A 144179-nucleotide genomic window follows, 5' to 3' on the forward strand; every position below is an offset into this window, starting at 1 on the left:
GTGCAAACTCCACACAGACGTGATCCAAGCCGGGAATCAAAGCTGGGACCCTGGAGCTGTGAAGCAACTGTGCTAGCCACTGTGCTGCCGTGCCCCCCCATGACCATCCCATGACACTATTTAAAGGAGGAACAGTGATGTTATTCCTTGTGTCCTGGCTATTATTTATCAACATCACTAAAACTGATCATCTGGTTTTTACCATATTGTGAGACCTTACTATGGATAAATTGGTTGTCCTCTTTCCTACTTAACAACAGTGACTTCAAAGCAAAGCTCATCTGTCTCTGTGGAACACTTTGGCATGTGCTGAAATGGTGAAACATACTAAATAAATGCAAGTCTTTTTTTTCAAAGTGCTTTGGGGATGTTTGATGCCGATTAACTTTATTACCTGATGATCAAATGACTGGATAACTGGAGCTGGTTAATGTGGCAAATCGGTCTCAAATGCAAAGGCGAAAATTCCCAAAATAAGGCAATACTAGTATGATGTTACTATGCGTCAGCAATCTTACTGAGAAAGAGTTAACCCTATTGCAGTCAATCATTCCGGGTCCTCATAAAAAGATGCAGTTGCTTCAAAAACTGAGATGAAGCATCTGCCAAGTCTGAATTGTCAATTGAATTGGCTGGGCACACAGACCAGGAAGAGATTGCAAGGTTTGATATCATGAGTTTGGATTCTTATAATGAAAAGTCAAGACCATTTTACGGGCAAACAAAACATGTAAAAAATTGAAGTTGGAGAAGTGTTTGCTGAGGTTTCCATCTTTGGGTGACCATACAAATATAAAATTCATTGTTTTTAGTCATGAGTCTCAATGAGTTTTCAAGCGCAGACAGTTTTATAATATTGTAATAGCTATGTGGAATATCGTGTTCAATTCTGGTCACCACACTACCAGAAAGATGTGGTGGCGTTGGAGAGGGTACAGAAGAGGTTTACCAGGTTGTTGCCTAGTATGGAGGGCATTAGCTCTGAGAAGAGGTCAGTAAACTCATTTTTTTTCTCACTGGAGGTTGAGGGCCGACTTGATAGAAATCTACAAATTATGAGGGGCATGGACAAAGTGGATAGCCAGAAATTGTTTCCCAGGGTGGATGAGTCAATTACTGGGGGACATAGGTTTAAGGTGCGAGGGACAAAGTTTGGAGGAACAAAGAACAAAGAAAAGTACAGCACAGGAACAGGCATTTCGGCCCTCCAAGCCCGTGCCGACCATGCTGCCAGACTAAACTACAATCTTCTACACTTCCTGGGTCCGTATCCCTCTATTCCCATCCTATTCATGTATTTGTCAAAATGCCCCTTAAATGTCACTATCGTCCCTGCTTCCACCACCTCCTCCGGTAACGGGTTCCAGGCACCCACTACCCTCTGTGTAAAAAACTTGCCTCGTACATCTACTCTAAACCTTGCCCCTCTCACCTTAAACCTATGCCCCCTAGTAATTGACCCCTCTACCCTGGGGAAAAGCCTCTGACTATCCACTCTGTCTATGCCCCTCATAATTTTGTAGACCTCTATCAGGTCGCCCCTCAACCTCCGTCGTTCCAGTGAGAACAAACCGAGTTTATTCAACCGCTCCTCATAGCTAATGCCCTCCATACCAGGCAACATTCTGGTAAATCTCTTCTGCACCCTCTCTAAAGCCTCCACATCCTTCTGGTAGTGTGGCAACCAGAATTGAACACTATACTCCAAGTGTGGCCTAACTAAGGGTCTATACAGCTGCAACATGACTTGCCAATTCTTATATTCAATGCCCCGGCCAATGAAGGCAAGCATGCCGTATGCTGTCTTGACTACCTTCTCCACCTGTGTTGCCCCTTTCAGTGACCTGTGGACCTGTGCTCCTAGATCTTTCTGACTTTCAATACTCTTGAGGGTTCTACCATTCACTGTAAATTCCCTACCTGCATCAGACCTTCCAAAATGCATTACCTCACATTTGTCCGGATTAAACTCCATCTGCCATCTCTCCGCCCAAGTCTCCAAACAATCTAAATCCTGCTGTATCCTCTGACAGTCCTCATCGCTATCCGCAATTCCACCAACCTTTGTGTCGTCTGCAAACTTACTAATCAGACCAGTTACATTTTCCTCCAAATCATTTATATATACTGCAAACAGCAAAGGTCCCAGCACTGATCCCTGCGGAACACCACTGGTCACAGCCCTCCAATTAGAAAAGCATCCTTCCATTGATACTCTCTGCCTTCTGTGACCTAGCCAGTTCTGTATCCACCTTGCCAGCTCACCCCTGATCCCGTGTGACTTCACCTTTTGTACTCGTCTACCATGAGGGACTTTGTCAAAGGCCTTACTGAAGTCCATATAGACAACATCCACTGCCCTACCTGCATCAATCATCTTTGTGACCTCCTCGAAAAATTCTATCAAGTTAGTGAGACACGACCTCCCCTTCACAAAACCGTGCTGCCTCTCACTAATACGTCCATTTGCTTCCAAATGGGAGGAGATCCTGTCTCGAAGAATTCTCTCCAGTAATTTCCCTACTACTGAAGTAAGGCTCACCGGCCTGTAGTTCCCTGGATTATCCTTGCTACCCTTCTTAAACAGAGGAACAACATTGGCTATTCTCCAGTCCTCCGGGACATCACCTGAAGACAGTGAGGATCCAAAGATTTCTGTCAAGGCCTCAGCAATTTCCTCTCCAGCCTCCTTCAGTATTCTGGGGTAGATCCCATCAGGCCCTGGGGACTTATCTACCTTAATATTTTTTAAGACGCCCAACACCTCGTCTTTTTGGATCTCAATGTGACCCAGGCTATCTACACACCCTTCTCCAGACTCAACATCTACCAATTCCTTCTCTTTGGTGAATACTGATGCAAAGTATTCATTTAGTGCTCGCCCATTTCCTCTGGCTCCACACATAGATTCCCTTGCCTATCCTTCAGTGGGCCAACCCTTTCCCTGGCTACCCTCTTGCTTTTTATGTACGTGTAAAAAGCCTTGGGATTTTCCTTAACCCTATTTGCCAATGACTTTTCGTGACCCCTTCTAGCCCTCCTGACTCCTTGCTTAAGTTCTTTCCTACTTTCCTTATATTCCACACAGGCTTTGTCTGTTCCCAGCCTTTTCGCCCTGACAAATGCCTCCTTTTTCTTTTTGACGAGGCCTAAAATATCTCTCGTTATCCAAGGTTCCCGAAAATTCTTCCTCACAGGAACATGCCGGTCCTGAATTCCTTTCAACTGACACTTGAAAGCCTCCCACATGTCAGATGTTGATTTGCCCTCAAACATCCGTCCCCAATCTAGGTTCTTCAGTTCCCGCCTAATATTGTTATAATTAGCCTTCCCCCAATTTAGCACATTCATCCTAGGACCATTCTTATCCTTGTCCACCAGCACTTTAAAACTTACTGAATTGTGATCACTGTTCCCGAAATGCTCCCCTACTGAAACTTCTACCACCTGGCCGGGCTCATTCCCCAATACCAGGTCCAGTATCGCCCCTCCCCTAGTTGGACTGTCTACATATTGTTTTAATAAGCCCTCCTGGATGCTCCTTACAAACTCTGCCCCGTCTAAGCTCCTGGCACTAAGTGAGTCCCAGTCAATATTGGGGAAGTTAAAGTCTCCCATCACCATAATCCTGTTGTTTTTACTCTTTTCCAAAATCTGTCTACCTATCTGCTCCTCTATCTCACGCTGGCTGTTGGGAGGCCTGTAGTAAACCCCCAACATTGTGACTGCACCCTTCTTATTCCTGATCTCTATCCATATAGCCTCACTGCCCTCTGAGGTGTCCTCCCGTAGTACAGCTGTGATATTCTCCCTAACCAGTAGCACAACTCTGCCACCCCTTTTACATCCCCCTCTATCCCGCCTGAAACATTTAAATCCTGGAACGTTTAGCTGCCAATCCTGCCCTTCCCTCAACCAGGTCTCTGTAATGGCAACAACATCATAGTTCCAAGCACTAATCCAAGCTCTAAGTTCATCTACCTTACCCGTAATACTTCTTGCATTAAAACATATGCACTTCAGGCCACCAGACCCGCTGTGTTCAGCAACTTCTCCCTGTCTTCTCTGCCTCAGAGCCACACTGTCCCTATTCCCTAGTTCTCCCTCAATGCTCTCACCTTCTGACCTATTGCTCCCGTGCCCACCCCCTGCCATACTAGTTTAAAACCTCCCGTGTGACACTAGCAAACCTCGCGGCCAGGATATTTATGCCTCTCCTGTTTAGATGCAACCCGTCCTTCTCATGTAGGTCACACCTGCCCCGGAAGAGCTCCCAGTGGTCCAGGTAACGGAAACCCTCCCTCCTACACCAGCTGTTTAGCCACGTGTTTAACTGCTCTATATTCCTATTTCTAGCCTCACTGGCACGTAGCACAGGGAGTAATCCCGAGATTACAACCCTAGAGGTCCTGTCTTTTAACTTTCTGCCTAGCTCCCTGAACTCCTGCTGCAGGACCTCATGCCCCTTCCTGCCTATGTCATTAGTACCAATATGTACAACGACCTCTGCCTGTTTGCCCTCCCCCATCAGGATGCCCTCTACCCATTCGGAGACATCCTGGACCCTGGCACCAGGGAGGCAACATACCATCCTGTGTGTGAAAAAGGTTGTGGGTATTTTCCTTTAAATCGCTGCTGGAGGAGGTGGTGGAAGCAGGGTTGATAATAACGTTTCAGGAGCATCTTGACAAATACATGAATAGGATGGGAATAGAGGGATATGGACCCCGGAAGTGTAGAAGATTTTAGGTTAGAGGGGCAACATAGTTGCAGCTGGCGTGGAAGTTCAAAAGGCCTGTTCCTGTGTTGTTCTTTTCTTTGTTCATTTTCTTTGTCTTCATTTTGGGAGAAAGTGAGAAATGTTGCCCCTCGGCTTGGGAAGCTCGTTAAGGAGAATAGTTAAAAAGTACCCTGGATGCTGAAACTCTTGCACTTGCTGAGGTAGGTGACATGGAAATCTTTTAACAAAGATATTAGGGGAAATTCTCTGTCAAGGAGGTGCCCAAAAAAATCTTTGTAGTTTCCTTTGTTTAGTTTTAGACTGTACTTTCAGATTGAATAAGTCACTTTCAAACTTAATGTAAAATTCCACATATTATGGTCACTCGTCCACAAAGGCTTTTTTACAATGAGATTATTGGCCTTTCCTCATTGCACAAAACTAGATAAAAAATAATCCATTCCCTGTTTGTTTCCTCAATAAACTGTTCCAGAATCTCACCTTATATACATCTAGGAATTCATCCACCGCAGCATTAGTGCTAATTAGGTTTACCCAGTCCATATGTAGATTGAAATCCCACATAATTAGTGTATTATCCTTGTTACTTGCCCATCCAATTTCCTGATCTATCCCATGCCCTACATTACAATGATTGTTCGGTGGTCTCGAAACAATTCCCATCAAAAGCAACCCTTTGCTGTTTATTAGTTCCATCTAAACTGATTCTACATCTTGATCTTCCAATCTAAAACCCTCGCTCTCTCTTTAATGTATCTCATCCTTTATTAACTACGCTACCCCCCTCCTTTTCCTTTTTGGCTATCCTTCCTAAATATCCTGGAATATTCAGTTCCCAACCTTGGCCACCCTGCAGCCAAGGCTCCATAATGGCAATTGTATCATATCCGTTTACTTCCATTTGTGCCGTCAATTCATCTGCTCTATTGTAAATGCTGTGTGCATTCAGATGGAGAGCCTTTAATTTTGTCTTTTTAACATTTTTCTGTACTTTGACCCTGTTGAATTCTGGTCATACCGTCTACTGCCTTCCAATTTTGTTTGCTACTTTTCTTCTTACCATTACCAGCTTTGTTTCTCTCCTATCTGAATTACCTTTCTGGTTCCCAACCCCCCTATCAAGCTAGTTTAAACCGTCTCCAACAGCACTAGCAAAACATCCTGCAAGTATATTGATCTTGGTCCTGCTAAGGTATAACCCATCCACTTTCTACATGTCCCAATTGCCCTACAACCAGTCTCTGTACCTCAGGAATCTAAAGACCTCAGTTCTGCACCATTTCTCCAACCACACATTTATTTTCTCTATCTTCCCATTTCTGTACTCATTAGCATTTGGCTCGGGTGGCAATCCTAAAGATTACTGCTTTTGAAGTCCTGCTTTTTTGATCTATAACCTAGCTTTCTAAAATATGCCTTGAGAACCTCATCACCCTTTCCACCTACGTTGTTGGTACTGATGTGGACCATGACCTCTGGTTGTTTACCCTCTCCCTAAAGAATGTCCTGAGCTGCTCAGTGAGATGGAAAGATAGAAACATAGAAAATAGGAGCAGGAGGAGGCCATTCAGCCCTTCAAACCTGCTCCGCCATTCATTATGATCATGGCTGATCATCCAGCTCAGTAATCTGTTCCCACCTTCCCCCATATCCTTTTAGCCCCATTGCTACATCTCACTTGTTCGTGAAAACAATATTTTTGCTTCGACTGCTTTCGAGAATTCCACTGGTTTACCTCTCTCTGGGTGAAGATATTTCTCCGCATCTCAGTCCTAAATGGCTGACCGCGTATCCTCAGACTGTGACCACAGGTTTTGACTCCCCCACCATCGAAAACATTCTACCCTTTCTGGTCCTGTTACAATTTTAAAGGTTTTATAAGAATCCCCCTTATTATTCTAATCTCCAGGAATTATAACAATATATATTATCAAACTATCTATATTTAAACATCTTGTTAAAAATAACATGATAGATCCTTGACACTGGCATCAGGGAGGCAATATAATAACTTGGAGCCAAGTCTACAGGAACAGCAACACCTGTCTATTCCACAAACTATTGATTCCCCAATGACGATTACTTTTCCACTCTTTATTTCCCTCCTCTTATGTGCAGCTAAGTTACCATAATGCCACAGACTTGGCTCTTGATGCACTCCTCTGGTGAACCATGACCTTCCCCAGTATCCAAAGTTAGTAAGCGGGATGAACTACTGCCTAGTCCTCCTAGACTGCCTGGCCGTTACCCTTCCCTTCTTTGTCTGTACTCTCATAACCTTCAGTCTGATCAACTCCCTAAATGTGCTATCTATGCTGTTTGCAGCCTGGCGGTTGCGCCACAGTGACTCTAGCTGTCTATCATGTTCTGAAATCTAGAGCTCAGGTATCTGCAGCTGGTGATACTTCCTGCAGATGTGGTCATCTAGGCCACAAGAAACAACCGCAACTTTCCACATTACTGGATGGGTATTCCAAAGCTGCCTGCTATGCCTTAACTTCACGGACAAGATTCTCCAATTGGGAGACTATGGCGAGATTATCCGTTGGGAGATGTTCTCCTACCGAAGGAGAATTGCAACCGATTTCCATTCCCTTGGGAGTGCAAATCAGGAACCAATTCCATATCCCTTGCCATGCAACTTTATGCATGGTGAGGAATATGAGTACGTGATGAAAGCTCAATGTTTGCAAGCATCAACCACATCAAAGAGTGGTAAGTGCATTGCAATCACATGCTTGAGTGATTGGAATGCATTTAATGATTGGAATGCAGTTACCTCTCTTTGATGTGGTTGATAATTGTGAACATTGATTAGGGTTCAACACTTAGAGTCACTCATCAATGAAGGTGGATGAATGAATCAAGGCTGCAGATGTTCTGTGGAAGCTGTCAATCACAGCCTACTACTAGAAATGAGAGAATGACTTGCAGCTAATGGATCTGAAAGGGTGAAAGACAGATCACAGCTGTTCTCCTTCCAGGAATGGACAAGTGGAGCTTTCAGGTAAGTGCTACAGATGTAATTTTTTTCACTCCCCCTATCTGGACTGCTCTCCAGCTTCCAGACAGGGGTCTCTTTAGAGGGAGGGAGGTCTGTGTTTGTGGGGGGGGGGGGGGGGGGTTTGTGGGAGGTACCTTTTATTCAGGGGTCCCTTTATTCAGGGGGTCCCTGTGGGGTATCCCTTTAATCAGGGGGTCCCTGTGGGGCATACCTTTAGTTAGGGGGTCTCTATGGGGGGTACCTTTAGTTAAAGGGTTTCTGTTGTGTGTTCCTTTAGTTATGGAGTCTCTGTGGTTGGTCCCTTTAGGCAGGGGGTCTCTGTGGGGGTTCCTTCAGTTAAGGGGTTCCGGGGAGTTCACCCTATTCAGCGAGTCCCTGAGGAGGTCTCCCTATTAAGGTGGTCTCTTGGGGGTTCTCTCATTTTGGGGGTTTCAGGTGCGAGCTTGGGGGGGGGTCTTCTGGTTGAGGAGGAGTGGGTGGGTAATGCACTGTGGGGGAGAGGGTAGTCCTTGGATGGACTTTGAGGGTATCTCTCTTAAGGAATTGCCCCCATAGCCCACTGCGAGGACCTCCACGTCAGGTTCACATTTGCTGATACTTGTTGTAATTCCCACCCACGTGATTCCCAGTCTGGAAGAGCGGAGAATAGCGAGGGCTCAGGGAATCTGGTGCTGGGCTCACTCAGTAGATGCAAATGGGTCATTAGCCCCAGGACCGATCCCGACACCCGATTCTCCGCCACATTGGAGAAAATATTCACCCACTAATTACTTATCCGTTTCCCCATTGCTGTATAAAGGCACCAATCACTCAGAAGGGAATGGGTAAACATGTTGGTTTCTTCATTGAGACTAGGCACATGTGAACAGAGACACATGGATATAAAGCTTGAAGGCATCAGGACTATTTGTGTATGCTCTGCTGAAAGCAAGCCCAAACTAAAAGATCACATGACACACTTCCTTTCTAATGAAGGGCTTGCTCCTATCCCTTAAAGGCATATTACAGCACTGGTGACATCACACATCAGAACATGAGCACTCCACAGACTGTGTCTTACGGGGGCCACCCTCTTCGCACTGTTATAAGTCTCCCCGTCTCTGACCACGCTCCTGCTCATGCTGTTGTCAGTCTTCCTGGGGCCACTGGCTCTCGCTCCTCCTCACACTGTTTGGAGGCAAGTGTTTTAGTCTGCTGGTCACACCATCCAGCCACCTCTGTTGTCACCAGGGTCCTGCTTCTGGTGGTAGCATTTCACACGTCATCCCATCCCCGCCACCCAGAAAGAAAATATGCCCGTTTATAGGATCTGGGTTGACCAAATCTGGACGTTTCCCCACTCCACCTTCCATCTACTCCACAGAAATCCAATCCATACTGTTGGCCACAGATCTGCTAACTGCTTCAGCAACAATGGTGAAAATCTATCAAAATCATTTAAAGGGAGCTCATGGTGTCTGAGGTATGGGTATTATATTATATTATATTATACCTTTGAGACTAATTCATTAAAAAAAAAATTTAGAGTACCCAATTCATTTTTTTTCCAATAACGGGGCAATTTAGCGTGGCCTATCCATCGAGACTGCACATTTTTGGGTTGTGGGTGCAAAACCCACGCAAACACAGGGAGAATGTGCAACTGCACACGAACATGACCCAGACCCGGGATCAAACCTGGGACCTCGGCACCGTGAGGCAGCAGTGCTAACCACTGCACCACCGTGTTGCCCTGAGACGAATTTATTTTAACAAAATGCTTCAACGTTCTTGAAGGGACAGCAGAGCTGGGTGGTGTGCAGACACCCATATATAAATCAGCTTGCTAGAAACAAACTAAGATAGGTTAATGTTTCAGGCACTTATTGCACTCCTCACTACTGCGATAAATCTCTTCATTTGAGTTGAACAGAGTTCAGTGCCAAATTAGTGTGGTGGATTCCATTGTTGGGCAGGGCTGGGAGGATGGGTTACCGATGGGGGGCGGGGGGTGGGGGGAATGGGGCATGGTGGGGCAGGGGGTGGTAAGGGGTATGGTGGGGGTGGTGATAGCTGATTAAATGCTCACATTGGAGCCAGGCTGACAAGGAGACAATACAGTCGACATTCGCTGGCGGCGGGATCCGACCTTCCCACCGCTTGTCGATCGGATTTCCCACTGTAACCAGCCACACCGCCGGGAATCCAACCGGCGCTGCTGGCAGGAAAAGTGAACCGCAATGACCGGAGAATTCAGATCTCTGCCTTGGGATGAAGGACAGACTGCAGGGCAAACTTCCTGTTCGTGACAAGCAGATGACCCACTGAAGTGGCAAAGTGCAGTGTCCTGTGCTGTGCATCTTTACGGGCTGTGGAATAACACAGCTTAATACAAAGAACAAAGAAATGTACAGCATGGGAACTAGCCCCTCGGCCATTCAAGCCTGTGCTGACCATGCTGCTCGGCGGCCGACCATGCTGCCCGTAATGATTCATATCTGACCTCTTCACATTCAACTGTGCTCTGTTTGCCTTTGGAGAGACGGATAGCAGAGTACATGGTGAAGACACAGAAGTCCAATGGAAAAGGTTTATTATTGCACCACTGGGTTATGTTCTCATTAGAATAAGTGGGTAAAAGGGCATTGTAGCATAACTCCAATTAAAACCAAATCTGTCATTGAACGGAAGAAGAAAATCTACATCCAGGCCAAATATGTAATATTAAGCAGCGCCGATGTTTGATGGTTATAAAAGGATTTAGGTATTTACTTCATTTTGCAAATTCTATTTCCTTTGACATAGGGGCATGGAGCAGCAGCATCTCAGACAGGTCTCGGTCAGGCTTGACGCATTGGCAACTGGATTGGGACGGCCTAAATTCATTGCACGTCCAACCTTTACAGAAAGCAAATATCTCATCGATCTGACTGAAAGTTCTGCTCCCATAAGGTGAAATGTAAGTGTCCAATCTACTGAACCATTTCTGCTCCCTTTTCTCGCATTTCAAAGGAACGGGCATTGCAATGGCATCCTACTTATTTCCTTGCACTCAGCAGAGAAAATTGCAGTCCAACCCTTCTGTGGCTCAAACTTTGCAATTAGGTGGCAATTATTTGGAGAAGATATTGCTTTGTGATGCTGTCTAACTCAACTGGGCGTTTGAAAAGGGCAATTGCTTTGCTTTTCTAACTCTATATTTCAAATTGCTTGGTGGTCTGTGCACTACACTAAGCTAGCTAATATTTACATTGGTTCGCAATGAAAATGTGAGTGACTCACTCAACACTGCATGATCCCCGTCAGTCGTCGACCGATACCCACTGTCTTTGTTTTGCCCTTTTTTTGTCTCCAACCATGATCCCCTGTCACTCTGCCTCAGAAAATCAGCATGACAGACTCAAAAGCACATGGTGAAAACCTGTTTCATTTGAGTAAAATTTCTCCTCATAACCACCCCTTCCTGGCCTCCAACCACCACCCAACCCCGCCCCTCACCCCTTCCCTGCTTTTCACTCTCTTACTTGGAGGTAGCCTGGTGATGAGGGCCTACCCAAAAGATGGCCATCCTCCACCACACCTCCTCAGCATGGTTTAAGATTCAAACCTTAGGGAGTGATAAAAAAAATGCCAGGACCAGGATGGAAGGACAAGGGATAAAATTGAACGGGTCAGGGGTTGCATTTTGGAGGCGGCAGACAGGTGCACAGTGGAAGGGGAGAACTGAAAAGGAAAGTGTGGGGTGGTGTGGGGGGAGGGGGAGAGATCGGACAGGCTGACCAGTCCTAAATCATGGCTCAGGGAGACATCATAGGAGAAGATCACTCGCTGGGGGATAATTTTGACAGATTATCGTTGCGGGAGAGGTTTGGTTTACAGGTAAGTTTGGAAGGCAGGAAAATCACTTCCACTTCTTCTGGACAGCAAGCTATGCTGGATCCTACTCAATCCAGCTGATCCTACCTCCATTTAGCTGCTGGCTGGGGTTAAACCAAATGAGATATGCAGTCTCATTAAAATATGAGCTGCCTGCCTGGAAAGGAGCAGACTGGTCTCCTGTCCCTCGTCCTACTAACATTCAACCAGGAAGTGGGTCATTTTGAAGTGCATTCTATTTTGTGATGTTTTTTTATGTTTGAACATTCCACCAATCCCAAACCACCCATTTGTTCTGGGTTGAAATTACATTCTGTATGCTACTGTTTTATATTTGTAAAACACAGAATGAAGGGGGAATTCTATCTGCCTGCAGTGATTCATGAGCCTGGAAATGGTGTTTTTGCAGTTAAATAACATTGATGTTAACAGAAGGTGGTTGTAATCTAACTTACACGCTCAATATGATAGTTTTTGAGGAGCTGGGTTAGGACACACAAACTTTGGTGCACTGTTTGACTCTGAACTTGGTCTTCTTCCCTTTTTAAAGGGACCACATTATTCGCCCTGTGCAACATTCCCCAGCTTTGCTTTATCTTTTTCCGTCTACACCTAATTCTCAGTGCTCCTTAAACGTACCTTCTCCTCACTGTAGTGGTTCCCTGTGGTCCAGTGAGTCAATTTCACTCCTCTAGTCCTGTTGAAATCTCTCCATGACCGCACCCACTATACTTTAGTGACCTTCTTCTCAATGTTTTTTTTTAACCCTTTTCAATTTGTCACATTGATATTTCTTCAATCGTCAGGAAACTGATGTAGTTTTAAGTAATCTGTATTTGTATTTGAGGGTATTAGGAACAAAGGTTGAGATTTTCCATGCCATCCCGCAGCATATTTTTCGATGGCTTGCCATTGGTCGCTGGGGTGAGTTTCTGGTTCCGCCGAGGTCTGTGGTGTTTTGTATGGCTCACCCACCCTGCCGCTGGGGAAGTCGCCATGCTTTATTCTTGTGTTAAAAGGTAATTGTCAGTCCTGAGACTCTGTTCATCCAAGTTTCTTGAAACTAAAAATAAATGTTAGGGGGCGGGATTCTTTGTCCCATGACACCCAGATCTTGTTCCCCCGATGGGCGAAGAATCAGGCTTTGGGGCCTGAATCGGGATTGATGCTGGGAGCTGACCCGATCGTGATGCTCTGACCCCCTGCTGGTGGTGGGACTTAATGACGCATTTGAATCCATTTAATAGGTCCTATGCTCCGGCCTTCTGCGATTGTCCGGTCCGGCCGGGAATCACGTGGGCGCAGATCACTTGTGGTCTCTATCAGCATGGCCCTGGTGTGTTTGATCTCGTGGTGGGCCAAGGAGGCAATGGTTTCCCCCTTGGCACATGATGCCCGGGCCACGCTGGTAGAGACAATCCGAGCCCACCCGAGGGACACCAGCCCCCCCCCCCCCCCCCCCCCCCCCAACAATGTACTTCCCGATGGTGCCTCCTCTACCAGAACCACCTCACATGCTCCCCCCCTTGGGACCCCTGTATTAGGGGGATCCTCTGCAGGGACCCTGCCTAAAGAGACTCCCCCCACACACACAGACACCCCCATCCCCTCAGAAAAGAGGCCCCTGTCTGAGAGCTAGAGAGCAGTCCAGACAGGGGCAGTGAAAATATTGCAGCTGCAGTGCTTATTTTGCAGCACCACATATCCATTCCTGGAAGGTGCACAGCTGTGATCTGCATCTGGTTCCCACAGTTCCATGAGCTGCAAGCCATTCATAGCTTTCTTGTAGTGGTCTGTGATTGACAGCTCCTACAAACCATCTGCAGCTTTGATACATCCATCTCTCTTCATGGTTCAGTGGCCTAAGTGGTGAAACCTCAAGGTTTGTAAAAATTAACCACATCAAAGAGAGGTAAGTGCAGTGAAAACACATGCTTGCGTGATTGGAATGCAGGTAGTGCTTAGAATGCACTTGTTCATCCTTATTCAACTCTTCCCTCAGATCTTTGTAATTGGCTTGTTTTAAATTTAAGGTACTTGCTCTAGACAGGAATACGCTGCAGTCAAACTTAATGTGGAATTCAATTATATCATGATCACTTTTTCCCAGAGGGACTTTTACTACAAGGTTACAAATGAATCCTGCCTCATTCCACAATACTAGATCTAAAATAACTTTAACACGAATTAATTACACAGCATATTATTTTAGCATGTCAAGGAGCTTCTCTTCCAGACTACCTTTACCTATTTCATTTGACCAGTCGATATGAAGATTCAAATTTCCCACAATTATTACATTACTTTTATTACAAGCTTCAGTTACTACTTGCTTAATGCCCTGAGTAATGTTACACCTACTATTAAGGGGCCTAAAACTATCCCACCAGCATTTTTTGAGACTTGTTATTCATGAACTGCACTCGTACTAATACTACTTCCATAGAACTATGGAATTCCTACAGTGAAGAAGGAGGCCATTTGGCCCTTTGAGTCCATGCTGACCCTCTGAATGAACACCCCCACACATAGGCCCACACCTTTGCTCTTTCCATGCAACCCCACCTAATCTGCACATCTTTTGGACACAAATGGGCAATGTAGCATGGAAAATCCAACTAACCTGAACATCGTTGGACTGTGGGAGGAATCCGGAGCACCTGAAGGAAACCCGCGCAGACATGGGGAGAATGTAGAAACTCCACACAGACAGTTACCCAAGGCCTGAATGGAACCCAGGTTCCTGGTGCTGTGAGGCAGCAGTGCTAACGACTGTGCCACCATGCCGTCCTTCCTGATGTTCTGTTCCAGGATCCATCCTCACTAATGTCCTTATGTCTTCCTCTACTGCCGCGGTTACTCCTCCCCCTTTCTCATTCTCTCTTTACAAAATATTGGGTACCTTAGAATATTTATTTTCCAACCTTGGTCACTTTGCAAACATTCAACGTGGAGAAGGGTGGCTCAACTCCCACTCCCAGACGAAAAAGTGAGGAGAGAGCGATCTCCATATGGTCAGGAAGCATTGACCTAATTTAAAAGCTGTCAGGCCATTAGTCGTCTCTGTGATCGCCCCTGTGTGAAAGGAATTTCTGCCTCCAAGAGCTGATGGCCAAAAAAAAGGCTGCCAGTCCCCCAGGAGGATTGTCACTAGAATTGGGTGCCAAGATGAGTGGGGTGGGGTTTGCTGTGGGCGAATCGTGCAGGCCTCAATGAGGGGAGTGGTGACAGGGGGATGGCCAGAAATTTGGAGGGCAGAAAGGGAGGGTAGAAAACAATTGGGAGCTTGGAAAGCCGGGGGGGGGGGGGGGGGGGTCTTCCCCTCGGCACAGGGTTCCAGAACAGCTGCCTCATGGCCACCAGGATTTACCGGCCTCATCATGTGGCACAAGTACCCCTCATTACCAGCAAATTACTGGCAGTGGCAGGTGTAGCCATCTGGGATGGCCACTTCCAGAATACAAAATGGACGCTTACAAAGAATGCAGGGAAATGTGGACAATGCTAGACAACAAGCAGGCACAGTGCCCGAATGTATATTTGGGAAGCAGTTACCAGACGGAATCGAAATTCTGGGTCGATTAGCATATCGATGGCCCATCTCCGAGGAACAAAGGACTAACACTCAGGTAGATGATACTGTTACAGACATCCCGGCGCCAGAAAGACACAAACAAAGCAAAGCCAACGGCCACCTAAGACATGCCCAGCCATTAGGGCACCCACCCCTTTTATTGGTTAAGATCGATAACAATGATCGAGAAGCGGCACAATTAATTGGTACCAAGTTTAAGGCCGGCCTAAAAGCGCGCGAAGCCCATCCAAATATAAAAAGGAACCCCCACAAGAGATTTGCTCTCTTGAATTTGGCTCTCAGGCGGAGAGACCCATCCACCAGCATCACCAGAAGCAAGTAAGTTCAAGGTCAACGCTCGCTACCAGATGGACGACCTTAGCTGTTCTCCTGTATCTCTTCGAACCCAACAGCCTCAGATCCGAACAACGGCCATTGTTCCTCTGACTAAGTGGGCACCCAAAGTTGTATAGGCGTTAGGGTTAGAGATAGTTTAGTTTGTAATACTGTTGTGCATGAGTAGATCTTACTGTGTGTGTAAATAAATAGTATTGACTTTGAACTAATTAACTGGTGTATTGGCTCTTTGATCGGTATTCGGGTTTGAACCTGGTGGCTGTATCGAGAGATACCTGCCGACTCTGAAAGTAGAAAATAATTAGAATTAAGAAAGGCGACCATATTGACCGCCATATTTATAACCAGACAAACAGAGCAACACAGGAGGAGGCCCTCGAGTAATAATAATAATAATAACAATAATCTTTATTGTCGCAAGTAGGCTCACATTAACGCTGCAATTAAGTTACTGTGAAAAGCCCCCAGTCGCCACATTCCGGCACTATTCGGGTCCACAGAGGGAGAATTCAGAAGTCCAAATTACCTAACAGCATGTCTTTCGGGACTTGTGGGAGGAAAGCGGAGAACCCGTAGGTAACCCACGCAGACACGGGGCGAACGTGCAGGCTCCACACAGACAGTGACCCAAGACTGGAATCGAACCTGGGACACTGGCGCTGTAAAGCCAGTGGTGATAAAGCTTGGCTCACATATCTGTAATGGTGACTATAACAAATCCTTTATTCTTATTTGTGCGATGGGTTTGTCTATCTAGTTACATACATGGAGAAGAGGTATCAAACAAGCTAACTTCATCTCCTTCATCTCTGTTTGGAATCTTTTTGAGTTTATGTTTCATGCAGATACTGATCCACTGAAATCTCAAAGTCCTTTGTTTCCAGTATCATGATGGAATAATGTTTTAACCAGGTTGTGAGAGAGATGAACTGCAACATCGGTCGCTTGATCGATTGGGTGATTCAGATGTGACTGATCCAAAAGGCCAGGTATTTATCCTTGGGAATAAAGATGCATCTGTGAGAAATTATATTGTATGTTTCTAAGGTTATAAAAAGCCTCAGGAAGACAAATGTGACTTTTCAACATGCAATCTTTTGTTCTTTATTGCATTTTATTTCCCTCTGGTCCTACAGTCACTAACTTCAAACATTAAACCTAATTTATAACTACCCTTACATCTGCCGTTTCTCAGAAGTCACCTTTTTGATTGTGAATCCATTATGCTAGAATTGAAAAAGCTCAAGCACGTTCAATCTATTTGATTACCTCCAACATTCATATTTAAAATCATAATCATCTGTCAGATGTTTTACAAACGGCATTGAGCCATATCTGTACCAGTTAACCAGAACCAAAACTATCGAGCACGGACACAACTAACACACACAGCAGCATACACCAACACCACAGTCAATGGCTCACATCAGTCTTTGGATCAGTAACATTTACTCATTAAAACTGATTCACAACTGCAATCCGGCACGTGGGTGACATCTCAAACACTGTACACTTCAAATGTGAATGGTGCATTGCAACCAAAGGTAAAGCTCCAACAACACTCAAGAAGTTTGACAGCATCCAGGACAAGTGAACAACACCCTGTTATGGGCTTAACAAATGCTCCCCTTCGTGGTCCCCTTCAGGCCCCACCCCTTCAGCATCCTCCTCAGTCCCCCCCTTCAGCTCTGCCCCTTCAGGCCTTGCCAGTGCCAACCTTGTGCCGTGGATGCCAAAGCATGTGAGGGGGTGAATATCCTCTCTGGAACATACCTCCAGGGTGCTGAGAGGGTTTCTTTAGGGGAGGTGGGGATTGGGAGGTTGGAAAACTAGGCGTGAGTAATTGTTGTATTATGCGATCAGACTTCGAAGATTTATATCCTCTATTAGGTTAAATCGCTTCAAAGGTTTTGTTGAAATAGTTGTCTTTGAACCGACCTGGCCTGAAGTTACCTCAATCCCTGTTTATTTTTACTGAACAAAGGAGATGTTTGCTTCACTCAGTAAGATCAGGGGTGGCATAGTCAGCAGATTGTGAATTTGCTCGAACCTATCAAATGTGACTTTCAGTGGATTTGGTTCAGTGTGCTTATCTTATGCACTATGTTTTCCATGAATTATACATTTGTAAGACAACTTCACTGGACCACCTCCTCAATTCAAGAGTCTGGCGCAGAATGATAATGTATCAGTGGATGAGACGATGAAGTGACAGAGCTGGTGATGAAATTGCCATGTGAATCACTTTGCCGTCAGATGCGGTGACAAGCACATTCGGAGACTACGCTCCTCATTATGAGAGGACGGGCATGTGCCACATCTTGTCACATGTATGCTGCAACTTAAGGGTAATTTAAGAAGCTAATCATCCGGATATATGTCCGATAAGAAGACCAAGGTTGAACTGCAGATCAGAAGCTGAAATCCTGTGGTTCTCATGCTGTTGCAGACTCTTTCACACCTTCTCAAAGCTGTTTATTAGTGTTCACGTGGTGGGATCCTGCAGAAGGTCATGATCTCAACACACCACCCATGAGTTCTGAATGAAAGCACAAAAGAAAAGGCCCCGATACCAGAAAATCACCCTCTTGCTGCTAACAACAATCTATCTACCCGGCTATCCACCAACAGGCCGTGACACTCTGTTGTATTTCCTTCAATTGCATCCAACCCTTGTTTGAAATGTTTCGCCTTGTTGACATTTTCCTCCGAGCCCAAAGCGTAAAATCCAATTATGCTTAGTTGAGCTCCTTAGAATGTAGGTTAAATGGTGGGTGGACAAGATCTTCTGGTCTCTGGATCGTTGGAGACAGGATGTACCCATCCAAGATGCGCTTCGGGACCCCACGGACTTCTTGAAAAAAACACAAAATAATTGGATTATAACACAAAACTCCTTTACTCCCCCTTTAGTTTTACAATTACACACAAGATTACAAAGTACATCTTAAGCTACAATAGCCTCATTAACTGACAAAGTCCCTTTTAAGCAGACAAGATGACTGTGGCCAAATGCACACTCCAAGTTAATGTCTGTGGATTTCTCCGCAGAAACTACCCAGATGATTGTCAACTGAGAGTTCCCAAGCTCCACTCCCAAAAACATGCTTTACAATCATCTCTCATATTAATGCTTTCCCTTACCGGTTAGCATTTTGAAATCAAGACTAGGTTTGCCAAATGACACTTTTAAACAAAGCTTCTGCTCCACTTTTTACAGTGAATCCAGTCAAATTTTATGCACCGATCCATTGAGAATTTCTTTGTCTTCACTGCTGTACAAACTTTTCACACTCGCTTTAACTCTCGATTCCCAGACTGCCATTAAAATGGCATCAAATGGTTAATTTACCTCTGAAGTCAGCTGTCCCAGTTTAAATCTAGTTACAGCAATTAACTTTTTAACTCAGAACACTTTGTCTACTCTTCCTTGACTTCTGAAAAATACCTTAACCTCTGTTCACTTAACTTCAGTCATCTTAAACATTCTTTCTCTCCCAGTTCCCTGGTTATCAGAACAGTATCAGTACTCCAGCAAGCTTGCTTCTTTGGAGCTCCAGTCATGTCCAGTCTTCGGCAGAATTGTCAGACAGATGTTCAGTCCTGTCTCCAACAGCAATACATCTAACCAAAAGTAAAACTTAAAAGCTTTTTTACCTTTCAAGGGCCTCTGGTTGCTAAGTAATGCCCATGTATGCCTGCTGGCCTATTTATCCTTCACATTGTAGCCCTCTCTGAGCACAATAGAAACGTCATTGGAACTTACCCAACCCCTATCCCTACAAACTTTTGACTAGCATGAATCTAACTCCAGGTTTTACCTATCCAAGCACATATGAATTACATTGAACACACTTAAAACTAAACCTTATTTTTAATGTTTATAAATATAAATCCTTTCAAACTATCTTTTTTTTCTGAACAAAAGGCCAGTGTGAGAATGTGAGACAGAACTCTCCACAAACCTCGATGCTGGTTTATCATGGGTTCCCCACTTTCTCAATTTCTAGCAATAGGCTTGCCATCATCATCTCCAGTGGAGGTTAGTAATCTCTCACTATCCTGCAAAGAAACATTTGCTGCAAATGGGCGAACTGAATTTGCTGCAGGGTTGTCATACTTTTGCATCCAGCATAGCCTTTTCTATAATGGTTTGAGCACAGTGTGATGGTGAATTGTCACATGTGGATGCATCATTTGTGACAATGGTAATTGTTTCATATCTGATCGGTTGATTTATGATCGAGGAGGGGCAAGAAGATTTGTAACAGTTTGTAACATGTTGCTGAAGCTTTTGAATGATGAGTGGGTCTGTCACAAAACAGTGACAACTGAATGTGAAATGAACACTTTAAATGTGCCCTGCTGTCACCGGCATCTCATGAATTCTGAAGTGGTTCGAAGATGCAAGTACAGTCGCCGGCTTTTGGTGATGAATGGCAACATTTTGAATAATGCTTTCATATTCCGACGTATTTTCATTTTCAAACAGTGGGACATTAGTTCTGGGAATAGAACATTCCCCACCTTGCTTTCCTGCACCCAGATTCAACACCAAGCATTTAGAGTATGTGTAAGATGTTCAGTAAAACTCTTCCGTTCTCCTCTTTTGTCTTGTGAACTTCAACTCCAGAAGCACAACATCCAGCTCACAGGAACATTCACCATTGCAGCATATCAGCCGTGACATCAGTCACGGATAACAAGGGATATTGTGAGACTTGTCAAAAAGAAAAAAGAAGCATTCATGATGGCGAGAAGGCTGAGAAGATGAAGCCCTTGAAGAATACAAATGAAATAGGAAGGAACTTAAGCACGGAGTCAGGAGAGCTAATAAGGGTTATTAAAAGACCTTGGCAAACAGAATTAAGGAGAATCCCAAGGCATGCTATATGTTTATAATGAGCAAGAGGGTAGCCAGGGAAAGGGTTGGCCCACTGAAGGACAGAGGAGGGAATCAGTGCCTGGAACCAGAGGAAATGGGCAAGGTACTAAATGAGTACTTGGCATCATATTCACCAAAGAGAAGTACTTGGTGGATGATGAGTCTAGGGACGGGTGTGTAGATATTCTGGGTCATGTCTATATCAAAAAGGAGGTGTTGGATGTCTTAAAAAGCATTAAGTCCCCATGGCCTGATGGGATCTACCCCACAATACTGAAAGAGGTAAGGAGGAAATCGCTGGGATCTTGACAGAAATCTTTGTATCCTCATTGGCTACGGGTGAGGTCCCAGTGGACTGGAGAATAGCCAATGTTGTTCCTTTGTTTAAGAAGGGTAGCAGGGATAATCTGGGAAATTTTAGACTGCTGAACCTTAAATCAGTGGTAGAGAAATTATTGGAGAGGATTCTTAGGGACAGGATTTACTCACATTGGGAAACAAGTGGACTTATTAGTGATGGAAGGTGTGGTTTTGTGAAGGGGAGATTGTGCCTCACTAACTTGATTGGGTTTCTTGAGGAAGTGACAAAGATAATTGATGAAGGATAGGCAGCAGATGATGTCTACATGGACTTCAATAAAGCCTTTGACAAGGTTCCTGATGGCAGATTAGTAAAAAAGGTGAAGTCAAACAGGTTCAGAGATGAGCTTGCAAGATGGATACAGAACTGGCTCGGTCATAGTAGACAGAAGGTAGCATTGGAAGGGTGATTTTCTGAATGGAAGGCTCTGACTAGTGGTGTTCCACAGGGATAAGTGTTGGGACCATTGTTGTTGGTACTATATATAAATGATTTGGATTAGAATATAACTGGTCTGATTAGTATGTTAGCAATCGACACAAAGGTTGGTAGAGTTGCGGTTGGTGATGAAGATTATCAGAGGTTACAGCCGGATATAGTTCAGTTGGAGACTTGGGCGGAGAAATGGCAGATGGAGTTTAATCTGGACAAATTGAAGGTCTAATACAGGTGGGAATTATACAGTAAATTGCAGAACCCTTCGGTGTATTGACAGGCAGAGAGATCTGGGCGTACAGGTCCACAGATCACTGAAAGGGGAAACAGAGGTGGATAAGGTAGTCAAGAAGGCATACGGCATTCTTGCCTTCATTGGTCGGGGCATTGAGTATTAAAACTGGCAAGTTATGGTGCAGCTGTACAGAACCATAGTTAGGCCACACTTGGAATATTGCACACAATTCAGGTCACCACACCACCATAAGGATATGGATGCTTTGAAGATGTTACAGCAGAGGTTTACCAGGATGTTGCCTGGTATGGAGGGCATTAGCTATGAAGAGAGGGTGGATAAACTCGGATTGTTTTCACTGGAACGACAGAGGTTGAGGGGCGATCTGATAGAGGTTTGCAAACCTCAGTGACATGGACAGAGTGGATAGTCAGATGGTTTTTTTTTCAGGGTGGAAAATTCAATTACTAGGGGACATAGGTTTAAGGTGTGAGGGGCAAAATTTAAGGGATGTGCGAGGCAAGTTTGTTACACAGAGTAGTGAGTGACTAGAACACGCTGCCGGGGAAGGTGGTGGAAGCGGATACAATAGCGACGTTTAAGAGGCATCTTGACAAATACATAATTAAGATGGGAATAGACTCCGGAATACAGAAGGATTTCGTTTCGCCAAGCATCATGATCAGCGCAGACTTGGAAGGTCGAAGGGCCTGGTCCTGTCCTGCACTGTTCTTTGTTCTTTGCCCTTGTGGATTTTTGGAGCTGGTTCATGCTGTGAGTTCAAGCCTACTGCGTACTGTGCTGATGCTGGCTGAGCTCATTACGCTTGTTTTATGCGCATCAGCGGGAGAGGACATTTCTGTTCCAGCAGTCTCAGATGTATTCAAGTCCACGCCTCTCTAGTAGATTCAAATCCATGCCACACAGATTCATTCTTCTCCCAAGCAAAGCTTCTGGCCTCAGCTACACTTAAACATTAAATGTTTAATTGTGGAGGTGGGGGGAAGGGGGGGGGGGGTGGAGGGGATGGGAAGGAGATGTAGTGTGGAGATGTGATGACATTTTGATACTGGAGGATTTTTGAAATTAGTTTCGGGAGTAAGAGTACAGGCAACATCCACGTCCTTTGTTCAACATACAAAACCATTGTAACTTTGGTCATGTGTAATCTAACTCTGTGGGTGATTATGGAGGGCCAATATTTCAACAAAAAAATCTTGGGGCAACTAATGCTACTGTGACTATGCTGGACACATTTGAAAATATGTACCTAGTGGGAGATACCACAGGTCTTGGCTGGAATTCCTCAGTCCCGTCCACCGCTGGGATCTTCTTTGGCCCATCGAGTCTGCGGCAACCCTCGAAAGAGCACCTTACTTAGGCCCACTCCCCCACCCTAACCCCGTAACCCCAGTTAACCTACACATTTTTGGTATCAAAGGGGCAATTAACATTGCCAATCCATCTCACTTGTACATCTTTGGACTACGGGAGGAAACCGGAGCACCCGGAGGAAACCCACACAGACATGGGGAGAAAGTGCAAACGCCACACAGACAGTCATCCAAGGCCGGATTTGAAGCTGAGTCCCTAGCGCTGTGAGGCAGCACTCATAGAATTCATAGAATTTACAGTGCAGAAGGAGGCCATTCGGCCCATCGAGTCTGCACCGGCTCTTGGAAAGAGCACCCTACCCAAGGTCAACACCTCCACCCTATCCCCACAACCCAGTAACCCCACACAACACTACGGGCAATTTTGGACTCTAAGGGCAATTTATCATGGCCAATTCACCTAACCTGCACATCTTTTGACTGTGGGAGGAAACCGAAGCACCTGGAGGAAATCCACGCACACGCGGGGAGGATGTACAGACTCCGCACAGACAGAGACCCAAGCCGGAATCGAACCTGGGACCCTGGAGCTGTGAAGCAATTGTGCTACCCACAATGCTACCGTGCTGCCCGCACTGTTAACCACTGTGTCACCGTGTCGCCAAAAGTCAATGAACTTGCCATGGCTGGGCTGGAAAATCCTGTCCCTTGTTTCAATTTGCCTGCCTGTGCATTTAACAGCACCTGAACCCATGCAACAGGAAATAGGATGGGGAGGGTTGCACAACAGGGTAAGTCACAGCAAATTACAAGTGCCGGCCCTGCTTTTCACAGACCTATCAGAGGATCATCATAGAATGGGCAGGAAATTATTGCCATCATGTCAAAAAGTAGAGTACTTTCTATGGGAGCACATGCAGTGATATACTGAAAATGAGAGAAATTTTAGTTGGTAGTTGGGAAACAAAACAAATACAACTGACAGTGAAATAATAATGGGTCTTGTTCCATCAACATAGCATTTACTGACAGACAGACAGTAGACAGCGGGACACATTAAAGGGCATTAAAGGGTGTTGGTTATTCAAACTGTTCCAGAAAAGGATTATACATTTCAATTTGTCCTACAGTTTAAAAAAAAAAGTAAATATCCCTACAGTGTAGATGGAGGCCATTTGGCCCATCGCTTCTGCACTAACCCTCCAAAAGAGCACCCTACTCCCCCTCCTATCCCCGTGACCCTGCGCATTGATCATGACCAATCCACCTAACCTACACTTCTTTGGGCTGTGGGAGGAAACTAGAGCAGCGGGAGGAAACCCACGCAGACATGGGAAAACTCCTCACAGACAGTCACCCAAGGCCAGAATCTGGGTCCCTGGTGCTGTGAGGCAGTGGTGCTAACCACCGTGCCACTTATAGCTGCACTATCTTAAAATATTTGACAAATGTTACTTGAATTTTTTGTCATAATATTCATGCATTAGAGATGTGTCTCAACATGACTTTAGATTGTACGTTTTGCAAACTAGCTTGAATGTTTAATGTATTGAACATTTTTTTGATATAACGGCATTCATACTGAGGATGTAAGCTCTTGTAAGAATTATGATTAAAACATCCTTTGGGAATTTGCCATCTGTAGAGTTTCAGCTTTTTAAAAAAATCCCTGCGTGATATCATCAGCAGAGCTGGCTCTGGAGATTTGTTGAGTCCTACTTCACGCGGGAGGCAAGCAGATACCAATATTAATCCTTTGGGATGGCTGTAAATTTGGATTTGCAAATGTGTATGGGTACTGAGGCTCCTTCGTGATGAGCGTGGCTTGTGCTCGAAATTCACTTAAAACCCTGGGAAGTGAATGGCACAACACAGCTGCCAATAGAGGTGCCAACACTCAGAATAGATGGGTTTCACTGAAGTCACCTGGCAGCAATGAATATATTATGACTATTTGAAGAGGTGACCTTTCCTGATTGCAAATCAGCTGAGCAGAGGTATTGACAAATATAATCAAACATGTTGTTTTTTGACAGAATATTGTCATTTATCCTTGCATGTAATCGAAGTTTGAGCAATAGGAAATCTTGAGGCTTCAAACTAATCGACCATAGCCTTTGAGCTCCCCAATGTGATATTTTGGAGGGGGTCCCCAAAGATGGAAATCAGATGGAACGGCACTTGTGAGGGTCTCCCAGGAGATTGGTGGCCCCCAGGTGCATGCCCGCTGGGATAGGGTGGTACCCTGGCATTGCTAGTGCCACCTGGGCACTCTGACACTGCCAGCCTGGTACTGCCATGCTGACACCCTGGCACTGCCAGCTTGGCACTCTGGCAGTGGCACCTGGGTGATACGCTGGCACTACCAAGCTGTCAGGCTGGTATTTTTTGCACGGTGGTGCTTGGGCAGGTGGGTGCCCTGCACGGGTGAGGGGAGGGTGAGGAGGGTGCTTGGGGGGGGTTCAGGAATCGCATCAGGGGCTCCACAGATTGGGACACCATCGGAAAAACGGCATCCCGATCTCTCCATGTAGGTTTAGGCAAACGGGGCTCCCAGTGCAGGAAGCGGGACGAAGTGCAGCCTTGGCTGCGCATTCCCTGCTGAGGCCCCATATCTAACAGGAGTCAGGTTAGATAGCATCGTGTTTCTCAGCACTGCGGGCGCCGGGAAACATGTAACCAATCGCATTCACTATGGAACATAGTTCCTATTTGATTAAATCGTGCCCAAAGAGTTCATTGGTTGTAGGTGGCTGGCTGGTGTGGCGGCAGCAATCCAAAAGCTTTGGCGTTGGTGAAGTTTAACGTTGTAACTACATAGAACATACAGTGCAGAAGGAGGTCATTCGGCCCATCGAGTCTGCACCAACCCACTTAAGCCCTCACTTCCACCCTATCCCCGTAACCCAATAACCCCTCCTAAACTTTTTGGTCACTAAGGGCAATTTATCATGGCCAATCCATCTAACCTGTACGGCTTTGGGCTGTGGGAGGAAACCGGAGCACCCAGAGGAAACCCATGCAGACACGGGGAGAACATGCAGACTCTGCACAGACAGTGTCCCAGCAGGGAATCGAACCTGGGACCCTGGCGCTGTGAAGCCACAGTGCTAGCCACTTGTGCCACCATGCTGCCCCTAAACTGCTGACTTTTTTTTTCCTGAGACGTTAATGTGGAGATCAAAGTCTAAAGTTTCTCTGTCTGCTGCCACGGTCTGATATCAGCAAACAGGCTCCAAACTTAGTTTAGTTGTTGAGAGAGGCGGAAAGGGTGAAAGGATCCCTTCCTTTTTCCCATTTTTTGGTTGATTGCAATAGGTTTTGAAATTTAAATGGATGAATGTTAATTTTGTGTACGTACTTGCTGATTGTGAAGATCTCAGTCAGCCAGGTTAACTTCAAGTTGAACAAGTAAGGGGTTAATTTTGTGCTAAATACCACCCAGATAAAGATATTAAAAATATATATTTATAAGATAATGACATGTCCCAATTGTTGCCCCAAACACACATGCAGAAAATATGGGTGACAGGGTAAAGGAGGTTAACTTTTGGCCAAATTACGATTCAATCAGAAAAGACAAAGATACAAAGAGTTTACTGGTTGTAAGAATCTGGCTGTATCTAAACATTTTGGTACTCAGCAGGCAAAGTTTGAGGTTGGGTTGTTTTTTGTCTTTCTTGGAATGTGGCTGTGGATAGAGACAGCTTGTTCAGAATTTATCTTCTTGATGCGACCATCAATTCACTCAAGGACTTGTGTCAGAGTAAAACAGTGGTTTTAATTAACTATCGACTTTGCCTGCCTGTGACTGGTACATAATGAGGACCGTCCCACAGGCCAGCTACTCTTATACTCCTTCAAAGGGGCGGAGCCATGGGCTGAGCCCGTACATGCTCCAACGTCCTCCAACATCTCCCCCTGTGGGTGAAGCCATACAATGGCCCACAGATAAAACCCTCAGGGTTAATAACATAGAACATAACTGGTGAATTAACTGTATTTACAAACATAGAACATAACTGGTGAATTAACTGTATTTACATTCACCACATTCACCCCCTGTAAAAAAAAATAAAGTCCGGCGGGGGTGATGGGTCACAAGTTCAGCCGGTCCGGCGCCCGTATCGTACGCTGCGACCGCCGAAGCACTGGTGTTGCAGCTGCTTCAGGTGGCTGGGGAAGTGTGTCCGGTGCAGCCCCAGGGGTGGACTCTGGGAGTGTCTCTTCCTAAGCTTCATTCCTACGGACTAGTGTGCCAGGTGGAAGGGAGCACGGGAGCCAAATGGGCGAGGGGGCGCTGGGCCTGGGAGAAAGAGCGGGGTACAGCGCGGGGGGTACTGTGGAAGTAGTGGTGGCGGAACATGCGGGCGCAAGGTCTCGGAGGGAGACGGTATCCTGTCGACCATCGGGGTGCTCAACATATGCGTAGTGTGGGTTTGAGTGCAGGAGCTGGACCCTCTCTACCAGGGGATCGGTCTTATGGGTCCGAAAGTGTTTCCGGAGGAGAACTGGACACGGTGTCATCAGCCAGGGTGGGAGCGAGGCCCCTGAGGTAGCCCCCCTAGGGAAAATAAGCAAGCGATCATGAGGAGTCTGGTTTGTGGCCGTGCAAAGGAGGGACCTAATAGCATGGAGCGCATGGGGGAGGACTTCCTGCCAGTGGGAAACCGGGAGATTCCTAGACCGTAGAGTCAGTAGGACGGTCTTCCAGACCGTCGTGTTCTACCTCTCCACCTGTCCGTTTCCCCGGAGGTTGTAACTGGTAGTCCGACTCGAGGTGATGCCTTTACTGAGCAGGTACTGACGCAGTTTGTCGCTCATGAATGACAAGCCCCTCTCGCTGTGGACGTAGTTGGGGAAACCAAACACGGTGAAGACACTGTGCAGGGCTCTGATAACAGTGGGGTTGGTCATATCGGGGCACGGGATGGCAAATGGGAAACGGGAGGACTCATCAATAAAGTTGAGAAAGTAGGTATTGTGATTATTCGAGGGGAGGGGCCATTTGAAATCGATACTGAGGCATTCAAAGGGCCGAGACGCCTTCACCAGGTGGGCCTTATCTGGTCGATAGAAGTGCGGTTTACATCCTGCACAGATTTGGCAGTCCCTGGTTGCAGCTTTGACCTCCTCAGTGGAGTAGGGCAGGTTGCGGGCCTTGATATAATGGGCGAGCCGGGTGACCCCCGGGTGGCAGAGGTCATCGTGGATAGCCCGTAGTCGGTCCTCTTGCGCACTGGTGCATGTGCCGCGGGACAGGGCATCTGTGGACTCGTTGAGCTTCCCAGGACGATACACTATATCGTAATTATAGGTGGAGAGTGATGTGTCGGGTGTTCTCGATCACATAGAGGTCACCAACACTTGAAGTAGTGCAACACTATTTTATTAAAAAGTTAACTCTTTAAACATACTTGAACTGTGGGTAAATACAATACCAGCTTTAACTAAAGACCTTTGCCTTGTCCTAACCAGTTGATGCACTCAGCACATGGTGAATGTCTGTGTTGCAGGCTGTGAGCTCTGTGCTCCTAGCTAGCTATTACTCGAAAGAGCGGGAACTCTGATGCCCCCTGTCTTTATGGTGCGTGTGCTCGCACTGGTGATTGGCTGCGGTGTTGATTGGTCCCACTGTGTGTCCATCACTGTGTGTCTGCACCATGATATACTGGTGTATATTATGACATCCCCCCTCTTATATAAAAAAATGTGCCTGCGTGACAATAAATAGTGTGTGGTGAATGTTCCTGACTACGTGTGTGCGAAATATTTACAGGACTATGTACATAAAAATAAGCTATTTACATGGGAAGGTGCCTAGTGCAGAAAAAACAGTGTGTCACACAAATAACGAGATGAACACTATATACAAACCACTTGAACGATTAAACGGAAGAACAGAACAGGCCAGAGAGTCTATTAGTGCACAAAGTTCACAAATTAAGTCTCTGAGGTGGGCGACGAATTCTGGTTGACCGCCTCAAGGGTGGGTCAGGAGCCACCGGCTGAGGAGCGGGCTGGACTGCATCAGAGTGAGGAGGATGTAGAGTGACCGGAATCTCCGCATAGTCCAGGTCAGGGACAACAGGAGGGCATTGCACTGGCGGAGGATCACGTAGCGAGCGCGGAACGAGACGAAGGGCACGTCGATTGCGGTGCAGAATGGAACCATCCGGTAGACGAACCAGAAAGGAGCGGGGAGCCACCTGCCGAAGAACCACAGCAGTTGCAGACCTGCCACCATCCGGAAGGTGGACGTGGACGTTGTCATCTGGAGCCAGAGCAGGGAGATCAGCTGCACAGGTGTCATGAGCCGCCTTGTGCTGTGCACGAGACAGTTGCATTCGTTGAAGGACCGGAACGTGCCGAATGGACGGCACTGTCGTCCTCAGGGTGTGACCCATGAGCAGCTGGGCTGGCGACAGGCCAGTGGACAGTGGAGCCGAGCGATTGGCCAGCAGGGCGAGGTAGAAGTCGGATCCCGCCTCGGCAGCCTTGCAGAGGAGCCGTTTGACTATGTGGACAGCCTTCTCCGCTTTGCCATTGGATTGGGGGTACAGGGGACTGAATGTCACATGCACAAAGTTGTACCTCCTGGCAAAGTTGGACCATTTCTGGATTGCGAAGCAGGGGCTATTGTCCGACATCACAGTGAGTGGGATGCCGTGACGAGCAAAGGTGTCCTTACAGGCACGGATGACTGCAGACGATGTGATGTCGTGCAAACGTACCACCTCCGGGTAGTTTGAAAAATGGTCTACCATCAGAACATAGTCCCTCCCCAGCGCATGGAACAGGTCGATGCCGACCTTGGACCAAGGGGACGTGACCAACTCATGGGGCTGTAGGGTCTCACGTGGTTGGGCCCGCAGGAACCGCTCTCAGGTGGGGCAGTTGAGCACTGTGTTGGAGATGTCGTCATTGATGCCGGGCCAGTACACTGCCTGTCGGGCCGGTTGGTGGCACTTCTCCACGCCAAGATGGCCCTCGTGTAGCTGTTGCAAGACAAGTTGGCGCATGCTGTGCGGGATAACAATGCGGTCCAGCTTCAGGAGGACACCATCGACTACCGCCAGATCATCTCTGATGTTGTAGAACTGCGGGCATTGGCCCTTGAGTCACCCGTCTGTTAGGTGGCGCATGACACGCTGTAGCAGGGGGTCAGCCGCAGTCTCGCGGCGAATTTGGACGAGGCGTTCATCCGTGGCCGGTAGATTGGAGGCCACGAAGGCCACATGGGCGTCAACCTGGCAGACTAATCCTGCTGGGTCACACGGGGTGTTGACTGCCCTGGACAGAGCGTCGGCTATGATCAGGTCTTTGCCCGGGGTGTATACGAGCTGGAAGTCGTATCGCCGGAGTTTGAGCAGAATGCGCTGGAGGCGAGGCGTCATGTCGTTCAAGTCTTTTTGTATTATATTGACCAGCAGGCGATGGTCGGCCTCGACAGTGAATTGGGGAAGGCCGTACACATAATCATGAAACTTGATGACACCGGTCAAAAGGCCCAGGCACTCCTTTTCTATCTGCACGTAGCGCTGTTCCGTGGGTGTCATGGGCGCATGAGGCATATGCAACGGGGGCCCATGACGAGGCCTCATCACGTTGCAGGAGCACTGCCCCAATGCCAGATTGGCTGGCATCGGTCAAAATTTTTGTCTCTTTCGCTGGATCCAAAAAGGCCAATACCGGGGCCGTGGTAAGTTTGGTATTAAGTTCTCTCCATTCGCGCTCGTGGGCAGGAAGCCATTGGAAGTCTGTTGTCTTCCTGACCAGGTTCCGGAGAGCTGTGGTATGAGAGGCGAGGTTAGGGATGAACCTCCCTCGGAAGTTGACCATGCCCAGAAATCGGAGGACCGCCTTCTTGTCCTCTGGCTTTTTCATGGCTGTGATGGCAGCCACCTTGTCCGCATCCGGCCGCACACCCAACTGGGAGATGTGGTCCCCGAGGAACTTCAGTTCCATCTGGCCGAAGGAGCATTTGGCTCTGTTGAGGTGTAGGCCCTGCTCCCGTATGCATTTGAACATGCGCTGGAGGCGACTGATATGCTCCTTGCGGGTGGTGGACCAAATGATTATGTCGTCGACATAGACGCGAACACCTTCAATGCCTTCCATCATTTGTTCCATGATCCTGTGGAACACTTCTGATTCAGATCTGATCCCAAACGGCATCCGGTTGGAACAATATCTGTCAAAAGGGGTGCTAAAGGTACACAGTTTCCTGCTGGATCTGTCTAGTTGAATTTGCCAGAATTCTTTCGAGGCGTCAAGTTTGGTGAAGAGCTCGGCGCGAGCCATCTCGCATGTGATCTCTTCGCGCATGGGGATTGGGTAATGCTCCCTCATTATGTTGCGATTCAGATCCTTTGGATCAATGCAGATTCTGAGCTCGCCGGAAGGCTTTTTTGCGCACACCATGGAACTGACCCAGTCGGTTGGTTCTGTAACTCTGGAGATCACTCCTTGGTCTTGGAGGTCCTGCAGCTGCTGCTTGAGGCGGTCCTTGAGGGGTGCTGGGACTCTGTGAGGTGCATGCACCACAGGCATTGCGTTCTGTTTGAGTATGATCTTGTAAGTATATGGGAGCGTGCCCATGCCTTCGAAGACGTCGCGGTGCTGGTCGATGATGGCGTTGAGTTGCGCCCTGAATTCAGCATCCTGGAAGGCAGACGTGTCATCAGGAGAGAGAGAGTGAACTCTTTGATCGAGATTTCGCAGCTTGCACGCCTGTGTGCCAAGCAGAGAGTCCTTCAAGGAGCCCACGATCTCGAAAGGAAGGATGGCTTTTCGTGACTTGTGCGTCACTTCGAGTTGGCATGAGCCGGTAGCAGGAATGATGTTGCCATTGTAGTCCAAGAGCTGGCAGGCCGATGGAAGAATGGTTGGTTTGACACGAAGGCTTTGGAAAGCAGACCATGCCATGAGATTGGCGGAGGCACCAGTGTCTAGGCGGAATCGTATTTGGGACCGGTTGACCGTCAGGGTGGCACACCACTCATCGTCTGGATCGATGCTGTATACCCACAGCGGCTGGAGTCTTTGCTTCGGGGACAGCCTGTTTTTCGTTACGACACCGACTCGAAAAGGCGCCTTTGGGTCCTCGGTGTCACTGCTGCGTGGGAGGTCGGAATCGGACTCGGTGACCGTGGGTTGAATTGCCCGAACATTCCTGCGAGGCTGGTTGAAGCGATATGAATTGGAAGGCTGAGCTGCTCGATAGCAGGCAGCACAGTAGCCAAGTCTTCCACATCGTAGGCATTGTCGAGATTTTGCGGGGCATTGCCGCTTTAAATGGGCGGAGCCACAGTTGCCGCACGTCGTGACATCAGCATGTTCGCTGCGCCACAGCGCATGCGCGGTGCGGTCGTGCGTGGTGCGCTCCTGCGCATTATGTTCCTCTACATCGACGTCCCCTCGTTTGGTGTGTAGAAGTGCGGGAGTCCGCGAAAAGTGCGCAAAATGGCCGCTCTCATCCAGGCTGAGTCCCTGGAGGTGCTCAATCACTTGGACCCGTTCCGCCTCGTGGGGACCTTGCCGCGCCGTTTCAGCCGCTTGTATATGGGAGTACTGACTGGTGGCATTTTCATGTAGGACACAGGTCTCGATGGCGGTCGCTAGGGTGAGTTGCTTTCCTTTGAAGAGCTGCTGTCGTAGGGGGTCCGACTGAACACCGAAAACGATCTGGTCGCGTATCATGGAGTCGGAGGTGGGCCCGTAGCTGCAAGATTGCACAAGGATGCGGAGGTGCGTTAGAAAGGATTGGAAATGTTCGTCCTTACCCTGCAAACGCTGCTGGAACACGTAGCGTTCAAAACTTTCATTCATCTCTACGCTGCAGTAAGTGTCAAATTTGAGGAGAACCGTCTTGAACTTCGTCTTGTCTTCGTCATCTGCAAAGGTGAGAGAGTTGAAAATGTGGATGGCATGGTCCCTGTCCGTGGCTTCGAGGAAGAGCTGGAAGTGCTGTTTGAAAATCTTCTAGTTGGCCCTGAGGTTGCCGGCGTAGCGGAACGTCAGCGGCGGGCTGATGTTGTCTATGTTGCAGGATGACGGAATGCTGGCGGATGGCAGATCACTTGCAGGTAGGTCTAAGAAGTGCTAATGTGCAACCACACCTGGTATCATGATGTGTTGGGTGTTCTGGATCACCACTTACAGATCACCAACACTTGAAGTAGTGCAACACTATTTTATTAAAAGGTTAACTATTTAAACATACTTGAACTGTGGGTAAATACAATACTAGCTTTAACTAAAGACCTTTGCCTTGTCCTAACCAGTTAATGCACTCAGCACATGGTGAATGTCTGTGTTGCAAGCTGTGAGCTCTGTGTTCCTAGCTAGCTGCTACTCGAAAGAGCGGAAACTCTGCTGCCCCCTGTCTTTATAGTGCGTGTGCTCTCACTGGTGATTGGCTGCGGTGTTGTGTATGTTGATTGGTCCCACTGTGTGTCCATCAGTGTGTGTCTGCACCATGATATACTGGTGTATATTATGACAGAGAGTTCGATTCTCCACCTCAAGATCTTATCGTTCTTGATTTTGCCCCGCTGTGTATTGTCGAACATGAAGGCAGCCGATCGTTGGTCGGTGACGAGGGTAAACCTCCTACCAGTGAGGTAGTGCCTCCAGTGCCACACGCTTCCACGATGGCTTGAGCCTCTTTTTCGACCGAGGAGTGTCGAAGTTCAGAGGCGGCGAGGGTGCGTGAAAAAAACGCAATTGGTCTGCCTGCTTGATTGAGAGTGGCGGCGAGAGCTACCTCTGATGCATTGATCACCACCTGAAAGGGGACGGACTCGTCCACCGCACGCCTCGCAGCTTTGGCGATGTCCGCCTTGATGCAGTTGAAGGCCTGGCGGGCCTCGTCTGCCAGAGGGAAAAGGGTGGCCTTAAATAGTGGGCGGACTTTGTCCGCATACTGGGGGACCCATTGGGCGTAATTGGAAACAAATCCAAGGCACATCTTGAGGGACTTGGGGCGATGAGGGAGAGGGAGTTGCAGGAGGGGGCGCAGACGGTCAGGGTCGGGCCCTAGGACTCCGTTTTCCACGATGTAGCCGAGGATGGCTAACCTGGTGGTGAGGAAAACGCATTTCTCCTTATTATAGGTGACATTAAGATTTTGGGCGGTTTGGAGAAATCGGTGGAGGTTGGCGTCGTGGTCCTGCTGATCATGGCCGCAGATGGTTACGTTGTCCAAGTACGGAAAAGTGGCCCGCAGCCCGTACTGGTCCACCATTCGGTCCATTGATCGTTGGAACACCGAAACCCCGTTCGTGACGCCAAAAGGGACCCGGAGGAAATGAAAAAGGCAGCCGTCTGCCTCAAACGCTGTGTAGTGGCGATCCTCCAGACGGATTGGGAGCTGGTGGTATGCAGACTTCAGATCCACTGTGGAGAACACGCGGTAGTGAACGATCTGATTGCCGTCTGCAATCCGGAGAAGTGGGTATGCATCAAGTTGCGTAAACCGGTTAATGGTCTGGCTGTAATCAACCACCATCCGGAGCTTCTCCCCGGTCTTGACGACCACCACCTGAGCTCTCCAGGGGGTATTGCTGGCCTCTATGGCTCCTTCCCGCAAGAGATGCAGGATCTCAGACCTAATAAATATTCTGTCCTGCATGCTATATCGCCTGCTGCGAGTGGCTACTGGCTTGCAATCAGCGGTGAGATTAGCGAAGAGGGAAGGAGGGTCGACTTTCAGAGTGGCTAGGCTGCACACAGTGAGTGGGGGCAGGGGTCCGCCAAAGCTAAGCGTCAGGCTCTTGAGATTACATTGAAAATCGAGCCCTAAAAGGAGGGGGGCGCAGAGGTCTGGGAGCACGTATAGCTGGAAATTAGTGTACTCAGTGCCCTGTACCGCTAAGGTTACCATAGTGCACCCTCGGATTTGTACCGAGTGCGACCCGGAGGCGAGGGAAATTGTTTGTTGCACCGGGAATAACGGGAGCGAGCAGTGGCTTACCAGATCCGGGTGGATGAAACTCTCGGTACTCCCGGAGTCGAACAGGCAAGGTGTCTCGTACCCGTTAACCCGGACGGCCATCATTGAGCTCTTGAGGTGCTTGAGTCGCGATTGGTCCAAGGTGACTGCGCTGAGTTGAGAGTAACCGGCGGCGTGGTCGGCTGTGCTGGGGCGGCCCCACGATGACTGTCCGAGCTGTTCATTTGCGTTGAGCAGCGTAGCAGATGGCGTCCAAGATGACGGCCCCCGTTGATCAAGCGTGGTGTGCGTCGAGGAAGATGGCGTACAAGATGGCGGCTCCCATGGATTGCACGTGGCCGGCCGCGTGGGGGAGGATGGCCAAAATGGCGGCCCCCGTGAGTCGCACATGCTGTGCAGAGTCGGAGTCGGCAGGCACGCTGCCACATTGCGAGGTCTGCGGGCCTGAGAGTCGGTAGTCCGGGTCTGAGAGTTTGCGTGCTTAGGCTTGGTGAGGCAGACCTTGGCGAAGTGCCTTTTTTGGCCGCAACTGTTGCAGTGCACGTTGCGGGCCGGGCAGTGTTGTCGCGGGTGTTGAGACTGGCCGCAAAAATAACAAGTCAACCCTCCATGATGAGCGGGTGGGCGCGCAGCACAGGCCTGGGTAGTCTCTGGTCTGGAGCCCACGAGGGGGTCAATTATTCGGCCGGAAATGCAGTGAGGCTCTCGAAAGCGACCTCCAGCGAAGTTGCCAGTTTCACCGTCTCGTCCAGTTCCTGGGTCCCTTTCTCGAGCAGTCGCTGCCGCACGTAATTTGATCTGACCCCCGCAACGTAGACGTCTCGGACGGCGAGCTCCATGTGCTGAGTGGCCGTAACGGCCTGATATTTGCAGTTGGGGGGCGCCGGCGTCGTGTAGTGAGAATATGTCACGCATAGACCTCGTTCACAGGCCGCACGTAGATGCGATTGAGGATTGCGAGAGCGGCAATATATGAGGTGGCCTCTTCGTGTTGCACAGAAATGCGGTGACTCACCCGTGCGTGGAGGAGACTCAATTTTTGTTCGTCCGTGACGGATGGCGTCATCAACACGGCAAGGTAGGTTTTGAAACACCTCAGCCAGTGTGAAAAAATGTCCTTTGCCTCCGCGGCCTGTAGATCGAGTCTGTCAGTTTTGAGGGCTGACTCCATAATCGTTTTTGTTCAGATAGTTAATTAAATTGATGCGACCATCAATTCACTCAAGGACTCGTGTCGGAGTAAAACAGTGATTTTAATTAACTATCAACTCTGCCTGCCTGCGACTGGTACATACTGAGGACAGTCCCACAGGCCAGCTACTCTTATACTCCTTCAAAGGGGCGGAGCCATGGGCTGAGCCCAACATCCTCCAACACCTCCCCCTGTGGGTGAAGCCATACAATGGCCCACAGATAAAACCCACAGGGTTAATAACATAGAACATAACTGGTGAATTAACTGTATTTACATTCACCACACTTCTGCTACCCACAGTCTGATATAAACCAATAGGCTCGAAACGTAGTTTAGCTGTAGAGAAGGGGCAAATGGATTTTATCCCTGCTGCTCATGTAATCTGACCCAGAGTCAAGAAATGCCTTTGAACTGAATAGGATTTCAAAAGGTTTTGAGCAGTTTCGGTCACATGATCAGTGTCCATTGATCCAAGATGGAAGGCAGTTAACTGTCTGTTCATGGTAATGATGTTGATTTCACCATATAGTCAAAACCATTGAAAGACAATAGAGGGTAATACCAAAGAGAAAATGCTGGAAAATCACTTTGGACAAAGGGTCATCTGGACTCGAAACATTAGCTCTTTTCTTTCCCTGCAGATGCTACCAGACCTGTTGAGATTTTCCAGCATTTTCTCTTTGGTTTCAGATTCCAGCATCAGCAGTAATTTACTTTTAACAGAGGGTAATATTTGTTTTCAGCACTTCATTGTACATAACCAGTTTCAATAGCTCTCTCTGCTTACTGGGTCAGGCTCCGAGTCAAGAAGTCGAGGTGTATTGTTCTTGTAGTAAACATTGATATTAAACAATGTGAAATACTCCAGGAGCGTTGTCCAGGCATGCCATTTTTAATCTACTTTGGAATCTTCCAGAAGCATAGCCAACTTGCAGTTATAGAACAGTCAGGTGACATCTGGCAGCCATATTGAGTCAGCATCTTTGTCTCAACAGTTAAAATGTCTTCATGTGAGTCCAGCTGATGAAATTGGAATGTCATATTTGACATCAAGACACCTCCATTACAATAGCTTAAAAGGGATTTTAAATGTCGGTTTCAATTCTTCAACATACATTCCTGGTAATCTGATCGGCACTTCAGTCTAACATCCAACACACTGCTTTACACAAACAGTAATGCATGTCTAGATTATTGTGCCAAGGAAAACAATGGAGATAGAAAGATTGACATTATTTGAAATATAATTAAATATCATAAAACAATGACTAATTCAAATTAATTTGAACTCCAGTGGGTCAGGAGGCCTTTTCCCACCTTAGCATAGGTTCTTAAGGATTTCCCTGATTTCCTTCTTGTTGGCAGTACATACCGCTTTGTACACAACTGGTCCAGTGAACTCGGGTTAAACATTATTGTTTACTTTTGCATTGAGTATATGACTGAAGTGTCACAGGATAACATTGTTGTCTCAATGATGTAACTATGATATTTTGATGAAAGTTAAACAGTCATGAACGGAGACCAAACATTATGGCTAGGCGGGGGGGGGGGGGGGCCCAAATGGTCAGGAACAAGGCAGGGCAGTGCCCTGATACTGCCTCCTGGTACCCTGGCACCGCCAAACTGGCACTGCCAGGTTGGCACTGTCCAGGTGCCAGGTTTACACTGGCGGGGTGTCAGGGGCACTGCCGAAGGGGGGTACCTGATCAGGGCCATGGCCATAACAGAGTGAGGGGGATGTGTGGCATGAAGGGTGGCCTGCAGAGGGACCTGAAGGGGGGTGGGGGAATGAAGGGGGGCCTTCGGCAATCTGATTACAGACTGTCGGTCACTGGGGGTGGAGGGGGGAGAGAGGGGGGCGCTGTTACCAGCGATTTGGAGAGTGGGTACTTGATGCCTGTTAGTGGGAGTCTCTGCCATTGAGTGGTTTGAGGTTATGTCAGGTTGTCTGGAGATCAGGACGTCCTTTAAGAAAAGGGGCATCCTGATCTCTGAGGAGCTGGTGTTGGCGGCATCTTCAGGTCCCCACTCAAAAAGAACTTCCAAGTGTGGGAGAATTCAGCAAGAATCTCCCCTAGCTCCAAAACAAAATAAATGTGGGGGGACTACATTTCGAATCTTCATCATTTTTTAAAGAAAATTCTGCCCACAGTGAAGATACAATGTAACATTGAAATAACAACATCGGAGGAGATATTTGGGGAAAGGGGTGGTAATAGTGAGAAGGCAAAGAGAGTGCTAATTTGACAATTATTCTGTTTTATTCCGTGTTTAACATTAGAGTTTGACATTTCTTTTACTGTAATATCAGCACTCGTTTCCAAATCCAATTGTGTGAGCTGGAAACTTTACAGATAATGATTATCCCAGCAGGTTGTTGTGTTTCCTATTTTCTGCTAATTAATTCACTAATTAGGAGAAAATTGACAAAGCAGTATTAAAATAATATGAACATTTCCTGTGCATGTATATTTGTGAGAGATATTGAAACCCGGCTCATTCTTGTCAAATTCTTGCGCACAATCCAACAAAATTAGACAAACTTGCACCATTTCTGTCACGAAGTGAATCTTCTCTTCAATAATTGAATCAGATTCCAGGGGCACTGCAGCCTCACGACGCCGAGGTCCCAGGTTCGATCCTGGCTCTGGATCACTGTCCGTGTGGAATTTGCACATTCTCCCCGTGTTTGCGTGGGTTTCCCCTCCCACAACCCAAAGATGTTCAGTGTTGGTGGATTGAACACGCTAAATTGCCCTTAATTGGAAAAAATGAATTGGGTACTCTAAATTTATTAAAATTACATAACTGCCCAACATCAGGCCTGCCCAGCAACAGGGAGAAATCTACCGAATAACAACAGTAACAAGAATGTAACGAGGCCTGATCGGTTATGAACTGCCCACAACAGGCGTCATGGGACTGCCCAACAACAGGTAGAAATATGCCCAGTGACAGCAGTAGCTGATGTGTTGGGTGTTCTGGATCACAAACAGGTCACCAACACTGGAAGTGGTGCAACTCTATTTTATTATAAGGTTAACTATATTAACATACTTGAACTGTGGGTAAATGCAATACCAGCTTTAACTGTTGACCCTTGCCTAGTCCTAACCAGGTGATGCACTCAGCACATGGTGAATGTCTGTGTTGCAGGCTGTGAGCTCTGTGCTCCGAGCTGGCTGATACTAGAATGAGCGGAAACTCTCCCGTCCCCTGTCTTTATAGTGCGTGTGCTCTCACTGGTGATTGGCTGCGGTGTTGTGTCTGTTGATTGGTCCCACTGCATGTCCATCAGTGTGTGTGTGGCTGCACCATGATATACTGGTGTATATTATGACATCCCCTTTTATATAAAGAATATGTGCCTGCGTGACAATAAATATCGTGTAGTGAATGTACCTGACTATGTGTGTGCGTGGTATTTACATGACTATGTACATGAGGCTAATCTATTTACATGGGAAGATGTCTGGTGCCGAGAAATAGGGTGTCACACCAACAATGAAATGAACATTACATACAAACTACTGGAACGATGAAACAGGATAACAGAACAGATCAAAGAGTCCAACATTGTAAAACTCATAAGTCAAGTCTCTGAGGTGGGCGATGAATTCTGGTTGACCGCCTCAAGGGCCGGTCAGGAGCTACCGGCTGAGGAACGGGGTGGGCCACGGCAGAGTGAGGAAGATGCAGAGTATTCAGAATCTCCACATAGTCCAGGTTGGGGACAACAGGAGGGCGTGGCACTGGCGGAGGATCACGTAGCGAGCGTGGAACGAGATGAAGGGCACGCCGATTGCGGCGGCGAATGGACCCAAATGGCAGACGAACCAGGAACGAGCGGGGAGACACCTGCCGTAGAACCACAGCAGTCGCAGACCAGCCACCCTCCGGAAGATGGATGCGGACGTTGTCAACCGGCCCCAGACCAGGGAGATCAGTCGCCCGAGCGTCATGCGTCGCCTTATGTTGTGCACGAGACTGTTGCATCTGCTGAAGGACCGGAACGTGGTCGAGGTCTGGGACGTGAATGGACGGCACCGTGGTCCTGAGGGTGCGGCCCATGAGCAGCTGGGCTGGCGACAGGCCCGTGGAGAGTGGGGCCGAACGATAGGCCAGCAAGGCGAGGTAGAAGTCGGATCTTGCATCGGCAGCCTTGCAGTGGAGCCGTTTGACGATGTGGACGCCCTTTTCCGCTTTGCCATTGGATTGGGGGTGCAGCGGTCTCGATGTCACATGCACAAAGTTGTACCTGCTGGCAAAGTTGGACCATTCCTGGCTCGCGAAGCAGGGGCCATTGTCCGACATCGCAATAAGTGGGATGCCGTGACGAGCAAAGGTCTCCTTGCAGGCATGGTTGACCGCAATTATGTGATGTCGTGCAGGTGTACGACCTCCGGGTAGTTAGAAAAATAGTCCACAATCAGAACATAGTCCCTACCGAGCGCATGGAACAGGTCAACGCCTACCTTGGACCAAGGGGACGTGACCAGCTCATGGGGCTGTAGGGTCTCACGTGGTTGGGCCGGCTGGAACCGCTGACAGGTGGGGCAGTTGAGCACTGCGTTGGCGATGTCCTCATTGATGCCGGGCCAGTACACAGCCTCTCGGGCCCTCCGTCGGCACTTCTCCACGCCAAGGTGGCCCTCGTGTAGCTGTTCCAAAACGAGCTAGCGCATGCTGTGCAGGATCACGATGCGGTCCAGCTTCAGGAGGACACCATCGACTACTGCCAGATCGTCTCTGATATTGTGGAACTGCGGGCATTGGCCATTGAGCCACCCGTCCGTCATGTGGCGCATAACACGCTGTAGTCGGGGGTCAGCCGTAGTCTCGCGGCGAATATGGACAAGGCGTTCATCCGTTGCCGGCAGATTGGAGGCCGTGAAGGCCACATGGGCGTCAACCTGGTAGACGAACCCCTCTGGGTCACACGGGGTGTTGACTGCCCTGGACAGAGCATCGGCTATGATCAGGTCCTTGCCCGGGGTGTATAGGAGCTGGAAATCGTACTGCCGGAGTTTAAGAAGAATGCGCTGGAGGCAAGGGGTCATATCATTCAGGTCTTTTTGCATAATGTTGACCAGCGGGCGATGATCGGTCTCGACAGTGAATTGGGGGAGGCAGTACAGATAATCATGAAATTTGTCGACCCCAGTCAACAGGCCCAGGCACTCCTTTTCGATCTGCGCGTAGTGCTGTTCCGTGGGGGTCATGGCACGTAACGCATATGCACCGGGGGCCCATGATGAGGCCTCATCGTGTTGCAGGAGCACCGCCCCAATGCCGGGTTGGCTGGCATCTGTTGAAATTTTTGTTTCCTTTTGTGTGATCAAAAAATGCCAACACCGGGGCCGTGGTAAGCTTGTTCTTAAGCTCCTCCCATTCGCGCCAGTGGGCGGGAAGCCATTGGAAGTCTGTCGTCTTCCTGACCAGGTTCCGGAGAGCTGTGGTATGGGAGGCGAGGTTGGGGATGAACTTCCCCAGGAAGTTGACCATGCCCACAAATCGGAGGACCGCCTTCTTATCCGCTGGCTTCTGCATGGCCGAGATGGCTGCCACCTTGTCCGCATCCGGCTGCACATCCAACCTGGAGATGTGGTCCCCTAGGAACTTGAGTTCCGTCTGGCCGAAGGAACATTTGGCTCTGTTGAGGTGAAGGCCTTGGTCCCGTATTCGTTTGAAAACGCACTGGAGGCGACTGATATGCTCCTGCAGCGTGGTGGACCAAATGATGATGTCGTCAACATAGATGCGCACACCCTCAATGCCCTCCATCATTTGCTCCATGATCCGGTGGAATTCTTCTGATACCGATATAATCCCAAACGGCATTCTGTTGTAGCAGTATCTGCCAAACGGGGTATTAAAGGTACACAGCTTTCTGCTGGACCTGTCTAGTTGAATTTGCCAGAATCCTTTCGAGGCGTCAAGTTTGGTGAAGATGTTGGCCTGAGACATCTCGCACGTGATCTCCTCGTGCTTGGCGATAGGGTAATGCTCCCTCATTATGTTGTGATTCAGATCCTTTGGGTCAATGCAGATCCGGAGCTCTCCGGAGGGCTTCTCAACGCACACCATGGAACTGACCCAGTCGGTTGGTTCCGTCACTCTGGAGAGCACTCCTTGGTCCTGGAGTCTTGCAGCTGCTGCTTGAGGCGGTCCTTGAGGGGTGCTGGGACTCTGCGAGGTGAATGAACCACAGGTGTGGCGTCCTGTTTGAGCAGGATTTTGTAAGTGTATGGAAGCATGCCCATGCCTTCGAAAACGTCGCGGTGCTGGTCGATGATGACATTGAGTTGCGCCCGGAAGTCCGCATCCTGGAAGGCAGACGCGTCCTCTGGAGAGAGAGAGTGTACTCATTGAACGAGGTTTCGGAGTTTGCACGCATGTGCGCCTAGCACAGAGTCCTTCGAGGAGCCCAGGAGTTTCGCGAGTTGTATGTCACTTCGAGTTGGCATGAACCGGTAGCAGGAATGACCTTGCCATTGTAGTCCACTAGTTGGCAGGTCGATGGAAGAATGGTTGGTTTAACCCCAAGGGTCTGAAAGGCTGACCACGCTAGGAGATTAGCGGAAGCACCAGTGTCCAGGTGGAATCGTATCTGGGATCGGTTGACCGTCAGGGTGGCACACCACTCGTCGTCTGGATCAATGCTGTGCACCGACAGCGGCTGGTGGTTTTGATTTGGGGCCAGCCTGTTCTTTGTTATAACAGCGACTCGAAAAGGCTCCCTCGGGTCCTCGGTGTCACTGGTCTGCGGGAAGTCGGAATCAGACTCGGTTTGGGGGTAGGTAACTGCTTGTTCCAGGGTTCTCTGGAGGTTTATTTTATTTACTGGTTAAATTTGAGGCATTGTGCTGTCATTCCAGGCGAAGGAAGGTTGTTTTACAGCTTTAAAAGACTTTTTCTTTGATTTGGGACTTTTCCCCTTTAAATGGGCGTGGTCTGGGGCCTCTGATGTCATGACGCGCGTGACGTAGCACGTAGCAGGCATTTGCACATGCGCAGATCGCGGCCCTTTACTGATGTCCGTTTTCGTGATTGTGCATGCGCGGCGTCGCGCAACTGCCCAAGTGCAGTCCCGTTAGAAAGATGGCCACCGACCAAAATCGTTCTCTGCTCCGGGATTTCGGCTTTGAGGTGAGTACTGGCGATTCTCTTACCTTTACTTGCTGGTTGGAGTGTGTTTTCCTCTCAGTATTTGCCGAATTTGTCCAGGACTGCCTAGAAGTCGCTCCTGTTTTGCCCCTTGGAGAACTTGAATTTTTAAAAGATTTCTTCTGGCACCGGCGATGGTGAGGAGAAGCTCTGTTTTTTCAGGATCGGCCAGGTCTTCTAGTTCGGCTGCCAGCAGGAAGATTTCAAACGTTTGCCGGAATGCCCGCCAGTTTTCACGGAGATCGTCGTGGCACTGGAGCTGCTGCGGAACCCGGATCTTGAAGATCTTGCCTGGGTATCGTTGCTGGTTGTCACTGTACGCTGAGGTGCCGGCGTTGCGGAGCGGCGGCGGCGGGTTGATGTTCTCCATACTTCAGGATGCCGTAATGCTGATTAGTTGCAGGTGGGTCTCAGAAGTGCGAGTATGCAACCACTCCTTGTACCATGATGTGTTGGGTGTTCTGGATCACAAACAGGTCACCAACACTGGAAGTGGTGCAACTCTATTTTATTATAAGGTTAACTATATTAACATACTTGAACTGTTGGTAAATGCAATACCAGCTTTAACTGTTGACCCTTGCCTAGTCCTAACCAGGTGATGCACTCAGCACATGGTGAATGTCTGTGTTGCAGGCTGTGAGCTCTGTGCTCCGAGCTGGCTGCTACTAGAATGAGCAGGAACTCTCCTGTTCCCTGTCTTTATAGTGCGTGTGCTCTCACTGGTGATTGGCTGCGGTGTTGTGTATGCTGATTGGTCCCACTGCATGTCCATCAGTGTGTGTGTCTGCACCATGATATCCATGTATATTATGACAGTAGCCAGCATTAAAAAGGCATAATGAGATGGAACTTTAGAAGTATGGGATGCAGGTGTCTAGACAAATAATATATCGTTACCAGCACCCTCAGAAGTAGAGAGGTAGTTTACACCTGACAGCCAGAAAGGCAGGTTTACACCTAACAAGGAGCCTGTAAAACCAGTCACCAATCTAGCAGCCAGGAATCTAAGGCTAGCACCTACGTTTTAGACTCAAGGTCGTGCAGAAACCTTTGTAAAGGCTGTTTCAGCACAGCACGGTGATGCAGTGGTTAGCACTGCTACCTCACGGCACTGAGGACCCAGGTACGATCTGGCCCTGGGTCACTGTGTGGAGTTTGTACATTCCTCCCATGACTGCATGGGTCTCACCCTCACAGTCTAAAAAGATGTGCAGGGTAGGTTCATTGGCCACGCTAAATTGCCCCTTAATTGGAAAGGAAAATTATTGGGTACTGTAAAAAAAAATTTTTAAATAAAGGCAGTTTAGATATCCCTGCTGAACCAGAACCAGAGTGCAGCTCCTCCTATTCTGGAATGCATTTAACTGGTCCTTCAGCTTCGAGAGGCTGCCTGATGTTCTTAAATGCATGGCAAGCATGCACTCTGGCCACTAATTGGCCAGTTCAGGGAAAATAGCTTCCGGGTGACTGCTCCACAGTTCAATATCAGGACCATCATTTGATGCTTGGAGTTCCGACCTGAAACCCCAAATCCTGCCCCATATAGGTGTTGATATTTTGCTTTCAAGTGTCCGCAGGAGATGCGAATACTGGGGCTCAAGCATTGTATGCAAGAAAAAAAAAATCATCCTTTCATTAAATGAGATGAAATCTGAAGTTTTCTGACTTGGCTTTTAATTGAGGTGCGCAACTGCTGATTTGATTCGCATATAAAATATATGTATTTACCAGATTACATGACAGCAAGTAAGTACGAGACAGAATCGATCAAAAATTCAATTAGAAACTCCAGTGGCCTTCCTCAGCAACAGAACTATTAGTTTAATAAAATGCATCATGTGGAACATTTTCCATCATAAGATTTTTAAAAAATCAAATTACTGCATATAAATCGATGTAAATTTGAATCGCAGCTATACAGTGACCAACTAAAAATGTAATTGCGAAATTTGCTTCTCTTCAGTTTTTATCACCAGAAATGACTTTTGCTTTTATTCGAGCTTGAAATTTAGAAAGTGGGCCTGATTCGGGTAATCACTTGACTTCGAGTTAATATCAGCAGGTTGTCCACATGGTACAGAGGCACTCCTGCAGAGGCCTGATCTCCACCTTCACCAGTGGATGACATGCAGGGTAATGCGAGCTTTTGTTTTCAGCCTATTTGGGAAAACACATCCATTTTGAGCTGTAAGAAATAGATTTGGAGCAGATATTATGAAGAATGTTTTTGATTAATATGTGAAGCAGTCCATCCAGAGGCAGTTTTAGCCACATCAAGAGAGTTGGGGGTACTGTTTGAGCCAAATAGCCTTTTGCACGCCCTTCATTTTTCATACATCACCTCCGGCGACATAGGGGAGAAACCCATTAAGAAAGACCTGGACAGGCCTATCATGGGCTTGTCAGTTCTCATTCATTTGGAGTGAATGACAATCATTTTGATTTAAAGGTATCTGCTATTTCAATAGACAGATAACAAGTTCTTTTTGGAGAAAGGGAGCACAGCTTCATGTATTTAATTGGATTTGTGATCTGTTTCATTCTTTTCGACTACAAATCTATTTTCTGACTTTTTTCCCGGGTGTAGCTCTCTTCTATGTGTGTGTGTGACAGAGATGGTATTCTGACTGTTGTTGATAATATAAAGACACCAATTGTTCATCGAGGATTGTGCAAACATGTGGGTTCATCTATTAATTCTAGACACAGGTGAACATGTATACATGGATGGAAAGGTTGAGGACATCAGCAGTAGGGCTGTGTGTGCTATGTTCAGTTCCAGGCCCCAGCGAAACCGAGACTGGATTACATGTCACATTTCTCTTAAAGTGATGCCATTCTGCGATCTCTTAAAGGCATATTGCACAGATGGTTCAGTAATACTGAACCGGGGCAAACTGGATGACCTGTGTTGGCATTGAAAACAATCTGCCAAATTACTTCGGTGTAAATACCACAGTGTTCATACTTGAAGAGGTTATTATTTTTGGACTTCTAAGCACTTGTATTAGAATTCCAGGTGAAAGCTATTATATTATTGGCTTTTATCGAAATTATAGCAAATACTATTGGGACAATTTTCCGGCCCCCATGTACCTGACCCAAATCCCGCTATGTTGGGAAAATTTGGTGCAGGGCCAAACATGGGATTTGTGATAGGCACATAACAGTTTGCAGTTGATTTAAATGAATTTAAATGTCATTATCGAGATTGAAGTCAAATGTTCCAGCCTCATGGGATCTTTCCGTCCACGAGCGGGATGGCAGCCGGACACCAATTACTACTGGACCTTACAGGGGTGGGCCAGACGCGGTGGACTCCTGGAGGGAGCAAGGTGGTGAGTACCCCTCTCCACTTACCTACAGGGGGCTCAAGGACACAGCAGCTGCAGGCTCCCTCCAAGCTCAGGCTAGGCTGGTGGGAGCCAGGCCATGGGCCCCGCTTGGGATGGGTCTGTGAAGCCTGTTTTTTTTTCCATTAGGGCAAAGCACAGCTGCAGCTTGTCTGTCCTAAAATTCTTTCATAAGGCGGAGCCATTTTGCAGCTTGCCTCATGGAGAAGCATTTCATTACCCTTGACGTTTCAATGGGCTCTGTGGTTTCAATGTTGCAGTATGCCTGCTTCTATTCCTTTGTACTTGCTTGTTTATGTTCCAATTCACACTCCATTAACTTTTACAGACCTCTGCGCTTTTCCAGTTGCTGCCTTCTTTTTAAGACCGACAGAGATTGATAGTTTACCTTGAATTTTATGTGACATTAACTCTCAAGAATTCCCTTGGATGCATACTTTAGGCCTGGCTAAAGTCCATCTTTTTACAATGTGTTTATTTTAACATCCATTGTTAAAATAGAGCTCTGTGGCTTTTTTGAAGGCTTCCTCAAATGCAAACCTGAGGAAGCTGGGGGGGACTTGGAGGCCATTATTGTCCCGGGGCATTCAGTTACATAGCCTAGCTCCACTGGCAGCGCAAGAGATGGGTCCTGAAAGTGGGAGGGCCTGAAGGGGTGGGGCCTGAAGGGGCAGGCCCTATAGAGGGCCCCAAAGCACGAATGCTAATGATTCTTGAGGGGAAGGGGTTGATGCCAGCTATCCTTGGGTGGGGGTCGTAGGGTGACATGCATCCTGTCGACCACCCCCTGGACCTGGGCACCTCAGTGATGATGACGTACCCCGCTACCCGGGCATCCTGGTGTGCTCGGTCCACATTGATTTAGATATATTGTGGCGGCCAGGCGTATAGGGACTCTGTGACAGTGCGGATGCACTTATGCACTGAGCTGTATGAGATTCCAGACAGGTACCCACTTGACGCCTGGAAGGATCCTGTGCATAAAGTTTCTGGGCGACCGTCACCTTGATGGCCACTAAGAGCGAGCTTCCCACCCCCTCCCCCATTCTCCCCATGGTTCCAGGTGTGCCATGATCTGGCAGATATGTCGCACTGTCCCCCTGCTCTGCTGGAGTCTTCGACAGCATGCCAGTCTGGCAGATCCTCGAATGACAGGCGCTGCTGTTACAGATGAGACCTCATGTGGCACCTGCCTTGCATCTCCTCCTCCGCCTATTGGGCGGCCGGATCTCCACCCTCACCGGCTACCTCCTATTCCTCTGGGGCATGTTCTGCTGCTGCAGTGTCGCCCTTGAGCAGCTCATAGAGCTTCAGTCCATCTCCCAACGCTGCAGTGACTAGGATGAAGGCCACCATTCCTGGTTGAATGCTGATGTCCATTCTTTGCAGAGGTTGGCAGTCAGATATGTTAGGCATGTCAGCATGGTGCGTACACCTGTGCCCAACCAGGTTCACTGGGCTACCCAGTGGCCCCGGTCTTCATGCAGATCTTGCCCCCGCATGTTCCACCGCCTCCCCCATTTCCACAACCATCCCCAGCCGTTCCTCCTGGCACTTTGCCCACCGCTCCACTGGCACTGTCAGTGGCCGGCATAATGGGAACCTGTGGCTCTGGCACTCAACCTTGCTGCCATGTTTAAGGGTGTCTGGCGATAGCCATGCCAGCGGTACACTCTGCGACCCCCGTCCAGCACCCTCCTGCAGGAGCTACTGTGCCTGTTTCACTTGGGTGGTCCACGCGCTGCCCCGCTGGTGGTAGGCAGCCGGTTGGGTGGGCCCATGGTTGATGGGGGTCGATGGGTGCTGGGTGCAAGTTTGGTGAAGTGGGGGCACCCATATTGCTGCAGTCACACTGCACAACCAGGGGTCACGGGTGCACAGCAAGATGGCTGCCTGGCAGGCTGCGCCAATGGCAGTCCATGCCGGGATACCCCGACCCCACAGACTGTAGCCATCAAAGATGGCCTCCTGCAAAGGACTATGGGAATTATGGACAACCCAGGACTCAGACAGATACAGAGCCTATATGTATCTGAAATACAGGTAACCAGACCTGATCGAAACCCCCGCTCATTTGCATTTTAATGGCACATTATCCCAGGACAATAGAACTCCAATCAAGCAACCGGTACAGCCATAGACTGATCGGCGCAACTCCCCTTACTCAGAAAGCCCAACTGCCAAGGTCAATGACCGCTAAGGACCCGCCCAGCTACCAAGGCACCCGCCCCTTTATTGTCCGAAATCGAAGACAGTGATCAGAGCCCTGTCGAACTATTGGGTCCAAGGTTAAGGACCGCCCCAAAGAGCGCGAAATCCCAGAGGGATAAAAGAGAGCACAGCCATGTGTTTTGTCTCTTTTGGATCTGGCCTGTGCCGTAGCAGGAACAGCCAGCCAAGTTCAAGGCCAACAATCGCTACCTGACGGATGAGCCCAGCAGAGACAGAGCCACTTTCTTCGAACCAGCTAAGTGAAATCCAGATAAAGGCCTTATCCATAGTGCCGGAGGCCCTGAAGTTAAGTATAGGTTATTGTAGCTGATAGGTGTAGTTTAACCCGTAGTAGATATTGTGTTTGCATGTTGAGATAACTCTTGTGTATGTAAATAAACCATCTTTTGAACTAACTAACTGGTTGTGTGGTCATTTGATCGATATAAGGGAAGGCTTGTGGTTCACCAACATTATTATAGAGCAACAGGACCGTACCTTGGTCACCCCCCCTGTCACACCCCACTGTACTCCTGGGCCTGGCAGAGCCCCCCGCACACCAGCCCCCCACCCCCACCCCACGCCAGCCCTGGCAGGGGCAGGACCGGCAGCCTCTCCATGTCCTACCTCCTTTCTCTCCCTCATTAGCAACGGCACCTATTACCAGATTTTTAAAACCACAAGTGAAATTCACTGTCGGTAATTCCGCTGGCTGAGGCGGAACATTGCAGATGCCGCAGAGAATACTGGGTCAGGGCTGCTGATGATATGCTAACGGTGTTTACAGTAAGTGCAGAGTGGAATGCATTGATGCCACTGCTGAGGCACCGGAGCATGGCAATTCCGTGTGCGCCCTGCGCCTGCCACGTTTTGGCTTCACGACCTATTCTCCGCCCAATCGCCTTTCCCAATTTCGCCATCAGCCCATGGAGAAGCCCGTCCACCGTTTTTCTGACTGAACCTGACACTGCCGTTGAAGGGGAAAATTTCCGATGACAATGATTAGTAATCTGAGTGGAGGGTTCTTCATTGAAGAATAGCAGGATTCCAGGAGTGCTCTTCATACACCGATTACTTGCTGGTGGACATTGCTCCAACTACTATATTGCGTGTTCACTTGCATCACTTCCTGTGATGATGTACACCAGACCATTTACAAATTCAGCGGTATGTTAAACTACATGCACTACAAAGCGATATCATAACAGGATCAGCATAAATCGATAGCAGGAAAGAATCCACAGTGTGAGAGGCCAATTGGTCCCGACATAGTCCCCATATTTTATGTTCTTGTAGCATATTGTAGCAGGGCTCTTCCTGAATCAACAGCACCCCCCCCCACCCCCATCATTACCACCATTACATTCATAGAACATAGAAAATACAGCACAGAACAGGCCCTTCGGCCCACGATGTTGTGCCGAACCTTTGTCCTAGATTAATCATAGATTATCATTGAATTTACAGTGCAGAAGGAGGCCATTCGGCCCCCTGAGTCTGCACCGGCTCTTGGAAAGAGCACCCGACCCAAACTCAACACCTCCACCCAACACCAAGGGCAATTTTGGACACTAAGGGCAATTTATCATGGCCAATCCACCTACCCTGCACATCTTTGGACTGTGGGAGGAAACCGGAGCACCCGGAGGAAACCCACGCACACACGGGGAGGACGTGCAGACTCCGCACAGACAGTGACCCAAGCCAGAATCGAACCTGGGACCCTGGAGCTGTGAAGCAATTGTGCTATCCACGATGCTACCGTGTGCCCCGTTACAATGAATTATTTTCCCCTATATTTCTGAAAATAGCCCTATTAATATCTTTAGAATCCACAATTCCCGATTGGAACAGGAATCAATTCAGCTCCCTCGTAGAGATGCGTGTTAACCCTCATCCCTATATTTATACAGGACCTCATCACATCAAAACTTCTCCAATCCATTCTTACATTGAGAGCTGACCTCATAACATTACTGTATGATTTAAGTTTCGGGCATAAGTGTTTATTACTGTTTGGTGGAAATAGAAATGTTAATATCTGACAAAATTAATACGATGGAAGAGTTTAGTTCTTTGCAAGTGGTGGGTATTAACTGCGGGATCAGAGCACCTCTGTAAATGGACATTGATTGAAACAGTTGCTTAGTATGTTGGTACATGCTTGTAATGTGAAATTTTGTCAATAAATGTGTAAAGATTGGCTCCATTTCTCTCTTTCTTGCTGCATCATAATGAAGTGAATTGCAACTTTCAACTCAAGCCAGACCCATGAACTGCATCCATGCTTTATGCCCCTGTGTGTTTTCTCCCGAATCCATTGAACCATAGAATCTTTACAGTGCTGAATGAGGGCATTCGGCCCATCATGTCTGCACTGACCCTCTTAAAGAGCACCCCACATAGGCCCACTCACCTACCCTATCCCTTTAACTCCACCGAACTGACACATTTTTGGACAGTAAGGGACAATAAGGTAACTGTCTGTGTGGAGTTTGTACCTTCTCCCTTTGTCTGCGTGGGTACTTCGGTTTCCTCCCACAGTCCAAAGATGTGCAGGTTAGGTGGATTGGCCATAGGGGCTGGTTTAGCACACTGGGCTAAATAGCTGGCTTGTAATGCAGTACAAGGCGGGTTCAATTCCCGTACCGGCCTCCCCGAGCAGGCGCCAGAATGTGGTGATTAGGGACTTTTCACAGTAACTTCATTGAAGCCTACTCGTGACAATAAGCCATTATTATTATTACTAAATTGCCCCTTAGTGTCCAAACGGTTAAGTGGGTTATGGAGATGGGGCGGGGGTCTGGGTAGAGTGCTCTTTCAAAGTGTCAGTGTGGACTCGATGGGCCAAATGGCCTCATTCTGCACTATAGGGATTCTATGATTGTATGAATTTACAGTGCCAGTGAGGCAGCAGTGCCGCACTGCCTTAAAATATTTGGCAAAAGTTACTTGTATTTTTTTGTCATAATATTCCACTATACTGTTGCTCTGTTTATTTGCTTCTAAATATGGCGGTCAATATGGTCGCCTTCCTTAATTCTAATTACTTTTGCTTTAGAGTCGCCAGGTATATTTCGATACCGCCACAAGGTTCAAACTCGAATACTGATCAAAGAGCCAATACACCAGTTAGTTAGTTCAAAGTCAATACTATTTATTTACACACACAGCAGTATCTACTCATGCACGAAGTACTACAGACTAAACTATCACTACTGCTAAAGCCGATGCTTAGCTTCGGGCGCCCACTCAGTCAGAGGAACAATGGCCGTTGTTCGGACCTGAGGCTGCTGGGGTTGAAGTGGTGAAGGGGAACAGCTAAGGTCGTCCATCTGGTAGTGAGCGTTGACCTTGGACTTACTTGCTTCTGGTGATGCTGGTGGAAGGGTCTCTCCGCTTTGAGAGCCGATTCCAAGAGAGCGGTTCTCTCTTGGGACCTTCTTCTTATCCCCGAAGGGGCTTCGCGCGCTTTTGGGTGGGTCTTGAACTTGGCCCCAATCAATTGGGCCGTATCTTGATCACTCGTATCGATCTTGACCAATAAAGGGGTGGGTGCCCTGATGGCTGGGCGTGTCTTAGGTGGCCGTTGGCCTGGCTTTGTTTGTGCTTTTGGTTTGGGGAACTGGCGCCGTGAGGTCTGGAACCAGATCGGTTACTTGAGTATCTCCCTTTGTTCCTGGAGATGGGCCAACAATATGCTAATGGCCTACAGTTTCGGTCTCATCTGGGAGCTGCAGTTCCAATACACGTACAGGCTCTGTGCCTGCCTGCTTTCTTAGCATTGTCCATAGTTCCCTGCAATCTTTGCAAACATCCATTTTGTATTTTGGAAGTGGCCATCCCAGATGGCTACAGTACCATTGTGCCACCATATATCATTGTAACTTCTGTTGGAGTAATTATCATGAAAAGTACTTTATGAAGTAATGCTACATTGAGGAAGCTATTGGTACTTGTATAGCCAGGTCTAGTGTTTTTGAATTTCTACGAAATAATGAGATTTATTGGCACCTATTATGGCTATATTTTGACAGAAATAAAAAAATGTCGACATCACAAATAAATTGGAATTTGCGAAAAATGGCCAGGAGGTCAGTCAGCAATTGAAAATCAGATAGGTTCAAATTTTGATCCCTTCATTTGATTGTCCAGACTAATGATTAGTGCCTTCTTATAGTACGTGAAGAGATTTGGAATGCGGGCTGGATTCTCCGACCCCCCGCCGGGTCGGAGAATCGCCGTGGGGGCGGCGTGAATCCTGCCCCGCCACGCCGCCGTCGAATTCTCCGGCAATGAAGTTTTGGCGGGGGTGGGATTCACACTGTGCCGGTCGGCGGCCGCTGGTAGTGGCCCCCCCCCCCCCGAGAATTCTCCGCCCCGCGATGGGCCGAGCGGCCGCCCGTTTTTGGCCAGTCCCGCCGACATAAATGACGCAAGGTTCTTATTGGCGGGACCTGGCTCTGCAGGTGGCCTGCGGAGTCCTCTGGGGGCGCGAGGGGATCTGGCCCCGGAGGGGGCCCCCAGGGTGGCCTGGCCCATGATCGGGGACCACCGATCCGCGGGCGGGCCTGTGCCATGGGGGTACTCTTTCCCTCCGCGCCCGCCGCTGTGAACCTCCGCAATGGCCGACGCGGAGATGAAACTCCCTGCGCATGCGCTGGGATCACGGCAGCGGTTCTGCGCATGCGCCAGAACTCGCTGCCGCTCCCGCGCATGCGCCAACTCGCGCCGGCTGGCGGAGGCCCTTCGCCGCCGGTTGGCGTGGTGCCAACCCCTCCAGCGCCGGCCGAGCCCCCAAAGGTGCGGAGGATTCTGCACCTTCTGAGCGGCCCGACGCCGGAGTGGTTCACGCCACGCCTTCGCGCCGGTACGGCCCGCCACTCCGTTTAGCGGAGAATCCTGCCCGTGGTACCTGACTACTGGTGAAGATTTGGAATGTGGTTCCTGACTACTAGTGACAGTGGCCATGATAAATTCTCCTTCCTCGACCTGTCTGCAGCTGTTTGCATGGCTGACTATCCAATGACCTTCCCCTGCAGTCCTGCTGGGTGGGACTGCCCCTGGCTGATTCTGTTCCCGCTATCTCGTCACAGCTAGAGGTTTACCTACCAAATCTTTCCCCTTGATCCAAGAAGGGAAAAATCTAATCATCGCCACCTGAGATTACTGTTATTGAATTACTTATCATCAGAATAATGAAGGGTTTCATCATTGACAAGAAATGTAACTGGACCCAACCAATCACCATGCCTACAAGAGCAGGTGAAGGGTATTCTGTGGCCATTGACTCCCCAAAGACCATGTACAAGGCTGAAGTAGGAAATGTGATGGAATATTGTCTCCTTGCTTGGGTGAGAGCAGCTCACTCAGGAAGCTTGACATCGTCCTGGGCAAATCAACCCCTGCTTGATTGGCACCCTATCAATCACCTTAAACATTTACTCCTTCCACTACCTGTGGGCCATGCTGCAGTGTGTGCCATCTACAAGACACACTGCAAGAACTCACCAAAGCTTCGTTAGCAGCATCTCCCAAACCCATGGCCTCTACCATTTAGGAGGACAACTACAGCAGGCACATGGGAGCACAATCATATCCAATTCCACGGCCAACCCCACCGAATCATCCCCCTTCCCCAGCCCCCCACCCACCCACTGAATCACACACGAGCCTGACTCTGGAATATTCTGCCATTCTTGCATCATTGCTATGATCAAAATTCTGGTATCCCCTCCCTTCCAAAATTCTGGAAATACCATCACTATGCGAGCACCTTCACCATATGCATTGCAATGGTTCAAGGAAACACTCATTGTCACCTTTTCAAGGATAAATAGGGTGGACGATAAATGCTGGCCTTCAATATTGCTCACATTCCATGAATGAATATATTAGAAACGCATTTAAATTAACAGAGATTCATCACCAAGAACCACCTACTTTCATCTCCGTAACGTTGCTAGTCTCAGGCTATCTGCTGCTGATTCTCTCATCCTGGCCTTTGTTATCTATAGACCGGGTAAATCCAATGCTCTCCTGTTTGGTCTCCCATCATCCACTGACCATAAACTGGAGGTCAATCAAAAGGCGACTGCACCTATCCTAACTCACACCAAGTCCCGTTCACCCTTCACATCTGTGTTCACTGGCCTACACTGGCACACTTTCTGACAGTGCCACGTTTTTGAATTTCCCAAGGGACATGGACCAAAGGCAGGTAGATGGAGTTACATCACAGATCAGTCATGATCTCATTGAATGGTGGTACAGGCTCGAGGGGATGAATGGCCTACTCCTGTTCCTATGTTCCTGACAGTGTTTTACTCTGCAGATGAATGCTTTCCGGCTAACCTGTCAGCACTTAATGCTGCCACTGCAATAATATTTGTAAAAGTAACCCATCACCTTCACTCGCGCCCAGAATTCGTCCAACATTTAGACAAGTCCCAAAGAAGAAACAGAAATCAACCGACAAAAGATCATCTCTGCTCTGGGAATATGATTGACAATGTACACCATGCAAGTTATTATTTTATTTATTTGCCATCCTTCCTCCGTTTATCCCAATTTGGGATAGGAAAGTTGTCCTCCTAATTCCTAATTCTGCTCACATTCATGGAGAGCAAATGCTTGAAATTCCATTGTTTTCAGAGTAATTGTGCACAGTCCCATGATCTGCCACTCTTGAGCCTTGCCTGAAAAATCAGCAAAATGAGTAAATGTTCAGCTTTGTGCGTTTAATGTTCCACAACTTTAAGCATCGTCAGTGGATTGTTCTTTTACTTTTCAGACAGTTGAAGGTGTCACCTGGTTTGGCATATCTACAATGCAACTTGTGATTGCTTCAAATATCTTAACAGAATAGTAAAAAGATATACAACACAATAATGGTAACAGAAAACATTACTTACAGTGGTAGGTAGGAGATAGTGAGTGACAGACAGAGAGAGATAATGAATGTTCGACTGGAAGACAATCTTGAGTATTCTGTTCAAACGTAAAAGAGCAACAATTTCAAATAATACATAGTGTACCATGTCCGTCTCGCACACAAATCACAGGTAATTTTTTTCCTGTCAACTTCCATATTTTCTTTGTTTCTTACTGTCCTTGGCCACACTTACCTTTTCCTTCACGTATCTGAACCTCTGGGCTAGAATTTTGTTGCAACGGGATGATAGGGGAACCCCTTAAAAGTGGCGGTTGGGGCCTGATACAGGGATCCCGATTCTCACGATGCCTTTCAAGTATGCAGGCTGATTCAAGTCACAGCCTGCATCGCCCTGACACCATTGCAGTGGTAGGCACATCCTCATCCTCTGCAATTTTATGGAGACGGAGCAGCTATTCAAAGACTGGTGGTTCACGAGGCCTTTGAGGTGTCTTGATCCGTAGTCTATGTGAAGGGACCTTTAAGAAAAGTGAGTTGTGAAGGCTTCCCTCACCCCCATGCACCCTCCATCGCTCCCATGCAAGCCCCCACTCTCCACATGCCAAGCTATAGCACTTTCATGCCTATTCACCCACTATTTACTGTATTAAACGCAACAGCGACGGGTGGGTGTGTAAATAAAGCTTCAAACAGTCATGCGTTGATAGCTTTTTACTTTCTCAAAAAAAATCCTTTTTACTACAGTACGATGCAAGTGTCAATTATCCAGACCCTTTAAGTGTCAACAGCTGAAACTGCAAACACTTAAAACCTCTTCATCTTGTGTAAAATAACATTGCAAAATTGACAGCATAGATCAGAGAGCCAGAAATGTCTATCAAGCTCCAATCTCACCCCCACGACCGTCAACAAAGTCCCAAGCACCAAACCAGTTTTGGGCAGGACGGGAATTCAATATTAGCTCTTTCCTGTTCAAAGATGTTTGCACAATTTCGAATGTCTGTGCATATGGTGGATGAACCTTAACAGGGACAAAAGCTGAGTTGCCATGTTGTATTGAAAATCAATATAATTATGCGTTCGCAGTGAATGCTAACTTTGTGACTGCACAAATGCTAATAACCTGAGTGAGGTTAATTTAGATTATTCTGCAGATCGCGAGAAATCCAAGACTACAACAAATGATTCAACAAGCATGAGAAGTGGAACTTGAGTGCTACAGGATGTGGGCAAACAAATCACCACTGGAAAAGTAAAATGTCAGGGTGATGGCGACTATGACAGCAGTTGCCATAAATTAAGCTTTTTGTAACCAGCCAGACACATGGGGCAGGAAATTGGACCACGGATAGCAAATTTAAAAATAAATACTAAGAAATGGTCAGTTAGATGACCAGTTTAGTTCCCAGAGCTTTAATAAAATCAGCAATAACAAAGACTTGCAATAAGCCCCACTCCCTAATCTTCGATGAGCAATGGTAGCTAGGGTTAAAAATTAAAAAGAGACTCAATTATTGAAAAGAAGCATTACATTTCTTAGAGAAGGCAGCCTTGAGTGAAGACTCTATTAACTATTATAATACCCAAGGATTTTCAGCCAAATTTAATTTAAAGAAAGATCTTTTGTTGGAATTCATCTTCATGCGAGAAAGTCTGCAAATATATTGTCCTATCGTCAGCATTCTAAATTGAACATTTTTCAAAAACTTGCTCCTTAGATTGCCTGTGTGTGATTGACTTTGAATTGGTGGTTTATTTGTTAACATCATTCGATGTTTATTCCTTATTCAATAATGCATCGATTACTCGTTCTGAGATTCTTGCCATATTGCATTACGTATCACTGAACAGAAATTGGTCAAATGATAAATTGCAGTCTTGCTGTTTAGAAAAGAAAAAAAATCAGGCCTATTTCAATTCTATCGAATCTCTAATTCTTTGTTGTGCATTTTGCTCCCAGTGTGCACAAACCTGGTGAGCAATTAATTCATCACTTGTGATTGATAGCATTCCATCTTCCCGAATCTGTCAATTCAGCCCTTTTGGAAAACAATGGGGATTAGTCACAAGAGAACAATGTTCAATTATTTATTTGTTTAATTATTTGCCAGCAGGTCTCCTTTTGCATTGGCCATGTTTAGATTGCAGTCCAGAGGTGAATCATGATATTTAGCTGCTAAAGTAGGGTTGATGTGTTTGTCCTGTCCTTTTTAAGGCCTTTGCTCATTTCTTGCTCATTAGTTAAAACCTGTACATTCTCAAGTTAAATAATGTATATATATGCTTAAGTGAGTGAATGTGGATTGCTACTTACTGGCATATCTTGGGGCCGGGCCAGAGAATCCCCGTGACCGGGCCACACCCCCCCCCCCGACGCCGGCACATGATTCTCCGCAGAGCAGAGAATCGGCGCCGGCGTGGTTGGTGCGGCTCTGGTCGCGGGCCGCTCTACACGGCTGGCCCACCGATTCTCGGGCCGGGATGGGCCGAGCGGCCGTAGTTAAAACGCTGAGTCCTGCCGGCGCCGTCCACACCTGCTTTCAGCCGGCGGGAACGAAGCGTGCAAGGGTCGGGTGGCCGCCTGTGGGGGGGCGGGGAGGGGGCTCCGATCCCGGGGGATCCTCCGATGCGGCCTGGCCCGCGATCAGCGGGCCGGCCTCTCTGTCCCCGGCCTCTTTTCCTATGCGCCAGCCCAGGTACTCCTGCGCCATGTTGCGTCGGGGCCAGCGCGTTGATGGAGGCCACCGCGCATGCATGCGTTGGCGCCGGTGCCACTGCACATGCGTGGATTCCGCGGTGCCCAGTTCGCACCAGGATCGACAGCTGGAGCGGCGTGAACCGCTCCAGCTTGACCCCTATAGGAGCCAGAATTACTCCTTGCAGTGGCCCGTTCACTCCGTCGTAAACACAACGGCGTTTACAACGGCATGGACACTCTGTCGTGGGATGGCAGAATCCCGCTCCTTATTTCATGCCCTGAGGAGATGGTAGTTGGTCAACTCGTTTAATTTAAATAAATACTGTTTTTATGTTGTAATGAATGACTTTTTGATACCAATGGGTCTTCTGCAGCTTTCGTCATGGGTGTCAGAGGTTTCACAAAAACATTGGGGTGGTTTAAGATCAGGCACTCGAGGGATAGGAGTCACAAGGCCTAGCAGGACCTTGAGGCAGAAACGTGTCATGAGATGGAAGCTTTAGGGTGAGAGAACATTTGGATAGGTTTGGGGATTTATGCTGATTTTGGATGACCAAACTGATCTCCCCATGGGGCTTGTGGAATACGAGCTCCCCGCTGAGGGGCGGAGGCCTAGTAGCTGGAGCTCGTGAAACTGACGCTAAAAAGCCGGCCTGGATTGGGGCCGGCTTGATCAGAAATTCGGGATGGAACCAACATGTTGCAGCCTTTACTTTTGCCTTCATAACAAAACCTGTGTTTGTATCATCTTCTCATGTCTCTAGAGGATGTTATAACAACTCTTGAGCTCTAAAAGTGATTCAGAAGATAAATTTCAAACTGAATTTGTCACTGCATCCTCTGAATTGAATTGGTACAAGAAAATTTATCACCAGGAAGGCAATAAAGTTCATCTTCCAACTTGGTTCAACTCAGTTCAACAAAAGTGAAACAATATTCTCTTGACACAAAATGTTTGTTTTGTTTTTTGTAACAAAGAACAGTGGTGTCAGTCACGGGTATGATTGAACAGTTTTAAAATAATTGGGTCCCAGGTTCGATTCCCGACTGGGTCACTGGCTGTGCGGAGGCTGCATGTCCTCCCTGTGTCTGCCTGGGTTTCCTTCGGGTGCTCCGGTTTCCTCCCACAGTCCAAAGATAAAGTGCAGGTTAGGTGGATTAGCCGTGCTAAATTGCCATTAGTGTCGAAAAAGGTTAGGTGGGGTTACTGGGTTACAGGGATAGGATGGAAGTGTGGGGTTAAATAGGGTGCTCTTTCCAAGCACCGGTGCAGACTCGATGGGTTGAATAGCCTCTTTCGGCACTGTAAATTCTATGATCTATGATTAGTGAGGAATTGAGGAGAAACTTTTCACCTGAAGGGTTTGGATCACACTGCCTGAAAGAGAGACCTTTTATCATGTTTACATGGCACATGGAGATGCTGCTACGATGCCGTCCCCTCGAGAGTTATAGGCAAGAGCTGGAAAATGGGTATCGGCTGTAATCTTTTTCCAGCTGGCACAGACACGATGGGCTGAATGTCTTCCTTTTCTGTCACAGGTTTTCTATGTGGCTGAGTGAGGAATTGGTCATGGAGAAATTGAAATTATTCATGTTTAAGACCTACAGCTCAAAGGGTTCAAACTCTTGTTTCCCACCATGGTACATCAATTTACCCTACCACTTCTTGCCTCTCCTTTAAAATTTTCAATTTATATTTCACACCCAAGCCCAAATATTCTCATCCCTTTCACCCCTTAACGTCTGGATTGAACTCCTTCGCATTAATGATGATTCCTACCTCTAATTCGACTAATGTTAGACTCTCTCTCCCTGTTATAATTGGCTCTCTTTCCTCCTTTAGCCTACTGGTCCATGTAAGCTTTTATCCATAGTTATGGCCACTCCAGAAGGCCACACCACTTTTAATGGTGCTTTCAAACCTGTAAAATGCTCTCCCACTTGATTGTTCCCACTGCTATCATCCTTACCTTCACTCCCTTAAGCCAAAGGAAAGCAAAGGAAAGAATAGCTTCACAGCACCAGGGTCCCAGGTTCGATTCCTGGCTTAGGTCACTGTCGAAGCAGAGTCTGCACGTTCTCACCGTGTCTGCGTTGGTTTCCTCCGGGTGCTCCAGGTTCCTCCCACAAGTCCTGAAAGATGTGCTGTTAGATGAATTGGACATTCTGAATTCTCCCTCTGTGTACCTGAACAAGCGCCGGAGTGTGGTGACTAGGGGATTTGCACAGTAATTTCATTGCATGTGTTCAATTAGTGGTGGGGTGGTGGGGGTATTTGGACAGGATGATGCTTGGGCCCTGGCACCCGCCCCTTGCTGTCTTTTTTCTGAGTGTGGGACAATATGGCAGAGAAAGCCTCCATTGCTATTGGCGACATAAATGTCGCCTTTCCCGCCCATTGTCAGCCTTTGCCGATTTCCAGTGCAAGTCTCGCCTATTGTCCCGTTGCTGAATCTAATGGCTTTAGGTTTACAACAGAGAGCCCTGCTGTTCTCATTTGCTTTTGCAATATCGAAAAATAAAACATGTCACATTTAAAACTAAGGGAAAACCAGAAAAAAAATTCTGAATCCACAATATCAGCAATATTAACAAATACGTGCCCTTTTTAACTGCCTATCCTCATCAAATAAATCACCATATAAATCCAAAATTATTAAAATAAGACCCTTCAATAAGCCGTCAAGAATTGAGGTGATTCTGCTGTTGACGCCTAAAAGCATAGAATTCATAGAATCTACAGTGCAGAAGGAGGCCATTTGGCCCATCGACTCAGCACCGGCCCTTGGAAAGAGCACCACACCTCCACCCTATCCCCGTAACCCAGTAACCCCACAACCTTTAGACACGACAGGGAAATTTAGCGTGGCCAATCCACCTAACCTGCACACCTTTGGACTGCGGGAGGAAACCGGAGCACCCGGAGGAAACCCACGCAGACACGGGGAGAAAGTGCAAAACTCCACTCAGACAGTGACCCAAACCGGGAATCGAACCTGGGACCCCTGGAGCTGTGAAGCAACTGTGCTAGCCACTGTGCTACTGTGCCCACAAAAGCAGCCTGATGGAGATCAGTAGGGAATAGTTTCAGATGATTATTTCCAGTGAAACCACTCTTCCCCACAACACCAACCACACCTACCCTCCCCATCATCTTCCTTCCACCCTCAAATTAAAAGTAACCAAATATTTGAATTTCATGTTTTAATTGTATGTCCAGGTGCACATGGCAGACAACTCTTACAGCCAAAGTTAGTCTAGGTATGACCATGCCACTAACAGGTTTTAATCAATGTGATGGAAAGCCAAGGTCCATCGCGTAGGAAATCATGGCTGACAACAAGTAGAAGACAGAATGAGATTAATGAAGTGACTCATCAATTGAAGATGTCCAATGATTATCTCGCAAACAGCTGTTCTATCAGTTGAAGTGGCTCACTAGTTTACATGCATAAATCAGAAGTTAAATGAAAGCAACTATTGTCTGCCCATCATTCCAACTGCTGCGATTGTCATGATGGCTTTTGTACAGGTGCACAGTATCCTTGTCATCTCCCTGATGTATCGCCACATGTCCCAACTTTACAGCAATGACCACAATTTACTGTCTGTAAAGTGCTTGGACTGGCCTTGTGGTCATGAATGATGCGATGTAAATGCAAGCTCTCCTTTTCAATAAAAAAATAAATAAAAACAACACTGGCAGCTTTGTCCAGAATGAACAAGCAGAGAGTTGGTTAAATCCAATGTATTATGAGGTATCCCAATGCTTGGAGTGATTCCTGCTCCTATATTGTTGGGAGAATTTTAATTGTGCTTCTAAAAATGTGAACCAAATGTAATTTAGATCACAAACATGCTTTAGATCACACACATCTACATTTCATTTCATAAGTTGCACAACTCCTTACATGGGCTCTCTCTTTTCCCCAAATGGTGATGATTCCTCTTCAATAAAAATCCCTGATACTACATCATTGTTTCTTTCACAAAAAATAAGGTCGGCTAATACGATTTTGAGGTACCACATCCCATATAATCCTGTCAGTTTTTCCATTCTTACTCTCAAAATGGTTTTCACTGCAATTGTCTGCAGGTTTTTATTGACCCTGTTGATTATGTGAATTCCTGGAGCTAACTACTACTCAATCATATGTACCTCTGGCAGATGAATTGTTGCATGGTGACTTGCGTGTAGCAGTAGGTGGAGTATTAGAGAAGGGGAAAGGAAGAGATGATTACCCGCTTTCACACAGCTAGACATTTCTTAGTATCCAAATACGGAGTGACTTGGCAGCTGATTGAAAGTCCCGAGATTCTGACACAGCTGAAGAACTTATTTGCAGCTAGCAGGCGAGCAGGGTTTCAAAAGTAAATTGTAGACAGCGGAAGATTTCTATGAATAGGTGTGCATAAAATTGTCACACACATTTCGGTGCACGATAGAAACACAGAAAATAGGAGCAGGGGTAGGCTATTCGGCCCTTCGAACCTGTTTCGCTATTCAATATGATCATGGCTGATCGGCAGTCTCAACGCCATGCTCCCACGTGCTCCCATGCCCCTTGATGTCTTGAGGGTCAATAAATCTATCTATTTCCTTCTTAAACATATTCAGTGACTCAGCCTCCACAGCCTTCTATGGTAAAGAATTCCACAGGTTCACTGCGCTCTGAGTGAAGAAATTTCTCATAATCTCAGTCCAAAATGGTCTCCTGTATCCTAAGACTATGACCTCTTGTTCTAGACCTCCCAGCCAGAGAAAACTACATCCTTTCATTCAGTCTGTCCAGCCATGTCAGGATGTTATTTGTTTCAATCAGATTCCCTCTCATTCTTCTAAATTCCAGTTAATACAGGCAAAGTCGACCCAACCTCGCCTCATACCACAGTCCTGCCATCCCAAGAATCAGTTTGGTGAACAGTCGCTGCATTCCCTCTGCGGCAAGTATATCCTTTCTTAGATAAGGACCAAAAATGCATAATACTCCAGGTGTGATCTCATCAAGGCCCTGTACAGCAGCAGTAAGACTTCTTTGTTCTATACTCAAGTCCTTTTGCAATGAAGGCCAACAGACCATTTGCCTTCCTAACTTACTGCCTTACCTGCATGCCTCCTTTCTGTGACTGGTCTACAAGAACACCCAGGTCATTCTGTACATCAATGTGGTGTTGGGTGTTCTGAGGTGCAGATGAACCAACACGTTTGTATTTGGTACAACGCTGTTTTATTTCAACTTGCTATTTACAGTTCTGTCTTGATACTCTGCACGTGGTGACTCCCTCTGTGTGATGTTAATCAGGTCCTGTCCTTCTCCTGGTCTCCAGATCTACTGGCCACCAGGTGTCGTGTTTCTTCTCTTATACTGTCTCTGTCCTTGTCTGTGATTGGCTGTCGTGTTATGTGTGCTGATTTGTCTGTTGGTCTGTCTATCATGATGTGTGTGTTTGAATATCATGACAATCAACATTTCCCATTTCATCACCATTTTAACAACACTTGCCATTCTGTTTCTCCAACCAAAGTGGATAATTTTGCATTTACCCATGGTGTACAGCATCTGCCATGTATTTTCCTACTTAACTTGTCCAAATCACCTTGAAGCCCATCAACACCCTCCACACCACTCACTTCCCACCAGGTTTCCTGTCATCAGCAAAACGGGTAATATTGTGGCATATCCCAATCTTCAGCCCACAGATACATCCGGAAGATGACAGATGCTCTGTATGCCCAGGCATTAGACTCTATCTCCTTCTGGCTGGGCCAGGCCCACCAAGATGCCCGGGTAGCAGAATTTGCTGCCATCGCCGGGATTCCCTTGGCCTAGGCGGCGACCTATGGCATGAATATTATCCAGAAAGTACCGGGACATCAGAGTTCCCTGTATTAACAGGAAAGGATTCCACTCCCTGAATGTTCAGATCATGTGTGAACACTGCCTCCACATCATGCACGTGTGTTCTGGTCTCCCTGGGAGCATGGATGACAGCCACATTCTGGCGCACACGATCCCCAGTGTCTTTGAGGGTTACCCCAGGATGGCGGGTGGGATTATTGGGTACAAGGGATATCTGCTGAGGCCATGGCTAGTGATGCAGGTGCTGAGGCCTGAGACCAAGGTGGAGACTCAATACAATGAGGCCCACGTTGCCACCCGTTTTGTTGTTGAGCAGAGCATCGGACTGCACAAGAATTGGTTCCGATGTCGTGACCGCTATGGTGGTGCCCTGCAATACACCCCCCTGAAGAATCTCACGCTTTGCATTGGCCTGCTGTGCCATCCACAATCTGGCAGAGCAGCGGGCGACATGCTGGAGGATGAGAGTGAAGAGGAACAGGAGGAGGTGGAGGGAGATTCGGCCTCATCTGAGGAGGAGGATGAGAAGGGTGAGGCGGTCCAGGAAGGGCTGGAGGATGAGCCCAAGGAGGAGCTGGAGGATGGAGAACAGACAGCGGCAAGAGGCTGACATGTCAGGAGGACCAGGGAGGCACTCATCATCTCCAGATTCTAGTAGGATGAAGCTGTATCCTCCAGCTCAACATCCCCTCCGTCCCGCCATGAACAAGTTATGCTAGAAGGTGCCAGGGGGTTCTGAGGAACAAGCTTGAAGATTGAATATGGGGAGGGTGCGAGGTATCAGCCAGCCGATTGTAGGGGAGGAGGAGGTCTTTGGGAATTTGAAGGGTGGCAGGCAGAACTGATGCCAGGGGAGAAGTGATAACTTACCCTTGCAGCTTGTTGGAGGTCGTTGATCTTCTTCTGACATTGGAAGGCGGTCCTCTTGGTCATGCTGCCCACACTGACAGGCTCTGCCACTGCCTCTCATTGCTGACCCTGCTGTTCGTCTTCTAACCCCCTTTGGGGGAACAGGGTGCCCCTTCATTTACCCAGTGTTGAGAAACTTGGCCAGGTCAGTATCCCCAAAGTGAGGAGCAGGTCTACGCACTGCTTGTGTGTTGACTGGGAGTGAGTGGTGAGGGAATGTTTAAAAGCAGATCCCCCTTGTTAGCTGCCAGCTGCACGGTAGCACAGTGCATCACAGCTCCAGGGTCCCAGGTTTGTTTTCCGGCTTGGGTCACTGTCTGTGCAGCCTCTGCATGTTTCCCCCATGTGCGCGCGGGTTTCCTCCGGGTGCTCCAGTTTCCTCCCACAGTCCAAAGATGTGCAGCTTAGGTGGATTGGCCATGCTAAATTCTCCTTAGTGTCGAAAAAGGTTAGGTGGTGTTGCTGGGTTGTGGGGATAGGGCGGAGATATGGGCATGGGTGGGGTGCTCTTTCCAGGGGGCGGTGCAGACTCAATGGGATGAATGGCCTCCCTCAGCACTGTAAATTCTATGATTCTGTCTATCTATGCAGAGGAGCGAGTCGGGTGAATCAGATCACGAGGGAGCTGGTAATGTTGAGAACCTAGTGGGAGCTCACTTTTGGCCTTTGCATATGGGCCGCGATCATGTCAATGCAACGACTGTGAAACTTCCCACCAAACCTGCCCAAAACCGGGCAGTAACTTGAGTCCATTGAATCATGCCCAATCATTTGGTTCCCTCATCAAAATCATTCATGTATATTGTGAATAGTTGGGACACAACCACTGGTCAATACCTGCCACTTTGAAAAAGACCCATTTATTCCTACTATTTGTTTTCTGCCTGCTCACCAATTCTCAATCCACGTCAGCATATTACCCCATCCCATGCATTTTAATTTTTGCACACTAACCACTTATGTGGAACTTCATCAAAATCTAAATACACCACATCCACTGGTTCACCTTTATCCATTTGACTAGTTATGCCTTCAGAAAACTCCAGTAGGTTTGTAGGTTTGTGTGCTATGTGGCAGCAGTCAAGGTCTATAATTTGGAATCAGAAGAACCAAACATAAATAGTTTCTATTAGCCATCTCAATCCTGACGTAGGCCTGCTACCTTTGAAACAAATCCACTGGAACAGAAGTAGGTTAGTAAGGCAATTGAGACTGTTTCTCCAGTCGATTATATCGTGGGTGATTTGCATCCGCCTGCCTTGGTTCTGTAACTCTAAAAGTACTTAACATAAATCTCGGTTTTGCTATTTTCAGCAGCTGCAAAGAAGAGTCACACAGACTCGAAACATTAGCTCTGATTTTCCCTCCACAGATGCTGTCAAGCCTGCTGAGCTTTTTCCAGCAATTCCTGTTTATATTTCCGATTTCTGGCATCCACAGCTTTTACTTCATGAAGATTTTCAATTTGCCTCACTACAGGGACAGGAAGTTCCAGGTTTCCACTGGTCTGTTTTATCAGGATGGTCAGCAATGTACCAGTGCCAGCTCTTGTGAAATGAAATGAAATGAAAATCGCTTATTGTCACAAGGCGGCTTCAAATGAAGTTACTGTGAAAAGCCCCTAGTCGCCACATTCCGGTGCCTGTTCGGGGAGGCTGGTACAGGAATTGAACCGTGCTGCTGGCCTGCCTTGGTCTGCTTTCAAAGCCAGCGATTTAGCCCTGTGCTGAACCAGCCCCTGTGATGTCTATATAGACGATGGCTGATTCTTCTCCAAATTCACCGAGAGATCCCAATTTCCACTCTCCTTTGTGGGCAGAAAGAAAGTCAGTTAGGTGTAATTCATGTTCATAATAGTCTCGAAGATGGAACAGCAGGGGGAAAAAAACCCCACAAAATTAACTCAGTAGGGTGTGGGACAATGAGAGTGATAAGCTTTAATGGACCATATCGTGATTTTCCTTTTGAAGTCTTAATTTGAGCTTGTATAATCATGGGACCACAGCCATATCTCCTCATATTTCTATTCATTCTATTTTCTCTCTGTATGTCTATAGATGGAGGCAGACGGTAATGTAAGACACAGGGTTATTATTGATTTACAATGCAGGACTTCAAGATGCATTGAATTGGTGATACTGAGTCTGAACTATGACTGAATTAGCCATTACACTGCGTTACAGCAATTCAGAACGTTGGCAGGATAAATATTAACCTTGATTGTAAAAATTTGCACCACGTCTTGTACAATTTAGGCCACAGTTGTCTTGGACAGCCATGAACAATGATGAACAATCATTGATAGTTGTGCAGTTAACGAGCAGATGGAACTTTATTTCTAATAAATATCAATTAAACACAATTTGAAGTGCTCTCTCAGGAACGTGCAAAGAATAACAAGATAGAAAAAGACCTACTGGTTCATCCGAGTCTGCCCCACACAGATGTGATGCTCTGTAGCTCGCCGATCCACGTTTAATCTCCAAGCAGAGGAAACAAAACCGATAGGAACTCAAGACCGATGGAAAGGGAAAATAAAATAGAAAATTCCTCTTTGACCCCAAAACTTGTCCTTGGCTTTATGTAACAGGGTAACTGGTTCTTTTACGAGGTGATGTCCATCTCAGTCAGAATCAGGTCAACGTCCTGTTTGAAGGAATTCATCAAATCCACGATTATGGAGCTGGTAATTAGTTCCCCAAGTCCCCTAATTTCTGGCAAAAGAAGGACTGTTAAGGCTGGTTGTGTGATTACATAACCTGAAAGTGTAACAGCTTGATTTAAAACTCCCTGTGAACATTGTAGTGAACTGTACATCTGTACATACATCTGCACATATACCAGGCACTACAGCACATTTGTAACAGCCACAGCATCACTAGAGGGCAGCATCAGAGATGGGTATAAAGGGTCCAGCCCAAGGGAGGATCCGCCTCTTTCAGAAGCACAAGGCTAGTGAGCAGCAGCAGACAGAGACATCTCAGCATAGGCAGTTTATCTTAGCTTCACTGGTCATACCTCTTGACTGTATTATATCTAGTTAAGCTCTGGAAACAGAACAAACCCACTGAATAAAGTATTTGTGTTAACTGGCAGTCTACAATCTTTATTCAGACTTAGAGAATAACATAAAATGTTCTGACAGACTGTTGCATACATTAAAGAATCCAGATAAGGCCTAGGGTAATAGAACATTCTTGTCACAAGTGAAATACATAAGCAAAATTACAACATGTGGTTGACTGATTATGTGAATTGTAAACCTTTATTGGTGTGCTGAGACTCTCGTATTCTGACAAAATGATCTTTTTTTTTGGTAAAGTGATTTTTTTTGTGTGTGAGATATCCCTCATGTGTGCCAATCAAAAACGGGAACAGTTATGACAAAGTCACTGTGAGAGGGTCAGTTGCAAAGAAAATGAAATATTAATGTCTGAATTTTCACGCAGGGTGGAAGGCTCTCTGTCTATGCAAAAATTCCAACAGAGACCCGAGACTGGACGCACCCCCCCCCCCCCCCAACTCAGAACATGACTTCTGCAAATTTGGTGGGGTGAGGGGATGGGGGCAGGTGATAGATCACACAACTGTGGGTCATGGAGTCATCTGCCCATATAAACCAGTAGCGGCACCATTCATGTGTGGTATTGGTGAGGTAGGTGTCTGAAACCTGAATTGTGTCGATTATACCTGGTAAGAGTAGATGTGAAACTTGCAGATAGTTTTCGATCACCAAGGTACTCTTTTGCAGAGGTAAGTACCCCTTTCGATATGGTCCAGGGGCACGTTTTGGAGAGGTGTGATGCCCTTTGGGACAGGTGTGGTGCCCTTTGGGATTGATAAAAGTAGACATAATTGTGTGTAAAACATGCATAACCTCATTGGGACTGTCAAAGCTGACAAAAAACTGTCAAGCTGTCAAAGAAAGGTCAAAATTTATTGGAATTGTCAACGTGCATTGGAACTAACAGAACTGTGAAGGAATTCAACACTGGGGTGTTTTTCACAAAATAAATCCGTGCTTGATAATTTACATTCTATTGGTGTATGCCTGAGGGGTGTAATTAGAGGAATTGTTCGGCATGACTTATTTTGCAACCTTTCATTTTCACTGTTAAGTGAGAAATTTGATTGAGAGCTCCAAGTGGTTCTAGAATAGAAATGATTGTTTCCATAAGAGATTAAGAGATCAGTTTCAGGGAGTTCAACCTATTGAATGATTTTTTTCATTAATGAAATTTTTAATGATATGAACATCATTGATAGACACAATTTTATACAATGTCAGCATAGCTCCTGAGATTTTCCCATGGTGGATACTGGGTGAGTTGACATGGGGGGGGGTGGGCAATGGGTTGTGGGTGGGGGGCATCCCCGGGTCGGAGAATTACCAGGGCCGGCGTGAATCCCGCCCCCGCTGTCCTCAGAATTCTTCGGCCCCCTCAAAATCGCCCCGGCGTGAATCGCGCCGCCCGCCTCGGAGAATGGCGGGGACCGGCGCGAAATCAATGGGACCCGGGGCTGCCCGAATTCTCCGGGCCACGATGGGCCAAAGTCCCGCCTGTTTAACGAGGGTCCCACCGGCGTAAATCAAGGTTGGACCCTACCGGCGGGACCCAGCTCCATGGTCCTCTGGGGCCTCCGGTATCCTCGGGGGGGGGGGGGGCGTGGGACGATCTGCCCCCGGGGGGTGCCCCCATGGTGGCCTGGCCCGCGATCGGGGCCCACCGATCCGCGGGCGGGCCTGTGCCGTGGGGGCACTCTATTCCTCCGCATCAGCCTTGTACCAATCCGCGATGGCCGATGCGGAGATGAACCCCCCCTGCGCATGCGCGGGGATGACGCCAGCAGACGCTGGCGCTCCTTCGCATGCGCCAACTCGTGCCGGCCGGCGGAGGCCCTTCGGTGCTGGTTGGCATGGCGCCAAGCCTCTTCCCACTGGCCGGCGTGGCAAAAACCACTCCGCCACCGTACTAGCCCCCGAAGGTGCGGAGTATTCCGCACATTTGGGGCGGCTCGATGCCAGAGTGGTTCCCGCCAGTGTTGCGCCGTTTTTCCCCGCCCTGACGATTTGCGCAGAATCCCGCCCAAGGGGTGACATTGAGTGAATGAGGAACCACGAGGTGGTAGGTAGAGCAACTATGGGATGATGGCTAGAGAGATCATGAGTGGTGGGTAGAGGAGCTTAGGGTTGCATTGCACTTATGGAACTTGGCATGGGCTGGCACGGATGAGGCATGGGGAGTGTGTGAGAGGATGAGGATGTGTGAGGGGTTACTGCAAGACGGATTGTTTTTGTTTTGTTCATTTTAATTAGGAACCAAAAGTGCTGGAGCACAGAGACAGGCCTTTGTCCAGTCCACCTCTACACACATTCCGGGACAACAAGCCTGCAGTCCTGGGTTGGGTTTGTGGAGCTGGGAAATGTCCTGACTCTGCACATGGAACCTGGAGCAAAAATCCTGGTCATTTGTCTTCAGCAGGAAGTGAGGTAGGAGAAATAAATAACAAGAATTGGACAGCATCAACTGAGGTTAAAAAGCAAAGGCAAATAAAACATGTGAAGGCTGCTGGAAAGTGGGAGGAAACAAAAACAGGACAGATCGACATTTTAAGTGATGTATGGCAAGGCAGATGGTAAGTGCCAAGCTGGCTATATCCCAAATGGAAACTTGGAACAAGCAGCCGCAACAGTTTGCAATTTGTATACTATGAGAAGTTATCTGAAGTCACGATAAGTAAATTCCTAAATTCAAGACCACATTAATGATTTTAAATATTAAGCTTTAACATTTATTGAAGAAAAAGTTAAACAAAAGAAACTAATGGTTAAAGTCACAAGAACACCTTCACACAGTAACATTTCCTGAAAGATATTGGATTAAATAAACTCAGAGTTAAAATTGCCTTCAGACTGCAACAGTCCTTATAGATTGTCCAACCTATAAACTTTCAATCGCATTACTACACAATGTACTACTGCTCTGGACAAATCTCACACAGAATGCTCTCTCTGAGGGTGTCAACAAAACTGGTGTCCGCAGGTCTGGGGCGGGATTTACCATTTGGGAGACGAAGGACGCGATTCAGCAGAAAAAATTTGAAGTCCGTTTCTGCGCGTGTTTTGCAGGGTGTTTCTCAGTGGCTGCAGCACTGCTATTCAACGGCACTTTTCTGTTATTTCGTGCATCGGTAGATTCTTCCTGTCAAGGCCACCCATAAGTACTTTACCTGCGCTAGCGATCTGAGCTCGCCAGCAAGACCGGCTTCTCACAGACCGGGGCCCCATTTTGAATGGCTGCTCTGATCTCTATACCCTCTCCTTAAAGCAACCCCAGTTTCATGAGCCCTCCCTTTACCCTCAACCTTTTCTAGTCCCCTCGAAACCCCGCATACCCCCCTCATGGACAAGACCCCCAGGGCCCGACCCATGGCACTGCCAACCTGGACCAAGGAACCTTGGCATTGCTGGCCTGACGCCCTATCTGTGCCCAGGTGGCACTACCAGAATGCCTAGCTAACGCCTCCAGGGTGCCAGGTTGGCAGTGCCAAGATGCTCGAATGCAGGATACTACCCTGCCCTGTCCCCAACCACCCATGAGCTCGAATGGTCTGTGGGACCCCCGAAATGCCATCATGCCTGGCCCACAGTTGTGAAAACCAGTATTAAATGCCGCCAGATTGTGGTCTCACTGGCATGGCTGGTGACTCGCGGGCGCCAGGTGCACAGGGTGTCTGGGTATTTAAATGACCCTAAGGGCTTATTTAAATATCATTATCTGGATGACGCCCAGCAAAGTGGTGATCCAGATCGCGCTGTGCATAATCAGTCGGGTGGAAAGTGACTACGGCGGTTTCTAGTTTTTCCAAATCCCCTCTCCCTGACCCCGGCGCATCACAAGAGCAGTGGGCAGGATAGGGTGGCATGGCGACACCAGTGCCACCGATAAGCCAGCTGGGTCCTCTAGCTCCAGGCCCTCCAGAAGATGTCACCAAGGCCATCAAAGGCCACAGGAGTGGAAAGCAGCAGGTTGCCTTCACCTTTTCTGTGCACCCTGGGAAAACACCGAGGCGTAGAACGAGACCACGACGGATGAAAAGGAGTGAAGAGCACTGAGTGGGTATTGGTGGCATCACTATCAATAGCTAGGGGGAATGGAAATTTGTCACAGTGAAAAGTTCACCATTAAAACATGTCACACCTCATGCATGTGAAACCTCTGTCACATTAATCTTCATGGCAGACCTGCCCACAGCCTTTGGCCGTCTCTGGCCTCCACTTCTAGGTCCTCTTTAGTCTGATGGGAGACTGGGTCTTCAGGGTGTGCGGAGGCCGCCTATACACGCGGTTCCACCTCTCGCATGCCTTGTCGCTGCTGCCTTCTACAGCGTCTGCCCGCCTCGACTACCACTAGCAACACGAGGGCAGCCTCCGCAGGATTAACTCCAGCGAACATAGTTTTAGCTGTAAGGAATTGGAGAAGGAGAGAGACCGACAATCTGTTAGGGCTTCCATCCTGGGATCCTCAAATCCCTCACTTATCATGGCTGTCCCACTTTCGCTCAAGTTGCCATCTGGCGAGCCAGTTGTGCTGGCAAACCTCACTCTGCACACTCACCCCCGGCCAGATCAATAGCCCCTAGACCCCAGACCTCTGCCGCGAACATTAGCGAGGCCGTGCTCATCTGCCTTCCACTCATCCACGCACTTACCTTTTGGCCACAAGAGGATCCTCAGTAGTGCTTGATTGTTGGCAGCTGCCTTCTAGAGTACTGACACACTTTTTAGGCATCAAAGTTTGCTGGACATGCAGTTCACTGATCATCCTCTGAGACAAGGCCCCTGTGCCCTCGAGGAAGCACTTGACAGTTGAGGATCGTGAAGTGCTCTCATAACTAATAAGTCTTATTCCTCATTTGAAGTAGCCTTCCGCTGTGAAGCTAGAGGCTGCTCACAATCAAAGGGAGTGAAATTGACATTCAAGGGAGAAGCTGTGATAGGGCTCTGTCCTGTGAAAGTTTGGTAGGACAGACAGTCTGAAGCTGTGTTTGCTGATGCTATAGATCTCCACAATATTTAATAATAGCTTGAAGGCCTCACAGACTCAAAGCACCTCACACCCACGCCCAGGAGCACTCTAATAGGAGAGTCAGATGGAGGTGTGCTGCTGGATAACCTCAAAAATGGAGAATCCAGCACCACCTCTCCATATAACTCTCCTGTTAGATCTAAAATGCGCAAGTCATGTTTTGGACATACCTCGAGTGAAAAGTGGATCTCACTGAAGATAGCTTCAATATAGCATGTATAGAGTTGCGTCTGTGAACCACAGCTGAACCACAGACTACACCACGCTCACTTCCATTCCACCCAACCACTGTGAAAACGGTGGGGTTGAGTTTGGGAGCAGGACATCTGGATTTAGGACTTTGGTGAGATGTTGGCTAATCAGAGGACCCTCTATATCTGTGTGAAAATTCACTACTTGCTGACTCAAGGCAGAGGAGCATTTCATACTGGTAACGCCATTGATCATGTAAGAGGGTACCACACATCCCACTGCACCTCCCTGTACCCAAAAACCTTTTTATGTTGCCCAAAAAATGTGGAGTGGGATTTTCCGTCCTGCCGCACTCATTTTCTGGTGCTCCGCTCATCCGCTGGCTGCCGGGATGTGGGTTCCCCCACACCGTCGGGAAATCTGCTGCAGTGAATGGAGTTTTGGCTGAGCGCCAAATTCTCCGTTCTCGCTGACAGCAGTGGGAGCGGGGCGGGGGTGGCAGGAGGGGGGTTGTGGGGGTGTGGGGGAGCGAACTTGGATCAGAGAGTACTGGCTATAATGCTTATAATGGGTGACGTTTACCTTCAATGTTCACATGAGGCATGCTCCCCCAGAGAATTGAAATTTGTGATACTTTTGTAACGCACTGGAGAATTCTCCGGCGAGCATTTTTGCACCAAAGTGTTTTCTCAAGCGCGTTCTATGTCATCCAAGAGAGTACAAAAGGAGACAAAAACAACTGTGATCAATCGTGTGTGTTTTCGCACTGCATGATGAGGAAATGAATACCCACGTTTCTCACATCTCGTTTTAGGTCAGTTCTTATTTTACCAATGAACTGTTTTTGATGCTGTTGATGTGAATGGCATCAGGAGACAAACGCTTGGCACTTTTGCAGAACAACCCTTCATCTGTTCCTTTAATGCAAACATTTGCCCTTTTGTAGCGTTACCCACCATGATTAACTTGTATTCCTAGAGGACTCGCCCCATCCAGCAATTAATTAGCCCACACGTCCACCTTTCTCTGCCAATTGGAAGGCAAAATGATTTGTTCCCAATTTGATGATGCTTGACTTGGCCAAACAACACCCCCTCCCCCCTTCCCACCCATTTTCACCATTTTTAGATCAGGGAAGAAGACAAATACTACAGAAAAACAATATTTTTATCACGTCCCTATGATCTTTTTCCAGGATTGCACACAGCAGTGTTCCGGGAATTAATCTTCAATTCCTGGAGATTCCAGGTCAACCCTAGAGGATTAGCAATCTTATGACTATCTACTTTAAACCAAGTGGAAAGAGTTGCAATTTGAATATTGTCGAGGTTCATCCAGGAACAGCGCCGAGAGAAATATTCGTATTGGAACAAAAATAATCATTGTGAAGTATATTAAAGAAAAATCTTCTTTCGGGCAACTGCTGGAGATTAAGAATGAGAATCAAGTGAACCTCTTTGACTCAGCCAAGGGAACATATTGTATATTTTGGTTCATAACTTTGGACTTGCTTTTTGTCATGATGCGGGGTGCTATTCTACTTTGCTTTTCCACCTCAAGTTAGCTCAGTGATCAGTGCTATGAGTTTTCACTTGCAAAAAATTATATGACAAGTCTCCCCTTTTCTGGAATATGGAATGGACCAAGCACGATGAACATCCAAATTAGTAATGAAAGGATGGATCTGAAAAATAGGTGGGGATAATTCATGTAATGGACCACCTACCATTCATAATTATTCAGTTAATAATGCATGGAATTTTGATTGGCCCACATGAATAATAATTACGCTAATGCTGGCAAAACATTTGTCATGAAGAGAAGGGATGTCTTTGATTGAGCATTAAGCATAGTATAAATTTGGAATTGCAGACTCGATATGAATATTGATGATACATAATGACACTTACGAATGAGGATTATGCTTAATTATGCAGATCAAGCATGATTTACCATATTTAATCCTCTGTCGGTGGAATCCTACGCTTCGCCGGCAGCGAACTTACGGCCACGGGGTTCCCGATGGCGTAGGGTGGCCACAATGGGAAACTCCATCAATTGGCTGAGGGATCGGAGAATTCCGCTGTCGGCGAGGGCGCGTGCGCCGGAAAAAGGAGCTGGCGAAACGGAGAATCCCATATCTTTCCTCTGCACTGCTGCGAACTTACTTTAATGGTATTTGGGCAGCACAGTAGCACAGTGGTTAGCACAGTTACTTCACAGCTCCAGGATCCCAGGTTTGATTCCCGGCTTGGGTCACTGTGTGGAGTCTGCATGTTCTCCTCGTGTTTGCGTGGGTATCCTCTGGGTGCTCCAGTTTCCTTCCACAATCCAAAGATGTGCAGGTTAGGTGGATTGGCCATAGTGGCCAAAAAGGTGAGGTGGGGTTACTTGGTTATGGGGATAGGGTGGAGGTGTGGGCTTAGGTAGGATGCTCTTTCCAAGGGCTGGTGCAGACTTGATGGGCCGAATGGCCTCCTTCTGCACTGTAAATTCTATGATTCCATGATTAATGGTATAGAGCGGGGAACTTGAAGCATTTGGTAATGTTGTGCCTCCCATCCCCAACTAAGTAATATCTAAACACGAGTAACATGAGGGATTAAATAAACTACTGACACAGCGATGAAGTGTTTTTTTGGTGACAATGTTTCGTTCCTTCATGGAACGGCCCACACAGAACCCGCGGCACTGGGGATTTATAATTATTGAAGGACGGACAGGTTTCAACTTGCGCTGTAAGAGAGTTGAGCCTATTTCTGAAGTGACCTTGATTACACACAGAGACGAGTTTCAAAATGGTTTGACTACTTAATTTGTACGTTGTGGAATTGTTTGCAAGCAACTCGTTGTTGCTTCAGGTGATGCACAGAGACATCTTAAGCACTGGAGGGAGAAAACACAAGTAAGACCCTGAACTGAAGCAATCATCTGCTTGAATAAATTGATAATTAAAATGCAGTTCAGTTTTTTTGCTCTGTGTCAGATAATAACAAGTATATTTTAGGGAAAGTAGTAATCCACCACCATTCTTAAGAAACAGATCTTGGGGTTTTTTTTGCCATAGGACAGTAATTAACCTTTCACCAAGGCTATTGTGAAAAATTAATTCTGCCTCATCTATCATTTAATTTTCCAAGCTGTTGCTCACAATTCAGGTATAATGCATGGATCCTTTGGCCAAAGACTTAACTGGGACAAAATTAAATTACATTTTGAGGCAAATATTCCATTTTAAATCAGTGCAAAACCCACAGATTGTGTTTCAGGCAGAACCGACTCTACACTGCCTCTGCTGGTCAGAGTTTAAAATGGAAGAGAGAAGCTGCAGTTCCCTGAATGATGCAGTGTTTTTGTTCAGCAGGTTTTGTGGGGCACTGCCAGCGCTTCCAACAAGGATAGGCATCAAACAAGGGAAGGGAAGGCGAGGAGATGGAGACTGACAGAAGGAGGAAATGAGGTTCAAGTTTTGAATGAAATATTACAAAATAAAATCTATTCATCCGATGGGGCTTTGATCGTGACTGGATATCAGCGGTCAATTTTAATATTTAGAATCTGTGGGTGCCATAAAGGATGAGATTGACCATCTTCTGGCCTCGCCTGATGTAAAATGATTCTGCTTATGAGCAATATTTCCTCTAGACTGTGTCGGCTGCACACAACAAGCACCATAATGTCCCTTTAAGATGGGCGCCTATGTGCCACAGAGTAATCTGCAAGGGTCTATGCAGTGCAACAAGTGGGACATGTGCAGCATAAAGAAATTAGAGAGCACATTATTTGTGACACATGTTGAAATTTGTTCCTTCATCGAATGGTGAAAAGGAGGCCATTCTGCCCATCGAGTTTGCACTGACTCTCTGAAAGAGCACCCTACCTAGGCCCAAGCCCCCCACCCTATCCCCGTAACCCAATAACCCCACATAACCCTTTTTTAAAGACACTAAGGAGCAATTTATGATGGCCACTCCACCTAACCTGCGCATCTTTGCATCGTGGGAAGAAACCGGACCACCCGGAGGAAACCCACTCAGACACGGGGTGGGGGGGGTGGGGGGGGACATACAAACTCCACACTGGCAGTCACCCAAGGCTGGGTTCCTGCCGCTGTGAGGCAACAGTGCTAACCACTTGCGCAGTGGGGCTGTCCAAATATATCACTTGGCCCCCCCTCGGCTGGAAATTGGAGAGACTGTCGAACACTGTGGCGACAAAAGCAGGTCAAACATGAGGAATCTTGCAGCAAGTAACTCACCTCCTAAAGCCTGTCCATCATCTACAAGGCACAGGTCAAGAGTTTGATGCGAAACTCTCCACTTGCCTGAATGAGTGTAGCTCCAACAACATTCAAGTTGCTCAACACAATCCAGGAGAAAACAGCCCGCTTGATTGGTAGCTCTTCCACAAGCATTCGCTCCCTCCACCACCGATGAACACTGGCAGCCATGTGTACCGTCTCCAAGTTGCACTGCTGGAATTCATCTGAACCCAAACCCGAAGGACCCTGAGGCGGCACATTCCATACCCACAACCGTCACCATCTGGAAGGACAAGAGCAGCAGAAACATGGGAACACCACCAGCTGAAAGTGCTCTTCCAAGTCACTCACCACCTTGACTTGGAAATATATCGCCGTTTCTTCACTGCCTCTTTAATTCAAGACCCTGGAACTCCCTCCCTAACAGCGCTGTAGGTGTACCTACACCACAGGGTGTGCCGTGGTTCAAGAAGGCAACTCACCTCTAAAGGGCGATTAGGGGTGGACAATAAATTCTGACCCAGCTGGTAACGTCCACATCCCGTAAATGAATAAAAAAAGTTTGAGCTAATTTCTTAATGTCGTTTATTGTCGCCTATTAAGAGATCAGTCCACCCTATGACTGCAAAGCTGTGATAGCAGGAAATTACAATCATAAGTCAAAGGTTACCGGAAGGATGGCTAAAGAAGGAACAAAATTGATTGTTCAAAATATATTGAACTTCATACAATGTGACTATTTAATCCACCACAATTTAAAAGGATGCTCACGTTTACAGATAAGTGTGTGGGAAATTGTTGTTTCATTTGCGAAGATGTTTCATTTAGGTTCAGATGAGGACTGAGCATTGTAACCCAGTAAATGTGTAATATGCTTCATTGCCTTTGAGAAACAACAGAAAAAGTGCTTTGCCAAACTTAATTAAAATAAAATTGCTGGGAGTGATTAAGATGCAACCGTTGCAAGCATTCTGCACTGAACTGTTAGGAAAGCAATTATTTCAGAAATAGCGTGAAAATTGTAATTGAGGGAAGGTAGATATCTTTCTCAGCCTTACCCCCTCCTCCAACACCCCAGCCCCCAATAATCTGTTCAACAGAAACAATTCTTTCACCTCTGAGACCCTCGTTGTTGAACAAGAGTGGAAGGTCGTGGATTCGGCATTTAATTTTAAGGATTGCTATTACAAGGCCTGGGGAAATTGAATTATAGCAGTCGGCGGGGTTAAATAATTAACCCAGTGATGGGAGCCAAGTACTGCTGATGACTTATGCCATATCGTGCTAACTCATTAAAGAGTCACAAGCAGCTTGCTGCTGAGTTTGATGTGAGTGCACTGTTTCTGTAATGGTTTCATTAGAACAGTGCTTTTCAAACGTTTTTCCCCCGGGACCTACTTTTACCAAACGCTCGACATTCACGTCGCACGCTGACCGACCTTCGTGACCACGCCAGCCGACCTTCGCGGTTCATGCCACCTGAATTTCGCGACGCACCATTTTTCCTTACCTTTAATGTGACAGGTGAGCCTGCTTGGTCTTCGCAATCTCACTTTCTTTGTCGTTCAATTATATATTTCTGCTAAGGACTTCAGCTGATGATTTAAGTTCTCGCTGCTTCCTTTGAAAAGAATCGAGAGGTTTGTCCTCGAACTCGCCATGCTTCGCCTTCAAATGCCTTTGAGGTTTTCAGGGTTTAAAACTCACATTCGTCAGTACTTCCCTGCACATAACACACAGGGGCTTTGCATCCTGATTTGCATTGGCACAATTAATAAAATCATACCTCTAGAAATCGTCCTTATACTGCTTTGTTCCTGATTTCAGCTTCTTCTTAATGGGTTGTTCACCAGAGGCCCTGGAGCTTCCAACAACACTGCTTTGTCCTGCTGCGGACTCTCCTGCGAAGCTCTCTCCAGCAGATTTAGTTGTGAGATCCTGGCTTGTTTGTGCCTCTGGCCCGCTCCTCCTTATTACAAAATAATCCATCTTCAGTTATTCACACAGTCCTGTTGCTTGCTTGCTGGCAGCTGCAAAATGGAGGAATCTCGCCTCCGTGATTTTGTACCCAAAGTACGGACAGTGTGACATCTATGCATGAGCCGAGCACATGACCTGTTCCCTGCTCAGGAAGAGATGGTACTGGGACAGCGAGCTGACGTCAGGAGGAGGGGGTACTGGGACAGCGAGCTGACACCAGGAGGAGATGTTACTGGGACAGCGAGCTGACATCAGGAGGAGCTGGTACTGGGACAGCGAGCTGACATCAGGAGGAGATGGTACTGGGACAGCGAGCTGACGTCAGGAGGAGATGGTACTGGGACAGCGTGCTGACGTCAGGAGAAGATAGTACTGGGACAGCGAGCTGACATCAGGAGGAGCTGGTACTGGGACAGCGAGCTGACATCAGGAGGAGATGGTACTGGGACAGCGAGCTGACGTCAGGAGGAGATGGTACTGGGACAGTGAGCTGACGACAGGCGGAGATGGTACTGGTACAGCGTGCTGACGTTAGGAGGAGATTGTACAGGGACAGCGAGCTGAGGTCAGGAGGAGATGGTACTGGGACAGCGTGCTGACGTCAGGCGGAGATGGTACAGGGACAGCATGCTGACCTCAGGAGGAGATGGTACTGGGACAGCGTGCTGACGTCAGGAGGAGATGGTACTGGGACAGCAAGCTGACGTCAGGAGGAGATGGTACTGGGACAGCGTGCTGACGTCAGGAGGAGATGGTTCTGGGACAGCGTGCTGGCGTAAGGAGGAGATGGTACTGGGACAGCGTGCTGATGTCAGGAGGAGATGGTACTGGGACAGCGTGCTGGCGTAAGGAGGAGATGGTACTGGGACAGCAAGCTGACGTCAGGAGGAGATGGTACTGGGACAGCGTGCTGACGTCAGGAGGAGATGGTACTGGGACAGCGTGCTGGCGTAAGGAGGAGATGGTACTGGGACAGCGAGCTGACGTTGGGAGGAGGTGGTACTGGGACAGTAAGCTGACGTTAGGAGGAGATGGTACTGGGACAGCGAGCTGACGTTGGGAGGTGTTGGCACTGGGACAGCGAGCTGACGTCAGGAGGAGGTGGCACTGGGACAGCGAGTTGACGTTAGGAAGAGGTGGTCCTGGGACAGTGAGCTGACGTTAAGAGGTGTTGGTACTGGGACAGCGAGCTGACGACAGGAGGAGGTGGTACTGGGCCAGTGAGCTGATGTTAGGAGGTGTTGGTACTGGGACAGCGAACTGACGTTGGGAGGTGTTGGTATTGGGACAGCGCGCTGACGTTAGGAGGTGTTGGTATTGGGACAGCGAGCTGACGTCAGGAGGAGGTGGTACTGGGACAGCGCGCTGACGTTAGAGGTGTTGGTATTGGGACAGCGAGCTGACGTCAGGAGGAGGTGGTACTGGGACAGCGTGCTGGCGTAAGGAGGAGATGGTACTGGGACAGCGAGCTGATGTCAGGAGGAGATGGTACTGGGACAGCGAGCTGACGTTAGGAGGTGTTGGTATTGGGACAGCGAGCTGACGTTCGGAGGTGTTGGCACTGGGACAGCGAGCTGACGTCAGGAGGAGGTGGTACTGGGACAGCGAGCTGACGTTAGGAGGAGATGGTACTGGGACAGCGTGCTGACGTTAGGAGGCGTTGGTACTGGGACAGCGAGCTGACGTCAGGAGGAGGTGGTCCTGGGACAGTGAGCTGACGTTAAGAGGTGTTGGTACTGGGACAGCGAGCTGACGACAGGAGGAGGTGGTACTGGGACAGTGAGCTGACGTTAGGAGGTGTTGGTACTGGGACAGCGAGCTGACGTCAGGAGGAGGTGGTACTGGGACAGTGAGCTGACGTTAGGAGGTGTTGGTACTGGGACAGCGAGCTGACGTCAGGAGAAGGTGGTACTGGGACAGCGAGCTGACGTTAGGAGGTGTTGGTACTGGGACAGCGAGCTGACGTCAGGAGGAGGTGGTACTGGGACAGCGAGCTGATGTTGGAGGGGATGGTACTGGGACAGTGAGCTGATGTTAGGAGGTGTTGGTACTGGGACAGCGAACTGACGTTGGGAGGTGTTGGTACTGGGACAGCGCGCTGACGTTAGGAGGTGTTGGTATTGGGACAGCGAGCTGACGTCAGGAGGAGGTGGTACTGGGACAGCGCGCTGACGTTAGAGGTGTTGGTATTGGGGCAGCGAGCTGACGTCAGGAGGAGGTGGTACTGGGACAGCGCGCTGACGTTAGAGGTGTTGGTATTGGGACAGCGAGCTGACGTCAGGAGGAGGTGGTACTGGGACAGCGCGCTGACGTTAGGAGATGTTGGTACTGGGACAGCGAGCTGACGTCAGGAGGAGGTGGTACTGGGACAGCGAGCTGATGTCAGGAGAAGATGGTACTGGGACAGTGAGCTAACGTTAGGCGGTGTTGGCACTGGGACAGCGAGCTGACGTTGGGAGGTGTTGGCACTGGGACAGCGAGCTGATGTCAGGGTGAGATGGTACTGGGACAGCGAGCTGATGTCAGGGTGAGATGGTACTGGGACAGTGAGCTGACTTCAGGAGGAGATGGTACTGGGACAGCGTGCTGACGTTAGGAGGAGTTGGTACTGGGACAGCGAGCTGACGTCAGGAGGAGGTGGTAATGGGACAGTGAGCTGACGTTAAGAGGTGTTGGTACTGGGACAGCGAGCTGACGACAGGAGGAGGTGGTACTGGGACAGTGAGCTGATGTTAGGAGGTGTTGGTACTGGGACAGCGAACTGACGTTGGGAGGTGTTGGTACTGGGACAGCGCGCTGACGTTAGGAGGTGTTGGTATTGGGACAGCGAGCTGACGTCAGGAGGAGGTGGTACTGGGACAGCGCACTGACGTTAGAGGTGTTGGTATTGAGACAGCGAGCTGACGTCAGGAGGAGGTGGTACTGGGACAGCGAGCTGACGTCAGGAGAAGATGGTACTGGGACAGTGAGCTGACGTCAGGAGGAGGTGGTACTGGGACAGTGAGCTGACGTTAGGAGGTGTTGGCACTGGGACAGCGAGCTGACGTTGGGAGGTGTTAGCACTGGGACAGCGAGCTGATGTCAGGGTGAGATGGTACTGGGACAGCGAGCTGATGTCAGGGTGAGATGGTACTGGGACAGTGAGCTGACTTCAGGAGGAGGTGGTACTGGGACAGCGAGCTGACGTTGGGAGGTGTTGGCACTGGGACAGCGAGCTGATGTCAGGGTGAGATGGTACTGGGACAGCGAGCTGAGGTCAGGAGAAGATGGTACTGGGACAGTGAGCTGACGTTAGGAGGTGTTGGTATTGGGACAGCGAGCTGACGTTAGGAGGTGTTGGCACTGGGACAGCGAGCTGACGTCAGGAGGAGGTGGTACTGGGACAGCGAGCTGACGTTGGGAAGTGTTGGCACTGGGACAGCGAGCTGATGTCAGGGTGAGATGGTACTGGGACAGCGAGCTGATGTCAGCATGAGATGGTACTGGGACAGTGAGCTGACTTCAGGAGGAGGTGGTACTGGGACAGCGTGCTGACGTTAGGAGGAGTTGGTACTGGGACAGCGAGCTGACGTCAGGAGGAGGTGGTAATGGGACAGTGAGCTGACGTTAAGAGGTGTTGGTACTGGGACAGCGAGCTGACGTCAGGAGGAGGTGGTACTGGGACAGTGAGCTGATGTTAGGAGGTGTTGGTACTGGGACAGCGAACAGACATTAGGAGGAGGTGGTACTGGGACAGCGAACTGACGTTGGGAGGTGTTGGTACTGGGACAGCGCGCTGACGTTAGGAGGTGTTGGTATTGGGACAGCGAGCTGACGTCAGGAGGAGGTGGTACTGGGACAGCGCGCTGACGTTAGAGGTGTTGGTATTGAGACAGCGAGCTGACGTCAGGAGAAGGTGGTACTGGGACAGCGCGCTGACGTTAGGAGGTGTTGGTACTGGGACAGCGCGCTGACGTTAGGAGGTGTTGGTATTGGGACAGCGAGCTGACGTCAGGAGGAGGTGGTACTGGGACAGCGCGCTGACGTTAGAGGTGTTCGTATTGGGACAGCGAGCTGACGTCAGGAGAAGGTGGTACTGGGACAGTGCGCTGACGTTAGGAGGTGTTGGTACTGGGACAGCGAGCTGACGTCAGGAGGAGGTGGTACTGGGACAGCGAGCTGACGTCAGGAGAAGATGGTACTGGGACAGTGAGCTGACGTTAGGAGGTGTTGGCCCTGGGACAGCGAGCTGACGTTGGGAGGTGTTAGCACTGGGACAGCGAGCTGATGTCAGGGTGAGATGGTACTGGGACAGCGAGCTGATGTCAGGGTGAGATGGTACTGGGACAGTGAGCTGACTTCAGGAGGAGGTGGTACTGGGACAGCGAGCTGACGTTGGGAGGTGTTGGCACTGGGACAGCGAGCTGATGTCAGGGTGAGATGGTACTGGGACAGCGAGCTGAGGTCAGGAGGAGATGGTACTGGGACAGCGAGCTAACGTTGGGAGGTGTTGGCACTGGGACAGCGAGCTGACGTTAGGCGGAGGTGGTACTGGGACAGCGAGCTGATGATAGGAGGTGTTGGTACTGGGACAGCGAGCTGACGTCAGGAGGAGGTGGTACTGGGACAGCGAGCTGACGTTACGAGGAGATGGTACTGGGACAGCGAGCTGATGTCAGGAGGAGATGGTACTGGGACAGCGAGCTGACCTTAGGAGGAGGTGGTACTGGGACAGCGAGCTGACGTTAGGAGGAGGTGGTACTGGGACAGCGAGCTGGCGTTGGGAGGTGTTGGTACTGGGACAGCGAGCTAACGTTGGGAGGTGTTGGTACTGGGACAGTGAGCTGACATTAGGAGGAGGTGGTACTGGGACAGCGAGCTGACTTCAGGAGGAGGTGGTACTGGGACAGCGAGCTGATATCAGGAGGAGATGGTACTGGGACAGTGAGCTGACGTCAGGAGGAGATGGTACTGGGACAGCGAGCTGATGTCAGGAGGAGGTGGTACTGGGACAGTGAGCTGACGTTGGGAGGTGTTGGCACTGGGACAGCGAGCTGATGTCAGGGTGAGTTGGTACTGGGACAGCGAGCTGATGTCAGGGTGAGATGGTACTGGGACAGTGAGCTGACTTCAGGAGGAGATGGTACTGGGACAGCGTGCTGACGTTGGGAGGAGTTGGTACTGGGACAGCTAGCTGACGTCAGGAGGAGGTGGTAATGGGACAGTGAGCCGACGTTAAGAGGTGTTGGTACTGGGACAGCGAGCTGACGACAGGAGGAGGTGGTACTGGGACAGTGAGCTGATGTTAGGAGGTGTTGGTACTGGGACAGCGAACTGACGTTGGGAGGTGTTGGTACTGGGACAGCGCGCTGACGTTAGGAGGTGTTGGTATTGGGACAGCGAGCTGACGTCAGGAGGAGGTGGTACTGGGACAGCGCGCTGACGTTAGAGGTGTTGGTATTGAGACAGCGAGCTGACGTCAGGAGAAGGTGGTACTGGGACAGCGCGCTGACGTTAGGAGGTGTTGGTACTGGGACAGAGCACTGACGTTAGGAGGTGTTGGTATTGGGACAGCGAGCTGACGTCAGGAGGAGGTGGTACTGGGACAGCGCGCTGACGTTAGGAGGTGTTGGTACTGGGACAGTGCGCTGACGTTAGGAGGTGTTGGTACTGGGACAGCGAGCTGACGTCAGGAGGAGGTGGTACTGGGACAGCGAGCTGACGTCAGGAGAAGATGGTACTGGGACAGTGAGCTGACGTTAGGAGGTGTTGGCACTGGGACAGCGAGCTGACGTTGGGAGGTGTTAGCACTGGGGCAGCGAGCTGATGTCAGGGTGAGATGGTACTGGGACAGCGAGCTGATGTCAGGGTGAGATGGTACTGGGACAGTGAGCTGACTTCAGGAGGAGGTGGTACTGGGACAGCGAGCTGACGTTGGGAGGTGTTGGCACTGGGACAGCGAGCTGACGTTGGGAGGTGTTAGCACTGGGGCAGCGAGCTGATGTCAGGGTGAGATGGTACTGGGACAGCGAGCTGATGTCAGGGTGAGATGGTACTGGGACAGTGAGCTGACTTCAGGAGGAGGTGGTACTGGGACAGCGAGCTGACGTTGGGAGGTGTTGGCACTGGGACAGCGAGCTGATGTCAGGGTGAGATGGTACTGGGACAGCGAGCTGAGGTCAGGAGAAGATGGTACTGGGACAGTGAGCTGACGTTAGGAGGTGTTGGTATTGGGACAGCGAGCAAACGTTAGGAGGTGTTGGCACTGGGACAGCGAGCTGACGTCAGGAGGAGGTGGTACTGGGACAGCGAGCTGACGTTGGGAAGTGTTGGCACTGGGACAGCGAGCTGATGTCAGGGTGAGATGGTACTGGGACAGCGAGCTGATGTCAGGGTGAGATGGTACTGGGACAGTGAGCTGACTTCAGGAGGAGGTGGTACTGGGACAGCGTGCTGACGTTAGGAGGAGTTGGTACTGGGACAGCGAGCTGACGTCAGGAGGAGGTGGTAATGGGACAGTGAGCTGACGTTAAGAGGTGTTGGTACTGGGACAGCGAGCTGACGTCAGGAGGAGGTGGTACTGGGAGAGTGAGCTGATGTTAGGAGGTGTTGGTACTGGGACAGCGAACTGACGTTAGGAGGAGGTGGTACTGGGACAGCGAACTGACGTTGGGAGGTGTTGGTACTGGGACAGCGCGCTGACGTTAGGAGGTGTTGGTATTGGGACAGCGAGCTGACGTCAGGAGGAGGTGGTACTGGGACAGCGCGCTGACGTTAGAGGTGTTGGTATTGAGACAGCGAGCTGACGTCAGGAGAAGGTGGTACTGGGACAGCGCGCTGACGTTAGAGGTGTTGGTACTGGGACAGAGCACTGACGTTAGGAGGTGTTGGTATTGGGACAGCGAGCTGACGTCAGGAGGAGGTGGTACTGGGACAGCGCGCTGACGTTAGAGGTGTTCGTATTGGGACAGCGAGCTGACGTCAGGAGAAGGTGGTACTGGGACAGTGCGCTGACGTTAGGAGGTGTTGGTACTGGGACAGCGAGCTGACGTCAGGAGGAGGTGGTACTGGGACAGCGAGCTGACGTCAGGAGAAGATGGTACTGGGACAGTGAGCTGACGTTAGGAGGTGTTGGCACTGGGACAGCGAGCTGACGTTGGGAGGTGTTAGCACTGGGACAGCGAGCTGATGTCAGGGTGAGATGGTACTGGTACAGCGAGCTGATGTCAGGGTGAGATGGTACTGGGACAGTGAGCTGACTTCAGGAGGAGGTGGTACTGGGACAGCGAGCTGACGTTGGGAGGTGTTGGCACTGGGACAGCGAGCTGATGTCAGGGTGAGATGGTACTGGGACAGCGAGCTGATGTCAGGAGGAGATGGTACTGGGACAGCGAGCTGACGTTAGGAGGAGGTGGTACTGGGACAGCGAGCTGACGTTAGGAGGAGGTGGTACTGGGACAGCGAGCTGACGTTGGGAGGTGTTGGTACTGGGACAGCGAGCTAACGTTGGGAGGTGTTGGTACTGGGACAGTGAGCTGACGTTAGGAGGAGGTGGTACTGGGACAGCGAGCTGATGTCAGGAGGAGATGGTACTGGGACAGTGAGCTGACGTCAGGAGGAGATGGTACTGGGACAGCGAGCTGATGTGAGGAGGAGGTGGTACTGGGACAGTGAGCTGACGTTAGGAGGTGTTGGTACTGGGACAGTGAGCTGACGTTAGGAGGAGATGGTACTGGGACAGTGAGCTGACGTCAGGAGGAGGTGGTACTGGGACAGTGAGCTGACGTTAGGAGGAGATGGTACTGGGACAGTGAGCTGACGTTAGGAGGAGGTGGTACTGGGACAGCGAGCTGACGTAAGGAGGAGGTGGTACTGGGACAGTGAGCTGACGTTAGGAGGAGGTGGTACTGGGACAGTGAGCTGATGTCAGGAGGAGATGGTACTGGGACAGTGAGCTGACGTCAGGAGGAGATGGTACTGGGACAGCGAGCTGATGTCAGGAGGAGGTGGTACTGGGACAGTGAGCTGACGTTAGGAGGTGTTGGTACTGGGACAGCGAGCTAACGACAGGAGGAGGTGGTACTGGGACAGTGAGCTGACGTTAGGAGGTGTTGGTACTGGGACAGTGAGCTGACGTCAGGAGGAGATGGTACTGGGACAGTGAGCTGACGTTAGGAGGAGGTGGTACTGGTACAGTGAGCTGACGTCAGGAGGAGGTGGTACTGGGACAGTGAGCTGACGTTAGGAGGAGATGGTACTGGGACAGTGAGCTGACGTTAGGAGGAGGTGGTACTGGGACAGCGAGCTGACGTCAGGTGGAGGTGGTACTGGGACAGTGAGCTGACGTTAGGAGGAGGTGGTACTGAGACAGTGAGCTGACGTTAGGAGGTGTTGGTACTGGGTCAGCGAGCTGACGTTAGGAGGAGGTGGTACTGGGACAGCGTGCTGACGTCAGGAGAAGATGGTACTGGGACAGTGAGCTGATGTCAGGGTGAGATGGTACTGAGACAGTGAGCTGACTTCAGGAGGAGGTGGTACTGGGACAGCGAGCTGACGTCAGGAGGAGGTGGTACTGGGAGAGCGAGCTGACGTTACGATGAGATGGTACTGGGACAGTGAGCTGACGTCAGGAGGAGATGGTACTGGGACAGTGAGCTGACGTTAGGAGGTGTTGGTGCTGGGACAGCGAGCTGATGTCAGGAGGAGATGGTACTGGGACAGCGAGCTGACGTTGGGAGGAGGTGGTACTGGGACAGCGAGCTGACGTTAGGAGGAGGCGGTACTGGGACAGCGAGCTGACGTTGTGAGGTGTTGGTACTGGGACAGCGAGCTGACGTCAGGAGGAGATGGTACTGGGACAGTGAGCTGATGTTAGGAGGAGATGGTACTGCGACAGTGAGCTGACGTTAGGTGTTGGTACTGGGACAGCGAGCTGATGTCAGGAGGAGATGGTACTGGGAAAGCGAGCTGACGTTAGGAGGAGGTGGTACTGGGACAGTGAGCTGACGTTGGGAGGAGATGGTACTGGGACAGTGAGCTAACGTTAGGAGGAGATGGTACTGGGACAGTGAGCTAACGTCAGGAGGAGATGGTACTGGGACAGCGAGCTGACGTTAGGAGGAGGTGGTACTGGGACAGCGAGCTGACGTTAGGAGGAGGTGGTACTGGGACAGCGAGCTGACGTTGGGAGGTGTTGGTACTGGGACAGCGAGCTAACGTTGGGAGGTGTTGGTACTGGGACAGCGAGCTGACGTTAGGGGGAGGTGGTACTGGGACAGCGAGCTGATGTTAGGAGGAGGTGGTACTGGGACAGCGAGCTGACGTTAGGAGGAGGTGGTACTGGGACAGCGAGCTGACGTTGGGAGGTGTTGGTACTGGGACAGCGAGCTAACGTTGGGAGGTGTTGGTACTGGGACAGTGAGCTGACGTTAGGAGGAGGTGGTACTGGGACAGCGAGCTGACTTCCGGAGGAGGTGGTACTGGGACAGCGAGCTGATGTCAGGAGGAGATGGTACTGGGACAGTGAGCTGACGTCAGGAGGAGATGGTACTGGGACAGCGAGCTGATGTCAGGAGGAGGTGGTACTAGGACAGTGAGCTGACGTTAGGAGGTGTTGGTACTGGGACAGTGAGCTGACGTTAGGAGGAGGTGGTACTGGTACAGTGAGGGACGTCAGGAGGAGGTGGTACTGGGACAGTGAGCTGACGTTAGGAGGGGGTGGTACTGGGACAGCGAGCTGACGTCAGGAGGAGGTGGTACTGGGACAGTGAGCTGACGTTAGGAGGAGGTGGTACTGGGACAGTGAGCTGACGTTAGGAGGTGTTGGTACTGGGTCAGCGAGCTGACGTTAGGAGGAGGTGGTACTGGGACAGCGTGCTGACGTCAGGAGAAGATGGTACTGGGACAGTGAGCTGACGTTAGGAGGAGATGGTACTGGGACAGTCAGCTGACGTCAGGAGGAGGTGGTACTGGGACAGCGAGCTGACGTTGGGAGGAGGTGGTACAGGGACAGCGAGCTGACGTTGGGAGGAGGTGGTACTTGGACAGCGAGCTGACGTTGGGAGGAGGTGGAACTAGGACAGCGAGCTGACGTTGGGAGGAGGTGGTACTGGGACAGCGAGCTGACGTTGGGAGGAGGTGGTACTGGGACAGCGAGCTGACGTTGGGAGGTGTTGGTACTGGGACAGTGAGCTGACGTTAGGAGGAGATGGTACTGGGACAGTGAGCTGACTTCAGGAGGAGGTGGTACTGGGACAGTGAGCTGACGTCAGGAGGAGGTGGTACTGGGACAGTGAGCTGACGTTGGGAGGTGTTGGTACTGGGACAGCGAGCTGACGTTGGGAGGAGATGGTACTGGGACAGTGAGCTGACGTCAGGAGGAGGTGGTACTGGGACAGTGAGCTAACGTTAGGAGGAGATGGTACTGGGATAGTGAGCTAACGTTAGGAGGAGATGGTACTGGGACAGTGAGCTGACTTCAGGAGGAGGTGGTACTGGGACAGTGAGCTGACGTTAGGAGGAGGTGGTACTGGGACAGTAAGCTGATGTCAGGAGGAGATGGTACTGGGAAAGCGAGCTGACGTTAGGAGGAGGTGGTACTGGGACAGTGAGCTGACGTTGGGAGGAGATGGTACTGGGACAGTGAGCTAACGTTAGGAGGAGATGGTACTGGGACAGTGAGCTAACGTCAGGAGGAGATGGTACTGGGACAGCGAGCTGACGTCAGGAGGAGATGGTACTGGGACAGTGAGCTGATGTTAGGAGGAGATGGTACTGCGACAGTGAGCTGACGTTAGGTGTTGGTACTGGGACAGCGAGCTGATGTCAGGAGGAGATTGTACTGGGAAAGCGAGCTGACGTTAGGAGGAGGTGGTACTGGGACAGTGAGCTGACGTTGGGAGGAGATGGTACTGGGACAGTGAGCTAACGTCAGGAGGAGATGGTACTGGGACAGTGAGCTGACGTTAGGAGGAGGTGGTACTGGGACAGCGAGCTAACGTCAGGAGGAGATGGTACTGGGACAGCGAGCTGACGTTAGGAGGAGGTGGTACTGGGACAGCGAGCTGACGTTAGGAGGAGGTGGTACTGGGACAGCGAGCTGACGTTGGGAGGTGTTGGTACTGGGACAGCGAGCTAACGTTGGGAGGTGTTGGTACTGGGACAGCGAGCTGACGTTAGGAGGAGGTGGTACTGGGACAGCGAGCTGACGTTAGGAGGAGGTGGTACTGGGACAGCGAGCTGACGTTAGGAGGAGGTGGTACTGGGACAGCGAGCTGACGTTGGGAGGTGTTGGTACTGGGACAGCGAGCTAACGTTGGGCGGTGTTGGTACTGGGACAGTGAGCTGACGTTAGGAGGAGGTGGTACTGGGACAGCGAGCTGACTTCCAGAGGAGGTGGTACTGGGACAGCGAGCTGATGTCAGGAGGAGATGGTACTGGGACAGTGAGCTGACGTCAGGAGGAGATGGTACTGGGACAGCGAGCTGATGTCAGGAGGAGGTGGTACTAGGACAGTGAGCTGACGTTAGGAGGTGTTGGTACTGGGACAGTGAGCTGACGTTAGGAGGAGGTGGTACTGGCACAGTGAGGGACGTCAGGAGGAGGTGGTACTGGGACAGTGAGCTGACGTTAGGAGGAGGTGGTACTGGGACAGCGAGCTGACGTCAGGAGGAGGTGGTACTGGGACAGTGAGCTGACGTTAGGAGGAGGTGGTACTGGGACAGTGAGCTGACGTTAGGAGGTGTTGGTACTGGGTCAGCGAGCTGACGTTAGGAGGAGGTGGTACTGGGACAGCGTGCTGACGTCAGGAGAAGATGGTACTGGGACAGTGAGCTGACGTTAAGAGGAGATGGTACTGGGACAGTCAGCTGACGTCAGGAGGAGGTGGTACTGGGACAGCGAGCTGACGTTGGGAGGAGGTGGTACAGGGACAGCGAGCTGACGTTGGGAGGAGGTGGTACTTGGACAGCGAGCTGACGTTGGGAGGAGGTGGAACTAGGACAGCGAGCTGACGTTGGGAGGAGGTGGTACTGGGACAGCGAGCTGACGTTGGGAGGAGGTGGTACTGGGACAGCGAGCTGACGTTGGGAGGTGTTGGTACTGGGACAGTGAGCTGACGTTAGGAGGAGATGGTACTGGGACAGTGAGCTGACTTCAGGAGGAGGTGGTACTGGGACAGTGAGCTGACTTCAGGAGGAGGTGGTACTGGGACAGCGAGCTGACGTTAGGAGGAGGTGGTACTGGGACAGTGAGCTGACGTTAGGAGGAGGTGGTACTGGGACAGTGAGCTGACGTCAGGAGGAGGTGGTACTGGGACAGTGAGCTGACGTTGGGAGGTGTTGGTACTGGGACAGCGAGCTGACGTTGGGAGGAGATGGTACTGGGACAGTGAGCTGACGTCAGGAGGAGGTGGTACTGGGACAGTGAGCTAACGTTAGGAGGAGATGGTACTGGGATAGTGAGCTAACGTTAGGAGGAGATGGTACTGGGACAGTGAGCTGACTTCAGGAGGAGGTGGTACTGGGACAGTGAGCTGACGTTAGGAGGAGGTGGTACTGGGACAGTAAGCTGACGTCAGGAGGAGGTGGTACTGGGACAGTGAGCTGACGTCAGGAGGAGGTGGTACTGGGACAGTGAGCTGACGTTGGGAGTTGTTGGTACTGGGACAGCGAGCTGACGTTGGGAGGAGGTGCTACTGGGACAGTGAGCTGACGTTAGGAGGAGGTGGTACTGGGACAGTGAGCTGACGTTAGGAGGAGGTGGTACTGGGACAGTGAGCTGACGTTAGGAGGTGTTGGTACTGGGTCAGCGAGCTGACGTCAGGAGGAGGTGGTACTGGGACAGTGAGCTGACGTTAGGAGGAGGTGGTACTGGGACAGTGAGCTGACGTTAGGAGGTGTTGGTACTGGGTCAGCGAGCTGACGTTAGGAGGAGGTGGTATTGGGACAGCGTGCTGACGTCAGGAGAAGATGGTACAGGGACAGTGAGCTGACGTTAGGAGGAGATGGTACTGGGACAGTCAGCTGACGTCAGGAGGAGGTGGTACTGGGACAGCGAGCTGACGTTGGGAGGAGGTGGTACAGGGACAGCGAGCTGACGAAGGGAGGAGGTGGTACTTGGACAGCGAGCTGACGTTGGGAGGAGGTGGAACTAGGACAGCGAGCTGACGTTGGGAGGAGGTGGTACTGGGACAGCGAGCTGACGTTGGGAGGAGGTGGTACTGGGACAGCGAGCTGACGTTGGGAGGTGTTGGTACTGGACAGTGAGCTGACGTTAGGAGGAGATGGTACTGGGACAGTGAGCTGACTTCAGGAGGAGGTGGTACTGGGACAGTGAGCTGACTTCAGGAGGAGGTGGTAGTGGGACAGCGAGCTGACGTTAGGAGGAGGTGGTACTGGGACAGTGAGCTGACGTTAGGAGGAGGTGGTACTGGGACAGTGAGCTGACGTCAGGAGGAGGTGGTACTGGGACAGTGAGCTGACGTTGGGAGGTGTTGGTACTGGGACAGCGAGCTGACGTTGGGAGGAGATGGTACTGGGACAGTGAGCTGACGTCAGGAGGAGGTGGTACTGGGACAGTGAGCTAACGTTAGGAGGAGATGGTACTGGGACAGTGAGCTAACGTTAGGAGGAGATGGTACTGGGACAGTGAGCTGACTTCAGGAGGAGGTGGTACTGGGACAGTGAGCTGACGTTAGGAGGAGGTGGTACTGGGACAGTAAGCTGACGTCAGGAGGAGGTGGTACTGGGACAGTGAGCTGACGTCAGGAGGAGGTGGTACTGGGACAGTGAGCTGACGTTGGGAGGTGTTGGTACTGGGACAGCGAGCTGACGTTGGGAGGAGATGGTACTGGGACAGCGAGCTGACGTCAGGAGGAGGTGGTACTGGGACAGCGAGCTGACGTTAGGAGGTGTTGGCACTGGGACAGCGAGCTGACGTTGGGAGGTGTTGGTACTGGGACAGCGAGCTGACGTTGGGAGGAGATGGTACTGGGACAGCGAGCTGACGTTGGGAGGAGATGGTACTGGGACAGCGAGCTGACGTCAGGAGGAGGTGGTACTGGATCAGCGAGCTGACGTTAGGAGGTGTTGGTACTGGGACAGTGAGCTGACATTGGGAGGAGATGGTACTGGGACAGCGAGCTGACGTCAGGAGGAGATGGTACTGGGACAGTGAGCTGACGTTAGGAGGAGGTGGTACTGGGACAGCGAGCTGACATCAGGAGGAGGTGGTACTGGGACAGTGAGCTGACGTTAGGAGGAGGTGGTACTGGGACAGTGAGCTGACGTTAGGAGGTGTTGGTACTGGGACAGCGAGCTGACTTTAGGAGTAGGTGGTACTGGGACAGCGTGCTGACGTCAGGAGAAGATGGTCCTGGGACAGTGAGCTGACGTCAGGAGGAGGTGGTACTGGGTCAGCGAGCTGACGTTAGGAGGTGTTGGCATTGGGACAGCGAGCTGATTTCAGGTGGAGGTGGTACTGGGACAGCGAGCTGATGTCAGGAGTAGGCAGTCTGCCCTGCTGGGCTCCCAGCCTGCGCACTGCCAGATCCATCTGAGGGGCATGCATGCGCGGGATGGCTTGCATTCTCATCCTAACATCCGGCTGCGACCTTTGGGCTCTTCTCCCGCGATCGTGAACACCTCGAACGATTGCTCCGCGACCCTCCCGCCAACGGTCCATTACCCAGCTGCGGGTCGCAACCCTGAGCTTGAAAACCCTACATTAGAACATAGGAACCAGGAACAGGAGTAGGGCGTGCAGACCTGGATTTCACCACCAACTCAACCCCCTCCCCCCTCATCCGCCCATTATTGAGGGAATGTGGGGAGCGTGAAATTGCATGACGGGATCCTACAGCCCCAACTCAGCTGAGATTTTATGGTTGGGGGAGAGGGCCTCAGACAAGAAGCTTTCCCTTACCACGTAAGCGCCTTTTCCTACTCATCCTCAATTTTTAGGTGCCAGTATTGGACAGATCAGGATGAATATTAGAATCATAGTGGAGACCATTCAGCCCATTGAATCTGAACTCACCCTCTGAAAGAGCACACTATCCAGGCTTACTCTCCCTCCCACCCTTCCCCATACCTCCACCTTCCCTGCTCACCTTTGGACTCCGGGAGAAAAGGGAAGCACCTGGAGGAACCCCACACAGACATGGTGAGAAAGTGCAAACTCCACACAGACAGTCACCCAAGGCCAGGATCGAAACTGGATTCCGGGCACTGTGAGCCAGCAGTACTAACCACTGTGCCACCATGCTGGCCTAAATAGAAACATCTTGGAAGGTAACGTGGGGGGTGGGGCGTTGGTGTGGGAGCAGGATTGGTGGGGTCTCTATCCGAAGTACCCTTCTGACTGAGGGTGTCCGCCCCTCAAGAACAGACCTCCACCCCTCTCCCAGTCTATCCACTGCTACACCAATCGCCCCACCTCCCCTCCTCGTGATCCCCTCCTACCCTCAGGTGTCCCCTACCAAGCTCTCCCCAGGCCCCTTGCCACCTCTCTGGCCTCCATGTCCTGACCCTTCGATCCAGGCAAGTCACTGCAATATCTCTGCTGGCCACTGCAGCGCTGTGCCTGGATGGGCTGGAGAGTTGCCGTGCAATCTTATTGGGAGCAGCTCTCCAAATTGGGACTTCCATCCAAGTGAGGACAGAAGTCCCGTCTGCTGCCAATCAATGCTACTTCGAGCTTAAAATAGCAGTGAGCCTGTCGGAGCCGGTAGGAATGTGTTCCGCATCGACTCTCCGAATGATGGGAGTCATGTTCAAACAGGGACCTTTGAAAGGGATGCATTCAAAATGCAAAGCGATGGCGTTTTAATGAATCTCCTCAAGGGATGTGTATCCTTCCTGAGATCAGAAGATTAACATGTACACAGTATTCCAAGTGTGGTCTCACCAAAGCCGTTTCCAACTGCAGCAAGACTTACTAATTCTTGTATTGTAAATGCCTTCCAAGAAAGGCCAACATGTGATATACCTTCCTCATTCCTTGCTGAACCTGTAAACTAACTTCCATTGTTCCCTATATAGAACACACAAACGTCCCTCTACGCAAGCATTTCTGCCACATTACAAGCTATTGCCGATTGCAAAATTTGACATTGTGTTTCGAATATTTTTCACGAAGAAGTAAAATTCAAATCATAAGTAATGAAGCAGATGTGTTGGATAAGGCAACAATGCTGCTAGACTGGATTATCTCAACTGTTTTGATTTCCAACAGTGTTCGGAAGGCAGTTTTCTGATGAGAGTATTCACATTTAATTTTCAAACTGCTGCGATGACTTTGGGCTGTGCTACTGAAATGATCGGGCTCCTAATAATGAGTAAGATGTGTACAGTTGGAAAAAGTGTGAGCTTAAAAGTGGGAAGAGGTGCAGTCAATCTACTGCATAGCACGGAATGGAGTGACAACAAAATCTTTGGGAAAGACAATTGGGTTTGATGTCGAATGGTCTGCCAAATTGCTATTGGTCAGTTTTGCACCCCTGCTGCTCTCCTCACCCTTACCCGAACAACAAAGGAACCATTGTGCCCAGGGTGCATCTGCCTTACCGCATCTACGCTGACCCCTCCAAAGCCCACAAGTTATTGATCGGTTACTTTTGAAAGAACTGATTTAGCTCTACTTCAAGTGGTTTTATCAGTAGTCTGCTGCAAGTTTCCAATGCCTTTGAATTTGTCTGTGGGGGTGTGAGAGAGGCATGCAGCATGTTTTTCTCTCTCCTCTCTAGCGTCGCAGGTGTTGCTCATTCTTTGTCTATGATTGATTGCTTTTGTCTTCTTTGTCACTAGCTGTTGAACCCATCCATGACCAGCTTTATTCGCCCCCTTAAGGTTTTTTGTTCATAGTAATTGCTCTCAAAATGAATGCTCAGCAAAACCGGCATGCTTATCCACATCCGAACAGTCACACATGTTCCCAATCCATCAATTAGTCCTATAGTTGCGATTTAGAGCAACATTTTCTCAGTAAAATGTCAATCTGCTGTGGTTGTAAAAAGGGACCAGGAGGTGAAAGGTTGCAAATGCCTCACTTGCTGAGTTGATAAATGGGATCATTGCCAAACGGGTCAGTCAGGTCCCATATCCCAGCCATGGTCTGTGCTGAGTTAACCCGTCGGTTAAGGTTGGCAGGAGGGGGGTGGGGGTGGACTCTCAGGTTTAAAACTCATCCTGGGTTCCTAATTCCTAATCACTATCGGTGGGATTTCCTGCTGAAAAGTGACATTTTGCTCTCTTTTGATGGCCTAGAGTTGAACAATCTGCTTGACATTTGCTTTTGAGCCTCCCCTACAAAGTCAGTCACTTGTCCAAGAGTCTGGGAGGGTACTACTGCCTCGGGAGCCACCAATGAGTTAAGGTAATGCCTCCCAGAGAAGTAAAAGAGGGAACCAACCGTGGGTAGCAAAGCAAAGATAAATTTTGAATAAGCTTCTTTGGAAACAACTTAAGAGTTTAAAAGAAAATTCGAATGACCAATCAAGGGGTACTTTTTTGTGTGTTTGATTTTGTTGATAGAATCCGAACCTTTAACCTTCTAATTATGTAATATTCTTCCTGAGCAATGTAACTTAACCATTAAACCGTTACAATAAGTTGTTCCACTCAAAACTGTTGCACATTGAATCACTTCTTTCTTTTCTGTTTTGTGCATTAATATGAAGATTTGTTAAGTAAAATGTTAAGTTATAATCTAATCAGCTGGGCATATATTGCTTTACAATGTCATTGATTGGGTGTACATATGTATCAAACTTTATTGAAAAGAATACTTTTCCTCAGCAAAGGACATTTAGCTTCCACCAGCTACTCAGTTGCATTTGGGAAGGACACAAGCTGCTTTTGCAGAGTCCATTTAGCCCTCTGAGGGAGTTACAAGATCCAGTTACTGGGTGTAAAAAAAATACATTGGGTCTTGGCATAGTCAGAGAAACTGCCACAGGGACTCACCAGTGTCATAATATACACCAGTATATCATGGTGCAGACAGACTGACGGACACGCAGTGGGACCAATCAACATACACAACACCGCAGCCAATCACCAGTGATAGCACACGCACTATAAAGACAGGGGGCATCAGCGTTCCCGCTCTTTCGAGTAGCAGCTAGCTAGGAGCACAGAGCTCACAGACTGCAACACAGACATTCACCATGTGCTGAGTGCATCAACTGGTTAGGACAAGGTAAAGGTATTTAGTTAAAGCTGGTATCGTATTTACCCACAGTTCAAGTATGTTTAAAGAGTTAACCATTTAATAAAATAGTGTTGCACTACTTCAAGTGTTGGTGAACTGTATGTGATCCAGAACACCCAACACATCATGATACCAGGATTGGTTGCGTACTAGCACTTCTTAGACCTACCTGCAAGTGATCTGCCTCTTCCGCCAGCATTCCGTCAGCCTGCAACATGGACAACATCAGCCCGCCGCTGCCGTTCCGCATCGCCGGCAACCTCGGAGCCAACTGGAAGATTTTCAAACAGCGCTTTCAGCTCTTCCTCGAAGCCACGGACAGGGAGGGCGCCTCGGACACCAGAAAGATTGCTCTTCTCCTCCACCACGGCCGGGGACCATGCCATCCACATTTTCAACTCTCTCACCTTTGCAGATGACGAAGACGTGATGAAGTTCAAGACGGTTCTCCTCAAATTTGACACTCACTGCAGCGTAGAGGTGAATGAAAGTTTCGAGCGCTACGTGTTCCAGCAGCGTTTGCAGGGTAAGGATGAACCTTTCCAATCCTTTCTAACGCACCTCCGCATCCTTGCGCAATCTTGCAGCTACGGGCCCACCTCTGACTCCATGATACGCGACCAGATCGTTTTCGGTGTTCAGTCGGACTCCCTACCTCAGCAGCTCCTCAAAGTAAAGCAACTCACCCTAGCGACTGCCATCGAGACCTGTGTCCTACATGAAAATGCCACCAGTCGGTACTCCCATATACAAGCGGCTGAAACGGCGCGGCAAGGTCCCCATGAGGTGGAACGGGTCCAAGTGATTGAGCACCTCCAGGGCCTCAGCCTGGATGAGGACGGCCATTTTGCACACTTTACGCGACTCCCGCGCTTGTACGCACCAAATGAGGGGACGGCGACGTGGAGGAACATAATGCGCAGGCGCACACCACGCACGACTGCACCGCGCATGCGTGGTGGCGCAGCGAACATGCTGACATCATGACGTGCGGCAACTGTGGCTCCGCCCATTTAAAGCGGCAATGCCCCGCAAAATCTCGACAATGCCTACGATGTGGAAGACGTGGCCACTATGCTGCCTGCTGTTGAGCAGCTCAGCCTTCCAATTCATATCGCTTCAGCCATCCTCGCAGGAATGTTCGGGCAATTCAACCCACGGTCACCGAGTCCGATTCCGACCTGCCAAACAGCAGTGACACCGAGGACCCAAAGACGCCTTTTCGAGTCAGTGTCGTAATGAAAAACAGGCTGTCCCCGAAGCAAAGACACCAGCCGCTGTCGGTACACAGCATCGATCCAGACGATGAGTGGTGTGCCACCCTGACGGTCAACCGGTTCCAAATACAATTCTGCCTGGACACTGGTGCCTCTGCCAATATCATGGCATGGTCTGCTTTCCAACGCCTTTGTGTCAAACCAAACCAACCATTCTTCCATCGGCCTGCCAGCTATTGGACTACAATGGCAACATCATTCCTGCTACCGGCTCATGCCAACTCAAAGTGATGCACAAGTCACAAAACGCCATCTTTCCTTTCGAGATCGTGGGCTCCTCGAGGGACTCTCTGCTTGGCGCACAGGTGTGCAAGCTGCTAAACCTCGTTCAAAGTGTTCACTCTCTCTCTCCTAATGACGCGTCTGCCTTCCAGGATGCTGACTTCAGGGCGCAACTCAACGCCATCATTGACCAGCACCGCAACGTCTTCGAAGGCATGGGCACGCTCCCATATACTTACAAGATCATACTCAAACAGAACGCCATGCCTGTGGTGCATGCACCTCGCAGAGTCCCAGCACCCCTCAAGGACCGCCTCAAGCAGCAGCTGCAGGACCTCCAAGACCAAGGAGTGATCTCCAGAGTTACGGAACCAACCGACTGGGTCTGTTCCATTGTGTGCGTAAAAATGCCTTCCGGCGAGCTCAGAATCTGCATTGATCCAAAGGATCTGAATCGCAACATAATGAGGGACCATTACCCAATCCCCAAGCGCGAAGAGATCACATGTGAGATGGCTCGCGCCAAGCTCTTCAGCAAACTTAATGCCTCAAAAGGATTCTGGCAAATTCAACTAGATAGATCCAGCAGGAAACTGTGTACCTTTAACACCCCTTTTGGCAGATATTGTTACAACAGGATGCCGTTTGGGATCATATCGGCGTCAGAAGTGTTCCACAGGATCATGGAACAAATGATGGAAGACATTGAAGGTGTTCGGGTCTATGTCGACGACATAATCATTTGGTCCACCACCCCGCAGGAGCATATCAGTCGCCTCCAGCGCATGTTCAAATGCATACGGGAGCAGGGCCTACACCTCAACAGAGCCAAATGCTCCTTCGGCCAGACTGAACTCAAGTTCCTCGGGGACCACATCTCCCAGTTGAGCGTGTGGCCAGATGCGGACAAGGTGGCTGCCATCACAGCCATGAAAAAGCCAGAGGACAAGAAGGCGGTCCTCCGATTTCTGGGCATGGTCAACTTCCTAGGGAAGTTCATCCCTAACCTCGCCTCTCATACCACAGCTCTCAGGAATCTGGTCAGGAAGACGACAGACTTCCAATGGCTTCCTGCCCACGAGCGCGAATGGAGAGAACTTAATACCAAACTTACCACGGCCCCGGTATTGGCCTTTTTTGATCCCAGCCAATCTGGCATTGGGGCAGTGCTCCTGCAACGCGATGAGGCCTCATCATGGGCCCCCGTTGCATATGCGTCACGCGCCATGACCTCCACGGAACAGCGCTACGGGCAGTAGAAAAGGAGTGCCTGGGCCTTTTGACCGGTGTCGTCAAGTTTCATGATTATGTGTACGGCCTTCCCCAATTCACCGTCGAGACCGACCATCACCCGCTGGTAAATATAATACAAAAAGACTTGAACGACATGACGCCTCGCCTCCAGTGCATTCTGCTCAAATTCCGGCGATACGACGTCCAGCTTGTATACACCCCGGGCAAAGACCTGATCATAGCCGACGCTCTGTCCAGGGCAGTCAACACCCCGTGTGACCCAACGGGATTCGTCTGCCAGGTTGACGCCCATGTGGCCTTCGTGGCCTCCAATCTACCGGCCACGGATGAACGCCTCGTCCAAATTCGCCACGAGACTGCGGCTGACCCCCTGCTACAGCGTGTCATGTGCCATCTAACAGACCGGTGGCTCAAGGGCCATTGCCCGCAGTTCTACAACATCGGAGACGATCTGGCGGTAGTCGATGGTGTCCTCCTGAAGCTGGACCGCATTGTTATCCCGCACAGCATGCGCCAGCTTGTCTTGGAACAGCTACATGAGGGCCATCTTGGCGTGGAGAAGTGCCGCCGATGGGCCCGACTGGCCAAGCATCAATGATGACATCGCCAACACAGTGCTCAACTGCCCCACCTGTCAGCAGTTCCAGCCGGCTCAACCACGTGAGACCCTACAGCCCCATGAGTTGGCCTCGTCCCATTGGTCCAAGGTCAGCATCGTCCTGTTCCACTTGCTGGGCAGGGACTATGTTCTGATTGTAGACTATTTTTCAAACTACCCGGAGGTGGTATGTTTGCACGATATCACACCGTCTGCAGTCATCCGTGCCTGTAAGGACACCTTTGCTCGTCACGGCATCCCACTCACTATGATTTCGGACAATGGCCCCTGCTTCGCAAGTCAGGAATGGTCCAACTTTTCCAGGAGGTACAACTTTGTGCATGTGAAATTCAGTCCCCTGTACCCCCAATCCAATGGCAAAGCGGAGAAGGGCGTCCACATCGTCAAACGGCTGCTCTGCAAGGCTGCCGATGCGGGATCCGACTTCCACCTCGCCCTGCTGGCCTATCGCTCGGCCCCACTGTCCACTGGCCTGACGTCAGCCCAGCAGCTCATGGGTCGCACCTTGAGGACGACGGTGCCGTCCATTCACGTCCCAGACCTCGACCACGTTCCGGTCCTTCAACTAATGCAACTGTCTCGTGCACAGCACAAGGCGGCTCATGACACCCGTGCAGCTGATCTCCCTGCTCTGGCTCCAGATGACAACGTCCGCATCCATCTTCCGGATGGTGGCTGGTCTGCAACGCTGTGGTTCTTCGGCAGGTGGCTCCCCGCTCTTTCCAGGTTCGTCTACCGGATGATTCCATTCTGTGCCGTAATCGACGTGCCCTTCGTCTTGTTCCGCGCTCGCTACGTGGTCCTCTGCCAGTGCCACGCCCTCCTGTTGTCCCTGACCTGGACTATGCGGAGATTCCGGTTACTCTGCATCCTCCTCACTCTGACGCAGTCCAGCCCGCTCCTCAGCCGGTGGCTCCTGACCCACCCTTGAGGCGGTCAACCAGAATTCTTCGACCACCTCAGAGACTTAATTTGTGAACTTTGTGCACTAATGGACTCTCTGGTCTGTTCTGTTCTTCCGTTTAATCGTTCAAGTGGTTTGTATGTAGTATTCATCTCGTTATTTGTGTGACACACTGTTTTTTTCTGCACCAGGCACCTTCCCATGTAAATAGCTTAGTTTTATGTACATAGTCCTGTAAATATTTTGCACACGTAGTCAGGAACATTCACCACACACCATTTATTGTCACGCAGGCACATTTTTTTATATAAAAGGGGGGATGTCATAATATACACCAGTATGTCATGGTGCAGACACACACTGATGGACACAGCGGCCAATGACCTGTGAGAGCACACGCACTATAAAGACATGGGACATCAGAGTTCCCACTCATTCGAGTAGCAGCTAGCTTGGCGCACAGAGCTCACAGCCTGCAACACAGACATTCACCATGTGCTGAGTGCATCAACTGGTTAGGACAAGGCAAAGGTCTTTAGTTAAAGCTAGTATCGTATTTACCCACAGTTCAAGTATGTTTAAATAGTTAACCTTTTCATAAAATTTTGTTGCACTACTTCAAGTGTTGGAGACCTGTGTGTGATCACACAACTCTCTTTCTTCTGAAACATTTCTCACAAAAGCTGAGCTGGTTGAAGACCTCGTTGAGGAAAAGTATTCTTTTCATTAAAGTTCAATATGTATGTGCACCCAATGAATTACATCATAAAGTAATCTATGTTTAGCCGATTCTATTATAAATTAACATTTTACCGAACAAAATTATCATAACAATGCACAAAACAAAAAATATTTAATTGATTCAATGTGCAACAGTTTTGTGTGAAATGTCTTATTGTAATGGTTTAATGGTTACATTGCTCAGGGAGAATATAACTGAGGGCGCGATTCTCCGGAAAGAGTTCTAAGTGTGGCAGCTAACGGGAGTTTCCCGGCGCTCGGTCAAACGAGTTCCCGGCAACTCTATTCAACATTAATTGATCCACTTAACGAGGCTCCACTTGGTCCATCCCTCCAGGCATCTCTTCCTCCCCGTAGCACTCATCCACCCTCCGCCGTGGACATGTCCCCGGAGCTGTGCCCCATTCCCTGAGTGTTCGGATGTTGGCTGCTGCGTGTGTGGTGTTACCTCCCCAGTCTTCAAGCACAGTGTCCATGCATCCAGGTGTAATTGGGATTCTGGGCAATGTGCCCCACATGCTACATGGTCTGCCTACCCATGGGAATCCAATTGGGTTGTGTGCAGTGCTCACTTAACCATGTTTGCCAATTCCCCATCAGCAATAGCCTTCAGCTGCACGGCCAGAGGCCTCAGTTGTCAGTGGGGATTGTGGCTGGTCGGTGGGAAAGGCAGGCAGAGCCTAGGGTTGCCCCTGAAACAGATCACATGATCCAGTGGTTGGCATGGTGGTGCCGTGAATGGTTGCCCCCCAGTTCTCACCTCCTTCCCATGGTGGCCCCCCAACGCCCACTGAGACCCGGTGGCAAGTCCAATGCCCCGGGGTCTTTGCCTGTGAGCAAAGATGGCTCCTCACCACCTCGGTTCCCCACTGAAGCCCTTCCACCAGGTTCACGTTTTTCGAAAGGACTAATCGGCACCAACGTGACCACTTGCTGGGGAGGCAAATGAATGATGGGAGGCTATTGGATTGGGATGGCACCCGTTAATTGTATGGGAATAGTGCTTAAGTGGTGATAATTGATTTCTTCCACACCACAACGAGATCCAGATTTCTCCAAGGGGAGCAGGCCATTTGCACCGCAAACTGTTTGGCGCCTGGCGCGATTCTCATTTTTAGCCTCTCCTGCTAGTCACCGGCCTCATTTCGCTCGAGCGAGAGTGTGACGAGGCCGAACAATCGCGCCCGTAATTAGAATTTTAGAGGTTTAGATTCGATTAACAAAAGCAAACGCACAAAATAAAAAGCCTTCACTCGTCATTGGGATTTTTTTGGTAAACTGTTAAATTGTTTGCAGACAAGCTTATTTAAAATATTTGCTGCTCTTCAACGTTTTCTGGGTGTGTGGGACTCTCCAGTTCCCCAGCCATGTGTTTCTTGGCGGCACGCTGTTCACTGGCAGTGGGATTCTATCCTCCCACCGCTTGTCAAGGGGATTTCCCATTGAAGCCAACCCAGGCGCCACTGCGAAACCTGCAGGAAAAGGGAATGGCAACAGCCGGAGAATTTCGACCTACATTTTTGCATGCTTGGGGCTTTGTTTGTGCGTTGTTTTTGCATTAGTGGGTAGTTGGTCTTATAGGTACATTTTAAACATTTGTTAGTCTTTACCTGACTGAATTTTAGCAATAAAATTAACTCTCTACTTGTTAAATTAAGGTGCTGGATTTTCTGCTCCCGACGCCAAAATCGCGTTCAGCGGGGGTGGGGGGGGGGGGGGGGTGTGGGGGGAGGGGGGGGTGTGGGGGGGTGGGGGGAGGGGGGGGGGCGGGCGGAGGGGGGGGGGAATCCCCGATGAAGCCAAAATCGGGGCGACGCCAGTTTCACGATGCTCCGCCCCCTGAAAATCGGCGTCTTCGTGGAGCATGCCACGCTATGTATACACGGCCTCACGCTGTTCATGACGGGCGAGGCCTGCCCCACGCTGCACTGTCCCCGAGCGGCCGAGATTGTGGGAGCGACGATCCGTGGGCAGGGGGGCTTCATTCGGGACTGGGGGCACTGTGGGCGGGCGGTTCGGGGCCGCGAGCGGCCAGAGGGGGTACTATTTTTGCGGTCCGGGACCCGGAAATGCTCAGGGTCGTATCAGCAGCTAGAGCTGGGAGCTCTACTCTGCTTCCCCGCTTTCTCCCAGCAAAATGGCGAATCAGTGGCCGTTTTGCGGCAGTTTTTCTGGCATAAAACACCTCCATTTGCACGCCAGCGTGGGGTCTTAGTCTCCCAAACGGAGAATCCAGCCCAAGGACTCTGGCTGGCTTATTTTTTGCATGGAGCTATACACAGTTGAATATATATTCTGTTGGCAATATCGCCTCTCTTTTAAATTTAAACACTATTATAACCAACTCAGGAGTGGAACAAAGAGGGGAGGCAGTTCACCCATATTAACCTGGTTATAACAGCATATTTGTCTTCCGCATATACTGTGTTGCTATTTAAAATGACATCAAATCGTGCAGCGAAAATTGAATCGGAGGCACTTGGGTCTACTAAACGTAGACATCAAGGAAACTTTTGTTTCTTCATCAAAGAGCTAATTGAATTTGATGACTAAAATGCTCGTGGAAAGGTATTTAGCTTAAGATGAAATGTAGCCTCTCAGTCTGCAACTTTAATTGTTTTGGTGTTTTATAGCCTCAGGCTGATCACAGTTCCTTGATGTATTCATGCTTAGTACACACATTGTCTAAGTACAAGAAGCAAACATTTCAGTCAATTTAAAATTTGAAGCATTCTGTTCTGTTAAAGGCACACGAGTTTACAATCTGACAGGTCTTTGCTGGTTCTCAGCTAAATATATCTGACTCAATGCCGTGAATCAATCCTTGGTCATTATCGTGACATGGAATCCTTGCATTGGAAATATTTTAAAACAGAAACATTTGTACGAACAGGTGAAGTCTGTTGAGTCCAGCAAGTCCAGCATTATTTGACAAGTGTTTGTCCCGTTTAACCATCCTCTTCAAGCATATTCCGTAAGTGATCATTCCCATGAATTGATCTTCTTGCATTTCCCCTCTTGTGTTGTGCCCTCTTACTCCACAAATCGGTTGGCCTTTGCAGTTCACAGAAATTAAACCTGATGTTCATAACAAAATAAGTACAGCAGATACAGCGAATGATCAAGAAGGCAAATGGAATGTTGGCATTTATTGGAAGCGGGATGGAATATAAAAGTCGGAGGGTTTACTGCACCTACTACAGGGCCCTGGTGAGACCACATCTTGAATACCGTGCACAATCTTGGTCTCCTTCTTTGAAAATAGAGATGATTGTGTTCGACACAGTTCCGAGAATGTTCACTCGGCTCATTCCTGGGATGAGGAGCTTACCTTGTGAAGAAAAGTTGAACAGGTTGAGCCTATCTACCCATTGGAGCTTAGAAGACTGAGAGGTAATCCTATTAAGACATATGAGATCCTGAGGAAATTTCATAGAATGGATACTGGGAGGATGTTTCCACTTGCGGGCGATACTGGAAAGAGAGGACACGGTTGAGTTTTAAGATTGAGATGAGAAGCATTTTTCTCTCTCAAAGCGTAGTTAAAATGCTGAAAGCTGCTGTAACGTCCCATGAGTCCCACGGGGACCACACGATTGATCTCCCCCTGGGGCTCATGGAATACAAGCTCCCCACCAAGGGGTGGAGGCCCAACAGCCAAAATTTACGTTGACCTTGAAGCTCAACCAAGGTATGTTAGGGCCCGCCAAGTTCCTTATGCCTTGTTGATGAATGTAGATGATGAGCTCAATCTGCTGGAAAGCCTGAAAATCATTTATTTGTGGTGCTGGTGCCGGTGCTGAAGCAGGATAAAACTGTCTGCCTATGTGGGAATAACAAGTTAACGGTGAACAAGTCTCTCATTTGGGTGTGTACCCGATGCTGCACTTGGAGGACCTCTACGCAAAGTTGGCTGGAGTACACTCCTTTTCAAAACTTGACACGAGTCACGCATATGTAGACGCCACGTCCAGAAAGTCTGTGTCTCAATACTCAGAGGGATCTTTACGAATATACTGCCGTTCAGAGTATCATCAGCTTGTGGACTTTTTCAGAGAGCAATGGAAAGCATCCACCAAGGACCTCCAAGGAAGGCGGCTAACTTGGATGATGTCCTGACCACTGGAGTCACGAAAAGGAGCACCTGAACAACTTAGAGGAAGTCCTCTGCCTGTTTTCTGAGGCCGGGCTTCCACCTTAAACGGAGCAAGTGCTTTTTTGACGCAAAGCAGGCCCCATATCTAGGGTACCAAGTCAACATAAATGGCTTGCACCCCATTGGAGGAGACTGAACGGGCCAGCAACAAGCCCCCACGCCTGAGAATGCAACCGAACTACGGTCATTCCCAGGACTCATAAATTATTACAGAAAATTTATCCCGAACTTGCCGATCATCCTAGTACCATACATGCGCAACTAAAAAAATACCAGGACGGAAATTAAATGAAAATCGCTTATTGTCACAAGTAAGTTTTAGTGACTTTACTGTGAAAAGCCCCTAGTCACCACATTCCGGCACCTGTTCGGGGAGGCTGGTACAGGAATTGAACCCGCACTGCTGGCCTTGTCCTGCTGTAAAAGCCAACTGTTTAGCCCACTGTGCTAAACCAGCCCCTAAACCAGACTGGGCATGGAGGGAGGCATTTACCCAGGTGAAGCAACAACTGCCATCCTCAGGCCTGCTGACGAACTATGACCATCCCAGGCCACTCTTGAACACATGTGATTCCTCTCCATGTGGAAGTGAGGTGATGTTATCCCACCGGATGGATGAGGGAACGAAAAGGCCAATAGTTTATGCATCAATCACTTTGGCCGATGCAGGGCACAAATACGCTCAGGTTGAAAAGGAAGGACTGGTCGTAGTTTCCGCGGTCAAGAAATTCCACCAATACGCCACGGTATCATAGTGGGTAGTACTGTTGCTTCACAGCTTCAGAGTCCCAGGTTCGATTCCCAGCTGGGTCACTGTCTGTGCGGATTCTGCACATTCCCCCCATGTAGGTTTCCTCCGGGTGCTCTGGTTTCCTCTCACAGTCCAAAGATGTGCAGGTTAGCTGGTTTGGCCATGATAAATTGCCCATAGTGTTCAAAAATATCAGGTGGGGTTACTGCGTTACGGGGATAGGGGGAAGGTGTGGGCTTAACTAGGATGCTCTTTCCAAGGGCCGGTGCAGACTCGATGGGCCGAGTGGCCTCCTTCTGTACTGTAAATTCGATGAACTCTATGAATACGTTTATGGGCAACATTTTATGATTAGAATGGACCACAAACCATTGCTTGGTTTGTTCAAGGAGGACAGAGCAATTCTGCTGTAGTATTGCTCAGGAAGAGGGTTGGGCACTACTCTTGGTGGCATACGGGTTGTGTTTGAGTATCACCTGGCTGTCAGATCGCACATGCGGACGCTTTGAACCAACTCCCATTGTTGAAATGCCATCTCCACTGTCGTGTTAATCACCTGGATAAACACGGACTGCAATTGGATGCAGTTGTCCTGGAACATAGGCTCCAAACATTGAAGTTCGTTCAATATGTTTTATTGAACCTGTTAAGCAGTGCACACAGTTCGCTGTGAGTTTGACACTCTACTAACCTAAGTGTGCTTACTTAAACTAACTAGACCAGACTAGCTCTGAGCCAGGTGTAGAAGGTGCTAACTGATATATGCACCCTGACTGTCACTACAATTGTCACCAGTGGAAAGAGGCAGAGTGCTGATGCCTCGTGTGTTTTATAGTGGGAAACCCTTTTCTCGTGTTCTGCCTGGTGATTGGTTGTGTTCTGTCCTGTGTGTTGATTGGCTGTACTGAGTATCTGTCACTGCCTGTCTGTATCTCATTATGTACACGAGTGCATATTATGACATCTCCCCTTTTTAAAAAGAATGTTGGTTGCTTGGAGCATATGTGACTGTATTTACATGTGGAACTATTTACATTAAATGGTGAGTGGATGAATATGTGCATGGGAGATGTCTAGTGGGCAGATACAGAACAAAATTTACAAGATAAATGTCTATAAATCCAATCTTTGGGGCTTGCATCGGATCCTCGTCGACCATCTGAGAGGTGGAGGTGGGGACGACGGCACTTTGGCAGACGGGATTGCTGCCAGAATGGTGGCCTCGTGGTGCGAAGTGTCCGGAGGAGGCATAACAACAGACGGAAAAGTAAGATCTGGTGGTGGGCAGGCAACTTTGCGCAGTGCCCTTCTGTTGCGCCTGACAACGGAGCTATCAGACATACGAACTACAAATGATTTGGGAGCAGCCTGACGAACAACAACAGCTGGAGCTGACCAGCCTCCGTCAGGCAGCTTGATCCGAACAACATCTTTCAGAGAGAGCACAGGCAAATCAGTAGCATGAGCATCGTACGCCAGCTTTTGCCGGTTTCTGAGTTGCTGCACCTTTTGCAGCACTGGGAGGTGATCCAGGTCTGGTACATGGATAGCTGGAACAGTTGTTCGCAAGTCTCTATTCATGAGGAGTTGAGCCAGGGACATACCGGTGGACAGAGGGGTTGCCCTGTACGCCAACAGCACAAGGTTCAAGTCAGAAGCTGAGTGCGCAGCCTTGCAGAGCAGTTGCTTCACTATATGGACCCCTTTCTCAACCTTCCCATTGGATTGCGGGTAGTGAGGGCTTCAGGTAATGTGGTTGAATTGGTACGACGTGGCGAAATTGGACCATTCTTGGCTGTGAAAGCAGGGACCATTATCACTCATGACAGTGAGTGGAATACCATGCCTGGCAAATGTCTCCTTGCAGGCCTTGATGACTGTCCTCGATGTGAGGTCCGATAGCTTCACAACTTCCGGGTAATTTGAGAAGTAATCGATGATGAGCACATAGTCACGCCCATTGGCGTGAAAAAGGTCGATTCCCATCTTGCACCACGGAGAGGTCATGATCTCATGTTGCTGGAGTGTTTCTTTTGTCTGAGCAGGCTGGAAACGCTGGCAGGTTGGACAATTGTGGACCATATTGGATATGTCCTGGCTGATGCCAGGCAAATAGACAGCCTTCTGGACCCTGCGCCTACACTTTTCGACACCTGGGTGTCCCTCGTGAATTTGTTTGAGCACTAGGCTCTGCAGGTTGTGAGGAATAACAATACAATCTAGCTTGAGGAGGATCCCCTCGATGACTGTCAGGTCATTCTTTACATTAAAGAACTGGCCATTGCCCTTTTTGCCAGCCATTTGCAAGGTGGTGCATTACACGCTGCAACAGAGGGTCTTTAGCAGTCTCTTCACGAATGCTGATCACTCTTTCATCTGAGGCCGGGAGGTTGCTGGCACACAGCTGCACCTGTGCCTCAGTCTGGTGGATGAAGTCAACCTGTTCACAGGGCGTGGTGATGGAGCGGGACAGGGCATCCGCAATTATCAGCTCCTTGCCTGGTGTGTATACTAAATTCAAAATCGTATCTTCGGAGTCGAAGGAGAATACGCTAGCCTGGCATCATGTCATTCAAGTCCTTATGAATGAAGTGGACCAAGGGCAAGTGGTCAGTCTCCACTGTAAACGTTGGTAGACCGTAGACGTAGTCATGGAACTTTACAATGCTGGGTAGGAGGCCCAGGCATTCTTTTTCTATCTGGGCATACCTCTGTTCAGTAGGCGTCATGGCCCTGGACGCATAAGCAACTGGAGCCCAGGACGACGAGTCATCCCTCTGGAGGAACACCACACCAATGCCGTCCTGGCTTGCGTCCGTGGAGATTTTTGTTTCCCTTTCCGGGTCAAAAAACGCTAGTACCGGAGCAGTGGTGAGCTTCGTTTTGAGCTAGAGCCACTCTGCTTGATGTGTGGGTAGCCACTGCAATGCAGTGGACTTCTTCACCAGATGCCTGAGAGCCGTGGTGTGGGAGGCCATGTTGGGAATGAATTCTCCCAAGAAGTTCACCATCCCGAGGAAGGGTAGGACCGCCTTTTTGTCTTCTGGGGTCTTCATGGCGTTAATGGCCTGAACCTTGTCCGAATCTGGTTGCACACCCTGCTGGGAAATCTTGTCGCTCAAGAACTTGATTGATGACATGCCAAAGGAGCACTTGGCCTTGTTCAGCTTGAGGCCGTTTGCATGGACACGTCGAAAGACTTGCTTGAGACGAGATATGTGTTCCTCTATGGTCGTGGACCATATGATTACATCATCTACGTAGACACGCACGCCTTCAATGCCCTCCATCATTTGTTCCATGATCTTATGGAAGATTTCAGAGGCTGAGACAATGCCAAACGGCATACGGTTATAACAGTACCTGCCAAATAGTGTGTTGAACGTGCAAAGCTTCCTGCTAGACTCGTCCAGTTGTATCTGCCAGAAGTCACAGGATGCATCGAGCTTCGTGAAGAACCTGGCGTGTGCCATCTCACTGGTCAGTTCCTCCCGCTTTGGGATTGGGTAGTGTTCCCGTATTATGTTCCGGTTAAGATCCTTGGGATCTATGCATATCCGCAACTCTCCCGGGGGCTTCTTCACACAGACCATCGAGCTGACCCAGTCAGTCGGTTCCGTCACTTTGGAGATGATGCCCTGGTCTTGGAGCTCCTGCAGCTGTGCCTTTAAATGTTCCTTCAGAGGAGCCGGCACCCGGCGTGGTGCATGGATTACAGACGTGGCATCAGGCCTGAGTAGGATTTTGTAGCAGTATGGTAGAGTACTCATGCCATCAAATGCTTCCGGATATTGAGCCTGTATGTCATCAATGTCAGCCTGAAGATCCACATTGGCAGAAGAAGACATGACATGGACTCGCTGTACAAGGTTGAGTAGCTTGCATGCATGGGCACCGAGCAGTGATACCTTGGCAGGCTTGACGATTTCGAATCGCAGTGTGACATTGATGTCCTTGTTGGAAACAGAAAGGTGACAAGATCCTAGTGTAGTTATGGCATTGCCATTATAATCGAGGAGCTGCAGGCTGGCAGGAAAATTTTGGGTTGCTTCTTAATGTGTCAAGATCAACTTGAGAGATGAGATTGGCTGAAGCACCAGTGTCCAGTTTAAACTGGATGCTGCATTGATTTAAGTGTACGACAGCACACCATTCGTCCGCAGAATCCACATTGAGGATAGATAGGCGTCTTGCTGCATTTGAGGAGGCACCCTCGCAAGTAGTGATGATGCCCACATGATATGGGGACTCCAGGCAGTCGTCCCCTGGATCCGTAGTGCTACCAGGATCAGAATCCAGTAGACCTTGCTGTGGACATCGAACGCGTTTGCGTTGAAATTGGGATCGCTGGCCCTTGACTGGTGGTGCAGACCTGCCCACGGCTGCATAATGTCCAGGCTTCCCGTAATTTAAACAATGCCTGCCTTTTGCAGGGCATTGCCGCTTTAGATGGGCGGTGCCGCAGTTCGGGCACATCATGACGTTGACATCATTACGCTCCACGCATCGTCACACATGCGCAGTGCGGTCAGCCGACGTTCGCACCTGAGCAGTTTGGTTTTTGCCGGCTTCGTCCTCCCGTTTGTATTGCGCATGCGTGGGGCCCGGGGAAAAGCGTGCAAAATTGCCACTGTCATAGACACTGAGGCGCTGCATCCGGGCGATAGCCTGTACACTCTCTGGCTCGTGGGAGGCAAATTTTTCATATTCTGCCGATTTGAGACGGGAGTCTGGGTCTGGCTAGGGTCTGGCAGATGGAATACAATGTTGACAAATGTGAGGTTATCCATTTTGGTAGGAATAACAGCAAAAGGGATTATTATTTAAATGATAAAATAGTAAAACATGCTGCTGTGCAAAGAGACCTGGATGTGCTAGTGCATGAGTCGCAAAAGGTTGGTTTTCAGGTGCAACAGGTGATTAAGAAGGCAAATGGAATGTTGTCCTTCATTGCTAGAGGGATGGAGTTTAAGACTAGGGAGGTTCTGCTGCAATTGTATAAGGTGTTAGTGAGGCCACACCTGGAGTATTGTGTTCAGTTTTGGTCTCCTTACTTGAGAAAGGACGTACTGGCACTGGAGGGTGTGCAGAGGAGATTCACTAGTTTAATCCCAGAGCTGAAGGGGTTGGATTACGAGGAGAGGTTGAGTAGACTGGGACTGTACTCGTTGGAATTTAGAAGGATGAGGGGGGATCTTATAGAAACATATAAGATTATGAAGGGAATAGATAGGATAGATGCGGGCAGGTTGTTTCCACTGGCGGATGAAAGCAGAACTAGGGGGCATAGCCTCAAAATAAGGGGAAGTAGATTTAGGACTGAGTTGAGGAGGAACTTCTTCACCCAAAGGGTTGTGAATCTATGGAATTCCTTGCCCAGTGAAGCAGTAGAGGCTCCTTCATTAAATGTTTTTAAGATAAAGATAGATAGTTTTTTGAAGAATAAAGGGATTAAGGGTTATGGTGTTCGGGCCGGAAAGTGGAGCTGAGTCCACAAAAGATCAGCCATATTTTCATTGAATGGTGCAGCAGGTTCGAGGGGCCAGGTGGCCTACTCCTGCTCCTAGTTCTTATGTTCTTATGTTCTTATTTCTCGCATGCTCATGCACTACACACGTCTCGATGACGACTGGCATGGTCAGGTTCTTAATTTTGAGGAGTTGATCCCGCAAGGAATCGGAGTGCACCCCAAACATGATATGATCCCTGATGAGGGAATCAGCTCGTCTCCATAATTGCAGGACTGCGCTAATATACGGAGCTGAGTTAGAAAGGATTGGAAAGGATCATCCTTACCCTGAAGGTGTTGCTGGAAGATATAGCGCTCAAAGCTCTCGTTCGTTTCAACTGCACAGTGACTGTCGAACCTTTTTAAAACGGTCTTGAATTTGGTCTTGTCCTGGCCGTCGGTAAAATCAAGTGAGTTGAAAATCTGGATGGCTTGGTCCCCCGCGGTTGATAGGAGCAGCGCGATATTTCTGGCATTGGACGCATCCTCGATGCCTGAAGCCTCAATGTAGAGAAGGAACTTCTGCTTGAAGACCCGCCAGTTGGCGCCGAGATTTTAGCTGTGGAGGAGCCTGGATCTTTTCCATGCCTCGGGAAGCCACTTGCTGGTCGTCACGGAATCACACGAGGTAAGCCACCGAGAGAAAGCAAACAACTGGTACCATATTGTATTAATCACCCTGGAGGAACACGGACTGCAACTGGATGCAGTTGTACTGGAACATAGGCTCCAAATGTTGAATTTTGTTCAATACGTTTTATTGAACCTGTTAAGCAGTGCACACAGTTCGCTGTAGGTTTGACACTCTACTAACCTAAGTGTTAAAACTAACTAAACCAGACTAGCTCTGAGCCACGTGTAGAAGGTGCTAACTGATACATACACCCTGACTGTCACTACAGTTGTCACCAGTGGAAAGAGGCAGAGTGCTGATGCCTCGTGTGTTTTATAGTGGGAAACCCTTTTCTCGTGTTCTGCCTGGTGATTGGTTGTGTTCTGTCCTGTGTGTTGATTGACTGTATGGAGTGTCTGTCACTGCCTGTCTGTATCTCATTATGTACATGAGTGCATACCATGAGATCCACCAGTGACAAACAAAGTCGTATCAGCCTTGAATTCCATGCCCACCCTGCCTGTCATCACCTCACAGATTTGTGAATGGACGCAGAAGGACCCAACCTTAGTGAAGTTACACCATATTTTCCTACACGGTGGTTAGCAGGGGAAACCTCCTGAGGAGCTGCGGGTTTTTGCAACTAAGCAGTAAGAGCTTAGCGTGACAGATGCATCCTCCTGTGGGGAGCTCGTGTTCTGGTCCCGAGACAAGGCAGAAAGATCATATTGAAGGACCTGCACAGTGGACACCCATAAGGGTCCAAAATGAAGATGCCTGCCAGGAGCTACATATAGTGGCCAGGAATGCATGGTGTCAATGCACCAAGGGTCGGGAAGATCAAAAGCTCCCACCAACAGCGCCCCTTCTCCCCTGGGAGTGGCTGGGCCCATCCTGGGTTTGTTTTCATGCTGTCATAATATCCACTCACGTCTATAATGAGATGCAGACAGGCAGTGATTGACACATAGGATGACCAGTAAGCATACAACACAGTGCAGCCAATCACCAGACAGGACACTACCACTATAAAGCCAGAGGGCAGTAGGTTTCCCGCTCTCTCGGGACCCAGCTACTGAGACAGTCAGAGTCCACGAGCTAGCAAGCACAAACACCATGCGGTAGCTAGTAAGTCTGGTCAGGCTACTACAAGGTCACTAGTCAGATCAGTATAGTGTCGACCCACAGCTGAATATGTACAGCAGTTCATCTAGTTGAATAAAACAGTGTTGGATCTTCTCCTGTGTTAGACGTCTGTTTCTAACTTCCCTGCATCGAGTGCAGTCCACATCGAACCAACCTGCCTGACACATCATTGACTTCACCGGACCTTTTCATGGTTCGATGTTCCTGCTCATAATGGACGCCCATTCCAAATGGGTGAATGTCCATCGAATGCTGTAACAACTTTGAGGTCTACTATTGAGAAGTTGTGCCTCTTGTTCAGTAATCGTGACATCTCGGAGGAGCTGGTTATGGATAACGGCACTCCTTTTACGAGCTAGGAATTTTAGCACTGCATGAAATCAAATGGGGTTCAGCACATTCAGACCACCCCATACCACCCCTCTGCAAATGGCCTGACAGTGGGGCAGTACAGGTGTTTCAGGGGGGCATGAAGAAGCAGACACAGGATCCATGGAGGAAAGGTTGGGGTGATACCTATTCAGTTACCATACTATGCCACACACAATGACTGGAGTGGCCACGGTGAAACCACTGATTGGTTGAAGGTTGAGGAACGGCTTAGCCTGACGTTCCCTGATATTGGCGGGAAAATGGAGAGGGAACAGGGGGCTGGATTCTCTGTTTTTGGGACTATATCCCCACGCCATCGTGAAACCTATGGGACGGGATTCACCGACCCCCCCACCGGACCGGAGAATCGCCGGGGGGCGGCGTGAGACCCGCCCCCGCCGACTGCCGAATTCTCCGGAGCCGGGGTTTTGGCGGGGACGGGAATCTCATCACGCCGGTCGGCGGCCGCTGGCAGCGGTCCTCCCGGCGATTCTCCGGCCCGCGATGGGTCGAGCTGACAAAATACAAATTTCTTTACCCGTCAGTCTGGCCTCAATAAAAGTCGAGATGGATTTGCAGGTACAGCATTAGTTATTTTATTTGGCTTGCAAGCCTGATTCATTTCACAGAAGCATAGGACACATCCAGTCTCCTACACCCCGGAAAGCGAATGAACAAAGAGACAAAGGGATTTCTGCAAATCAATTCAAATGGTATCAAGTTTCACATACACGATTCCCATAGTGACCCCTCCTGACCTGGTCATACATTCTGATTGGCTCACTTCTCATCCCTTCCTCTGGCCCCCTTCTTACCCAGCATCCTTTTCTCCTCCTTTGGTGGACACACCTCCTCCTTGCTTTGCCATGCGGTCTGAAATCCTTTGTCTGTGAACTCACCAGAATGAGACTGGCCTATCTCTACATTACAGTAACTAATATCTCTAAAGTAACTATTTTATATCACATTCGTCAGAGCGGCCGCCCGTTTCAGGCCGGTCCCGCCGGCGTAAATTAGACCTGGTACTTACCGGCAGGACCTGGCTCTGCGGGCGGCCTCCGGGGTCCTCGGGGGCGCGGGGGGATCTGGCCCCCGGGGGGGTGCCCCCATGGTGGCCTGGCCCGCAATCGGGACCCACTGATCCGCGGGCGGACCTGTGCCGTGGGGGCACTCTTTCCCTCCACACAGGCTCCTGTCAACACCGCCATGGCTGGTGTGGAGACGAACCCCCCTGCGCATGTGCTGTGATGACGCCAGCACACTCTGGTGCTCCCGCACCGGCCTTCGGAGGCCCTTCGGTGCCGGTTGACGCGGCGCCAACCCCGCCGCTGCTGGCCTAGCCAGTGAAGGTGGGGAGGATTCCGCACCTTCCGGGCGGCCCGATGCCGGAGTGGTTCACGCCACTCCTCGGTGCCGGGGCCGCCCGCCCCGCCAGGGAGGGGAGAATCCTGCCCATGGTCTTTTACGCCAGGGAAACTGGAGTCAAAAGGCCACAGATTCACCACCTTGCAGGGGGTTGCAGGCAGCTGTTGTTGAGCTCGCAGCTTCAGCTGCCGATACAGATCCCCACACTTCCAGGTCAGAGGCCGCGCATGCGCATGGCGCCGGCCTCCAGCGGCCGCGACGTGCTCCATGGCGGACTCAGCCCGGGGACCTGGACCGCCGAAATAGTGCCACCGATTGGCCGCTTTCATGACCCGGAATGCCCTCACACATAGCCCCCAGTCCCGAATGAGGCCCTCCTGCCCTCTGATCGGCCTGCCCCCGGCTGTGGCGGACGTGGATTGAGTCCGCAGCCGCTTCGCGAGTTTCCCGAATGGCAGGACCATATTAGAAATACACCGTCGGGAATTCGACTTGTCAGGACGGAGAATAGCGGGACGGGCCTCAGGCAATGGCCTGTGGTGCTGGATACTCGGCAAGGTGTACTCCCCGAGTACACCGCTTTTCGGGGCGGAGAATCGCGGAACCGGAGCCGGTCCCGAATTCATGCGGGAAAACGGATTCTCCGCCCCATCGCCGAACTCAATTTCAGCGTCGGGTGCAGAGAATCCAGCCCCATATCTCCAGAAACAATAGCACAGCAGACGGACAGAAAACAGAGGTTTTCGACCAGGAGACATGGTATATGTGCAGACCTTTGGAGACAGTGCCTGGTGGATACCAAGGATACCGTAATGCAAAGGACTTGAACTATACAGGGTGAAAACGTAGGAGCAGAAGGCGTAAAAGCCTAGGCCACCTTACGAGTAGGGAGCCTGTACCAGAATCAGCACTGCCATTTTTTCCCTCTATTTCTCGTTTCTGTGCCCCTGGGGTCCCAGACACTGAGATGCCCGAGTTGGCAGACTCAGAGACCAACATGGATACATAGGGGACGTGATTCTCCCACAATTGGCGGGGTGGCCCGTACTGGCGCCAAGAGCGGCGCGAACCACTCTGGCGTCGGGCCGTCCGGAAGTTGCGGAATCCTCCGCACTTCCCAGGGCTAGGCCGGCTCTGGAGGGGTTGGCGCCGCGCCAACTGGCGCCGAAGGGCCGGCGCGAGTTGGCGCATGCGCAGGACTGCCGGCGTGTTCTGGTGCATGTGTAGAGCCGCCGGCGTGTTTCCTGCGCATGCACAGGGGGTTTCTTCTCCACGCCGGCCATGGCAGAGCCTTCCAGAGGCCGTCACGGAGGGAAAGAGTGCCCCCACGCCATAGGCCTGCCCGCAGATCGGTGGGCCCCGATCGCAGGCCAGGCCACCGTTGGCCCCCCCCCCCCCCCCCCCCCGCCGGATCTCCCCCGCGCCCCCCCCCCAAGGACTCCGCAAGCCGCCCTCCAAGCCAGGCCCCGCTGAGATGGACCATGTCTCTTTCACGCCGGCAGGACTGGCCGAAAATGGGCGGCTATTCGGCCCATCGGGGCCCGCAGAATTGTCGGGCGGCAGCTGCCAACAGTCCCCGACCAGCGCGGCACGATCCCCGCCCCTGCCCGAAAACCGGCGCCTCAGAATTCAGCAGCCGGCAACGGCGCGGCGGCTCCTCGATGATCGGTGCAGGAGCAATGCCTTCCAATCTGTTACACGCACTCGGACCCGGAAGCACAACCATGGGAAAAGTGAAGAAGGAGCCCTCTTCCACTGCGTTTGATTGAGGAGCTTATGGACTTCGGAGGGGAGGGATGTTGCAAACTCCACGAGCCCAAGCCGATAACCTGATCAATCTCCCCGTGGGGCTCGGGGAATACGAGCTCCCCGGCTGACAATGGGGCTCGTTAATTCAACAGATAAAAGCCAGTTCAGAAGGGAATCATTGTCTTGAGATGTTCTTGCCTAATTGTGTTCCCTGCCACTTCATTGCTTTACTTTATTTCAGAATAAAGTCTACCATTCCAAACCTTTTCGGGACTCCTCATGAATACAATAAAAGCAATGGAGGCTGGAATCAGGAATACCGATAAGCATCAACAAGCCTGATTGGACTAAATGGCCAGTTTTCACATTCTGTACGATATTGTATTTCTTCATTTTAAACAGTTGTTGTCTGGTCAGGTTGCACTACACATTCCTCCTCCATCATGCCATTTGATCTGAAAAAATTTAATTATCGTTCCAACTGATCGCTGGTTTTTTCAAGGCTCCATTGATTAGCTGGCCATTCAGGAGATTAAATTGTCTGTTTCATTATTCAGGTGTGCGTGTTTTCATGCCTTTTTCTGATACCAGATGTATATTGCTGTTATGATTAAAATAATGCAGAAAGGAAAGTTGAGAAATTGAAATGAAACAACTGGTTGCAAAAAAAATCTTCATCGTTGGGAATAAAAATAGATCAAATGATTAAACTCCAACGCACTTAGTAGCATTGCAAGGTTATTTTGGTGGCATTGAGCACAAACTTAGAAATAGGGCTCCTGCGCCGAATTTACCACATGTCATACCCAGCTCAAAAAATATACTGACTCAGTTTCAATTTGGTCCATGCAATGACTTAAAACAGACTCAAAAAGAACAGTAGCTAGTCCTGTATCACATTCCATCAGCTTTGGCAAACTTCTCCATTGGAAATCACTTCACCCATGTAAAATTGACACATCTTTAATCCACAGATTCAGTCGCCATAAATTGGATTAGTAAAACTAGGTCCCAGATCTCTGCGGTGGGATTCTCCAGTCCACCAGCCGTGTTTCCCGGCGAGCCCCCACCGGCAGCGGGATTCTCCGTTCCCGCAGCCGGTGAGTGGGGTTTCCCACTGTGGCCACCCCACGCCGTTGGGAAACGCGTAGGCGTGGGTACGTTGCGAGTGGACTGGAGGATCCCGCCAACGGAAAATTCCGCTGATGATCTGTCCTGGGGTCAGGAGCACAATTTGGTGTCCACGGAATTTCACATGCCAGCCTGAGTGTCTTATCCCTGACCCATCCGACCACAGTCCATTTTTCCAGAGGCGGGAACAGCGGTGGGGCAGGCTACCTGCTCACAAGTGGCAGATCGATATTTGCCCCAATTAAAGGTCCACGAAGGCCTGTTATTGGAGGTCAACTGTGTGTAGTTCTCTGCTTTGCTTTACCTGGATGTCTTGGGCGCATAGTGTTCAACAAAGAATAAGTTTTGTTAACAAACAAAACTAATTTATTAACACTACTAAATAAGATTTGTACATTCTCCAGCATCATTGGAATTGTTCATTCGTCTTCGATGGTATCAGCATCACCATCTGTCAGATTACTGCTATCCGATGTTGAAATTCCATCAATCTATTGGTTCCATCTATCTTTAATGGAGCACCACCTATTTTTTCTTTCATGTTACTATTGCAATAATTATCAATCCCTAATATATCTTCCATATCTAAGTAATATTCTTCAATGACAGGGTTATCCTCTGTATTCTTCTATTTGTTAAAATTGCCTTCTTGTTTTAGCTGAAAACTGGTTGTTCAGCCGATTAAACTTTTCAATTACCCCATCAAGCTTATTTTTACCATCTTCATTTTCAAAGTTAATTGAGTAAAACAAGTCTCTAGCTTGTGGTCCAGCTAAAGTTAGTAACAGCTCAATCTTTTGCTTATCACTGACTGCTTCGAGGTTTAAGGCTGAGAGGTACAGTTCAAACTCTTGTTGGAAAATGTCCAGTTCACATCTCCTTTGATCGATGTCCTGAATGACTTTGGAGTCTGCAGACCCTCCATGAAGCTTCGACTGGCTATTTCTTTTTCAACGCTGCTGGTTGTTGCGATCGGAGTCTGGGTGAGATTTTTTTCCAAAGTTTTTTTTAACTTCGAACTGAGATTTGTTTTTCTTTCTCCCTAAACCTTATTATTTAGGAACATCTCCTCGGCACCATGTGTTGTTCTTTGCTTTGCTTTACCTGGATGGCTTAGTCGTGTTGAACAAAGAACAACAAGCTTTGTTAACGAACAAAGCTAATTGATTAACACTACTAAATAAGATTTGTACATATTCCTAAAGTACAAGGTTACTATATTAAACTATGCTATCTCTAATTACAGAACTCTCAAATACACAGCTGATGTCTCCTATGCCTAACCATCTTCTACCTCTTCTACTCTACTCCTGGACTCTCTCCAGCTCACTCTTTTGTCTCTCCGAGAATTCTTAGAGTCAGTGCAATTTATCGTACAATCTCTTAGCTCCCTCTAGTGGCTAGTTTCAACACCGCATTAACTCTTCACATGCTGTACATTTGTATAATGTCACAAACTGAGATTTCCAATTAGCTGTCAGATTCCCAGAGGCGAGAGGGGACAGTTTAGCCATCTGGAGGTGGCTTCCCAGTGGAAGACTCATGCCAGGGCTCCAGCAGGCCGGAGCCCCCTGTTACGGACCAGGGTTTAGAGAACCCCAAAGTGTATCATGGAGTTCACCTGACCCATAACTTTGAATAGATTTTGGTTATGGGGAGCACATGGGCCCACTTTACAGGTGTGATGCAACAGAGAACTAAAAGTATTTTTAAACAAAAAAAACAATGTTTATTCTATGAATCCAATTAACATTTTTAAACATACGTAGTAAACATTTTAGCAACTATCAACTAAAATACTCCCCCCAAAGAATACAGTACTCTACAAGTAACCCTTAATCTTTCCTTGCAACATCCATAAGACAAAAACCCTCTAAAACACAGACATCAGGTTTAAATTCTCGACTGAGAGCAATTATCGCTTTTAAATCAGTAAGTGATTTGAAGACATTCCTTTCATCCAGAAAGAGACCAGAATTACACCTTGTTTCTCTGGATGCAGCTTCCAATCTGCAAAACGAGACCAAACACACCCTGTAGCTGACAACCCAAAGCAAAACTAAAACAGACAGACAGAGGGTAGTAAATCTGTGGAATTATTTACCACAGAGGGCTGTCGAGGCTGGTCATCAACTATGTTCAAGGTTAAAATAGACAGATTTTTAATCAGTAAGGGAATCAAGGATTATGGGGATGAGGGGGAAAACTGGAGTTGAGGATTATCATATCAGATCAGTCATGATATCATTGAATGGCAGAGTAGATCTGATGGATCAACCGACCTACTCCTCCTATGTCTTATGGTTTTGTACAGTGAGCCTTCTAGTTTTAATACTGGAAACACACCTGATCACAAACATATAGATTTAGTTACAGACGGGATAACTCCTGTGATGCTATGCACAAAGCAAGTTTGTACATAATGTTATGCATGACCTCCGACCTCTAGGTGACAGTGTAAAGCCACCACGTGACCCTGTAGCCTGGGGAGTTGGGAATAGGTCATGCTGGAGGATAGACGTATTTTGCAGTAGTTCCACAATAGTTAATTAGCATTAGTAGTTTATTATTTCATCTATCCCAGTTATCTCATCACGCAGTTGTTCTACAATAAATTATTTAAACTAGATGTTCTGTAGTTCATCATTCACTTTGACCAGTCTACAGAACATGACAACGCCCTGACACAGCATTGATTCAATTTCTTGCTTCACCTCCTGTTGTTGCTAACATTTGGTTGGCTCATAAATCGTAATTTGCTCTGTTTGTTTAACCTTTGCTCTAGAGTCGCCAGGTATCTTTATGATACCGCCATGAGGTTCAAGTTCAAGTAATGATCAATAACTCAACACACCAATTAGTAAGATTCAAATCAAAGCACATTTATTATACATAGTAAATCACTACTCATGCATAAACTCTACTTTCTAGGCTATTCCTATCACTAAAAGACCAATACTTAGCTTCGGACTGGCCCACCAGGTCAGGGGAACTAATGGCCTTTTGTTCAGGTCCTGAGTCTGCAGGATTCAAAGCTGGTATGGACTGGTAGCTAGGAGCGCCTATCTCGTAGCGAGCGTTGACTTGAGACTTACTTGGTTGGAGGCAGCGAGACAGGTCACTCTCACGGGTTGATTCAGGTTGCTGAGTGACCCTGCCAAAGAAGAACGATTTGGACTTGGGGGCTTTACTTTATAGTCCCCAGGAGCTTCCCACCCTTTGGGGCAGACCCCGTACCTGGGTCCAAGTGATTGGACGACATTCCAATCACTTGGATCGATTTCTCCAATGCTGGAGCTGTTCGCTGATCGTTGGGTGGTCCCTAAATGTCCATTGGCCTTCATTTGTCTTGGCTCCTGCTGGCGCCGAGGAGTCTGGCTTGGCTTTATTCACCTTAACTGTTGCAATTGTGCCTTGGAATTGCTCATTACTATGCAGATGGCTGCTAGCTTCAGTGCTGTCTGGTTTCCTACAGGTTTCAATACACATGATTTCTGTATTTGCTAGTCTTTGCCTGTGTTGGCTGAATTTTCCTTCAGCCTTTGCGGTTCTTCATTGTAAATAGGGAAGTGGCCAACCCAGGTGGCTACAACCCTCCTTGTGATCCCTAACGCGAAGCGTGAAGGACCAGATAACTGGTTTGTCTTCATTCCCTGATCCAGCGAGCACTCTTCTACGGCCTCTACACTGACCATAACTATGCAAGAACATTTTTGACTAACATTCTAAGTGGCGCTATGTCAAAACAGGGACATGCATTACAAAATTTTTTAAAACGGTACCTCTAACTGTCCTCAATAAACTACACTCACTAAACATTCAGTCATATTAACTTCCTAAATAATACAAAATAAAAGCAGCATTTAGATTTTTCCTGGCTTGGCAGTCAAACACAGGGGTGTACAATATTTCCATTTCTTTATTTACAGAAGAACGCAAACGAATGTCCTTTATTATAGATCGAGGGTTTCGGGGTCCTGGGGATAACTGAACATAGGGGATCTTATTCTGTATACCGGGGTGCAAGCGCGGTAGGCTCTCCTTTTCCATTTCCTCATGCGGATAGTCTGCACGATGCTGCAGAGTATCGCCAACACTAACAGGGATTCGACGACGTAGGAAAGGGAGTACCATGTTATGAGCTTATCACACCATGATGGTGTGGTGTTGCCTGTTACTGGGCTCTTGGTGCTATGGGGAAGTGAATAATTGATAGCTGGGGGGGGTTGGGGTCAGGGTGTTCGCGTTCGCGTGCAACCGGGTACACATTATGACGAAAAACACGTATGCCGTCTTCATTGTTGTCTTCTTCTTTCTCTTCTCTTCTCTTCCTTTCCATTTTGTCTCTTTTCCTGGAGCTTCTGGGGTTCTGTGGGATCAAGCATAGTGTCTGTTACTATCTTGGTTAATATCTCGTGCGTTAGCATGTCTGTCCTTCAGTGCCAATTCTCCCTTTACAATTTGTCACCTTGTGTGGCTCCCTCATTTTTAAAAAAAAATGAATATTCCAGACAAGACACACGTAAAAATACTGAAACAGTGCGAGCCGTCTCGCAGGCTGTGCGATTTACCATCCATATGTTTGAGGATGTAAATAGCATAGGGATGGCAACCTAAGGGTTGCCCGAAAACAAAACAAAACGTTTTGAACCAAAAGTGCCGAAATGCGGTGCGTATGGACCGCGACGGGTAAGATTTGGATGGAATCCCCGGGTAGGACGGCGACCAATGCCGTGTGTTCTCTACCCGAGCGTAGTTGACCAGAGTGGGGGGATCCTCAGGCAGGGCAGAGACCAATGCTGTTTCTCCACTGCCTGAGCAACTTTCCAAAATTTGAGCCTTTTTGGGGTTTACTTCACAACCAATTTTCTGTAGGAGTTCCAGGAGTTCGGCCAGAAGCTCGATGTGCTCTGCCTTGGTGTCTGTCTGCAGTAATAGGTCGTCCACATACTGGACCAGACATTCGGGGCGAGAATATTTTGACAAACCATTTGCCAGCTGTCGGTGGAAAATGGAGGGGGAGTTGTGGAATCCTTGTGGCAGGCATGTCCACGTGTACTGCTGATTTTTAAAAGTGAAGGCAAATTTGTACTGGCACGCCTTTGCCAATGGAATGGACCAGAATCCATTACTGATATTCAAAACCGTAAAGTACTGTGAGTTGAGTCCCTGCTTGAGCATGGTCTCGGGACTTGTGGCTATTGTCGAGGCTGCTGCGGGGGTGACTTTGTTGAGTTCCCGGTAATCGATGGTCAGTCGCCATGATCCATCGGGCTTTCTCACTGGCCAAATTGGAGCATTATTAATGGCTACTGATCTGCGTACGCCCTGCTCTAATAAACTGTCGATAACTTTTGCGATTTCTCCCTCTGCCTCTTGGGGAAATCCGTATTGCTTTTGGGGTCCAGGGTCAGGTCCTGTGATTGAACGGAACCAGTCATCCAGCCACAGTCGTGTTTGTGGGTCGCGAATGCTGTCCTGTGCTCCTTCAGAACTGCCCTAGCCTGCTTGTCTGTGCTAATCGTGGTCGGGTCAAACCAGAATTCGCAGACTACGTTAATCTTGTTGGCGTATTCACTTATTGTGAGCGTTGCGGGGGCTCTTGCGGATTTTGCCATTTTCCAAACACATTGGTTGACTGGATCAAAGGACAGGTTGTGGGAATGCATAAAATCGATTCGCAAAATGTGTCCTGTGTGGGGCAGGTCGACTAAGACTATGGGGTGCTTGGTGGTGATGTTGCCGATTTGAATGGGTACAGGGGCTGTGATGTGTCCCTGCTGTGAGTGGCCTGTGAAGCCGCTGAGGGTGATGGTGGCTGTAGTAGGCCACGTGTCTTTCTGGAATATGGTGGAGGAATTGATTGTGGTGCGGGACCCTCCTGTGTCCCAGAGAAACTCGATGGGCTGTCCCCGTATCTTTGCTGCAACTACTGGTCGGCCGGACCTATCCCGAAGGGTGTCGCAGACCCAACTGGGGGAGCCCGAACACCGTCAGTCCGTTCCGTTCAGGTCTCCTTGGTCTGAACGGGTGCTCACACTGTGTATGGGCTCTGTCCTATTCTTATTCAGAGTGCCTGCCTGCTGGGATCTCTGTGGCTATCGTGGGGCATTGCATTCTCGTGCAAAGTGTCCTAACTGTCCACAGTTGTAACACTCCTGTGGCTTTTGTGGGGGGCTGTTCCTGCCTTCGTTCACCCATGCGGGGTTCTGGTGTGTTTTCACCGCTTGGATGTCTGCTTCTGCCTGCTGTTCCTCGGGTTTCCTACCTGCGGGATTGTTTTGTACATACTGTTCCCAGGCGCGGGACAATCTTTTTAAAACCCATTTCTCATTGTGGGCTTCCTCTGAGGGGTCATAATTCGTACAGGCTTTTTGTCCTGCCTCTGTGGCCTGGGAGATAAGGGTGCGGGTCCATTTGGCCATACTGTCTTGGGACAAATGCTGCTGTTACCAAAAACTGCTGTGAAATGAATCCACAGGCATCCAGCAAACGCTGTGGGGTGTTCTATCTTTTTCTGCCTGCACTTATTCAGGCCTTCTACGGGGTCACCTCTGTTGTAGCCGATCGCGTCTAGGATCGCGGTATGCATTTCTGCAAGGTGCCTCCTCCTACATTCTGTGGGTCGGGAAGGGCTGCTACGACTGAAGGGTCTAAGCTCAAAACTGTGAGCTTCACTTGCTCACGCTCGTCCAGGCCGTACATGGTCGCCTGCTGCTTTACTCTAGCAAAGAAGTGGTGGGGGTCTGAGGTGGGGAGGAACGATGTGATTTTCTCGCACGCGTCCCGTAATTGGGTCACGGTTAAGGGGGTCGTGTACAGGAATTCCGTGTCTCCTTCCGATGTGACTGTGCGGTGGGTAGTTACTGGATTCATTGGTGCCTGAACTATCTGCTCTGTGGGGTTTGGGGCGCTTCTCTCTTCTGGGGCTTTCCTTGCGCACATGTTCCCTGAACATATCTATGCGCGGTCTCATTTAATTCTTCCCAATCCGGGCCATCTTCTGGATATAACTGGGATCCAAAGGTGCTCTGGAATCCATTCTGAACTGAAAACAAAGACTGCAGTTCTGCAATCTGTTTCCGGCACTTTGCGTGATCTAATGAGCTTTGTCTCTGCTCCGTAGTGGCAGCATGGGGTGCTCGTAATGCTGCTTTCAGGTCGCTACACTGCCTTTGCAATGCCTCTACCTGTTTCTCTGTTTCCTCTCTTACCAGGACTGCATGCTGCGTGTCCTAATAGGTCTTTTCGTACTTTGCCTGGAAGCTGCTTAAATTCGCCAGACAAGACTGGTGTGCCCACTTGGCATCATCCACCTCTCCGTCCTTTGCTGCTAACTTCCTTCTTAATTCTAGGTTCTCTTTCTCTATCTCGCCCACATCGACCTTACTCATTTGATGTGCCTCCTCTATCTCTGTATGGAGCGTCCGAATGACCTCCCCTGTGCCTCGCAATTGTGCCAAACAGGACACGATTGCCATCGGCTTGCGAGCTTTTCCCAAGCTTTCCTTATGAATTTTTCTCAGGTTCTTCCACCAAGTATGTCCTTTACTCCCGGGACCTGTTTCCTCATTTTCACAGAATTCGCTCCAAATTCTGATTTCCTCTTCCCAAACGGGACACTGTCCTACTCTACTGCCTGTCCCTCCGACCACAAATTCTTCAGGGTTCATGAGGCATTGCATTGCCTGCATTGCCATATTTCCTCTCTGAATACTTCTCTTAAAATTTGGAACGAGGGGTATTAAGGCGGTGCTGTAAACACGGGTACGGCTTTCGCTATTTTCCGGAATACAAACTCCCGACAGTTTTCGCAACAAAAATCTTCAGTTTACCTTATGGCCCTGTTAGTTACGCATGCATTAACACACTTCCGAATTATGAGGATTGATCAGAACTGCTTGAACACTTGTGGTTTTTCTGTTTCCAATTGTATTTCTAATTCAAATTTTTGGGTTCTCCCGGAGTGGTTAAGCCACTTCTAGATCGGGTCCCGTCAGGATGTCGCCAGTAATATGTTGCTAACTTTTGGTTGGCTCTTAAATCGTAATTTGCTCTGTTTGTTTAACCTTTGCTCTAGTGTCGCCAGGTATCTTTATGATACCGCCACGAGGTTCAAGTTCAAGTAAAGATCAATAACTCAACACACCAATTAGTAAGATTCAAATCAAAGCACATTTATTTACACAGTAAATCACCACTCATGCAAAAACTGTACTTTCTAGGCTATTCCTATCACTAAAAGGCCTATACTTAGCTTCGGACTGGCCCACCAGGTCAGGGGAACAAATGGCCTTTCGTTCAGGTCCTGAGTCTGCAGGATTCAAAGCTGGTATGGACTGGTAGCTAGGGGCGCCTATCTCGTAGCGAGCGTTGACTTGAGACTTACTTGGTTGGAGGCAGCGAGACAGGTCACTCTCACGGGTTGATTCAAGTTGCTGAGTGACCCTGTCAAAGAAGAACGATTTGAACTTAGGGGCTTTACTTTATAGTCCCCAGGGGCTTCCCACCCTTCGGGGCTGACCCCGTACCTGGGCCCAAGTGATTGGACTACTTTCCGATCACTTGGATCGATTTCTCCAATGCTGGAGCTGTTCCCTGATCGTTGGGCGGTCCCTAAATGTCCGTTGGCCTTCCTTTGTCTTGGCTCCTGCTGGCGCCGAGGAGTCTGGCTTGGCTTTATTCACCTTAACTGTTGCAATTGTGCCTTGGAATCGCTCATTACTATGCAGATGGCTGCTGGTTTCAGTGCTGTCTGGCTTCTTACAGATTTCCAATACACATGATTTCTGTACTTGCTAGTCTTTGCCTGTGTTGGCTGAATTTTCCTTCAGCCTTTGCGGTTCTCCATTTTAAGTCGGGAAGTGGCCAACCCAGGTGGCTACACTGTAAAAGTGGATGTAGAACTTTCCTTTGTGAACCAGCACACAGGCTTGGTATCTGGTCTTAGTGTGACGTGACAGGCTGCTTTCATCTTCCCGAGACTCAAAATAAGTTCCCGAGACCTCGAATTCCTGTCCTGAATTTTTCTCGGTTTGTCTTGGCTTCCCAATTTGTCTAATTTATCGATGAGTGGTAGATTTGTGCAAGCTTTTAGGCTTGACAGTTCATTTGCTTAAATTGGTTTTGGATGAACATATAAATATTTTGTGACTTATCTTCTGTTGTACTGAAGGGGCAGTTTAGCACAGGGCTAAATCGCTGGCTTTGAAAGCAGACCAAGGCAGGCCAGCAGCACGGTTCAATTCCCGTAACAGCCTCCCCGAACAGGTGCTGGAATGTGGCGACTAGGGGCTTTTCACAGTAACTTTACTTGAAGCCTACTTGTGACAATAAGTGATTTTCATTTAAAGTGCAGCAGTCAACTGTCCCTTGACCTGCAAGTGAATGCCTCCTGGACGATGGTGTTTTATTGCCAATGAGCGAAGGAATTCTTACTTTAGCCACTGTTCTGTGTCTGAAAGAACTGAAATGCCTGCTTCAGTGTCTGATGTGAAGTCTGTTCCATGTCCTAATTGCATGTGAGAAGCTGGTGGTGAGCAGGCTTCTAGATTCGTTGCATTCCTTGTGACGTCGGTACACCGACAGTGCTGATGGAAAGAGGTTACAGTATTTTGACCCAGCGGCAGTGAAGGAATGCAAATATGGTTCCAAGTCATGATGATGTGAAGCTTGGTGGGGAACTTGCAGGTTGTGGTATTCCTGTGTGCTTGTTTTTCTAAGGGGTAGAGGTCAATTGTTTGGAAGATGCAGTCGAAGGCTCCTTGGTGAATTGTTGCAGTGCATCTGTACATCAGCTGCCACTGTGCATCGGTGGTGAAGGGAGTGAATGTTTAAGGATGTGGATGGGCTGACAATCAAGTGTGTTGCTTTGTGGGCAGCACGGTGGCGCAGTGGTTAGCACTGGGACTGCGGCACTGAGGACCCGGGTTCGAATCCTGGCCCTGGGTCACTGTCCGTGTGGAGTTTACACATTCTTCCTGTGTCTGCGTGGGCTTCGCCCCCACAACCCAAAAGATGTGCAGGTTGGGTGGAATGGCCATGCTAAATTGCCCTTAATTGGAAAGAAAAAATAATTGGGTCCTCCAATTTATTTTTAAAATGTGTGTTGCTTTGTCCTGGATGGGGTTAAGTTTCTTGAATGTTGTTGAAGTTGTCCTCATCCAGGCAAGCGGAGAGCATTCCATCATATTCCTGACTTGTGCCTTGCAGATGATGAATAGGCTTGGGGAGTCAAGAGGCGAGTTACTCATCATGTGATTCCGTGCCTCTGACTTGCTCTTGTAGCTGCAGTTTTTATATGGCTGATGCAGTTCAGTTTCTGGTCAATGTTAACTCCCAGGACATTGATAGAGGGATTCTGTGATGGTTATGCTGTTGAACGTCAAGGAGATGGTTAGACTCCCTTTTGTTGGAGATGACCCCTGTGTGGCAATTGTGCGGCACCAATATTACTTGCTACTTATCAGCTGAAACGTGAATATTATCATAGAACCCCCACAGTGCAGAAGGAGGCCATTGGGCCTATCAATTCCGCACCTACCCTCTGAATATTGTCTAGGTCTTCCTGCATATGGACAGAGACCGCATCAGTATCTAAAGAGTTGCGAATGGTGCTGAACTTTGTGCAGTAATCATCTACACTTCTGACTTTACCATGGAAGGTTGGTCATTGATAAAGCATTTGAAGATAGCTGCACCTCAATACGATCCTCAGGAACTCCAACACTGATGTCCTGGGACTGAGATGATTGATCTTAATGTTTTTCTAGGTATTACTCCAATCTGTGGGCAGCACGGTAGCATAGTGATTAGCACAATTGCTTCACAGCTCCAGGGTCCCAGGTATCGATTCCCGGCTTGGGTCACTGTCTGTGCAGAGTCTGCACGTTCTCCCCGTGTGTGCGTGGGTTTCCTTCGGGTGCTCCGGTTTGCTCCCACAGTCCAAAGATGTGCAGGTTAGGTGGATTGGCCATGCTAAATTGCCCTTAGTGTCCAAAATTGCCCTTAGTGTTGGGTGGGGTCATTGGATTATGGGGATAGGGTGGTGGTGTGCGGTTGGGTAGGGTGGTCTTTCCAAGAGCTGGTGCAGACTCGATGGGCCGAATGGCCCTTTTCTGCACTGTAAATTCTATGAATCAGTGGCGAGTCTTTCCCTTCAATTCATATTGTCTTCAGATATTTTAGGGCTGCTTGATGCCACACTCAATCAAATGCTACCTTGACATCACGGGCATTCGCACTCACTGCACCTCTTGAGTTCAGCTCTTTTGTCCATGTTTGAATCAAGACTGTACGAAGGTCAAGACCAAACTGAGGTTCAGTGAGCAGGTTACTGCTGAGTAAGTGCCACTTGACAGCATTGTCGAGAACATCTTCCATCACTTTGCTGATGATCAAGAGGAGGCTGATGAGGTAGCAATTTGCCCGGTTGGATTTGAGGACAAGCCATATCTGGGAGATTTTCTACATTTCCCGGCTAGATGCCAGTGCTGTGACTTCACTGAATCTGCTTGGCCAGGAGTGCGGTTAATTCTGGGGCGCAAATCTTCAAAACTGGTACCTGTGAGGCAAGGAACCTCAGGAGGAGAGCACGATGGATCATCCATCCACATATCTAGCTGAAGATAGTTGAAAATGCTTCAGCCTTGTATTTTACATTGAAATATTAGGCCCCCCATCATTGCGGATGTTCCTAATTGGTTTCTCCTTAATTTTCTGAGTTCAGAGCGATTTGCTGCGGCATACAGCTTTCAAATGTCATCTCTTACAGGAATGGCGCTCTGCATTTTTGGCGGGTCTCTGTTTGCACCAGTGGAGTCATTTCTTCCTAAGCAAGAATACTGAGTCATAGTGGTGATCGCACCCTTTTTAAGCGGTACAGTAGTACAGTGGTTAGCACTGTTGCTTCACAGCACCAGGGACCTGGGTTCGATTCCCAGCTTGGGTCACTCCGGGTGCATCAGTTTGCTCCCACAAGTCCCGAAAGATGTGCTTGTCTGGTGAGTTGGGCATTCGGAATTCTCCCTCCGTGTACCCGAACAGGCGGCAGAGTGTGGCGACTAGGGGGTTTTCACAGTAACCTCATTGCAATGTTAATGTAAGCCTACTTGTGACACTATTTCCCTATTTTTAAGTAGATGTGGTGCTGCTTCAATGTCTCAAAAACGTCACTGTCTCAGTAATTTGTCTTCACAAACGTTCGCTGTCACCTCAAATAAACACACCGTTTTGCTTTCTCTCCTCTTCCTGCCTTATTAACTGCGCAGCCTTTGATCATGTTAAACCCCCCTTGACTGTAGAAAATCTGTTTTAAAAAAAGTCTTATCTAAGACTCCTTCAGCAGTGTGATCTCAAATTAATTCATCTTTCAGGGCTCCATATTGGCAATTCTCAGCCAGTCGATATAAATAATTAATTAAGGAATCCTTGCTCTCTCCAGGCCTTTATGTATGTCTACTGAACTTTTCCCTTTCTATGACTGTGTTTCTTCCATGACCGAATATGAATGAAAAGTTTTTTATAACATACTCAGATGTCACCATTTCCTCATTTATGTGATCTACACTATGGCCTATGATGTAAAGAAGTGTGTGCTATAATACTTACTGTAATATATGTTAGTCATTTGCTTCATACCAAGATGCTCTTAAACTCGATGTTGATTAACACTCATAGTCGTCCACCGAAAGCAAATAATTTACTGAGTAACTAAACAAATAAATTTGTGAGTTTGATTTCTTCAATACTTTTACTAGCTATTAAATAAACAAGATAGAACATAGAACATAGAACAGCACAGCACAGAACAGGCCCTTCGGCCCTCGATGTTGTGCCAAGCTTTGTCCGAAACCAAGATCAAGCTATCCCACTCCCTCTCATTCTGGTGTGCTCCATGTGCCTATCCAATAACCGCTTGAAAGCTCCGAAAGAGTCCGACTCCACTATCTCAGCAGGCAGTCCATTCCACACCCTAACCACTCTCTGAGTAAAGAACCTACCTCGGACATCCCTCCTATATCTTCCACCCCGAACCTTATAGTTATGCCCCCTTGTAACAGCTACATCCACCTGAGGAAATAGTCTCTGAACGTCCACTCTATCTATCCCCCTCATCATCTTATAAACCTCTATTAAGTCACCTCTCATCCTCCTCCGCTCCAAAGAGAAAAGCCCTAGCTCCCTCAACCTTTCCTCATAAGATCTACCCTCCAAATCAGGCAGCATCCTGCTAAATATCCTTTGCACCCTTTCCAATGCTTCCACATCCCTCCTATAGTGAGGTGACCAGAACTGCACACAATACTCCAAATATGGTCTCACCAGGGTCCTGTACAGTTGCAGCATAATCTCACGGCTCTTAAACTCAAGTCCCCTGTTAATAAACGCTAACACACTATAGGCCTTCTTCATGGCTCTATCCACTAAAGTGGCAACCTTCAGAGATCTGTGCACATGAACCCGAAGATCTCTCTGATCCTCCACATTCCTCAGAACACTGCCATTGACCCTGTAATCCGCATTCAAATTTGTCCTATCAAAATGAATCGCCTCGCACTTATCTGGGTTAAACTCCTTCTGCCATTTTCGGCCCAGCTCTGCATCCTATCAATGTCTCTTTGCAGCCTACAACAGCCCTCCATCTCATCCACTACTCCACCAATCTTGGTGTAATCAGCAAATTTACTGACCCACCCTTCAACCCCCTCCTCCAAGTCATTTATAAAAATCACAAATAGCAGAGGACCTAGCACTGATCCCTGTGGAACACCGCTGGTAACTGGTCTCCAGTCTGACAATTTTCCATCCACCACCACCCTCTGTCTTCTATGTGGTGGCCAGTTATTTATCCAATTGGCCAAATTTCCCCCTATCCCACACCTCCTTACTTTCTTCATGAACCGACCATTGCGAACTTTATCAAATGCCTTACTGAAATCCATGTATATGACATCAACTGCTCTACCTTCATCTACACACTTAGTTACCTCCTCAAAGAATTCAATCAAATTTGTGAGGCAAGACTTACCCTTCACGAATCCGTGTTGACGATCCCGGATTAAGCTGCATCTTTCCAAATGGTCATTAATCCTATCCCTCAAGACTTTTTCCATTAACTTACCGGCCTATAATTACCAGGGTCATTCCTATTCCTTTTCTTGAAAAGAGGAACAACATTCGCCACTCTCCAGTCCACTGGCACTATCCCCGTGGACAGTGAGGACCCAAAGATCAAAGCCAAAGGCTCTGCAATCTCATCCCTTGCCTCCCAAAGAATCCTAGGATATATCCCATCTGGCCCAGGGGACTTGTCGACCCTCAGGTTTTTCAAAATTGCTAATGCATCTTTCCTCAGAACATCTACCTCCTCCAGCCTACCCGCCTGTATCACACTCTCATCCTCAAAAACATAGCCCCTCTCCTTAGTGAACACTGAAGAAAAGTATTCATTCAAAGCCTCTCCTATCTTTTCTGACTCCATGCACAAGTTCCCACTACTGTCCTTGACCGGCCTTAACCTCACCCTTGTCATTCTTATATTTCTCACATAAGAGTAAAAAGCCTTGGTGTTTTCCTTGTTCCGACCCGCCAAGGACTTCTCATGCCCCCTCCTAGCTCTCCTAAGCCCTTTCTTAGCTCATTGCTTGCTACCTTGCAACCCTCAAGCGACCCAACTGAACCTTGTTTTCTCATCCTTACATACGCTTCCTTTTTCCTCTTGACAAGACTTCAACCTCTTTTGTGTGCCTGGTATGGAGGGAAGATCTTATGAGGAAAGGCTGAGGGACTTGAGGCTGTTTATGTTAGAGAGAAGAAGGTTAAGAGGTGACTTAATTGAGGCATACAAGATGATCAGAGGATTGGATAGGGTGGACAGTGAGAGCCATTTTCCTCGGATGGTGGTGTCTAGCACGAGGGGACATGGCTTTAAATTAAAGGGAGATAGATATAGGACATATGTCAGAGGTAGGTTCTTTATTCAGAGAGTAGTAAGGGCATGGAATTCCATGCCTGCAACAATAGTGGACTCGTCAACACTAAGGGCATTCAAATGGTCATTGGATAGACAGATGGACGATAAGGAAATAGTGTAGATGGGCTTTAGAGTGGTTTCACAGGTCGGTGCAACATCGAGGGCCGAAGGGCCTGTACTGCGCTGTAATGTTCTATGGTTCCCTCACACGGCCATTTCCTCCCTGCCTGACAGGGACATACATATCAAGGACACGCAGTATTTGTTCCTTGAACAAGCTCCACTTTTCATTTGTGCCTTTCCCTGACAGTTTTTGCTCCCATCTTATGCTCCCTAATTCTTGCCTAATCGCATCATAATTACCCCTCCCCCAATTATAAACCTTGCCCTGCCGTATGGCCCTATCCCTCTCCATTGCAATAGTGAAAGACACCGAATTGTGGTCACTATCTCCAAAGTGCTCTCCCACAAACAAATCTAACACTTGGCCCAGTTCATTACCCAGTACCAAATCCAATGTGGCCCCACCTCTTGTCGGCCAATCCACATATTGATAAAATAGAATTAGAATAAACTATGATTAACTACACCTGCACTCTAAGCTAACTCTCTACACCTCTGATCACTCATCACAATACACACGAAGAGGCGGGAACTCAGATTGAGTCTGTCTTTCTACCCCTTGTTAGTGCTGCCATCTAGTGATCACTTAGCTGTAATGACTATTCATTGACCCCTTATGTATATACAGATATGCAGATCACTGCAAGGTACTGACCTTTTCTTTGCTACATTTCTTTGCCAGTCCCAAAGTGATTCTGCACCTGATAAACCTCTGATGCCAGTTCTGCCACTTCCTGGTTTTATCTGGGCTTGCCATCTGCTCAAAGCAATCTGATGAGGATAAGAATCTTTCCATAGCTTTTCTCAATTCCAGACTTCCTTTGAGTTCTGTTGGCATTTTTGCCGTGCTGCGCTTTTCTCTCAGTCGTATTTTTTCCTGCTGCTTTTTCAGTCGATTCTTATTTGATGTTTTTTATTCCATTAGCTTTATTGCTGCCATCATCAGCACGGCAGCATTGTGGATAGCACAATTGCTTCACAGCTCCAGGGTCCCAGGTTCGATTCCGGCTTGGGTCACTGTCTGTGCGGAGTCTGCACATCCTCCCCGTGTGTGCGTGGGTTTCCTCCGGGTGCTCCGGTTTCCTCCCACAGTCCAAAGATGTGCAGGTTGGGTGGACTGGCCATGATAAATTGCCCTTAGTGTCCAAAATTGCCCTTAGTGTTGGGTGGAGTTACTGGGTTATGGGGATAGGGTGGAGGTGTTGACCTTGGGTAGGGTGCTCTTTCCAAGAGCTGGTGCAGACTGGATGGGCCGAATGGCCTCCTTCTGCACTGTAAATTCTATGATAATCTATGGTCAGTTATCATCGTTGTGGGGCTTAGCTTTGGTTGCCTTTGGTCAGGATTAATAGAGATAATTGGAAGTGAGGTTGCTGGTAAACTTTAACTTTCATGAAACATTCTTATAACCATTTGCAGGCTTCACGTGGAAATATTTCTCAGCAAGCTCTGTTGTCATGTGATCTCAAATCACTGATGCAGTAGGAGGCGGTGGCCTAGTGGTATGGTCACTGGGCTCATGAAACAGAGCCCGTATGTTCTGAGATCCCAGGTTCAAATCCCACCACTGCAAATGGTGAAATTTGAGTTAAATAAATATATCTGAAATTAAAAGTCTAATGATGACCATGAAGCCATTGTCGATTGTCATAAAAAGCCATACAGTTCAGTCATGTCCTTTAAGGAAGGAAATCTGCCATCCTTACCTGGTCTGGTGGCGTACACGTGACTCCAGACCCAAAGCAATGTGGTTGACTTTTAACTGCTCCTTCAAGGGCAATTAGGGATGGGCAATAAATGCTGGCACAGCCTGCGACGCCCACATTCAATGAATGAACAAAAAAATAATTATATATTTAACATGAACCCTTTATGCTCTGCAAAGGTGGAATATTCAGCTGCGGAGGCTAGTTGATGCAGTAGGAACAAAATGGTTTTCAGAGGGTGACTGTAAGACTGTAAGATCTGACAGATAAATTCATGAAGAGAAATTTATTTTTTGCTGCTGATGGATGGAATGATCAAGAAAATATCAATCAGAGCAAAAGAGAAGCATTATGCAAGAAATTATAGATTTGAGAAAGTAATGCTTTTCAATGAAGGCTACGATGTGTGATTTTTAAAGAGATGACAATGGTTTGCAGCTGCATACAGTAACATGTGTGATAATTCAAAGAAAGAAACGCAATTATACTTTGCCCATTATTTCATCAACCATAACAAGGGATGATTGCCAGTGAAACATTTTTGTCGTATAATCACTGTCACATTGTTTGAAATACAGCTTGTGCACAACATCCCCCACAGAAAGCATTTGACCTGATGATCTATTCTAATTGTGTTGCTTGAAAATGAAATACTAGCCAGAACACTTGTACGTTTTCGTTTAACAATGCCATGGAATTTTTAATGTCCAGTTTATGAGGGAGATGAACATGTCACTTTATATTTGATCGGAAAGATCCCACCTTCGACAGTGCAGCCCTCCCACACTAGAGTTTGAGCACGACTTTCTGGAGTGGGGTTTGAACCCCTAAGCATCTGATGCAGAGGCAAAGCCACTGCTACTCACCTAAGGTGGACTGTTGCTTGAAGCAACGGGCTGAATTTTGAACCTGCCAAGAGCGTAAACAGCGACATGGGCGCAAAGTCCCATGAGAGTCGGGAAACGAGATGCTCGCTGGCGAGATCTCGTTTTCCGATTTTCCTTGCCTCTTGCAGGTTACGTAACGAGGGGCCCATCCTTTGTGGGTGGGAACCTCACTTAAATACATTTTAATGTATTTAAATATTATTAACGAGCCTCCCCGCCACAAAACTCCCCCCTTATCGAATATACAAACCACACCAACCTGATGCCACATCGGCGAGGTTTACAACAGCTTGATAAGAATGGGATACAGTTGAGGGGCTCTCGCTGGGGGGTGGGGGGGGGGGGGGGTGGGGGGGATACAAGCAAGTATAGCCCCCAGGGGAAATTGTCGTGCCCAGGCAATGCCCTGTCGCACGTTGACACTGTCTCCTCAACACAGGTTGGCATTGCTCCTGGCAGAGGTTGACACTACACCCTCACAGGTTGGCACTGCCGAACTGTGCTGGGGCAGTGTTGGGACATGCCCTCTGGGCACCCCATTGGTGGGGGGTTCCCTTTATGTGTGGTGTGGGGTGGGAAGGAAGGGCCAATACCGATGAAGGACAAGGGGAGGATCTTTCCTGTGAAGGGGGAAGATGTTTGTGAAGGAGGTGGGGCTGATGTACGTGAAGGGGATGAATTGCCTGTGAAGGGGGTGGAGGAATGGCTGTGAAGTGTAGAGAGAACCCCAGCCACTTGTGCAGTTATGTTCGGAGGTGGGAGAAGAGAACCCCTGATAATTGTACGGTTGTAGGTGGGGGTGGGGGGGTTAGAACGCCTCAAAACTTGTGTGGTTGTGGTGATGGGGTGGGAGGGGGCAAGAAAGCATCCAATACTACCGTGGTGGGTGTGGTGGTGGGGGCAATGCTTGTTGGGTAGTCTGTGGTGGAGTTGGCGACTTTAATTCCTGCACTGATTGGAGCACCCTTTAAAGATGGCACCCCGATCTCTGTGGAGCCAGCCTTGCCGGCTCTATCGGGCTACGCCCCACCAGAGTGACAACGTAAACCCACTTTTATGTCTGTACTAGGTGCCAAGAAATCTGGTCTGAAAACTGGGCTGTGCATCTGGAGAGATACGCACCTGTTTTTAGTCAAAGCCTGACATCCTGATAACTATGGTAGAATTCCACGCAATGTTTTGTAAAAGATCAACATAGAAGGCTCAAACATTGTGTGATAGAGAGGAAACAGTGGAAAGATGATTGAAGAATAACCAGTCACACAGTGGATGGTGACAATTGAAAGAATACCCCTTATCCAAGAACTTCACAATCCATGATAATGTCACGACATAGACTTGAAGGCATTCCCTGTTGTGACGACCCAGAAGCAGTACAGGAAAGAAAAGTCTCCATTTCTTTGAGAGTTCTGAAAACTCTGTAATTGTTTTTAAGAATGTTTGAAAGCAAAAATTTGAGTTTGCATCAGTTGTAAAGGGGTTGATTGTAATTTTCTTGGGTGATTAGAACACTGGTCGATGTAACTTGGCAACTCTTGACCTGAAAGAAGTACCAATAAGAAGAAAATTAGGGCAGGGAGAAAACAGACCTAAAAACAGGAGAGATGGAGGGTGAAGCACACAGGGGCAGACACAAAAAAAAGCAACAACAGAATTCTTGGGAGGAAAAGAAGCATCCCTCTCAGGAAGAAGTCAACTTTGCTGTTTGGTAGAAAAGGAGGCAGGAGTTCCTGCAGGTATTGTGCAAGCTGGCCAAAAAAGGTTTAAAACCTGGAAAACTGTGTGAATGGCTTGGAGAATTTAAGAAGCTGGATGTTTTCCCAGAAGTAGCCAATGTTGGTCCGAACGGCATAGCGGTATACAGCACAGAAAAGGCCATTCGGCCCATTGCGCTTAAACCAGCCAAAAACAGCCAGCTAAATATTCTAATCCTATTTTCCAGAACTTGGTCCATTGCCTTGTGTGCCTTCTTAAATTATGTAGGGGTCCCTCCACCACCAACCTTTCAGGCAGTGAGTTATAAACTCCCATCCTCTGGGAGAAATGTATTTCTCGCATCCCCTCTAAACCTCCTGCCCCTAACCTTAAATCTATACCCCCTGGTCATTGATCCCTCCGCTAAGGGGAATAATTTATTCCTGTATACTCTATCTATTCTCCTCATAACTTTATACATCTGATTCGTATGCCCGCTCAGTCTCTTCTGCTCCATGGAAAACAACCCCAGTTCAATCTCTCCTCATAACTGAAACTCCCCAGCCAGGCAACATCCTAGTAAATCTCCTCTGCACCCTTTCCTGTGCTATCACATCCCTTCTCCAATGTGGATTCTAGAACTGCACACAAGGGACTAGCGTAGTGGTAAAAATTGGGCAGCATGGACAAGTTGGGTCAAAGGGCCCATATTCATGCTGTAAACCTTTATGGCTCCATCACTCTATGACTTTAGCTGTGGCCTAATTAGCATTTTATACAGTTTACCGCATAACCTTCCTGCTCGTAAACTCTTTGCCACGGCTAATAAAGGCAAGGATACCATAGGCCTCCTTAACCACTTTATCTACCTGCTCTGCTACATTAGGGGCAGCACGGTAGCATTGTGGATAGCACAATTGCTTCACAGCTCCAGGGTCCCAGGTTCGATTTCGGCTTGGGTCACTGTCTGTGCGGAGTCTGCACATCCTCCCCGTGTGTACGTGGGTTTCCTCCGGGTGCTCCGGTTTCCTCCCACAGTCCAAAGATGTGCAGGTTAGGTGGATTGGCCATGATAAATTGCCCTTAGAGTCCAAAATTGCCCTTAGTGTTGGATGGGGTTACTGGGTAATGGGGATAGGGTGGGTGGTGTTGACCTTGGGTAGGGAGCTCTTTCCAAGAGCCGGTGAAGACTCGATGGGCCGAATGGCCTCCTTCTGCACTGTAAATTCTATGAAATTCTATGAAATTACATGACCAGTCTCCATGCACACCAAGGTCCTTCTGACCAATGGTGCTTCCCAGTGTCCTGCCGTACAGCATGTATTCCCTTGCCTTGTTTGTCCTGCCCGAATGCATCACCTCACACTTATCCAGATTGAATTTAATTTGCCACTGATCAGCCCATCTGACCAGCCCATCTATATCTCCTGTATTCAAAGGCTAACCTCCTCATTCTTTACCACCACGACCATTTTAATACCATGCGCAAACTTACTGATCAACCCTCCTATATTCATATCTAAGTCGCTTATATAAACCACAAGCATAAGGGCCCCAATACCGATCTCTGCGGTCTATTGAAAATGAACTCTGGAAAGTCTCACCTTCAGCATTGTTGTGGCCCGAGGGAGATAGGTTTCATCGAAATTCCCCTTGCTGATGATAATCATTTTGTGATGCTCAGTCCATGAACTGCTCTGTCGTAATAAAGAACATCAGAGGCGGGATTCTCCGAACCCCGGCTGGGCCGGAGAATCGCGGGGGGGGGGGCGACGTGAATCCCGCCCCGCCGCCCCGACGCCGGCTGCCGATTTCTCCGACGCCGTTTTTTTTGGCAGGGCAGGAATCGCGCCGCGCCGGTCGGGGGCCGTTGGCAGCACCTCCCCCCACCCCGGCGATTCTCCGCTCCGCGATGGGCCGAGCGACCGCCCGTTTTTGGCCTGTCCCGCCGGCATAGATTACACAAGGTTCTTACCGGCGGGACCTGGCTCTGCGGGTGGCCTGCGGAGTCCTCGGTGGAGGGGGGGGGCGCGGGGGGATCTGGGGGGGGGGGGGCCACAGTGGCATGGCCTGCGATCAGGGCCCACCGATCTGCGGGGGGGCCTGTGCCGTGGGGGCACTCTTTCCCTCCACGCCCGCCGCTGTAAAGCTCCGCCATGGCTGGCGCGGAGAAGAAACCCCCTGTGCATGCGCAGGAATCACGCCAGCAGTTCTGGGAACACGCTGGCGCTCCTGCACATGCACCAACTCGCGCCGGCCGGCAGAGGCCCTTCGGCGCCGGCTGGCACGGCGCCAATCACTCCAGCGCCGGTCTAGCCCCCAAACATGCGGAGGATTCCGCACCTTCCGAGCGGCCCGACGCCAGAGTGGTTCACACCACTCTTTGGCACCAGTACGGCCCGCCTGCTGGATACTGGAGAATTCCGGCCCAGATTCTGGAACTGTGTAGTTGGGTATTGCCACATGTCTGTAGGGAGGGATGGGTGGCTCCTTGTGATTGTGTAAAATGTAGTTTTGTTGTATCAACTTTTTAAAGTGACATTTGCCTTTTTAATTGAAGTGTTATTTTCCTGTTAATTCATGCTTAATTCACATTGGTTCTGATTCATGTTTAAGCTACAAAATGTGAAACCTTGTTGATGATATCTTCATTTGAGGGTCATTTGGTAGATTTGGTTTACAGTTCTCCATGGGAATCGTAATGTTATTGACATATTGTACCACTTTGACATTCAACAATTGTATTAAACATACTCAGTCGCATAATGCAGCTCAGAAGCATTTGGTTTGCTGCTTAATCTTAGTTGATGCAATTAGCTCCTGGAACACATCTAATAAACTGGGGGTGATGTGATTTTAAATAATCAATGGTAGCGACAAGTCTTATTTTTTTCGTTGAGTTTTGCGATGCAAAGTAACAGTGTAGGACATGTTACTCAAGAAATGACAGCTATTGAGTATGTCAATGGGGTACTTTATGTTTGTATTGATTTGCATTCCTTATTATTAGAAACTTGACACTGAAGTTAATTGTGACTTCCACAATCTGTCACATTTTCATTTGAAAGAGCAAAGGCCAATTGATCAACATCTGTGTTGTGGTTTCTATGTACCTAGGTCTGTTTAACATGGAAGCCGAGGTTGAATGTTGAGGTGTTGAGCTATACCTGTTTCATGGTAGCTTTGGTTGAAGGATGAATTGCTATGGTTGCTAGGTAGCACAGAACATGAATTTTGCTGTAAAAAAAGACATCCTGTTGAAACTTTTCATCTTGGACTCACCAGGACAGATACAAGAATACCAAATGTCTAAGGGATCAACAGTTTATATTGCATGGGAAGAGAGTGCTGATCTATTGACAAGTTGACTCCGATTAGCAGAGGTATTGCCATAGAGAAAGCACCAGGGAGCCGTTAACTGCCAAGCTTTTGTTTAAATTCTACCAGGCAAACTGACTCAGATTGGTCACAAAATTGTTCTCAGGATTGAACCACGGAATGGCTGACCCCTAAGCTTTTGTTCAGTTGAAAAAGATGCAATGTGCGGACATGTTCCTTTTATTTGCAAAGCGCAGGAACCTGTGTGTGTACAATTGAGCCATATTGTGAGCCTGACTCATAATTTTAAATTGGTTATTTGTGCAATTCTTAGCACTCTCGGGATTGATAAGTAAGTATTGTCTAATTGCAGAATCACAAAAGCTTTGGGAGCCATCACCTGGTTCATTCCCCGCTGGTAATGCCTTGACCAATCAGGGTCAACTTACCTGGTTTGAAATTAAACACAAGCTTGGCAGTTAACTGTCCCTTGGTGCATTCTCCATAGCTATGATTCTGCAATTAAAGTCCACGTGACAACCAATTGGCCCTTTCTTCTAATAAAGTATGACTTGTTGTTCCTTTGAGATTTGGTAACCTTTCATCTGTCCTGATGAGTGCAGAACAAAAAGCTTTGGCAGTATATCCATTTTTCGGCAATAAATTATGCTCAAGAAATGGTGGGCAAATTAGCTTGATTGTAGAAGATACAATTTTATCTGCATCTTGACTTCATCTAAAATCAAAGGATCTGTAATAAGTCGAGCTCAGGGGAGTGAGTTGGCAGTTAGGCACCGTCCAACAGAACCTTTTCTTCCAAATTAAAGACTTCATTGCTTGATGTATATAGGGCAAAGTGCTTTCTTTCACTAGCCTGATGTTTCAGAGAAGATAGTAAAATTTATAATAGATTGTTCAATGTTGAACACTGTTAATTAACTTGCTTTGCTTAAATAGAACATGTAATGAGTCTTGGTATATATTTAAGCTGCTTATTCAAGTTGAGGGGTGAGGCCACATCATAAATTCAAGGAAGCTAATGTAGAATAGTAAGGGTTCTTGTTTTAACGAATATTGATGAGATGAAGACATGCTCTGATTCATAAGGGACATCAGGCCATAGAATCATGGAATCCCTACAATGCAGGAGGAGGCCATTCAGCCCATCAAGTCTACATCGATCCTCTGAAACAGCACCCCACCAAGACCCACTCCCCCGCCTTATCCCCGTAATCCCACTTAGAGGAAATTTAGCATGGCCAATCCACCCAACCCACACATAGATTTCACAGAATTTACAGTGCAGAAGGAGGCCATTCGGCCCATCGAGTCTGCACCTGCTCTTGGAAAGAGCACCCTACCGAAGCCCACACCTCCACCTTATTCCCATAACCCCATAACACAGTAACCACGTCCAATACTAAGGGCAATTTTGGACACTAAGGGCAATTTAACATGGCCAATCCACCTAACCTGCACATCTTTAGACTGTGGGAGGAAACCGGAGCTCCCAGAGGAATCCCATGCAGACACTGGGAGAATGTACAAACTCTGCACAATCACCTAATGTCGGAAACAAACACGGGTCCCTGGTGCCGTAAGGAAGCAGTGCTAACCACTGAGTCACCGTGCTGCTCAGAGGGTTGTTGATGATAACACTGTAGCATAATTCTGGACATAAAATCCCAAATGTAAGACGTGGTTTGTTATAATGTAAGGATTTCCACAGCGACAAAAGATACCTGTTATCTTGTTTCCGAAAGCCTCACATAAACAATAATTCTAGTGAGGAAGATTCTATTGCTGTGAGTCCAGCATAAGGCCTCTCCTACAACAAGAGTACTCACAGTAAGAGGCACCAAAATGGAACCTTCAGCCTTGTTGGTCTATGCTGGTATTTGTGATTCACATGAGCTTCCT

Source organism: Scyliorhinus torazame, chromosome 22 (assembly GCF_047496885.1).
Source record: "Scyliorhinus torazame isolate Kashiwa2021f chromosome 22, sScyTor2.1, whole genome shotgun sequence".
Taxonomy (NCBI): Eukaryota; Metazoa; Chordata; class Chondrichthyes; order Carcharhiniformes; family Scyliorhinidae; genus Scyliorhinus; species Scyliorhinus torazame.